At 48.8% G+C, this 144179-nt stretch overlaps 1 protein-coding gene across 3 annotated transcripts; it reads right to left on the bottom strand.

Moving 5' to 3' along the window:
- Positions 1–13491: 13491 nt before the first annotated feature.
- Positions 13492–102637, bottom strand: TMOD1 (tropomodulin 1). 3 transcript variants are annotated; one of them, XM_073664551.1, is made up of 11 exons: positions 102413–102637; positions 83286–83426; positions 80645–80801; positions 78446–78565; positions 42547–42636; positions 41916–42046; positions 40424–40531; positions 30706–30849; positions 26157–26301; positions 22908–22966; positions 13492–17853 (listed from the first exon to the last, which is right to left on the bottom strand). In XM_073664551.1, exons 2-11 carry the CDS (start codon positions 83403–83405, stop codon positions 17851–17853), a joined length of 1077 nt encoding a protein of 358 aa, XP_073520652.1. In that variant the 5' UTR covers positions 83406–83426; positions 102413–102637; the 3' UTR covers positions 13492–17850. The 3 variants fall into 3 exon arrangements, with proteins under 3 accessions (XP_073520652.1, XP_073520635.1, XP_073520643.1); XM_073664534.1 differs by having other exon boundaries at positions 22902–22966; positions 102413–102636; XM_073664542.1 differs by lacking the exon at positions 22908–22966.
- Between the last annotated feature and the right edge of the window lie 41542 nt (positions 102638–144179).

Here is a 144179-nt window from a genome sequence, read left to right on the forward strand (position 1 = left end):
CTGAAAGCTTTCAAATATATATATTTTTTCTGGTTAGCCAATAAAGGTGACACGAAACAGCTTCTAATCTTAATCAGCCAGACATCTAGATTTGTTAAGCCAAGAGAAATACACTATTGTGTTTGTGTTGACTTGTGAATGTATGTGTTTTTCTGTGGCTGGTCAAGAAGGACATACTATTATGTGTATAAACCTGAATGTTGACTTTTCTTAGTCTGGAAACAATAATGTTTGTTAATATGCTAATTGCATATTGTACTAAAGCCAACTGGATGTTGATTTACAAGAGCCCCCCCTGCTATACCTACTATGTAAATTGATTAAATGCTCAAACAATGAGACCTGTGGAATAATACCCTCCCTAATCCTTGCCCTGTGAATGTGTGCTTGAAAGAAAAATAGCAGGCAGACGGCCCTGACTGGAAAGATACAGATCTGCTCCATTGACCATCAGAGAACCCATGGATACATTTGGGGTGACCAGGTTGGGACAATGAGGTCACCTGGCTTCATGAATATGTTGTTTGGGGTTGCCAGGTGGGACCCTCCGGTCTCCTGGAACCCATGGAGACATTCGGTGAAGCCAGATTGGGACAAGCCGGTCATCTGGCCCCATGGAAACTCTTGGAGAGGCCAGGGTGGGACCCTCGAGTCTACTGGCATTGTACCTCGATGGACTGTCAGCTTCCCAAGCTTGTCGCCATCTCCTCTCTGTGGGGGCCTGCCAAAAGCGGGGGGCCACTGGTTGAGGTAATTGGCCCTGGAAGTCCCAAAGTCACAGCTGCTCTATTCCCATTGGGCCAGCAGAAGGGTGAAACTGTGTCATTTTGCACCATCTTGGGTATTTGCTGGGACTGTTCTATGTGTTTATTGTCCTTTTGGTTCAATAAAGCATTGCCACACTGTTTTACCCTCACCCTGTGTTGTCTGAGTAGTATTATGCCCACGGGAGACCCTGGGTCTTCGCAGGTATCATTCCGAGAATATTTTTGTCATCTTTGGGCATAATGGTGGTAAAAATGTAATTATTTTATTTTTACTGACCAATGGTATAACATTCTGTTAGGCACAACATGCTGACTGCATCCCTCGATGAATTCATTCATTGAGGGATATAATTCACAAAATGGGTCAGTTATGGAGGGTTTCTGCTGTTCTGGCACCTCAGGGCTCTGCCAATGTGACATGGTACCTGCAAACCATTCCACCAAAATCTGAACTCCAATATGACGCTCCTTCCCATCTGAGCTGTGCACTGTGACTCAAAAGTAGTTTTCAACCACATATGGGATTTTGGCTCAAAAGAAATTGCGTAACACATTGTACTGTTCATTTTCTCCTATTATCCCTTTTGAAAATGAAAAACTTGGGGACAAAGCTATGGAATAGTGAAAACAATGGTAATTTTTTATTCACTCAGCCCAATGTTATACAATTCTGTGAATCGCCCGAAGGTTAAAATTGTTCACTATAACCCTTGATGAATTCCTCAAAAGATGTAGTTTCCAAAATGGGGTCACTTGTGGGAGGTTTCCACTGTTTAGACACATCAGGGGCGCTGCAAATGCAACATTGCATCTGTTATCTATTTCAGCCAATTTTGCGCTCCAAAAGTCAAATGATGCTCCTTCCCTTCCGTGCCCTGACATGCACCCAGGGCCCTGTAGGTTTGGATTTCCTTTTCCTTTAATAATAAAGACCTTCATTTATAAACTGCAGCTTGTGTTTACTCGTGTTATTGCTGTCAAATGTTTCAGATCACAAAACAAATTTAAATATTAAAGTGTGCAAAAGAATAAGAAATCAGGAAGGGGGCAAACACTTTTTCACACCACTGTATGTGTCATACACAGGTCAGACCTTAGCAGTGGAAACAAGTCTCCAAGATTTCTTTGTTTTTGGTGTTGATAGGAACAGTGATTTGTATCAAAGGAATAAAATACCTTAGCTATTCTTAGCATGATCTCTTCCTATGCCGTGTTCACACGTAGCAATACTACAGGGGTTTTTCTGCTGCTTTTGAACTGCATTTTTATGTAGGTGTCAGCAAAAACGCAGTAATCCAAAAAGATTATTATTGCATATTATGGTATGGAGTTTTATTAAAGGGAAACTGTCAGCAGGTTTTTGCCATGTAACATGATGACTGCATGAGGTAAGGGTTAAAACACTAAATTCAACAATGTGTATTATGTGGTGTGCTGTTGTTTACTTACAGTAAAGGTTTTATAACTAGGACATTATTCTTGCTTAGACTAGCTGGCATACACTTTCTAGTCAGCCTGTGATGAGCAGCTCCCTGTCAATAAACTATGTACATACAGAGCCTTGTGTGGGCGGGATCAGCTGTGGTGTGGGCGGGGTTATCTTTCTCACCTCTGCTGCATTCTACTGTGCATCTAAATACTGATTGTGTGAGAATGGCTGCACCCAGTAAGCTAAGTGATACATCATTGGATTCAGGGTCTCTTTGCCTACATCATGCTGCTCTCAGGTGAGGGATCAAAAACCTGCTGACAGATTCCCTTTAATGTGTTTTTCCTTTAATTTGATGTGCTTTTGTTTCAGATTTGAAGCAACATTTTTAATGTGATGTTTTAGTACAGAAAAACTTTAAATTCTGCACCCAAAGAACTGCTCCAGCATTTTGTTTTTTTTTTCATGTCAGCACTGGAGTGGAATTACTAAACTACGTTTCCTGCACCTAGTATTATACTCACCAGCCGCCGTCTTCAGCTCTTCCTGACGCTGCTCTGGTCCCGATCGCCATCTTTTGACCGCACCTTCTGACTGACCGTAAGTCAGAGGTAACGGTCACTAGCTCTCAGTGTAAGTCAATGTGAGCCTCGTTCTCGCTCTCATAGACTTACATTGATAAGTGACTTCTGGCTTGCCCAGAAAACACAAGCGATTCATCAGGTCGCAACCTGCAGAAGGAACGGAGGTGATAGATGAAGATGGCGGCTGGTAGGTTTAATACTAGAGGCAATGAACTTAGTTTCCAGTGGTGGAAAAAAACTAAAACCGCTGGAGTGACACTTTAGGAATACAGCTGTGTTTTTTTACATTATTTTCTTTTTTTCCAGGTTCATCTAGAAGCCTTTAGAGGAAAAAAAAAAGCACCAAACAAATGCCCAATCAACAGTGTCTTTAGATACATCCACTTTGCTTGGACAGTTAAATGCTGCAGATTTTTTTTGTGCAAAAAGGCAGTGGAAAAAATGCAGTATTTACACTAAAGTCCCTAACTGACATATGACATACCAATACGTCATAAGCCAGCTCCCTGAGCCCGCATCTGTTCCCGCACATGACAGCTGATTTAATCAGTCATCATGTGCCTCTAACAGCCTTGGGTAGAGCAGAGTGCTATAAACCTATTAAGTCCAGTAGACCGTCTCTGGCAGGGGTTGTGTCATTCCACCCACGCCTGTGAAGTGATTGCAGGACGCCAATAGTTTGTCATGAGAGCCGGGGCTCTGCTAATGCCTGTGATTACAAGCCTTCTGTAAAAGCTAGCCTGTAGCTCACGTTCATAAATCGTGATTTTCACCATACATAGCGGTGCTAATGCACTGCTATGTATAGCACGAGCGATCGAATGATGGTAGCTTCAAGTCCCCTAAGGGAACTATTGAATAGAGTACAAAGTAAGACAAATATGTTTTAAAAAATGAAAAAACACAGGTTCAAGTCTCCTCCCTTTTGCCCCATTGAAAATAAAACTAAAGCAAAAGACATAATTGGTATTGCTGCATTTGTTGGATCTATCAAAATATAAAATAAATTCATTCAATCAGTAAATGGCGTAATGAAAAAAAAAATCAGGCTGCCTCCGAAACGTGCGTAGGGGTGGATCCCCCTTTCCCCGCAGGTATACTATGATTATACTATATCAGGCCATCACTCTCTGAATTTTTTGCCATTTGGTCTACTTTAGTATTCAGACACATCTCCTGATTTGCTTTGCCTGTTTTTGTAACATTATGTTCCTACTTCTGTGAGGGTTTTGGGGGTCCTCTTGTTTACTGCACACATGGCACTTTGTGCCTGTAAGCTCCATGTGTTTTAATGTATTATCCTTAATAAACATTTTTGTATTTTTTCATATTTTGGGTCCTTGATCGTATGTTCTTTTCTTTCTCTTCTTTTCTGTATGGAAACATAGCAAGGCTCGGAAGGGAAGGAGCGCCAATTGAGTTCTGGAGCGCAATTTTAGCTGGCATAGACCACGGATGCCATGTCACATTTAAACAGCCCCTGACATGCCAAAACAGAAGACACATTCAAAAGTGACCCCATTTTGGAAACTACACCACTTGAAGAATTCATCTAGGGGTGTAGTGAGCATTTTTAAGCCTCAGCGATTCACAGAATTGTATAACATCGGGCTGAATCAATGGAAAATTACCATTTTTCCTACTAAAATATTGCTTTGGTCCCCAGCTTTTAATTTTCAAAAGGGTTAATAGGAGAAATGTAATGGTACAATTCGTTATGCAATTTCTCCTGATTACGTCAATACCCCATATGTGGTCAAAAAATACTTTTGAGGCACAGTGCATAGCTGAGAAGGGAAGAAGCACAATATTGGAGTTCAGATGTTGCTGGAATGGTTTGTGGGTGCCATGTCACATTGGCAGAGCCCCTGAGGTACCAGAACAGCGGAACCCCCCCCCCCCCCAAGCGACCTCATCTTACAAACTACACCTCTCAATGAATTCACCAAAGGTGCAGTGATCAATTTTGACACAATGACATTTTATACCATTGGGCAGTGAAGAAAAAATAATTACATTTTACCACAAAAATTTTGTTTTAACCCGGATTTTACATTTTCACACTGGGATAATGGATAAAAATGACACCAAATTTTTTCACACAATTTCTGCTGAATGTAGTAATACCCCATATGTGGCTGTACAGTACTGGTTAGAGACTCGAGAGGGACGGCGCGCTATTTGACTCCTGGAGCACAGATTTTACTAGAATAGCTTCTGGACTCCATATACAGAGATCCTAAGTGCTAGAACAGCAAAATACCCCCCTCAAGTGACCCCATTTTGGAAATTCTACCCCTGCCAAACATGTGGACTCTAAATGTGGTTTAGGCACACTGTGGGGCTTGGAAGGGAGGGGGGCATTTGGATTTGGGAGTGCAGAATTCGCTGGATTTCTTTTGGGAGGTGAGGGGGGCATAGGACTTTTTCAGAGCCTTTGTACTACCAGTAACGTGGAAGCCCCCCTATATTTACATTAGCAGATGACAGACCTGAATGGGGACTTGCTTTTTTTGTACATTGAGTTGGAGCTTTTATTGGGAACATTTTAGATAACATTTAGGATCACATTTATCCGGTGCTCTGCACTGATCACTTACATCGGAGTTTCCATCAAAATCTCTGAATGACGTGAGACACATGAAACCATTCAGATGGGAATTTATCTATAGATGTAGTGATGATTTTGACTACACGGGTGTTTTGCAGAAAGCAACAGTGGATGTTGCTGATTGAAAATTGCAAATCTGCCACTGTAGTCCCTATACGTTGTAGTGCCCAGTACGTTGTAGTGCCCAGTAGATTAAACCCAGCTTGTGCTTCTGGAGATTTGCACCCATAAATTAAATGTGCTCTTATCGCTACAAAGATGCCAAACGTGGACTGTAAATATGTTTTATAAATAACAAAAGACAGGTGCAGGTGCCAACTAAGAGTAGCCATCTCCATAAATAACTAAAAGATAAAAGTTGCACTCTGTAGTGCTATAGCATGTAAACATGACATATAGGAAACTCTATGCAACTACTATTGGTTGCACCTGTACACAGTTTTCTGTTTGGAAGTGACTGTCAGTCTTTTGTTATTCATATATAGGCTCTCTGACTGAGCACTCCATCCATCAGCTTGTGGAGGTTTTAATTACAGCAGGATCCTACCTACCCATATAAATGTAGGCTTCAGCATAGGAGAGGATTCACATTAGGTTAGGTTCCCAGCAACAGGAGATCGCCTTGTTGTTGGCTGCAGGGCATACATGAATTGGTCAAATTATGTGCTAAGTATTTAAATTTATCCTATTATCTAGAGCAGTAATGCAATTCAAATTCCATATATTTTATGTTTACATGCTATAGTGCTGCAGAGTGCAACTTTATTTGTTAGTTATGTATAGAGATGGATACTCTTAGTTTGCCCCTGTACACACCAGTTTTCTGTTTGGAAGTGACGGTCAGTCTTTTGTTATTTATATATAGGCTCTCTGACTGAGCTATACCCCCATCAGCCTGTCGTGGTTTTAATTACAACAGGATCATACCTACCCATATAAATGTAGGCTTCAGCCTAGGAGGAGATTCCCAGCAACAGGTCATTGGCTGCTGGGCATGCATGAATTGACCAAATTATTTGCTACGTATCTCCATTTTTTCCTATTATCTAGAGCAGTAATGCTATTCAAATTCCATATATTTAATGTTTACATGCTATAGGGCTACAGAGTGCAACTTTATTTGTTCTAAATATGGTTAAAGCACACTGGGACTCAGAAGGGAGGGGGCATTTGGATTTGAGAGTGCAGAATTTGCTGAATTTCTTTTGGGGGAGCCATTTCACTTTTCTACAGCTTTTGTGCTACCAGTAGCGTGGAAGACCCCTATCTTTCGATTGACAGATGACGGACCTGTGTGGGGACTTGTTTTTTTGTGGATTGAGTTGAAGCTTTTGTTGGGAACATTTTGGATCATATTTATCCGGCGCTCTACGCTGAGCAGTTACATCGGGGTTTCCATCTAAATCTCCGAGTGACGTAATTCAGATGAAACCCCCGAGGGATCCATTCACTATAATGAAGCGTCAGAGTTACTCTGGACTCCGTCTGGCCTCTGTTCAGCGGTGTCCTTCATTTCAGAGGTGCACAAAACTGTGGCCGACCACGATGTTATGAACGCTCAAAAAGACGGACTCCGCCGGATCATAGGCCAGACAGCGTCCATAGTGTCTCCATCTGCTTCATTATAGGGAATCTTCCTCCAGGGATTCCGTTTGAATCACGTATTTCAGAGATTTACGCAAAAACCCCGGTGTAAGCGCTCAGCGCAGGATAACTGTGAGCCGAGCCTTACTGCGGATGTTTGGGCGGTAGAATGATCAAATCAACAGCAGGTGAAGAATTGATTTATTTTTTACGCCGTTCCTCGTGCAGTATAAGTGATTAGATGGCTTTATTCTTCTGGTTGGTGTGATTAGAGCGATACCAGATTGATATCATTTTTTATGTTTGCTGCTATCACATACTAAAGATGCTTCTTTTTGCAAAAACAAGTTTTTGGATCGCCATATTTTGAGAGCTATAATTTTCCTATATTTTTGCCAACAGAGTCATGTGACGGCTTGTTTTTTTGGTACCAAGGTGACGTTTTTATTGGTACCATATTTGGGCACAACGCTTTTGATCACTTTCTATTCCGACTTTTGGGAGGCAGAATGAACACAAACCAGCAATTCAGGAATTGTTTTTTTTATGCTGTTCCAAATGTGGTAAAATTCATAAGAAAACTTTATTCTTTGGGTCAGTACGATTACAGCGACACCCAGGGGCGGACACAGACTGTAGTGGGCCCCTGTGCAAAAATTTTTTTGGGGCCCCCCCCTGCCCTTCATAGGGGGCAAGAAGGGCCCCCTGCCGTGCATCTCTCTTCCCCTCGTGCATCTCTGATTCCCCCCACTCCTAGTTAATTAATTGTATTTTAAAAAAATAAAACTTGTTATACTTACCCCCAGGGCCGGCTCCAGGTTTTTGTGGGCCCTGGGCGACAGAGTTTCAGTGGGCCCTTTTAACACATACCACGATTCATGATGCACACATACCACAGAGAAATATATATATAGTACAATGCCAAAGATTTCACTTACTACATTACATGAGCGATATCTATTGTAAATTCTATAATAGCTCAGAAACCAGCGAATCCTCACAGCGCACAGTGCAGACCGGACAATATAGTCCTCCATACAGTATTATGGGCACCATATAATGCTCCATACAGGATACTGACCCCCTTATAATGCTCCATACAGGATACCGGTCCCCATACTATGCTCCATACAGGATACTGGTCCCCATAGAACGCTCCATACAGGATACTGGTCCCCATAGAACACTGCATACAGAATACTGGCCCCCATATAACGCTCCATACAGAATACTGTCCCCCATATAACGCTCCATACAGAATACTGACCCCCATATAACGCTCCATACAGAATATTGGCCCCCATATAACACTCCATGCAGGCTGTTCCCCCCTTATAATGCCCCATTACACGAGCGATATCTATTATAAATTCTACAATAGCTCAGAAACCGGCGAATCCTCACAGCGCACAGTGCAGACCGGACAGTATAGTCCTCCATACAGTATTATGGGCACCATATAATGCTCCATACAGGATACTGACCCCCTTATAATGCTCCATACAGGATACTGGTCCCCATATAACGCTCCATACAGGATACTGGCCCCCATGTAACGCTCCATACAGAATGTGGTCCCCCATATAACGCTCCATACAGAATATTGGCCCCCATATAATGCTCCATGCAGGCTGTTCCCCCCTTATAATGCCCCATTACACGAGCGATATCTATTGTAAATTCTACAATAGCTCAGAAACCGGCGAATCCTCACAGCGCACAGTGCAGACCGGACAGTATAGTCCTCCATACAGTATTATGGGCACCATATAATGCTCCATACAGGATACTGGTCCCCATATAATGCTCCATACAGGATACTGGTCCCCATATAATGCTCCATACAGGATACTGGTCCCCATATAACGCTCCATACAGGATACTGGTCCCCATATAACACTGCATACAGAATACTGTCCCCCATATAACGCTCCATACAGAATACTGTCCCCCATATAACGCTCCATACAGAATACTGACCCCCATATAACGCTCCATACAGAATATTGGCCCCCATATAACGCTCCATGCAGGCTGTTCCCCCCCTTATAATGCCCCATTACACGAGCGATATCTATTGTAAATTCTACAATAGCTCAGAAACCGGCGAATCCTCACAGCGCACAGTGCAGACCGGACAGTATAGTCCTCCATACAGTATTATGGGCACCATATAATGCTCCATACAGGATACTGACCCCCTTATAATGCTCCATACAGGATACTGGTCCCCATATAATGCTCCATACAGGATACTGGTCCCCATATAACGCTCCATACAGGATACTGTCCCCCATATAACGCTCCATACAGAATACTGACCCCCATATAACACTCCATACAGAATATTGGCCCCCATGTAATGCTCCATGCAGGCTGTTCCCCCCCTTATAATGCCCCATGCAGGGTGACACCCCCCTTTTAATGCCCTATGCAGGATGTCACCTCTACCCCCCATAAAATGCCCCATGCAGGATGTCACCTCTCCCCCCATATAATGCCCCTTGCAGGATGTCACTTCCCTTTTCAATGCCCCATGCAGTATGTCAGACCACCCCTTCCCTTATAATGCCCCATGCAGGATGTCACACACCACCCCTCCTTATAATGCCCCATGCAGTATGTCACACACCCACCCTCCTTATAATGCCCCATGCAGGATGTCAATTCCCCCCTCCCCCTCTTATAATGCCCCATGCAGGATGTCTACCCCCTCCCTTATAATGCCCCATGCAGGATGTCACGCCCCCCCCTCCCTTATAATGCCCCATGCAGGATGTCACTTCCCCCCTTCCCCTCTTATAATGCCCCATGCAGGATGTCACACTCCCCCCCACCCCCATATAATGCCCCATGCAGGATGTCACACCCCCTCCCTTATAATGCCCCATGCAGGATGTCACTTCCCCCCTTCCCCTCTTATAATGCCCCATGCAGGATGTCACTTCCCCCCTCCCCCTCTTATAATGCCCCATGCAGGATGTCACACCACCCCCCACCCCCATATAATGCCCCCATGCAGGATGTCAATTCCCCCCTCCCCCATATAATGCCCCATGCAGGATGTCAATTCCCCCCTCCTCCTCTTATAATGCCCCATGCAGGATGTCACACCCCCTCCCTTATAATGCCCCATGCAGGACGTCACTTCCCCCCTTCCCCCCATATAATGCCCCATGCAGTATGTCACCCCCCCATATAATGCCCCATGCAGTATATCACCCCCCATATAAAGCCCCATGCAGGATGTCACACCCCCTCCCTTATAATGCCCCATGCAGGATGTCACTTCTCCCCTCATATAATGCCCCATGCAGGATGTCACCCCCCCATATAATGCCCCATGCAGGATGTCACCCCCCCCATATAATGCCCCATGCAGGATGTCACACCCACTCTCCCCCCACCATATAATGCCCCATGCCCCCATACATAAAAAAAAAAAATCAAATACTCACCTCACTTCTCACCTGATGCTGATCCGGACTCCAGCATCGCCCGCGTCTTCCCGCTCTGCGCTGTGACAGCTCAGGAGAGATCGCGTGCGGTGTAAACATATCACCGCGCCCTCTGACCTGAGACGTCACAGTCAGAGGACGCGGAAGACGCTGCGGAGGCACAGGGAGGGGTAAGTATTGTGCCGGCACCGTCACATGACCGGAGATGACCCTGGTCCCATGCTGAGCGCAGGGACATCTCCGGTTATGTGACGGCGGGGGGTCATGGGGGTCTCCATGAGGAGACGCACAAGAGGGGGGCCCCAACGGGGCTCTGAGGGGGCCCCGACTGGCCGGGCCCCATGCTGGAGTCAGGGCAGTCATGCCCTGATGGCGGCCCTGCTGGAGGCTGGAGGGGCCCCCTCTCCCTCTGGGGCCCCCGTTCAATGAACCGGCTGCACGGGCGGTAGGTCTGCCCCTGGCGACACCACATTTATATAATTTCTTTATGTTTTGCTGCTTTTACACAATAAAAACTATTTTATAGAAAAAAATTGATTTTGCATTGCCATATTCGAAGAGCTATAACTTTATTATTCCTCCACTGACTGAGCTGTATGGTGGCTTGTTTTTTGCTGGACAAGATGGCGTTTTCAGCGATACCTCTTCATTTACATTAGTCTTTTTTTTAACATGGTTTATTCCACTTTTTGTGGTATGATGAAAAAGCGTAGTTTTTTGCCTTTTTTTGTGAGACTAGTGTGACAGTTTTATAGATCAGATCATTCCGGACGTGGCGATACTAAATATGTGTACTTTCTTTGTTTATTTTCGTTTGTACATAAAAAAAAGTATTCATGGGTATGTTTTTTTTGTGGTTTTTAGAGAATATATTTTTACAATTTTTTTTCTGTTTTTTTTTACTTAGTCCCTCTATGGGAACTTTATCACCCTGATCGCTGGTATAAAGCATTGCAATGCTTTCTACCTGTCAATATTACACCAACAGAAGACTTTTAGAGACAGGCTTGCCGTAGCTGTCAGACCCCAGGGTCATCATGATGACCTCTGGTTGCCATGGCAACAATCGGGTCCTCGCGATGATGTCACGGAGATGCCGATTGGAAGGGAGAGGGAGCCCTTTCCCTCTCCCAGCCTCCTAAATATTGTGATCGATATCGATTCCGGCATTTAGGGGGTTAAACAGCTGGGCAGTGTGGGCTTCCGCCTGTGTGGTGGCTCCTGGCTGTGAGAGTCGGGGCTCAGCTATCACGTAAGCTGGGCTCCCAGGGGTGATCACACGGGCGCAGCTCATGTGCCGCTCACGATTGCTTCAGATTTTTGTTATGTAGTCCAAGAGTAGCATGATGAAGGACCAGAGAGCCTGATTCTAGCTGTGACACGCTGTGTCATTTGGAAGGCCAGAAGTGAAACAACATCCGGCAGATGTGGTATCACATATGCACCAGTTATGACGTTGAATATCTGACACCTGTGGAGGTATTTATTTAAAGCTGGTCATGACACACAGTTATTTATGGCACACCAAGGAAGCCCATGCGAAACGCGCGTTGGGGCTGTAAGCACAGCTGGTCCACACAGGTTGATATAGATAAGAGGGTCCTTTTTATGGATCAAGACCATTAGCTGACCTTTTGGGTTTACATACCCTAAGTCTCCGTGATTGTGGGGACTATTATTATGGTTATAAGTGAAAGCTGTGCTGGATGAACTTTTCATCTGATTTGATTTATTTGCATGCTATGTTTTGTTACATCATTTATGCACTAGCACTTTATATACCAGCTTATACCAGTCCTTATGATGATATAGACTTCTTTCATAATCATAGATTAGTACATACTTAATAATATGTCTTGCACTTTGGTCTGGTTTTGTCTCATAATATGACATTTTTAATATCATTTACGCACTAGCACTTTATGAGTTTGTGTATATAGAGGTTACATATTACCCTTGCCTATCATTTATATGTGGATCAGCAGCTGCAAACACCTGAGTCTCTGTTGTAGATTTTTTGTTCTTTATGTATATAATCTCACGCCTGTTTTGTGTACAATACAATAAACTCATGCCTTAGAAAAGATACATAAAAATCAGAGAATGCAGTGTAAGACAGAAATTGGCACTCCGATAGGTGATGATGAATCGATAGTTTCATTTTTGCAATCCAAAGTTATTTATCAAGTGACAATTCTGTCTTATAATCTGGACCTTCTTTATAAAAACTGTATTTCAACAGTGCATGGCTGAATGAATAAAAGATAAATCAAGTGTGATTATCTTTTATTCATGCTCCCATTATTTGTCCTAGATTATAATGAAGTACACATTTGCATGCTTTCAACGATGGAATGCTTAAATACCCCTATGTGTTTTCCTTTGGTGGTAATCGTACAATATTGCATGAAACATACATCATGCAATCATACAATATGACAATAATATTGTATATGTCTATACTTTTCGTATGCAATTTTTCCTCTGTTTTACCTCTGTACTTTGAATTATTACAGAATGTCTGAAAAGGTCTAGGTTATAAGACAAAGCATTACTTGTGAGTTTCTTTCGGGTTGCAAAAATAAAACTACCGATTCACCATGTTAAATCGCTATGTTAAAATTACTTGCTGTTCATATCTTCAGTCTTTTTCAGCTTCTGTTGATGGCTTCAGGCTTCGAAAGCTGCAAAGTGGTTAAAAGAAGTGACCTGATAATTCTTCAGGTGTCTTCTGCTTGAAAGTCGCTTACTATTTTATACAGCCTACAAAATTAAATTTAAAAAAAAAAGAAAAATAGGCCGGTGGTAAGGCTGCCATGCTTCCATAAAAAGCACCAGTATACAAAAAAGAAGTGTCAGAAATAACACCACCAGCGCTTTCCTGAAGCATCTTCCGCTTAACATTCCCAATAGGTTACGGCAAAGTCTAAAAGATGTCATGTGTGCATGCCCTTAGTGGGCCAAGTTCTTTCTTACATATAGGATATGCATTGTCTTACAGATACTTTAAAATGTATTTTTCTTTCTATCTAATCAGTAATGTAAAAGATGACCGAAACTATACAGGCATATGATTTATTGTATACTCAAAGGATATTGAGGCTTTGGTACAGGTAAATTGTTAAACACAGCACACAACATCTTCATTTTTACAAATGGCAAAGACACGCACGGTTTCTCTGATTTGCCATGCACTGTAAAACATGAAGGAGAATAATTATTACTGGTGCAAGAAAAAGTGAAGTTTTTACTACAATTTCTTTTAATAAAGGCCTCCAGACCATGGCTAGGAGTTGAATAGAGCAGCAGCTATACCTGAATATAGCAGAGTGTTGCAATGCGCTTAAATATCTTCGTCAGAGTAATAGACTTAAGTGAAGTAGCAGGGCGCTTGTGCGACCTGCTCCTCCATTTAACCCCACCTGGTTGTGGTCTTCAGGCTAGATTCTGGCATCACCCATTCTAGCAATTGATGGGGTTTGAGCAACCCACACTGATCTAACAGGTATCACCTATCCAGTGGATGGGTGATAGGTTGCTTGGGTTGAAATATCTCTTTAACTATAATTGCCCGGTGGGTGAAATGTTAAGTGGGTAGTCTGGTCTTGTGGTGAAAGCTGAAGTCATTTTATGTGACTGCAGACTTCTGAATCCTTACAGTATGTGCACTGTACGCTGTCAGGATTCTCAGGTGTTGCTGGTGATAGTAGTCGGGTACGTATCGGCAAGGATGCAATTTGCATACTTCCTGCCACAATCCAACTAGACGTGTTCGGCCTCATTCAATTCACTAGTTTGAAAGAGGCCAGGCACATCGAGTCAGCAAGCGAATGCATGAATGCAAAATGCATACTTTCCATCATTCGACCGCCTGTTCTTATCAGCAGCACCTGAGAATTCTGAAAGCATGCAATGAGCACACTGTAAGGATTCAGAATAGTGAATACGCTGTAAGAAGTCTGAAGTCTGCAATGACACAGAGTGACTGCAGACTTTCACCACAAGACTGGACCACCCCTTAAAGAACTGAGAATCTTAACATCAATAAACTGATGGTACTCATCAGCAATATTGTCACAAGTAGGATTTCGATATTAAACCCTGTAATCATGTTTTCTACTATTTCATATATTCTAGTATACATTACAAACAATGGTTGAATCAGACCTGTATGCAAAGAGAAGCTTCACAAAAATAAATGTATGGCAGATGAAAATACTTAGCAGTAATAAGGCATTGCTTAGCAATGATATTCTTCATTCTTGGATGTAGCAATTATTAAATACTTTTTGACTTGAAAATCTGATTTTGTTCGTAGTTAGCACATAAAAGGGAGACATCAACAAGTTGTAACCAAAAATACTGCATATAGAAACAGCACAATGGCTGGCAATACTGGCTTGTGACTTTGATATCAACCATATTGATAATTGTATAGATCCATGTTGTTTATGGGACAACCCGTTTAATGCTTTAATTGCTTTGAGATTGCTGCCATCTTGTGGTACTGCGGTATATTGATGAATGGCAGCCTATATATCAGTAAGTGGAACCCTCAGCAGTCATCCTTTAAAGGAACCTGTCTGTAGGATAAGCCCTCCTAAGCCATCTATATGGGCATGTAGGTCATAGGAAGCTGAATAAAATAATGCATTGTTATCTGCAATCTGATGTCTTATTCCAGAGATATCCATGTTTTTCCTATATGTAAATGAGCTGTTCAGGACTATGAGCCGGACACTGATCTGCATGAGAATCTGTCTTCAGAGATTATTTTTAATAAAAGGAGGTGTTACCAGTGTGCGTCATGTAACTAACTCAGAACAGGACAACTGAACTTTGTCTCATTGCAAACACATTTGCTGCAACTCTCACAACTCTACTATATTGCAACAATATTACAGCTCTGTCTGCCTGTGAGATGGAAGCTGGGAGGAACCTGCATATGTGTCAGGTATAATCACACACCGCTGTGCAGGGAGATCAGGAGAGCAGAGAGCGGCCATCACACATCACACTGGTAATGCCTCCTTTCATTTAAAATAATCTCTGGAGGCAGATTCTCATGCAGACCAGTGCCTGGTCCATAGTCCTAAAGAGCTTATTTACATATAAGATAAAAAACGTGGATTTCTCTAGAATAAGACATTGGATCACATATATTAATATATCATTTTATGCCTACATAGACGGCTTAGTAGGGATGATCATACTGACATAGTCCCCTTAAGAGATACTACAGTGAGACATATATTTCGCAATATAGGATTAAAAGGTGCAATTACATGATATTGTTGACATATTAATACCTCCAGGGAGCAAGCGGACACTCATGTGCTGTAAAATGTGCTGCCATGATCAGACAACTTTTTCACTCCTACAGCACAGCTTTAATGAGTTACTGTTTCTTGTAGCTCAGGGATTTCTTATAACTGGCACAGCAAAAGCTTTCAATAATGCAGCAACATCCTAAAAGGCTCCATTTTTCTTAACATAAATATTGTGTGCTATGTGTTTTATGTGAAAATGTGAGTCCGTAAGATGATAACGGTAAAGCTGTGATTCTTTCATGGCTACTGTAGACTTAAAGAAGCTCTCTAATGAAGTTTTTTTACTAAAACAAAGTGTATATGTGTATGTAGTGTGAGTGTGTAATTATACTCTTCTACTGCTGCCTTCCCCGCTATCCAGCGCTGTTCTGCTACTCTGACCCGTAGAAGCGAAGCTAGGAGCGAAACTGCCGTCGTCCTCCAGGTGTACCACTCTTTTCCCCACTTCACGTTTTAGTGTGATTGAATAAATGTGAATATTTTTATAGACCCGTGAGTGCTATCTTTTTCTTCCTTATTTGATACTGATCTGCTCCTCTTCTCAGTGACATCACCGTTCTTCAGACTCTCCAGGTCACTCTATGCACTATATGTGAGCCGGACGTCTCTCTTACAATGTAACCTACGTAGCCTTGATCTGACGCTCCATAGGCTTACATTGCAAAAGCCACTTCCGGTTCACGCAGAGTGCAGTGTGACCCCGAGGGTCTGAAGAGAAATGACATCACTGAGAAGAAGAGCAGAACAGCGCTGGATACCGGAGAAGGCAGCGATACGCGAGTATATTATCACACATTACAGTACATATACACTGATTTTGTAAAAAAGAAAAAAAAACTTCACTCGAGTGCTTCTTTAATGGTCAGTGATAGAGTGATAACAATTATACTAATGGATTTACAGGAGTGTGTGCATACATATACATTTATAGAACTTTATACCACGTAAAATATAATTTTTTATGCGTGGTATAATCAAGTGTCAATTTGGATTTTTTTTCTAAAAATGTGGAATGTGGGAAAGTGAGTTTGAGTTGGGCGATATTTCTATAAAAAGATAAAGTTTGTGTAAAGAAATCATATTTTTACAACTAGCACAAACTGAAAAATGCCCTGAATTATCAATCAAAAAAAGAATGTGGTTTCCTGTAATCTGATGTAGGTTAGAGGGAATCTGTCAGGCGATTCATGCTGCCCAACCTGCAGTGAGCATGTATCACAGTCTGGGTTAACAACCGCAACCATATAATTTAATTACAGGAAAAATACTTTAAAAATCTAGCCGTGGACCATAGCTGGAGGTGAGACTAGTCCAGCTGTGCTTCCAGCTGGCTCTTCCCAGCACCATTGCAGATGATTGACAAGTCTCTCCCTTGCATGTTCATAGGGAGAGACCTGTCAATTTCCTCTAGTTGTGCTGCGAAGAGCTGGCCAGGGACGGTATCAGACTAGTCTGGTCTCTGGCCATGGCCCTGGCTAGATCTTTAAGTTATATTTTCTCAGAAACGCTTCATAAAATAATATACCTGGTTCCAATCGTACAGCCAAGCTGCAATTCATGCTGCCCATAGTTTGGGCAACATGAATCGCCTGACAGGTTCCCTTTAATACAGCTGTTTATTATAATTTTTGTGGTTTTCTGTTAGTGATACTCAATGTATTTTCTGTATTTGTATAATTAGTAGAGGTTATTCACTGCTTAGTCATACAATATCATGTACTGAACTGTATTTATGTGAATAACCAATGTAATGATCCCAAATATGCAAGAAACACTAGTAGCAAAATAGGTTTAACAATATCAGGTTGGTCTGCAGCTAAGAATCTCCAGAAGTTTTGGTTGTTGTGTGTTTCTTCTCCTTGGTGACGTCATATTGCAGTATTTGGGTGCATAAAGTCTGGCATTGTGGAGTACTGAGGTATGAAATACAGATGTTGGGCTTTCACTCTGGTATAAGCATTCTGCACCCTGGCACAAACTCTCAATGAAAAGGTCCTGCTGTGTGGTGCTCTCTTCACCTTCGTTTCACACCCCGCTTCGGCATTTTGGAAATATTGGGCCATCCAGGTCGGCCAGCCTTCTCTTCCTCACTGTTAAGGAAATTAGAAATATTATTGACAGTAATATTTTTTTCTATAAATTTTATAGACTTATTCTCTTCATCCAACATTGTGTACCACTTAAATACTCTGTCTCCCACTTCCCTTTTTATTTTAAAGGATTTGTAATATAATATATATATATATATATATATATATATATATACATACACACTACTCAAAAAAATAAAGGGAACACTGAAATAACACATCCTAGATCTGAATGAATGAAATATTCTCATTGAATACTTTGTTCTGTACAAAGTTGAATGTGCTAACAACAAAATCACACAAAAGTCATCAATGGAAATCAAATGTATTAACCAATGGAGGCCTGGATTTGGAGTCACCCCCAAAATTAAAGTGGAAAAACACACTACAGGCTGATCCAACTTTGATGTAATGTCCTTAAAACAAGTCAAAATGAGTCTCAGTATTGTGCGTGGCCTCCACTTGCCTGCATGGCCTTCTTACAATGCCTGGGCATGCTCCTGATGAGGTTGCGGATGGTCCCCTGTGGGATCTCCTCCCAGACCTGGACTAAAGCATCCGCCAACTCCTGGACAGTCTGTGGTGCAACGTAACGTTGGTGGATGGAGTGAGACATGATGTCCCAGATGTGCTCAATCGGATTCAGGTCTGGGGAACGAGCGGGCCAGTCCATAGCTTCAATGCCTTCATCTTGCAGGAACTGCTGACACACTCCAGCCACATGAGGTCTGGCATTGTCCTTCATTAGGAGGAACCCAGGGCCAACCGCACCAGCATATGGTCTCACAAGGGGTCTGAGGATCTCATCTCGGTACCTAATGGCAGTCAGGTTACATCTGGTGAGCACATGGAGCGCAGTGCGGCCCTCCAAAGAAATGCCACCCCACACCATTACTGACCCACTGCCAAACCGGTCATGCTGAAGGATGTTGCAGGCAGCAGATTGCTCTCCATGGCGTCTCCAGACTCTGTCACGTCTGTCACATGTGCTCAGTGTGAACCTGCTTTCATCTGTGAAGAGCACAGGGCTCCAGTGGCGACTTTGCCAATCCTGGTGTTCTGTGGCAAGTGCCAAGCGTCCTGCACGGTGTTGGGCTGTGAGCACAACCCCCATCTGTGGACGTCAGTCCCTCATACCACCCTCATGGAGTCGGTTTCTAACCATTTGTGCAGACACAGGCACATTTGTGGCCTGCTGGAGGTCATTTTGCAGGGCTCTGGCAGTGCTCCTCCTGTTCCTCCTTGCACAAAGGCGGAGGTAGCGGTCCTGCTGCTGGGTTGTTGCCCTCCTACGGCCCCCTCCACGTCTCCTGATGTACTGGCCTGTCTCCTGGTAGCGCCTCCAGCCTCTGGACACTATGCAGACAGACACAGCAAACCTTCTTGCCACAGCTCGCATTGATGTGCCATCCTGGATGAGCTGCACTACCTGAGCAACTTCTGTGGGTTGTAGAGTCCGTCTCATGCTACCACAAGTGTGAAAGCACAACCAACATTCAAAAGTGACCAAAACATCAGCCAGAAAGCATTGGTACCGAGATGTGGTCTGTGGTCCCCACCTGCAGAACTACTCCTTTATTGAGGGTGTCTTGATAATTGCCAATAATTTCCATCTATTGTCTATTCCATTTGCACAACAGCATGTGAAATTGATTGTCAATCAGTGTTGCTTCCTAAGTGGACAGTTTGATTTCACAGAAGTTTGATTCACTTGGAGTTATATTCTGTTGTTTAAGTGTTCCCTTTATTTTTTTGAGCAGTATGTATGTGTATATATATATATATATAATATACACAGTGCCTACAAGTAGTATTCAACCCCCTGCAGATTTAGCTGGTTGACACATGCGGAATTAACTTGGCACTGTGACATTTGTAGATCAGCCTGGAAGTGGAAAATGCACTGCAGCAATTTTTTATTTTTTTTTAAACGTAAAAAGTTAATTCAGAGTGTCATTTATTATTCAACCCCTCAAACCACAAGAATTCTGTTTGGTACCCCTAAAGTATTAAGAAGTAGTTCAGGCACCAAGAATAATGAGCTTCACATGTGTGGATTAAAGATCTCTTTTGCCAGCCTTTTCTGACTATTTAAGACCCTCCCCAAACTTGTGAACAGCACTCAGACATGGTCAACATGGGAAAGACAAAGGAGCATTCCAAGGCCATCAGAGACAAGATCGTGGAGGGTCACAAGGCTGGCAAGGGGTACAAAACCCTTTCCAAGGAGTTGGGCCTACCTGTCTCCACTGTTGGGAGCATCATCCGTAAGTGGAAGGCTTATGGAACTACTGTTAGCCTTCCACGGCCTGGACAGCCTTTGAAAGTGTCCTCCCGTGCCGAGGCCAGGCTTATCCGAAGAGTCAAGGCTAACCCAAGGATAACAAGGAAGGAGCTCCGGGAAGATCTCATGGCAGTGGGGACATTGGTTTCAGTCAATACCATAAGTAACGTACTCCACCGCAATGGTCTCCGTTCCAGACGAGCCCGTAAGGTACCTTTACTTTCAAAGCGTCATGTCAAGGCTCGTCTACAGTTTGCTCATGATCACTTGGAGGACTCTGAGACAGACTGGTTCAAGGTTCTATGGTCTGATGAGACCAAGATCGAGATCTTTGGTGCCAACCACACACGTGACGTTTGGAGACTGGATGGCACTGCATACGACCCCAAGAATACCATCCCTACAGTCAAGCATGGTGGTGGCAGCATCATGCTGTGGGGCTATTTCTCTGCCAAGGGGCCTGGCCATCTGGTCCGCATCCATGGGAAGATGGATAGCACGGCCTACCTGGAGATTTTGGCCAAGAACCTCCGCTCCTCCATCAAGGATCTTAAGATGGGTCGTAATTTCATCTTCCAACAAGACAACGACCCAAAGCACACAGCCAAGAAAACCAAGGCCTGGTTCAAGAGGGAAAAAGTCAAGGTGTTGGAGTGGCCTAGTAAGTCTCCTGACCTTAACCCAATTGAAAACTTGTGGAAGGAGCTCAAGAATAAAGTCCACATGAGACACCCAAAGAACCTAGATAACTTGGAGAAGATCTGCATGGAGGAGTGGGCCAAGATAACTCCACAGACCTGTGCCGGCCTGATCAGGTCTTATAAAAGACGATTATTAGCTGTAATTGCAAACAAGGGTTATTCCACAAAATATTAAACATAGGGGTTGTATAATAATTGACCCACACTTTTATGTTTAAAATTTAATAAAATTCAACTGAGCAACATAACTTTTTGGTTTGTAAGATTTATGCTTCTGTTCATAAAACCTACTCTCGTTTGCAGTTTGAAGGCTCTAACTTATTTGCATCTTATCAAACCAGCTAAATCTGCAGGGGGTTGAATACTACTTGTAGGCACTGTATATATATATGCGCTAAAAAGCAATTCCTAAACCATTATCTACTGATTTATGACCAATGTTTAACTTTGCAATCAGAGGACAGATTCTAACAACCTTTGACTGAGAAATGTAAATTATACATCATGTTAGTTAGATATACGGTATTTAGATATTGACTTCCCCATTTTCTGAATACAATCTTCCTGATTTAGTATCATGTCCCTTTAGTTCTAGTAGCTCATGGTTAAAACAAAACTAAGACTTTGTGTAAAAAAATATATGTATATTAAAAAATTCAGTACTGCAGTTCTGTACAAAGCAAAGTGAGCACTTGTTCGATCTTTTAATAGAGCAGGAGTAGTAAAAGTAATGGCTGTTTCAGATGTCCATGATAATCGGTCTGATGTCGGATCACAATGCATGGATTGGCTGCCCATCTCCTGACCCGAACGTGACAGCTTCATAGAAATATATGAAGCCATCACGATCGGGTCAGGAGATGTGCGGCCAATCCATGCATTGTGATCCGACATCAGACCGATTATCATGGACATCTGAAATAGCCCTTATTCCTTTTTAAACCAATTCTGGCTTTGGCTCTAAAAGATGCATAAAAAACCTCGAGATTTCTAGAAATCTCACCTTGCTACTTTAATATGCTGCAGATTGTTCACCTTGAAATCCATGTCATGTTCACATGTCATATACGTGACATGTGAACATGACCTTAACTACATTTCCATCAGATTTAGAAAAAGTCACAAGGAGCAAGGAAAATAGACAGTTGAAAAGGCCCACTTCAACAGCGGTGTACTTCAGCACTGCTGGCATGAACTACTGTTCTCATCCTGCCATATACCATGTGCCCAGCAATCTAGGCACATGCAGGGAGGAGAGAGGACAGAGATAGTTAAAGAATTACTACCTTGCTCCCCTATGCTGGCATCTATCAAAAAGTGATAAGAAGATATTTTTCTATTAAGGTGATGACCTCCAATCCATAGAACCTGCCAATCCATCAATGATCAATCAATGATGGATTGGCAGGTTCTATGGATTGGAGGTCACCACCGTAATAAAAAATATCTTCTTCTTATCACTTTTCCAAAATTTGGACAAAGCTTTTAAACAAGTGAAAGTTTATTTTAGTGATGGAGAAACGAGATAATGAATTGTAACCTATCAAGTAAAATTTTGCCAATCAGAGAAGGAGAATAAGTTTGGTATTTCTGCTCAGTTTATTCTTCATAGTTTCTCCAGATTTTGGGTAAGCATATAAAAATATACAAAAATATAGAAAAAATTAATGTGGTGCATTTTTTTTTAGTTTTTACCTAAAATCAAAAATGTATTTATTTTTCCTTGTTTATGGAGTTTTGGAAAAAGTGGTAGAGTTAAAACACTACTACTTATGGCGAAGTCTGTAAGGGGCAGAGCTAATTTATCATCGGACCTGTTTAAATACGTAAACATACAATGTCAATTGTCATTTCACATCACTGAGAATAATGTAATATTAATAAGGTAAAGAATATAGCCAAAGCAATCAAGTTCTGAGTAGAGAAAAAAGCATTGTGGTGAAATGAAGAAAGCAAGGTGAGAGTACTGCGGTAAAGAGTCGAAGGGTGGCAGACAAGAGCACTGCCTGTGGCATAGAAAATGAAGAAATGGCAAGAGAAATGTATAGAGATTGTATCTATACTTATACATCCTCCAGGTCCAGAGCTGAAAAGTTAGGCCACGGCTCATCAGATCTATGTATACGAGCTGTAAACAAGAAGCACATCACTGATCTCATTGTCATATATACGGACATGATGAAAAATATGCAATGCACACGTTCTAAATGAAATTTGATTCTTTATTCTATTTTTTACACAAGTGTCTATTGCTATAGTCACCAAGGGTCTAAAGGCAGATAAAGATAATGTTTATTTAAATGAACACAAAAGTTAATTTTATTCACTAGATCTTGGAATGAAAATAAAGTACACAATAGGAAATGATTAAAAATAAAATGTTCCTGTGCTGAGATGATCTTATAAATGTGTTCCTGCTGTGTACTGTGTAATGGCTGTGTCTGACTGTACAGGAACATGGTCTGATCATACCACATCTCCTGGGCAGGGGAGGAAGCAAAAGAGTATACAGACAGTACAGCAGGGGGTCACAGCTCATTCTGTGAGGTAAAACATTCTTCTGTTTTTAAGCAATGTTTTACCTCAAAGAAATAATCAGCTGTGACCCCCTGCTGTAATGTCTGTATACTCTTTTGTTTCCTCCCCTGCCCAGGAGATGTGGTATGATCAGACCATGTTCCTGTACGGTCAGACACAGCCATTACACAGTACACAGCAGGGACACACTTATAAGATTATCTCAGCACAGGAACATTTGTTTTAATCACATCCAATTGTGGAACTTATTTTTATTCCAAGATCTAGTGAATGAACTTATGTTCGTCAGAAAAACCCTTTAAGGGTACATCTGTAAAAGTGCAGATTTTTAACCCCTTCGCGATCTTGGGATTTTCCGTTTTTTGCATTTTCGTTTTATGCTCCCATTGTTCCCAGAGCCATAGCGTTTTTATTTTTTGGTCAATATGGCCATGTGAGGGCTTATTTTTTGCAGGACAAGTTGTACTTTTCAACGTCATTACTAGTTTTACCATATCATGTACTGGAAAACAGGAAAAAAATTCCAAGTGCGGTGAAATTGCAAAAAAATGCAATTCCACAGTTATTTTATTTTTTTTTTCTTTCCACGTTCACTGTATGCTAACACTGACCTGCCATTATTATTCTCCAGGTCATTATGAGTTCGTAGACACCAAACATGTACAGGTTCTTTTTTATTTAAGTGTTGAAAAAAAAATCCAAAGTTTGCTAAAAAAAATAAATAAAATGGCACCATTTTCCGAGACCCGTAGCGTCTCCATTTTTCGGGATCTAGGGCTGGGTGAGAGCTTATTTTTTGCACGCCAAGCTGACGTTTTTATTGATACCATTTTGGGGTAGATCCGATGTTTTGATCGCCCGTTATTGCATTTTATTGCAATGTTGCGGCAACCAAAAAAACGTAATTCTGGCGTTTGGAATTTTTTTCTCGTTACACCATTTACCGATCGGATTAATTATTTTTTATATTGATAGATCGGGCGTTTCTGAACGCGGTGATACCAAATATGTGTATGTGGGGTTTATTTTTTATTATTTTATTTTGAATGGGGCAAAAGGGGGGTGATTTAAACTTTTATATTTTTTTATTTTTTTTATATTTTTAAAAACTTTTTTTTTTTTAAACTTTTGTATGCTTCAATAGTCTCCATAGGAGACTAGAAGCAGCAACTGTCTGATCGCCTCTGCTATATAGAGGTGATCAGCAGATCACCTCTATGTAGCAGAAATGCTCCTGTACTATAAGCGCCGACCACTAGGTGGCGCTCATAGTAATCTTTACATGACAACCACTGGAGTCTGCTGCAGACCCCAGGGTTGCCATGACCACCCATCGGTGACCCACGATCACATGACGGGGTCACCGATGGGCGGGGCTAATGCCACGCTTCCAGCGTAGAGATGTTAAATGCTGCTGTCAGAGATTGACATCGGCATTTAACATGTTAACAGCCGCGGGTGGATCACGATTCCACCCGCGGCTGTTGCGGGCACATGTCAGCTGTAAGAATCAGCTGACATGTGCCCGGTTCAGTGCGGGCTCACCGCCGGTGACTTGACTGAACCGGGGGTGATGGCCCCGGGGCATACTAATACGCCCCAGGCCAGTAAGTTAACCAGCTATAGAGTAAAAAAAAAAACAAAAACAGATTTTTATAGTGCCTGACTGCCAAATTTACTAAGAAGGAGAATTGTGGGTGTGCTGCACTGCTGGTGAAGAATTCACAGGATTCAATGAATAGAAATAGTATAGATTGCAGTTTATTCCGAATGCGTTTCTACGTCGAACGGACCTCTTCCTCAGGGGACCCAAAACAAAGATCGTTACATCCGCACTAGCCCACCAAACAGTATAATGGCCCCCACACAGTATGATGGACACCACACAAACCTTCACACTGTATAGTTGCTTGCATACAGTATAATGGCCCCCCACATAACCCTCCAAATATTATAATGGCCCCACATAGCTTTCCATATAGTATAATGCGCCTCCATAATTCTCCATATAGTATAATGCACCCCCCCAGAGTGCCTTGTTAGTCTTGAGATTTCATTGTACCCTGCACAGATTTGGGACTGCTATGCCAGATGCATAGCAGCCCCAAAACATAACCAAGCTTATTCCATGTTTCACAATAGGCACAATGTTTTTTTTTGCTTGCTTCATTTTTGCATCTGTGAACATTGAGCTGATATGAATTACCAAAAAGCTCCAGTTTTGTCTTATGTGTCCAATGGATTTTACCAGAAGCTTTGTGGCTTGTCAAAATGCATTTTGGCAAATTTCAATCTCACTGTTTCTTTAATTTTTTTCAACAGTGGTTTCCTCCTCGATCTTCTTCCATGAAGTCCACAAGTGAGCTCCATAGGCTTACATTATATAAGAGACTTCTGGCTCACACATAGACCATAACAGTAATACAAATAGTCTAACGAGCGGTGATGTCACTCTCAAGAGGACCGAAACAGCGCTAGATACCGGAAAAGGCGGCCGCGTACACATATACACTGATTTATAAAAAAAAGTATTTAGGAGTGCTTCTTTAAATCTTGTTATTACTATCTTTCATAAATGCAGGCTGCATAAATGAAGTAACCAACTTGTGGCAAGCACTACAATTAACTTGATATTCTAAAAGACTTTGAGTAACAGGTGGCATCAAAACCTCCAAGTAAACAATAGGTCTCTATTTCAGTGGAAAGCAAAAACATTCTCAATGTTACAATCATGTTGCAAATGTCAGATATATTACCCAGTATCCATATTATCATCTTACCGAGATCATTATTGTTCATCATGGCAGTAGATGCTCGCAATCTCGGTCCTTGCTGGGTGAAATGATAACCAAATTTGAGGAGTGTTGAATTTTTTTCTAGCATACTTGCAATTTCCATTTCCACTTTATTACCAAGTGGTTGACTCTAGAGGAAATTATGAAAGTAAATAATTAGTAGAGTGTGGGAAACCAGTGGTGTAATACTATCTTTTCTACAACTGCTATTTTGTTACTGAGACTTTGGCCGCGTTCACACGTTCAGTATTTGATCAGTATTTGTAAGAGAAAACCAGGAGTGGGTGATAAATACAGAAGTGGTGATGTGTTTCTACTATACTTTTCCTGTGATTGTTCCACTCCTGGTTTTGGCTTACAAATACTGAGGTAAAATACTGACCGTGTGAATCTGGCCTAAGATGCTAAATCTGGTAGAGATGACTGAGCAGAATCTCTGTAAAAGTAAAATGTAACTTCACCCCAAAATACTGAAGTTTTGCTTCAGGTAGGAAAAGAAAAAATCCTTAGGGTTTGTTCCCATGTGTGGAAACGCAGCGTTTTTTCTGCATGTGTCTGTACCAAAATGAGCAATAGCAAGCTGCACTGCTTCTTGATAGATGCTTTATGAATTTTTGCTGCAGATTTGTTGGAGCATTTCTTTATTGCATTGTTCAGCAGCGGCTCTAACCCCTTCCCAATGCGGCTATTTTCCATTTTTCCTCTCTTTCTTCCAAATGCTATAACTTTTTTATTTTTCTGTATGGTCATAAAAGGGCTTGTTTTTTTGTGGGACAAGTTGTACTTTTGAATGACATCATCTTTTTTACCCTGTACTGGAAAACAGGGAAAAAAAGTGCAGCGAAATTTTGAGACGTTGCAAATGTTTTTTGGGTTTTGTTTTTACGGTGTTCGTTATGCTGTAGAAATTACCAACCAAGCAATATGATTTTCCAGGTCAGTATGATTACGGAGATAACAAACTTGCATAGATTTTTTTTTTAGTGGTGAAAAAAAATCAGAAATTTGTAAAACAAAATTCACTTGCGTCACCATTTTCAGAGACCTGTAATGTTTTCATTCAACATTCAATGGAGCTTTATGAGGGATTGTTTTTTTGTGTGACAAGAAGACATTTTTATTCATACCACTTTGGGGTACATACGAAGTTTAGATTGCTTTTTATTGCATTTTGTTTGCAGTGGCCAAAAAACGGACATTCTGGGGTTTCGATTTTATTTCTCTTTAACAATCAGGTTAATTAACTTTATATTTTAATAGATCGGATCTTTAAGGGACATGGAGATACCACATATGTGTATTTTTCATATTTATTTTTAATGTGGGAAAGGGAGGGGTAGTTCAAACTATTTTTTTCAGATTTTTTAAAAAACATCTTTTTTTTTAATATTCAATGTATTTGTTAATCCCCTTTGGGGACTTGGACCTTTGGTTGTCCTATCACTTGTACTATACACAGCAATTCTACAGTACTGCTGTGTATAGAAAAAAAAATCTGTCTTTTATGAGAGCCGGATGGAGTACCGTCATGATAGGCAAGTGGTCTTCAGTAAACCCATGGCTGTCATGGGAAGTGATTGGTGCCCCACAGTCGGAGGCACCGGTAGGCAGTTATAACAGCGCACCCTCAGGCGTTGCTCTGTGAATGCTGCTTTCACAGATGGATAGTGGCATTTAATAGGTTAACAGCCACAGGCAGAACACCACTCCACTAGCAGCTGTTAGAGGTACATGATGGTTGAATAACACAGTTATCATCTGCCAGGAAAGATGCAGGCTCAGCCACTGAACCAGCATCAAGGACAGTGAGCCAACATTGAACCCTGGTAAGGGGTTAAGGGAATCTGTCAGCAGGATTTCACACCACAAACTATTTATATGTGCATGTAGCTCTTTCAAAGACAAGTCCAGCAATACCTTTACATGGCCAGTGTGTTCCTCATTACTGAGAAATTAGAGTTTGGATTGATGTGTAAATTAGATCTAAAGGCTGCCACGGGAGGTTGTGAGTTCTCCTTCAATGGAAGTCTTCAAACAGAGGATGGACAGACATCTGTCTGAGATGGTTTAGTGAATCCTGCATTGAACACGACGACCCTGGAAGTCCCTTCCAACTCTAACATTCTATGATTCTATGATAAAGTCTCTGCCACTACAGCTCTATTCTCTGTCCAATGCTGTCTCCTCCTGATTTACTAACATGTCCTTTGCCTGAAGACACGTACCATAAAGGCTGTAAGTCAACAAGTAATCAGTGCTGGATGGGGAATAGGGTTTTAGTGACAGAGGCTTCAGATCTACAGTCTCATTAGCATATCAATTCAAACACTGATTTCTCAGTAGAGAAGGAATGGACAGGCCATGTAAAGGTATTGCTGGACTTGTCTTTCAAAGAGCTAAAGTGCTGGCCAAAAGTATTGGCACCCCTGCAATTCTGCCAGATAATACTCAGTTTCTTCCTGAAAATGATTGCAATCACAAATTCTTTGGTATTATTCTCTTCATTTAATTTGTCTTCAATGAAAAAAACACAAAAAGAATTGTCCTAAAGCCAAATTGGATATAATTCCACACCAAACCTAAAAGAGGGGGGTGGACAAAAGTATTGGCACCCTTTGAAAAATCATGTGATGCTTCTCTAATTCGTGTAATTAACAGCACCTGTAACTTACCTGTGGCACCTAACAGGTGTTGGCAATAACTAAATCACACTTGCAGCCAGTTAACATGGATTAAAGTTGACTCAACCTCTGTCCTGTGTCCTTGTGTGACCACATTGAGCATGGAGAAAAGAAAGAAGACCAAAGAACTGTCTGAGGACTTGAGAAACCAAATTGTGAGGAAGCATGAGCAATCTCAAGGCTCAAGTCCATCTCCAAAGACCTGAATGTTCCTGTGTCTTCCGTGCGCAGTGTCATCAAGAAGTTTAAAGCCCATGGCACTGTGGCTAACCTCCCTAGATGTGGACGGAAAATAAAAATTGACGAGAGATTTCAACGCAAGATTGTGCGGATGGTGGATAAAGAACCTCGACTAACATCCAAACAAGTTCAAGCTGCCCTGCAGTCCGAGGGTGCAACAGTGTCAACCCATACTATCCGTCGGCGTCTGAATGAAAAGGGACTGTATGGTAGGATACCCAGGAAGACCCCACTTCTTACCCCGAGACATAAAAAAGCCAGGCTGGAGTTTGCCAAAACTTACCTGAGAAAGCCTAAAACGTTTTGGAAGAATGTTCTCTGGTCAGATGAGACAAAAGTAGAGCTTTTTGTGAAAAAGCATCAACATAGAGTGTACAGGAAAAAAAAAGAGGCATTCAAAGAAAAGAACACGGTCCCTACAGTCAAACATGGCGGAGGTTCCCTGATGTTTTGGGGTTGCTTTGCTGCCTCTGGCACTGGACTGCTTGACCGTGTGCATGGCATTATGAAGTCTGAAGACTACCAACAAATTTTGCAGCATAATGTAGGGCCCAGTATGAGAAAGCGGGTTCTCCCTCAGAGGTCATGGGTCTTCCAGCAGGACAATGACCCAAAACACACTTCCAAAAGCACTATAAAATGGTTTGAGAGAAAGCACTGGAGACTTCTAAGGTGGCCAGCAATGAGTCCAGACCTGAATCCCATAGAACACCTGTGGAGAGATCTCAAAATGGCAGTTTGGAGAAGGCACCCTTCAAATATCAGGGACCTGGAGCAGTTTGCCAAAGAAGAATGGTCTACAATTCCAGCAGAGCATTGTAAGAAACTCATTGATGGTTACCGGAAGCGGTTGTTCGCAGTTATTTTGGCTAAAGGTTGTGCAACCAAGTATTAGGCTGAGGGTGCCAATACTTTTGTCCGGCCCTTTTTTGGAGTTTTGTGTGAAATGATCAATGATTTGATTTTTGCTTCATTCTCTTTTGTGTTTTTTCCTTGCAAGCAAATTAAATGAAGATAATAATACCAAAGAATTTGTGATTGCAATCATTTTCAGGAAGAAACTGAGTATTATCTGACAGAATTGCAGGGGTGCCAATACTTTTGGCCACCACTGTATATGCACATCTAAATAGTTTGGGGTTGAAATCCTGCTGACAGATTCCCATTAAACACCAGTAAACATGAGTTTTCAAGAAATCACATCCACTTTGCTTTAGGCTTCACCGCTTTCCTAACTAAATCAGTTTATTGTTGGTTGTTCCAGAGGTTAGACAGTGAACAATATGGGGAAAACCTTTTAATGGTTAACTGGTTTCTTGCATTATAAATTATAGAATAAGAATTTGGAAGTCAAAAATTCACCTGTTCTGCAATTACTTAAATACAATCTGTGTCCCATATAACAAATAGGAAGCTAAAAAATATTTGTCTATTTGCCCTTCTAAAAGGTGGAAGACACCTTATTCATATATATGAAAGCTGGAAACTCTCCAATCTCTCAAAAAGCTGATTGTAGAATGATTTGGACTAATGAGCATCAAACACTGATTCAGGATGATATGGACCAAGCTGATATGGTCACCAAACATTAATAAGAACATTTCTCACCATACCTGATTGTCTATCTTCAGCTCCACCAATGATGTGTTTTGCTGGAGAGATTCCACAAGAGCTAAGATTCCTGTTCCGCTGATGAAATTAGACTCCACGTTTAAGCTCTTTAGTACAGTATTGACTTTTAGCATATCTGCAAAAGCCTTCAACAAAGAAAAAGCCTGGGTGAATAAAAAGTAGTATGCTTTACAGCACACCTGTACAAACCGCACAATTGAAAACTATATGAGCAAAACAGTGAAGCACATTGTAAATTACGATTTTATCTATTTTTTATTCCTCAAGCAAATACAATTAAAATGGTGTACTGATCTTTATTTTTTTTATCATCGAACTTTGAGAGCCATAACTTTCTGTGAATACATCCATATTAAGGCTTGTTTCTTTTATTATATACTTTTTTCATGGCACTATTTTGGCATATGTCATAGCTGTATTTCCATCAATATAGCTTGTTTTTTTTTTGTAGAACTGTGTGACGAAATACTGGATACCTCTTCCTTGAACCCTACAGTAATTGGTGTTCTGTTTTTCAAGTACATGTTATATCTTTGGTTTTCACGGATATGGGTATTGGACGCGGCCAAGGCATTTGACTATTGAATGGGAATTCCTCTGGGCAATGCTAGAAAGGCTTGGTATGGGCTCCATTTTTATCTAATGGATAAAGTTACTGTATGGGAGGCCGGTAGCTAGATTACGGGTTAACGGGCAGCTTTCCTCTGCCTGTGAACTGGGTAGTGGCACAAGACAGGGTTGCCCGCTGACTGCCTTGCTCTTCGCACTAGCCATTGAGCCTCTTGCCGCAATCATTAGGAATCATCCTGGTATCGAGGGTTTTCGTAGAGGGGCTGTAGCGATGAAAGTGGCTCTTTATGCTGATGATGTATTATTGTTTTTAGCAGAGGCCTCCACAACCCTACCCGTGGCAATGGAGATTATTGAGAGATTTGGGAGAAATTTGGGTTTAGTGTTTAACTGGAGTAAAACAGTTCTGCTTCCATTGGATAATGGTGACAAATGTTCCATTCTATATGAATAGAAAAGACTTTGGCACTCCAATGTAGATGCTTTTATAACGCTTTATTGAGACCCCATATACCACTACAGCGCTTCCATAGGCACCTCACGCAGCAGGATATTGCAGGATTTCCTTTAACTACCAGACTTCTGGTCCTGAGCCTCACATGCGGCGCATGTTATTTGCTGCAGTCAGTCAAATTAACAGCCGCGGGTGGTGGCACACGATGACTGATTAAATTAGCTGTCAGGTGTGGGGAAACATGCGGGCTCGGAGTGTGAGCTCGCATCAAAGGCAGGGACACAACTTTTGACGTACAAGAACGTCAAAAAAGGTCATGAAGGGGTTAAAAGAAATAGGTCACTATATGGTGCACCTGCAGCCTGGTATGTTTTTCTCTGAAACGCTGCAGTGTTTCACTGTATGGTTTGAAGAGCCATTCTGGAACCATAGGGACAGACATGACTAGGCCAGTGCAGCCACAAGCCAGCTTCTACCCACCCCACTGCAGGTGATTGAGAGGCCTCTCCCTATGTACACACATGGGAGAGACCTGTCAGGGACTGTGCTGGACTAATCAGATCTCTACCTATGGTCCTAAGACGACTTTTCAAATTATGGTTTCTCTGAAATATCACAGCATTTCAAAAAAGACTTAAATGACTGCAATTGTACAGCCAGGCTCTGTTTCATGTTGCTCGTGGTTTGGGCATCATGAATCTAGTGACAGGTTCCCTTTAACTCTACATGAGACATAAAGGAAGGGTGGTTTCACACTGCGTTTTGGCACACATTCGTTGTTCCCATCGGGGCTTACGTCTGAACTCCCCGCAGAGTGGGATTTGTGCGTATGTACTGGCGGAGCTATAGACAATACACTGTGTGCAGAATTATTAGGCAAATGAGTATTTTGATCACATGATACTTTTTATACATGTTGTCCTACTTCAAGCTGCATAGGCTTGAGAGCCAACTACCAATTAAGTAAATCTGGTAATGTGCATCTCTGTAATGAGGAGGGGTGTTGTCTAATGACATTAACACCCTATATAAGGTGTGCTTAATTATTAGGCAACTTCCTTTCCTTTGGCAAAATGGGTCAGAAGAGAGATTTGACGGGCTCTGAAAAGTCCAAAATTGTGAGATGTCTTGCAGAGGGATGCAGCAGTCTTGAAATTTCCAAACTTTTGAAGCGTGATCACCGAACACTCAAGCGTTTCATGGCAAATAGCCAACAGGGTCGCAAGAAGCGTGTTGGCCAAAAAAGGCGCAAAATCACTGCCCATGAATTGAGGAAAATCAAGCGTGAAGCTGCCAAGATGCCATTCGCCACCAGTTTTGCCATATTTCAGAGCTGCAACGTTACTGGAGTATCAAAAAGCACAAGGTGTGCGATACTCAGGGACATGGCCAAGGTAAGGAAGGATGAAAAACAACCACCTTTGAAAAAGAAACATAAGATAAAACGTCAAGAATGGGCCAAGAAATATCTTAAGACTGATTTTTCAAAGGTTTTATGGACTGATGAAATGAGAGTGACTCTTGATGGGGCAGATGGATGGGCCAGAGGCTGGATCAGTAAAGGGCAGAGAGCTCCACTCCGACTCAGACACCAGCAAGGTGGAGGTGGGGTACTGGTATGGGCTGGGATCATCAAAGATGAACTTGTGGGCCCTTTTTGGGTTGAGGATGGAGTGAAGCTCAACTCCCAGACCTACTGCCAGTTTCTGTAAGACAACTTCTTCAAGCAGTGGTACAGTAAAAAGTCAGTATCGTTCAAGAAAAACATGATTTTCATGCAGGACAATACTCCATCACATCCATCCAACTACTCCACAGCGTGGCTGGCAAGTAAAGGTCTAAAAGAAGAAAAAATAGTGACATGGCCCCCTTGTTCACCTGATCTGAACCCCATAGAGAACCTGTGGTCCATCATAAAATGTGAGATCTACAGGGAGGGAAAACAGTACACCTCTCAGAACAGTGTCTGGGAGGCTGTGGTGGCTGCTGCACGCAATGTTGATCGAAAACAGATCAAGCAACTGACAGAATCTATGGATGGAAGGCTGTTGAGTGTCATAATAAAGAAAGGTGGCTATATTGATCACTAATTTCTGGGGTTTTTGTTTTTGCATGTCAGAAATGTTTGTTTCTAAATTTTGTGCACTGATATTGGTTTACCTGGTGAAAATAAACAAGTGAGATGGGATTATATTTGGTTTTTATTAAGTTGCCTAATAATTCTGCACAGTAATAGTTACCTGCACAAACAGATATCCTCCTAAGATAGCCAAATCTAAAAAAAACCCCACTCCAACTTCCAAAAATATTAAGCTTGGATATTTATGAGTCTTTTGGGTTGATTGAGAACATAGTTGTTGATCAATAATAAAAATAATCCTCTAAAATACAACTTGCCTAATAATTCTGCACACAGTGTAATGGTGCCGACAGAGACAACAAGTGCTCAGTCATGCATCATTTTCGGGTGTGTATGCCAACTGGGGACAGACTATCAAACTTAATAGACTGTGTCTGGGTGTCTCTCTCCAGTAGGCGTACATGCCTGAAAAAGATCCACGACAGAGCGCAAGTTCACTCTGTCTATGACTCCATCAGCACATATGGACAAATCCCACTCTGCGGGTTGGTCAAACTTAATGTTACACGCACGCCGCCTAAGTTCATATAGGGGCGAGACCGGTTACATGAATTCGTTGGAATCCTGGGGGAACCATTACTCAAGGTGACCATAGGCTGCAGCTTCTCTCAGGCACACGATAGATTCAGTTGCTGACCAGACACATCTGGCAAGGGTCTTCATAAACGGTAGAACAGTAACATTTAATGAGGCACGGCCAGTGAATTGTAAATGTCTCCTTGAGCAACAGGCTCCAGTAATAACAGTACAGTCTCCTTGGCAGCACAGCAGTAAACAGTCTATTATCCGGTAGAACAGTACAGCACAGTTTTAATGCATACACAACCACAGGCTTTTCCTTCACAAGGACTCAATAGTACACAGCATTCTTTATCCTGCATGGAGATGGAGGGGGGAAGGGTGTGATGAGTGTTATGTTCTGCTACCAGAGCTAAGGAAAGAGAGGAAATCTGTCCCTACGATAGAACTCAGCTGAATCCCTACGATGTAACAGGGAACCTGATCCTGCGATCAGACCTGCTAAAGTCCTAAGCTAGTCTGTACGGAGACCTATAGATGTGGGGAAGGAATCCCTACAAGTACTAAGGACTGGGAGGAAAATGGGACACCTCCTAACAGAAATGGTAGCAGACAGACAAACAAACAAAATATATAGAACACTGAGGTCCGTAGACCAAGCAAACTAACAGAGTTAGATACAGAGCACAGGCTAGCTAGAAAGTAGTTATACAATGAAGTCCAGCAAAGCCAGAAGGGCGGAGCAGGATTAAATAGGCCAACGAGGTCATGTGACCAGCAAAGGAAAAAACCTAAGAGCAAGGTTCTAACAGTACCCCCCCTTCTAAGAGGATCCTCCGGATCCCCTAGGACCAGGCTTATCAGGAAATCTCCTGTGAAACGCTCTGATAAGTCTGGACGCGGAAACATCATCTGACCTCACCCAAGAGTTATCCTCGGGTCCGAAACCTTTCCAGGCCACCAGATACTGCAAACTACCTCTATACCGTCTAGAGTTAAGGATGCGAGAAATTTCATATTCCCCGTCCTCCACCACCGGAGGAACAGAGGCAGAGGCGTCACCATCCGATACAACAGCTTTTTTTAACAGAGAGACATGAAATACCGGATTAATTCTCCAGGAGGTAGGAACCTGAAGCACCTTAAAGGGCCCTACAAACTTGGGACCCAATTTCTTAGAAGGAATCCTCAACCGCAGATTCCTAGAGGACAACCAAACCATGTCACCAACAGCGAACAAAACCTCCTGTCGTTTCCTATCAAAGTAGTCTTTAGATTTTCTGTTGGCCTCCTGAAGATTACCACGCACATCCGTCCAAACTCTCTCCAAATCACCGGAAAAATTCTCCTCCTCAGGCACGGCAGATCCCAACTTGGAGAACGACCCAAACGACGGATGTCTCCCAGAACAACAAAAAAAAGGCGAACAACCAGCAGAAGAAGATGTATGATTGTTCAGAGCAAATTCAGCAAGTGGCAGAAACTCAGACCACCCCTCTTGATTGTCTGCCACAAAACAACGCAAGAACTGCTCAACATCCTGGTTTTTCCTTTCTGTCTGGCCATTAGATTCAGGATGATATCCGGACGAGAACGACAGATGAACTCCTAACCTGTCACAAAAGGCACGCCAAAAACGAGCCACGAACTGAGGACCCCTATCAGAAACAATGTCAGTAGGAACGCCATGAAGTCTGACAATTTCCTTGACAAAGGCCTTAGCGAGAGTTTTAGCGCAGGGCAGTTTGACGAAGGGAACCAAGTGACACATCTTGCTAAAACGGTCCACGACCACCCAGATGACAGTAAAACCCTCAGAGGGGGGAAGGTCAGTTATAAAGTCCATAGCCAAATGTGTCCAAGGAGCACTGGGAACCTCCAAAGGACAAAGCAACCCCGCAGCAGGAGTATGTGAGGACTTAGATCTAGCACATATAGTACATTGACGCACCCACTTAATGACTTCCTTCTGCCATCCAGGCCACCAAAAACTGCGACCCACCAGTCTCTTGGTCTCAGAGATTCCGGGATGACCTGCCAACCGAGATTCGTGACACTCAACAAACAAATCTCTCCTAAAGGTCCCAGGCACAAACAACCTCCCATGAGGAGTGTTAGATGGGGCATTCTCCTGTGCTTTAAGAATCTCATCTTCCAAAACGGAGTCCAAAGCAGCTATCACAACACCTTCTTGTAAAATGTTCTCCTCTTTCTCAGCACCGACTATGGGAGAAAAATTGCGAGACAAGGCATCCGCCTTAACATTCTTAGTACCAGGGATGTAAGTAACGGAGAAATTAAACCGCGAGAAAAACAGTGCCCACCTAGCCTGACGGGCATTCAGGCGCTTGGCAGCATCAAGATATATCAGATTTTTATGATCCGTAAGAACCTGAACGGGAAATTCCGCACCTTCCAAGAAGTGGCGCCAGTGTTCAAATGCGAGTTTAATAGCCAATAATTCCCGATTATCAATATCGTAATTCAGTTCAGTCTCCGAAAATTTTTTTGAAAAAAAGGCACAGGGATGTAATCCATCCCCGTTATCCTGAGACAATACTGCGCCAACCCCCACCGAAGAAGCATCAACCTCAACCAAAAACGGCTTAGTCACATCAGGCTGCATAAGGATGGGAGCAGAGGTGAACCTCTCCTTGAGATACACAAAAGCTTCAATGGCCTCAGAAGACCACTGAACCGCATCAGCACCTTTCCTGGTGAGATCGGTCAGAGGTTTGACAATACTAGAAATTTTTTTTATGAATTTTCTGTAATAATTGGCGAAACCTAAAAACCTCTGTATCGATTTCAAACCAATAGGCCTAGGCCATTCCTGTACAGCTTGAACTTTAACCGGGTCCATCTCAAAACCTTCGCTGGAGATAATGTAACCCAAAAAACTAATTCTCTGTACAGCGAACTCACATTTCTCCAGCTTAGCAAAAAGCGAATTGTCCATTAACAATTGTAATACCTCACGTACGCTCCGCCAATGAGACTCCAGATCCGGCGAATAAATCAAAATGTCATCCAAATACACAACCACATTTTTGCCGATCAAAGGTCTAAGGATGTCATTAATAAGATTCTGAAAAAATGCAGGAGCATTAGTAAGACCAAAAGGCATAACCAGATTCTCAAAATGACCCACAGGAGTGTTAAAAGCAGTCTTCCATTCGTCACCCTCCTTCATGCGCAACAGATTGTATGCCCCCTTAAGGTCAATTTTAGAGAACCACTTGGCCCCCATTAACTGGTTAAACAGATCAGGAATCAATGGCAGTGGGTAAGGATTGCGTACAGTAATTTTGTTAATCTCATGAAAATCCAGACAAGGACGTAAACCGCCGTCCTTTTTTTTTACAAAAAAAAATCCAACCGCCACAGGAGACTTAGAGGGCCTAATGTGACCGGCGGCCAAACTTGTCTGTATGTATTCATTCAAAGCCTTCCTCTCAGGAATAGTAAGGTTAAATAAACGACTTTTAGGAAGAGTCGCTCCAGGGACAAATTCAATAGAACAATCATAGTCTCTATGGGGAGGCAAAACCTGCGATTCCTTCTCAGAAAAAACTCTCCAAAAATCCTGAATAGGAACAGGCAATTCTCCCCTATCCAAAGCTGCAATACGCCCGTTACAACACTTGTCATAACATTTATGGCTCCAGGATTTAATTTCATTGGTAGACCAATCCAGTACAGGATTGTGAAATTTTAACCAGGGCAATCCCAATATTACTGGAGAAGGCAAGTTATTCAAAACTACCAAATCCAATTTCTCATGGTGAACACCATTAATAGTGAGAGGAAATTCACAGACCTTGAGAGTAATATTCTTCAAAGGGGAACCATCCACAGAAACCACAGCAATGGGGGATGATAAAGGTTCGGGTTTTAAATTGAGTCTTTTCAAGAATCCCCCATCAATTACATTCAGAGTAGATCCACAATCAACAAACACCCGAAATTCCATTAATTTTTCTTGAGCAATCGTGGAAGCAGCTAAAAATACACCCTTGGAATTTAAACAGGCAATACGGGCATGACTGACCATTTTTTTTTCTTTCTTCATACGAAGCTCACAGCCTTTAATCAAATGACCAGATTTTCCGCAATAGAAACACAAGCCTTCAGAAAATCGACGGTCTTTTTCTTGAGAGCGAGGTGCCACTGATCCAATCTCCATCGATTCACCACTGTTAGTACACACATTCTCATAACCAGAAACTGACATAGCAGAGGATTTGCTCTCATTAACCCTTGCACGCAGTCTCCTATCCACCCGTATAGCTAATTGCATAGCCTGTTGCAAATCTTCAGGTGTAGGATAAGCAATTAGCAGGTCTTTAACCCTTTCATTGAGCCCAGCAAGAAATAGACTTTTCAGAGCAGAATCGTTCCACCCTGTTTGAGTAGACCAACGACGGAAATGAGTACAATATTTTTCCACATTACCTGATCCCTGTCTCAAACGTCTTAACTCAGTCTCAGCTGATGCGACACGGTCAGGATCATCATATAATAGTCCCAAAGCAGAAAAAAAACTATCCACTGATCTGAAGCATGTATCACTAGGTTGCAAAGAAAAGGCCCACTCCTGAGGCTCTTTGCGCACAAGTGACATTATGAACCCTATGCGCTGGGATTCATCCCCAGAGGACTTGGGTCTCAAACGAAAATACAATAAGCAAGCATTTTTAAATGAAAAAAATTCTCGGTGTTCACCAAAAAATAAATCCGGCAAACATACCTTAGGCTCCAAGAAATGTGCTCCAGGACAGTTACTCACGTGCTGATGGAGCTCGGCCACCTCCAGAGAGAGTCCCTGCAGGCGATGAGCCAAATCCTGAACCGACACCATGATGGAACAGAAAAATCTTTCCTTAGAGAATTTGCAGGCTGGACTTACTGTTATGTTCTGCTACCAGAGCTAAGGAAAGAGAGGAAATCTGTCCCTACGATAGAACTCAGCTGAATCCCTACGATGTAACAGGGAACCTGATCCTGCGATCAGACCTGCTAAAGTCCTAAGCTAGTCTGTACGGAGACCTATAGATGTGGGGAAGGAATCCCTACAAGTACTAAGGACTGGGAGGAAAATGGGACACCTCCTAACAGAAATAGTAGCAGACAGACAAACAAACAAAATATATAGAACACTGAGGTCCGTAGACCAAGCAAACTAACAGAGTTAGATACAGAGCACAGGCTAGCTAGAAAGTAGTTATACAATGAAGTCCAGCAAAGCCAGAAGGGCGGAGCAGGATTAAATAGGCCAACGAGGTCATGTGACCAGCAAAGGAAAAAACCTAAGAGCAAGGTTCTAACAATGAGGGAGATGATCTCTATGACAGGCTTCCTTCCAGTCCTTATCTTCCTGGCCGATAATACTCCACACTGTTAGCTCAGGGAGTCTAACTGACCTTTGTTTAGCTTCCCTCCTGACCTGAATTCTGTTCCCTTGCCTTCTGTGAGATACAGATCATAAGCCACTATTCTCTTCAGCTTCAGCCAGACAGTAAACAACTTCCCAACAATGCCCCTGGGGCTCTGCTAAAACATTCCCCTTCTCCTGTGACCTGTGTTAACCCCTCTAGTTGCTGGATGCTTCTGGAGCACAACACTTCCTGTCTCCTGTGCTTGTGTTACTTCTAATAGTTGCTGAATGCTTTTAAAGCAAAAGCACTACTTCTGCATGTCACAGTAAGCCTCGAGGGGACCAATGAACAGGTGCCAAAACGCAGTGTGAAAGCATCCTTAGGAATTCTTTTGTAAGATCATGGGGGTCCTACACCCAGTACCCCACCAATCAACCTCTAACAGTGTAAATAGTCTGGAGCAGAACAGCAAAGCTCAGTGCACTATTTAGTGGACGTGTACTGCAGATCAGCCCCTATTTTTTTCCATTGATGATAACAGCTAATAGGTAACCAAAAAAGATAAGTTATCAATATACCAGTAGTAGACAGCCCCCTTAATGCCCGTACTAAAATGGCGGTTACGTGCCATTACTTACAAATGCAACAGGATCATTGCTCCTTGTTCCCACAATGCTGAACTTCTTCACACAAGTATTATTTTTCATTGCTTCAGCATATTCTTTTAATGTAAGTATAGGAATGTTCTAGAAATGGAATATCGGTTGGAAGAAATGAATAATGATGATTATGATATATAGTCATTTGTATCTTTGAGATATAAAGTACAATTAATACAAAAATTACCTGTAGCTATGTTTAAGCACTAAAACGTCTAAATAAGTGGGTTACATAAAAAGTTGAGTATCAGAAAATACATCACAACTTATGTTTTTCAGATCTGAGCTATTGCCAGATACATATTCACAATTCTGCTGATTGCTATTGTAAACAGTTAAAAAACAAACAGATGCATTCTTGTATTGGGACAGATTTTCCTATGTGGTGCTTGTGTACATTTTCCAAAATGTGAATTACTTAAGCAATGCCTATGTGTACACTATTGCAGAAAGCATCATTTAGAGAGAATAAGTAATAGATCACTCACCTATTTTTACTGCAGATTTCATCCCTTATATTGTAGCAAGGGTGAAATCCAGATGAAAATGCAGGTTTTTTGAATTTGTATTGTGTCCCACCCTTCTTTTTATGGGATAGCCCACACACATACCGCAATATAGCCTATGCATCCTTGTTTTGCAGACCACCAAAGAAAAGACTTGGTCAAATTCATGGATTAAACTCATACATTTCTATAAACGGGTCCATGACCTGAGTGGACAACATATTCGCGTTTCATCCATGCTGTTTGTTAAAAACCAAGGATGTGTGGATTCGGCAATAGAAAGAGTGAGAGATCACAGCACAGGGCCTTCTGTACTTAATTAGATAAATAGAACTGTATTATAGGTACACTTTCCTATAATACAATTCTATTTATCATCCTAAACAGCCATTAGATGATAAGCAGGGTTTCCAACCATCCACAAAATTCCTGTACAACCTGTATGATGGAAGGCATTACCATGAACAAAAGAAAACTTAAAAAGCCACCACTAAAATCCTGCATTTTGAGGGATATCTCAAACTTTTGGAATAAATCAGAAATGTCCATTATTTTAAACTATGTAAAAACATCTCTTTGGAATTATCGATTAGCAAGCTGTACTTAACCACCCTGGGTGTCAGTAAATCTTATTCCTGTGTATCAGAAAATTCCACATTAATATACTGTGTGTATGTGGCACAATCATGATTTTTGGGAACATGACAAAAACAAAAGTTTTTGTTAAAAAAGACACAAAATATATCTGTGAAGTTTTAACAATGTTTTTAGGCAACTATGTAAACTGTATGAATTAATCTAACTGTCCTAGGCAGGACAATTTTCTACAAATAATGCAGTAGCTGCTGCGGTGGCGTTAGCCTTTCAGGTGCTGAATTCTTCACAACTTTTAGTCCATGTCAGTAGTTTACTATTGAGGATATATCATAATTGTAAAATGTGCATTATACCTTAAGACTACGTACCCTTATATTGTTAAGATTTACATCCTCAAGGTCGGGATCATTGTTTTTTATCCGTTCCAATGTTTCATCCACATCTGTTGAATTAGGTTCTTCATCAGGAACAAGCTTATATTGTGTTGGCTTAATCACACCTATATAAAGATTAGCACATAACCACAGTCATAAGAAAAGCCTGAAATACCGAAAGTATATTAAACCAAACTCAATCTTTATTAATTAGTTTTATTATTATTTTTTTAATTTTATCTAAGTGCTGCTATTAATATGCAGGAGGTGACATGCCATATGTAAAAGAGAGACCTGTCTCAGAGGATGCATAAAAGCGGACAGAACTTCTGCGAGCAGCATAAAGCAGAGTTCACATTGGCACCTGTCTGGTAGTGCAACATGACCAATATATCATCAATGTTTAGACCCATACAGTATAGCCCTTGTAACATATGTGTGTTCATATAACAATATATGTACCAAAGAAATTGAGCTAAGGACCTTATTACATTATAACACAGTGGCAGTGGTGCATTGTACTAGAAGTGCTGCCTTTCTAGGAAAGCAGAGCATGTGCAGTTGGGCAATGTACTGTCTAAAAAGCTGACATATTATGGTAGCCATATTATGGAAGCAAACTTACTGTTAAGTCCTTCTTTGTTCACTATATTGCTACTGGCGAGGGCTTCATAATACTGCTGGTTACTCATCAGCGTGTGCATTCCCAGGATAGCTGAAAGAAATCAAGATGGAATATGAAAATATACATACTCACACATGGTTAGAGTGCACCTGCCATGTTATTAAAATATAAAATAAATGCAACAGCTTGTAGCTCTGGTGCTCCCTATTATGTCCTTACTAGTTTTGGAGCACATACCTGTGATATTTTCAAGCACACACTCCGCACAGTTACCAGTTAAAGAGGTTCTCCAAAAACATAAAAAAAATGGCCCCTGTCCTGTAATTCAAGTGGCAGCCTGTCCTATTCATATGTCAGGATAGGCTGCAGTCTGAAGAAAGACAGTTCCCGAGACCTGGGTCTCAACTGACAAAGGAGCTTAGTTGTAAGTAAGCATACCTCTGTGAGTCGAGGAAAAGGGAAGAAATAAGTCTTCTGCTTGGCTGTTAAGCATTAGTTTGCCGATTGCATAAGTCTCTGCCACTGACATACAACTTTAACCATGTATGTGCTACAAGTCCTGGATTGACAATGTATCTTCAGTTTCATTGCTCCTGGCTCCGTGTCCTCTGGTGTTTCCTGCTCTGCTTGTTTGTCTGCTGTTTGTCTGCTGTCCTGTGTACCCCCAGTCCTAGTTCTTGCTGATCCACTTGCCATCTGGCTTTGCCGTGCCTTTGACTTTGGTCCATATTGATCACCCAGACCAATGCTTTACAGAATTTACCTCACCAGGAAAGCCACGTACAATCCCAGTATAATCAATTCATGATCCCAAATAAAACAAAAACAGAGGACATGTAGTTGTTTTTGAGAAAAGGACTTATTCAGTCCCGAAACACGTAAATAAAATATATGAATTCTACCCTCGTGCTTGGAGCAAGTATCTTTTACTCAGCAGCGGGGTCACTTTTAATCGTCATGTCTCCTTACCAGGGCTGTGGAGTCGGTAAGCCAAACCTCCAACTCCTCAATTTCCCTGATTCCTGCCTGAGCATGTACATAAAATGCAGCACCGATCCATCTCAACTAAAAGCTTAAATTCTTAGATCAGGAATAGAACAGAATTTTATAGAACATTTCATAACTTCCCAAATTCTTATGAAAACATTTACTGCATTGTACTACTGTACCAATTTATTATATATTTTAGGAATCGGTGCATTTTATACCGACTCCAACGCCACCAAAATGGACACAGTTTTCGACTCCAACTCCACAGCCCTGCTCCTTACTCATCAAAAACACTTCCTGCAATGGCGCTGTTCCAGCGATGTTGTGTTGTGTCACATGCCGACTGCAACTAATGAGCGGCCGCTCTTTTGACTGCAGTTCACCAATTTTCCGTTAGGGTGGATTTCTGCTCTGATGAAATAGTAAAGGCTGTAGCTACTGGGCGGCAGGTTACTGGCTGTTATTAGACATAGGGCTGGTACAGGCAGCAAAATCTTCTGTGAGCTGTAAGCTACTGATAAAAGTAGATTATAGCCACATGGAGAAATTAAAGAGCTGATTATGATGGTAGAGCAAAGCTAGATTACAGAGGTGAATGAGAGGGATTTCACTAAATACTGCATGTGGAGTAAAGATTATAGCTAGTGCAGATACCTAAGAGAGGCGTTACAAGAGTGACATTGAATAAGCTGTGCATGAAAGGGAGATCACCAGCTCTATCTGTGCTCTTACAGCAGAAGTAAAGCACTGCCTCCACTTCCTGTGGTATTTCTCTATTACTATAGATGGATCTAAATCAGACATTATCATCACTGTCCCCATTGGGGCTCACAATTTAGATTCCCTATCAGTCTTTGGAGTGTGGGAGGAAACTGGAGAACCTGGAGGAAACCCACATAAACACGGGGAGAACATACAAACTCCTTGCAGATGTTGTCCTTGGTGGGATTTGAACCCAGGACCCCAGCGCTGCAAGGCTGCAGTGCTAACCACTGAGACACCATGCTTTGTCTTCTTGGTATGTATTTTTTACAAGACAAAAACAAGTCATTTTACCACTGTCGCTATTTTCTTAAGTGTTACCAGAGAATGTTGCCCTCTTCACATTACTAACACCAGACCCATGTGTACTTTTTTATTAGCACTGTGTGCAATTAGTTAACATGAGGAGGAGGATTGTAATAAGGCCATGTATCAACTCCAGGATATAATATGTACAGCATAGCTCTCCATTATACTAATCCAGCTAGGCTCATGTATCATCATAGCAACAGAAGTCAAAAAAAGGTGGAGATCTTATTTTTGGAAAAGCACATAACAAAGAAAATAGACATGGTGTATTATAAGCATTGTCTTAAAATACCCGCTGAGATTTCCAAGGGATGGAGGATGTTATGAAGTGAAATGGAAAATCTAAAAATATGAGGAATAACTTCTGCTCACAAACTGCTGATTTACTTAAGATTTTCATAAACAAAAAGTGAGAGAAAAAAATAATCAAAATGTTGTTCACACAGTGTGGAACTGCTGTGGAAAGCCATAGGAACATTCACAGCTGCAAATTTACACTAAATCATGTGGATTTTAATGTAGATCTGCCTATGGATTTTCTGCTGCACATGGGTAAAATAAAAAATATACTTTGCCAACCTCCTGCCGTACAGACAGCCTTCTACAATAAAATCTAGTCCATGTGACCACTGCCGACTGGGACTGGCAGCTGCAGTCACATAGACGAATTGTCATCACAGTAGACTGGGTTCTATAGAGAGACAATGAGACAAGAGAAGTGCCAGAAGATGTGAATATCATAATTTTATCATTTTAAATGGGTTGTCCATGATGTGGACAATCCCTTTTAAAATGTAGTACTGCCTCTTGCGAAATAAAAAAACAAAAAACATATATACACTTCATGCACTGGCACTGTTCCAGCAAACTCCATACTCAGGGTATGCATGGTATTTTTATGCCATGTGACCTACAGCCAATCAACAGCCGCTATTGGGTTGCTGCGCTCTTACTTCTCTCTGGCAAATGTCAGACAAGCAGAAGGAGTGAGCGCAGCAGCCACTGATTGACTGCAGGGCTCACGTGGCATAACAATGCTAATACACTGGCAAACATTGCTGGAACAGCGCTGGTGCAGGAGGTGAGTATATGTTTTTTAACTTCACATTGGGGTCCTCTACACGGAAAAAGGGGTTTTCTAGGTAGTGTACAACCCCTTTAAACCTTGTCAATTTTGCTTCTGACCCGTAGGTAATCTACAGCAAAATTCTACCCCATACATAAGATTCTGTTTATACTCTTAATTTTTGTTTATCCTGTTCATTTGTTGCTTTTTGCTGGTCAGAATAGTGTAGTATGCTGACTAGTGATGAGCGAGCATGCTCGCCACTGCTCGGTACTCGTCCGAGCATCTCAGTACTCGAGATGCTCAGAGCTCGCCGAGTACTTTTGAGATGCTCGGGCGGGAGCTCGGGTCCCCGTCCTGCATGTTTGGCGCTATTTAGAGCACCAATCATGCAGGGATTGTCTGCCACTCACTGTAATGTCACAGCCATGGTGGTTGTGGCATTACAGTGATTGCCCAAATCGATGGGAACAGTGCTCACAGTGAAACATGAAAACCAGCAATTCAGTAGCGGCATACACCGGTACCCGACAATTTAGAACAGAAAGAATAGAGCATCACACATAGATTAGATAGATAGAAACATGTCAGTCACATATATAACAAGTACAGTGACAGTGTTGGTTACTATACTTGTTATTTAGTGTTAAAATAAAGGATTTATTAAAAAAAAATAATAGTGTTTTCATGCATCCGTCTCTTTAAAAAAGCCGGCTGGCAATTCATCAGCGGCATACACCGGTACCCGACAATTTAGAACAGCAAGAATAGAGCATCACACATAGATTAGATAGATAGAAACATGTCAGTCACATATATAATAAGTACAGTGACAGTGTTGGTTACTGTACTTGTCATTTAGTGTTAAAATAAAGGATTTATTAAAAAAAAAATTGGCGTGGGGTTCCCCGTAATTTTAGTCTCTAGTGGAGGTTAAGCAGACAGCTGGGGCAGATGTTTGAAGCCTGGGAAGGGGGTAATACCCACGGAGCTTCCCAGGCTACTAATATCAGCCCCCAGCTGAATACCTAGCCTTTACTAGCTATTAAAATGGGGGACCTATAAAAAATGATGTGGGGTCCCCCAATTTTAATAGCTAGCAAAGGCTAGGCAGACAGCTGGGGCTGATATTAATAGCCCAGGAAGGGTGCCATGAATATTGACCACCTCCCAGGCTAGAAACACCAGCCCTCAGCCGCCCCAGAAATGATGCATCCATAGGATGTGCCAATTCTGGCACTTAGCCTCGCTCTTCCCACTGCCCAGTAGCGGTGGCAGTGGGGTAATAGGGCTGGGGTTGATGTCAGCTTATAATGCCAGCTGACATCAAGCCCAGGTTAGTAATGGAGAGGCGTCTATAAGACACCCCCATTACTGACCCCACAGTGAAAGTTAAAAAAAAAAACACAAACACCCAGAATAATGTCCTTTAATTGAAATAAAGACACAATTCATTAATGTTCTAAATTAAACTCTACTTACCGTATCGCCCATTCCAGCTGAAGCCAACGATCTCCTGCAATAAAAGTAAAATAATAAAGCAACCTCATCCTTACCTTTCCATGGTTCCCAGGACGGCTTCAGCTCTGCTACATTGACATGACACGCTGGACCGCAGCAGAACGCTGCCAGACACTGAGTAGCTCCTCAGTGTCTGGCTGTGACGGCATCCAGATGAGCCGAGTTCATGTCCAATGAACTCAGCTCACCTCATGCACGTCACTGACAGCGTGGGAGAATTCTCCTGCGCATGCGGTGCCAGCAAATGACGTCACCGCTTGAGCAGGAGAATTCTCCCATGCTGGGACGGCATTGAGATGGCAGGCTGGATGGTAGCAGAACGCTGCCATCCAACTTGTCATCCTTCAGAGACACTGCGGAGCGCAGGCAATGTCTCTGAAGGATGGCATGCTGGATGGCAGCGTTCTGCTACCATCCAGCCTGTCATCTCAGAGCCATCCCAACGTGGGAGAATTCTCCTGCTGAAGCGCACCGCTTGAGCAGGAGAATTCTCCCACGCTGTCAGTGACGTGCATGAGGTGAGCTGAGTTCATTGGACATGAACTCGGCTCATCTGGATGCCGTCACAGCCAGACACTGAGGAGCTTCACTGAGGAGCTTCTCAGTGTCTCTGCGGCATGGCAAGCTGGATGGCAGTGTTCTGCTGTGATCCAGCCTGTCATGTCAATGTAGCAGAGCTGAAGCCGTCCTGGGAAGCATGGAAAGGTAAGGATGAGGTTGGTTTATTATTTTACTTTTATTGCAGAAGACATTGGCTTCAGCTGGAATGGGCGATACGGTAAGTACAGTTTAATTTAGAACATTAAAGGAATGTGTGTTTATTTCAATTAAAGAACTTTATTCTGGGTGTTGTGTTTTTTTAAATACTTTACTAGAAATTCATGGCGGTCATATCTAATATTGGCGTGACCCCATGAATTTCGGGCTTAGGGCCAGCTGATAATACCCAGCTGGCCCTAACCCCTTTATTACCCAGTGAGCCACCGCACCAGGGCCCTGGATGAGTTGGGTACAGCGCCAGAAGATGGAGCTTCTATGAACGCGCCATTTTCTGGGGTGGCTGCGGACTGCAATTCGCAGCGGGGGGGGGGGCCCAGAAAGCTTGGGCCTCCCTGCGCTGCGGATTCCAGCCCCCAGCTGCCTAGTTGTACCTGGCTGGACACAAAAATAGGTCGAAGCCCCACGTATTTTTTTTTTAAATTATTTCATGAAATTCATGAAATAATAAAAAAAAAGGGCTTCCCTATATTGTTGTGTCCGGCCAGGTACAAATAGGCAGCTGGTGGTTGGGGCAGCCCGTTCCTGTCTGCTGTACCTGGCTGGACACAAAAATAGGGCAAAGCCCCACGTATTTTTTTTTTTTAATTATTTCATGAAATTCATGAAATAATTTAAAAAAAAAGGGCTTCCCTATATTGTTGTGTCCAGCCAGGTACAAATAGGCAGCTGGTGGTTGGGGGCAGCCCGTTCCTGGATGCTGTACTAGCTGGCATACAAAAATATGATGAAGCCCAAGTCAAAATTTTGGGGAAAAATTAATTTAAAAAAAAAATAATAATAATAATAATAACTTTGGGACTGCATAAAGACGCAGTCCCTAAATGTGTTTTTTTTACATTTTTTAATGAATTTTTCACCAAAAATTTGACGTGGCCTTCGCCATATTTTTGTGTCCAGCCAGGTACAGCAGGCAGGAACAGGCTGCCCCCAACCCCCAGATGCCCATTTGTACCTGGCTGGAAACAAAAATACAGGGAAGCCCTTTTTTTAATTATTTCATGAAATAATTTAAAAAAATTTGACGTGGGGCTGCGCCCTATTTTAGTGTCCAGCCAGGTACAACTAAGCAGCTGGGGGATGGAATCCGCAGTGCAGGGTGGCCCAAGCTTTCTCCCCCCCCCCCGCTGCGAATTGCAGTCCGCAGCCACCCTAGAAAATGGCACGTTCATAGAAGCTCCATCTTCTGGCGCTGTACCCAACTCATCCAGGGCCCTGGTGAGGTGGCTCACTGGGTAGTACAGGGGTTAGGGCCAGCTTGGTATTATCAGCTGGCCCTAAGCCCGAAATTCATGGGGTCACGCCAATATTAGACATGACCGCCATGAATTTTTAGTCAAGTATTTAACCCCTTAACCCCCGAGGGTGGTTTGCACGTTAATGACCAGGCCAATTTTTACAATTCTGACCACTGTCACTTTATGAGGTAATTACTCTGGAACGCTTCAACGGATCCCCCTGATTCTGAGATTGTTTTTTCGTGACATATTGTACTTCATGATTGTGATAAAATTTCTTCGATATCACTTGCGTTTATTTGTGAAAAAAACAGAAATTGGGCGAAAATTTTGCAATTTTCAAAATTTGAATTTTTATGCCCTTAAATCAGAGAGATATGTCACACAAAAGAGTTAATAAATAACATTTCCCACATGTCTACTTTACATCAGCACAATTTTGGAACCAAAGGGTTAAAAGTTGACCAGCGATTTCTCATTTTTCCAACAAAATTTACAAAACCATTTTTTTAGGGACCACATCACATTTGAAGTCACTTTGAGAGGTCTTTATGACAGAAAATACCCAAAAAGTGACACCATTCTAAAAATTGCACCCCTCAAGGTGCTCAAAACCACATTCAATAAGTTTATTAACCCTTCAGGTGCTTCACAAGAATTTTTGGAATGTGGAAGAAAAAAATGAACATTTAACTTTTTTCACAAAAATGTTACTTTAGACCCAATTTTTTTTATTTTCACAGGGGTAACAAGAAAAAATGGACCCCAAAATTTGTTGTGCAATTTCCCCTGGGCACGCAGATACCCCATATGTGGGGAAAAAACACTGTTTGGGCGCACGGCAGGGCTCGGAAGGGAAGGAGAGCCATTTGACTTTTTGATTGTAAAATTTGCTTGAATAATTAGCGGACGCCATGTTGCGTTTGGAGAGCCCCTGTGTGCCCAAACATTGGAGCTCCCCCACAAGTGACCCCATTTTGGAAACTAGACCCCCCAAGGCACCTATCTAGATGCATAGTGAGCATTTGGAACCCCCAGGTGCTTCACAAATTGATTCGTAAAAATGAAAAAGTGAAAAAAACAACACTTTTTCATTTTTATGAATCAATTTGTGAAGCACCTGGGAGTTCCAAATGCTCACTATGCATCTTGACAGGTGCCTTGGGGGGATCTAGTTTCCAAAATGGGGTCACTTGTGGGGGAGCTCCAATGTTTGGGCACACAGGGGCTCTCCAAACGCAACATGGTGTCCGCTAACAAATTGTCGGCTCAAATTGTTAGCGGTCACCATGTTGCGTTTGGAGAGCCCCTGTGTGCCCAAACATTGGAGCTGCCCCTCAAGTAACCCCATTTTGGAAACTAGACCCCCCAAGGCACCTATCTAGATGCATAGTGAGCACTTGGAACCCCCAGGTGCTTCACAAATTGATTCGTAAAAATGAAAAAGTGAAAAAAAAATGACTTTTTCATTTTTATGAATCAATTTGTTAAGCACCTGGGGGTTCCAAGTGCTCACTTTGCATCTAGATAGGTGCCTTGGGTGGGTCTAGTTTCTATAGAGGGGTCACTTGTGGGGGAGCTCCAATGTTTGGGCACACAGGGGCTCTCCAAACGCAACATGGTGACCGCTAACAATTTGAGCCGACAATTTGTTAGCGGACACCATGTTGCATTTGGAGAGTCCCTGTGTGCCCAAACATTGGAGCTCCCCCACAAGTGACCCCATTTTGGAAACTAGACCCCCCAAGGCACCTGTCTAGATGCATAGTGAGCAGTTGGAAGCCCCAGGTGCTTCTCAAATTGATTCGTAAAAATGAAAAAGTGAAAAAAAAAAACGTTTTCATTTTTATGAATCAATTTGTGAAGCACCTGGGGGTTCCAAGTGCTCAATATGCATCTAGATAGGTGCCTTGGGGGGTCTAGTTTCCAAAATGGGGTCACTTGTGGGGGAGCTCCAATGTTTGGGCACACAGGGACTCTCCAAATGCAACATGGTGTCCGCTAACAAATTGAATGGAAAATCGGCTCAAATTGTTAGTGGACACCATGTTGCGTTTGGAGAGCACCTGTGTGCCTAAACATTGGAGCTCCCCCACTAGTGACCCCATTTTGGAAACTAAACCCCCCAAGGCACCTATCTAGATGCATAGTGAGCAGTTGGAAGCCCCAGGTGCTTCACAAATTGATTCGTAAAAATGAAAAAGTGAAAAAAACAACACTTTTTCATTTTTATGAATCAATTGGTGAAGCACCTGGGGGTTTCAAGTGCTCACTATGCATCTAGATAGGTGCCTTGGGGGGTCTAGTTTCCAAAATGGGGTCACTTGTGGGGGAGCTCCAATGTTTGGGCACACAGGGGCTCTCCAAACGCAACATGGCGTCTGCTATCAATTTGAGCCGATTTTCCATTCAATTTGTTAGCGGACACCATGTCGCGTTTGGAGAGCCCCTGATGTGCCTAAACAGTGGAGCTCCCCCACAAGTGATCCCATTTTGGAAACTCTACCCCTCAAGGATTTTATTAAGGTGTATAGTGAACATTTTGAACCCGAAGTACGACACAGAATTTGATAAAATTAGGTCATCATATTGAATAAGTTGTCATTAGTCTTAAGCGCAATTGCTCGCTACTTGAGTTTGCATCGGGTACTCAGGTATGCACCATTCACTGCGGCATGGCAAGCTGGATTGCAGCGTTCTGCTACGATCCAGCCTGTCATGTCAATGTAGCAGAGCTGAAGCCGTCCTGGGAATCATGGAAAGGTAAGGATGAGGTTGGTTTATTATTTTACTTTTATTGCAGGAGATCGTTGGCTTCAGCTGGAATGGGCGATACAGTAAGTAGAGTTTAATTTAGAACATTAAAGGAATGTGTCTATTTCAATTAAAGGACTTTATTCTGGGTGTTTGTGTTTTTTTTTTAACTTTCACTATGGGGTTAGTAATGGGGGTGTCTTATTGAAGCCTCTCCATTACTAACCTGGGCTTGATGTCAGCTGGCATTATAAGCTGACATCAACCCCAACCCTATACCCCACTGCCACCGCTACAGGGCAGTGGGAAGAGCGAGGCTAAGTGCCATAATTGGCACATCCTATGGATGCGCCATTTCTGGGGCGGCTGACGGCTGGTGTTTCTAGCCTGGGAGGGGGCCAATATTCATGGCATCCTTCCTGGGCTATTAATATCAGCCCCCAGCTGTCTGCCTAGCCTTTGCTAGCTATTAAAATAGGGGCGACCCCACGTCATTTTTTTTTTGGGTCCCCCATTTTAAAGGCTAGTAAAGGCTAGGTATTCAGCTGGGGACTGATATTAGTAGCCTGGGAAGCTCCATGGGTATTACCCCCTTCCCAGGCTTCAAACATCTGCCCCAGCCGTCTGCTTAACCTCCGCTAGAGACTATAATTATGGGGAACCCCACGCCAATTTTTTTTTTAATAAATCCTTTATTTTAACACTAAATAACAAGTATAGTAACCAACACTGTCAATGTACTTGTTATATATGTGACTGACATGTTTCTATCTATCTAATCTATGTGTGATGCTCTATTCTTTCTGTTCTAAATTGTCGGGTACCGGTGTATGCCGCTGATGAATTGCCGGCCGGCTTTTTTTAAAGAGACGGGTACATGAAAATCGGAGGGAACTAGTGTGTTCCAAGTGCCCTGCTATATTTTTTATACACCCTCCTATATACCCTGCCTGCCTGTCTGCCTATATATTGTGCCTGCCTGACGTTTAATTGAGCACTGTTCCCATCGATTTGGGCAATTTTTGACCTTCTGCAGACCGCCGGGGGAACCACCAGAAAAATGCTCGAGTTTCCCATAGACTTACATTGGGCTCGTTGCTCGGGTCGAGCACCCGAGTATCCCAAGGTGCTCGACCCGAGCTTCGAGCACCCGAGCATTTTAGTGCTCGCTCATCACTAATGCTGATGCATTCTATCCCCCAAAACAATGGAAGCATGATGAACGAGTTACATATCAATTAGACTTACCAAAAATAATTTTCTGTGATGCTGAGTCACTACTCATGGACAAGCTGTGAGACAGGGTAGTCAGGAGGTTCGAAGTCAGATAGAAGGAGGGCTTGTAGTACAGAGAGGCAAGACAAAGGCGTGGTCAAGTCACAGTCTGGGGTCAAATGCCAGGAGAGTACATCAAGATAAAGGGATAAGAGAAGCGGATAGTCAGAGGCCAAGTCCAGGGTCAGGTACCTCAGGTCAGAGAGTGTCAAGAGCAAAAGGGATAATACACATGAATAGTCAAAACAAATCCAAGGTCCGGCAACGAAGATCAGGAAATCAGACACACAGCGCACACACCCCACTGAGCAAAGCTACAACTTACAATGGTCTGCTCATAGCTAGTCAGTTAAATAGCTAGTGAATTATCAAGAAAAGAAGACACCTGGAGGAATGCCCGCAGGCTAGGCCGGATTGAGCAGCAGGGCTGTCAATCAAAAGACTGACAGCCCAGCATGCCCTAGCCTCAGATTGGATGACTGGAGTGTCACTCACCATACTGACAGTCCAGCACACTCCAGATCCTATAGGGCAGCCTAACTGTTACTCACAGTGGCCCAAGGACACAGTGAGTAACAGTGAATAATGAAATCGTGACATTTTCAATATCCATCCAGATCATGTCAAAATGGAAGCCATGACACCAGTGTGAATGGAGCTTTATATTCTACTCATTTTGGCCCCTTTTCACATGTTCATTTTGATTTAAAAAAAAATGAAAAACTTATCACATCTAGAATTATCTTTACGATTATGGCTAGTTTTATGTTGACAAATATTAACAAGAAAAATGAGTAAAAAAGTATTGATTAAAATTATGATATGAGATAAAAAGTAGGATCAAGTATGTACTGTATAGTTCAATACCTTGAACTGGAATAGACAAAACCAATTCAATAACAAACAAAAATAGCAGCAAATCAATACAGCTCAAATATCAGCAGTGACTCATGACCAAGAAGCCCAGGCTAAAAACAGCAGTGAGGACACATTTAAGCAGTTGATATCAGGTGATGTGATTTGTGTTCTGAAATCTTTGGAAAGTGCTAGGACATTAGTAATGTTTCACACTTGTCAAACAATAACTGGCATTATCGGCATCTGGTGTCTGAACATTTTTACTGCACAAGGGTATGTTCATACGTAGCTTTTCTACATGAAAAACGCAGGTTTTAGCCAGAAAATACAGAGAAAAAGAAGCACAAAAAACAAGCCCTAATGGTATATTCATACAGCAATGTGGTGCAGCAGATAAAAGCTGCATATAAATATCTGTGGTTTTGCTGCAGTTTTGTACACCTGCAGCTCTCTAGCACACTATTCTACGCCACGTGAATGCACTCACAGTCGAGAAGGATGAGAATCCTCATTCACAACCTAGGAGCATACATAAATATATAGATAGTAATCTGTGCAAAGTTTTGGGGAATCTAAGAACTACAGTTCTAAGAGATATTGTCTGTAATGAACTGGCACCATCACTTCATTGCCGGGCAGCACGGTGGCTCAGTGGTTAGCACTGCAGCCTTACAGCGCTGGGATCCTGGTTTTAAATCTCACCAAAGACAACATCTGTAAGGAGTTTGTATGTTTGTGTGGGTTTCCTCCAGGGTTTCCAGTTTCCCCCCACACTCCAAAGGCATACTGATAGGGAATCTAGATTGTGAGCCCCAATGGGGACAGTGCCAATAATGTCTGTAGAGTGCTCTGGAATTAATGGTGCTATATGGGTTCGCTCACATTAGCTTATAAGGCCATGTTCACACGTTCAGTATTTGGTCAGTATTTTACATCATTATTTGTAAGTCAAAACCAGGAGTGGGTGATAAATACAGAAGTGGTGACGTGTTTCTATTATACTTTTCCTCTGATTGTTCCACTCCTGATTTTGGCTTTCAGATACTGATGTAAAAAACTTACTAAAAACTCAACGTGTGCAAGTGGCCTTAATCAGACAAGTGCAATGTGAGAAAAAAAAACGCATTGCACTCTAACCAATGTTATTCAATGAGTCAGTGCTGATATGCAAATTTTTCCTCAGCCGGATTCGGTGTGAGGAAAAAATATCGCAGCATGCTGCGAGTAGCCGCGTTTATCGGACGAGACTCATCAATGCAAGCCAAAGGGTGTGAGAAAAAAAACGGATGGCACAAGGAACATGCGTTTGCCGTCCAATTTTTACGCACACTGAAAGGAACCTCGAAATTTCATCAGCCAAGCACAGGAAGTTCATAGCCAGAACCCTCAGAATGAATAGATAGATATCCTGCAGATATATAATTTCACAACCCCCCCTACATATTATAAACTTGAACCCTTTGGATGCCAAAAAATGAGGTGGGGTCCCCCATATTTTATGAAAGCAGCAAAGGTAAAGCAGACAGCTGTGAGTTGATATTATCAGACTGGGAAAGTCCATGAACCATGGACCTTCCCAGTCTGATAATATCAGCTCACAGCTGTCAACTTTATCTTTGCTGGTTTTATAAAATAGGGAGGACCCCACCTCATTTTTTTTCATTTATTAGGTTAAACAAGCATAAATAGCTGAAGAATAAACTCCACATGAAAGGCATTAAAGGGTGCAAGTTTATAATATGTAGGGTGGTTGTGAAATTATATATCAGCAGGATATCTATCTATTCTATCTATCTACTGTATCTAATATCTGTCTATTTCTTATCTATCTATTATATATCTAATATCATTGTATCATCTATCTATATATAAGAGTGCTTTATTATTTTTGCAAACTAGCTTTTAAGTTTACATAGAGTATTATATCATGCTGATGATGTTAAAAATGCATTGCATACGGATTGCATAAGCATGTCATACAGATGCTAGACGAGAAAAAAATGCACACTTGCATGACAAAAGGTAAACCATACGAATTCCACTCCTCCAAATTTTCAAAATGAACATTGGACTGATTTTTAATATGCTGATGTGAGCGAACCCTAAAAGTGAGTAAAATAAATAAATTGTCAAGCCTTCTTTTACTTGCTTCTCATTAGGCACCATCCCCAGAAAGGCTCACAATCTAATTGTTTAATCTAACAATCTAGGAATTATTAGTCTATGGGCTTGCTCGCACTGGCGTATAATATGGAGGAGTGCAATGCGAGAAAACATCGCATTGCACTATGTGACCAATGTTATTAAATGAGTCAGTGCTCATCTGCAAGTTTTTTCTCAGCTCGGATCGGACTGAGAAAAAAATCGCAGCATGCTGCAATTGTCTGTGAGAATCGGAAACCAACTCGTCAATGCAAGTCAATAGGTGTGAGAAAAAAAATTGCACGGCACACAGACCATGCATGTGGTGTCGGATTTTTATGCATACATCTTAAATGAAACCCGACATTTATTCAGACAAGTACAGTAAATTCACAGCCCAAACCGTTAGAATAGAAAAAGTAGATAGAATATGCTCAAAAAAATAAAGGGAACACTCAAATAACACATCGTAGATCTGAATGAATAAATATTCTCATTGAGTACTTTGTTCTGTACAAAATTGAATGTGCTGACAACAAAATCACACAAAAATCATCAATGGAAATCAAATTTCTTAACCAATGGAGGCCTGGATTTGGAGTTACCCCCTAAATTAAAGTGGAAAAACACACTACAGGCTGATCCAACTTTGATGTAATGTCCTTAAAACAAGTCAAAATGAGGCTCAGTATTGTGTGTGGCCTCCACGTGCCTGTATGACCTGGACAGTCTGTGGTGCAACGTGATGTTGGTGGATGGAGCGAGACATGATGTCCCAGATGTGCTCAATCGGATTCAGGTCTTCATCTTGCAGGAACTGCTGACACACTCCAGCCACATGAGGTCTGGCATTGTTCTGCATTAGGAGGACCCCATGGCCAACCGCACCAGCATATGGTCTCACAAGGGGTCTGAGGATCTCATCTCGGTACCTAATGGCAGTCAGGCTACCTCTGGCGAGCACATGGAGGGTTGTGCGGCCCTCCAAAGAAATGCCACCACACACCATTACTGACCCACTGCCAAACCGGTCATGCTGAAGGATGTTGCAGGTTGCAGGCAGCAGATCGCTCTCCATGGCGTCTCCAGACTCTGTCACGTCTGTCACATGAAAGCAGGTTCACACTGAGCACATCTGTGAAGAGCACAGGGCGCCAGTGGCGACTTTGCCAATCCTGGTGTTCTGTGGCAAATGCCAAGAGTCCTGCACGGTGTTGGGCTGTGAGCACAACCCCCATCTGTGGATGCCAGACCCTCATACCACCCTCATGGAGACGGTTTCTAACCGTTTGTGCAGACAGATGCACATTTGTGGCCTGCTGGAGGTCATTTTGCAGGGCTCTGGCAGTGCTCCGCCTGTTCCTCCTTGCACAAAGGCGGAGGTAGCGGTCCTGGTGCTAGGTTGTTGCTCTCCTACGGCCCCCTCCACGTCTGACAGACACAGCAAACCTTCTTGCCACAGCTCACATTGATGTGCCATCCTGGATGAGCTGCACTACCTGAGCAACTTCTGTGGGTTGTAGAGTCCATCTCATGCTACCACGAGTCTGAAAGCACAACCAACATTCAAAAGTGACCAAAACATCAGCCAGAAAGCATTGGTACTGAGATGTGGTCTGTGGTCCCCAACTGCAGAACCACTCCTTTATTGAGTGTGTCTTGATAATTGCCAATAATTTCCATCTATTGTCTATTCCAGTTGCACAACAGCATGTGAAATTGATTGTCAATCAGTGTTGCTTCCTAAGTGGACAGTTTTATTTCACAGAAGTTTGATTTACTTGGAGTTATATTCTGTTGTTTAAGTGTTCCCTTTATTTTTTTGAGCAGTGTATATATACAGTACAGACCAAAAGTTTGGACACACCTTCTCATTTAAAGATTTTTCTGTATTTTCATGACTATGAAAATTGTACATTCACACTACCTCTTGAAGCTCATCAAGAGAATGCCAAGAGTGTGCAAAGCAGTCATCAAAGCAAAAGGTGGCTACTTTGAAGAACCAAGAATATAAGACATATTTTCAGTTGTTTCACACTTTTTTGTTAAGTATATAATTCCACATGTGTTAATTCATAGTTTTGATGCCTTCAGTGTGAATGTACAATTTTCAAAGTCATGAAAATACAGAAAAATCTTTAAATGAGAAGGTGTGTCCAAACTTTTGGTCTGTACTGTATATATATAGATAGATAGATAGATGTCATGTAGAAATTTAATGTCACAAGCCCCCTACATATAATAAACTGGCACCTTTTAGTGCCTTTTATGTGGCACAAAAGGGTGTTTAGCTTTATTTAACCTATTAAATAAATACATTATTTATAAAAAACTACGTGGGGTCCCCCATATTTTTAATAACCAGTGTGGTAGATCGGCTCACTCAGCTGCACACAGAAGTAGACACAGGAACGCTGTTGCTTTAAATTTGTCAGTGGTTTATTAAGGCAAGGCATAAACCACGGTAAAGTCCATCAAAGCGAACAGGCCTTTCTTGGCATAATGGGTAAACAAAAGAAAAATGTACGGCACAGTCACATTTAGTGTGCTGGAGCAAAACTTCTGGGTTTCAAATCACTGTAGCTAATAGCCTCAGTGAAACATACCTCCCCTCCAGCACTTTGCCAGTGACTTTGTCAAAACAGAAAAGGGAAAGCAGACAGTTGCGGGCTTATATTATCAGACCGGGAATGGCCCAATAACCATGGAGCTTCCCAGACTATTTATATTATCTCACAGCTGTCTACTTAGCCTTTACTGTTTTTTTAAAAAAGGGGACCCTAAAAAAATGACACGTGGTCCCTCCTATTTTTAATAACCAGCAAAGGCTAAGCAGACAGTTGTGGGCTGACAGTGACAGGCTGGGAAGGTCCATGGATATTGGCTCCCCATCCTAATAAGACCAGCCCTCAGCCACCCCAGAAATGGAGCATCCATTAGTTGCTCTTCCCAATTGCCCTGGTGCATTGGCAATCAGGGTAATGGGTTTGTGGGGTTGATGTCAGCAGCTGTCGCTAACATCAATGCCCGGGGTTAGTCATGGAGAGGTGTCTGTCAAACACCCCCATTACTAACCCTGTAGTCAAAAGAAATAAACACACACACAGAAAAGTCCTTTATTTGTAAAAATCACTCCCTGACAAGTTCCCTCTTTCACTCATTTATTAAAAAAGAAATAAAATAATCCACACAAAAATGGAGGTCCCACGACGATCCCCATCTTCTTCGTCCAGTGTATGGAGCCCTGTTCAGAGAAAAAAAGCTCCACAGACTAGAGCAGCAGCCAATGCTGGTTCTCACTGCGCTATGCGAGAACCCGGCTGCTGTGACGACCACTGATGTCAATAAGGTTACCGAATTTCACAGTCACTGAACTGCGGTAACCTTACTGATGTCACCACTCGCAGATGAGAATTGGGACAGGGTCTCATGCTGCGAGTGGTTAGGTCAGTAAGGTTACCGCAGTTCACAGCCGCCGGGTCACACAGAGGGCAGCATGAAAGCCAGAATGATGAGTGGTAACGTTACCGCTCATCATTCCGGCCTCTCGCGCTGTGCAGCGTGAGACCCAGCAGCTGTGAACTGCGATAACCTTAATGAAGTCACTGCTCATCACAGCAGCCGGGTTCTCGTGGAACGCAGCATGAGAATCGACATTGACTGCTGCTCCAGTCTTTGGAGCTTCATTCTCTGAACGGGACTCCTTACACTGGACAAAGAAGATGGGGATAGTCGTGGGGTCGGTGTGGATTTTTTTTTTTTTTAATAAATGGGTGAAAAAGGGAAACTGTCAGATAGTGATTTTTACAAATAAAGGACTTTTCTGTGTGTGTGTTCATTTCTTTTGACTATACGGTTAGTAAGGGGGTGTCTGGCATACACCTCTCCACTACTAACCCCAGGGCTTGATGTCAACAACAGCTGCTGATATCAACCCCACAAACCCATTACCTCGATTGTCAATGCACCAGGGCAATTGGGAAGAGCTGAACCTAGTGCTAAAAATGGCGTATCTAATGGATGCACCATTTCTAGGGCAGCTGAGAGCTGGTCCTATTAGGCTGGGAAGGGGCCAATAACCATGGAAATTGCCAGCCTATTAATAGCAGCCCGCAGCTGTCTGTTTAGCCTTTGCTGGTTATTAAAAATAGGGAGGACCCCACGTCATTTTTTTAGGGTCCCCCTTTTTAATAACCAGTAAATGCTAGTAGACAACTGTGAGCTGATATTAAAAGGCTGGGAAGCTCCATGGTTATTGGTCCCTTCCCAGCATAATAAGACTAGCTCACAGCTGTCTTTTTACTCTTGGCTGGTTATTAAAAATTGTGGGGACCCCACACCAATTTTTTTTTTTCATTTATTTTTTTATTAGCTAAATACATGTACAGTAAGCTACACATGCACAGCACTAATTATGTATCTCATGGACAGCTATCTATTGCATTTATCTACTGTATTTATCTATCTATTATATATATGTATATAAGACCGCTATATTAGTTTGTAAACTAGCTTTAAATTACATAGAGAATTACAGTATGTAAAAGATGATGTTAAAAACACATTGCATACGGATTGCATACGCATGTCATACAGATGCTAATTTTGAAAAATCACATTGTAATCGCATGATACTCGCATGACACTCGTCCTACTTTTCTGGATCAACATCAGACAAATTTTTTTCACGCTAGTGTGACTCCAGTCTAACAGTACACTTTTTTTGTAAAAAAAAAAATCTACAAAAGACCCAATTTAAACAAGGAAGAAATACAAATAATATGTAGATAGTGAGAGACATTTATAATTGCATATTCTCCATAATTTTTGCACAAGTTGTGATATTTTATGGTCATGCCACATTTATCACTATTTGATGCCATTTATTGCATATTTTTAGAACATACGCCAAAACACAAAAAGAAAGATGGAGTGGTTAAAGGGGTTCAAAAGGAATGAAAGAAATAACTAAAGAAAGTATCATTATAAATAAATTCCTAAATACTTTTAACCCCTTAATAACATCTGACATACTAATACGCGTCTGTGCCCTGGGACTTAAGAGCCAGACCCGTATTAGTACGTCATCGCGATCGCGCGCGCACACAGGCTGTGCGGGCGCGATCGCCGCCGGGTGTCAGCTGATTGTCACAGCTGACACCCGGTACTATGTGCAGGGAGCGGTCCTGCACCGCTCCCAGCACATTAACCCCTGCGATGCTGCGATCGAAGTCGATCGCAGCCGATCACAGCATTGCGGGGGCAAGGGGAGGTGATCGCAGATACTCACCTCCTCTTCCGGCTTCCAGCGCTGTCTGCAAAGGCTTCCCAGGTGTTGCCATGACGACCCGATGTCGTCATGACAACATCCGGGTCACCAGACAGCAGGAAGATTGTTTGGACATGCGCAGTGCATCTCCAAACAATCTTCTCACTGTGCAGCGCTGATAGCCTGTATGACACAGGGATGGTGCTGCATTCCTGTGCCATGCAGGCGACCAGAGGAAAAAAAGTGAAAGTCCCATAGTGGGACAAAGTAATAAAGTATAAAAACTGTCAGTAAGTGAAAAAAAAATAAAAAATTGCAAAAATATAAAAAATAAATAAATAAAATAATTCACCAAAAATAAAAATATAATGTACCCATCAATAAATATTAGTATAAAAAAAAACAAAAAAAAACAATATAAGTACACATATTTGGTATCGCCGTGTCCGGAACAACCTGACCTATAAAACTGTCCCACTAGTTAACCACTTCAGTGAACACGGTAAAAAAGAAAAAAAAACAAAAAACAATGCTTTATCACCATACCGTCAAATAAAAAATGGAATAACACGTGATCAAAAAGACGAATATAAACAAAAATGGTCCCGCAAAAAACAAGCCAACATACAGCTCCATCAGCCGAAAAATAAAAAAGTTATAGCTCTCGGAATAAAGCTATGCTAAAAATATTTTTTTCTATAAAATTGCTTTTATTATGTAAAAGTGCAAAACATAGAAAAACGATATAAATGTGGTACCGCTGTAAACGTACTGACCCGAAGAATAAAGCTGCCTTATCACTTTTACCACACGCGGAACAGAATAAAAAAAAAAAAAACAATTCCTGAATTGTTGGTTTTTGTTTATTCTGCCTCCCAAAAATCGGAATAGAAAGCGATCAAAAAAGGTCACGTGCCTGAAAATGGCACCAATAACAACGTCAACTCATCCCGCAAAAATCGAGCCGTCACATGACTGTCTGCCAAAATCTGGAAAAATTATAGCTCTCAAAATATGGCGATGCAAAAACTAGATTTTACAAAAAATGCGTCTTTTTGTGTGTGACAGCTGTCAGTCATAAAAAACCCATATGATTCTGGTATTGCTGTAATCACACCGACCCGAAGAATAAAGTCGTCTAATCACTTATACCGCACGAGGAACGGCGTCAAAAATAAACTCTTGGGTTAGGATTGGGCTAGGGTTAGGGCTGGGTTTGGGGTTAGGGTTGTGCTAGGGTTAGGGTTGTGCTACGGTTAGGGTTGTGCTACGGTTAGGGTTGTGCTACGGTTAGGGCTGGGGTTGGAGTTAGGGTTGGGGTTAGGGTTGTGATGGGGTTGGGATTTTTTTCAAAAGTAAGAAAAAAGATGACGATATGGCGACTAGTGTTGAGCGCAAGTGCTCGCTACTTGAGTTTGCATCGAGTGCTCTGGTATGCATTGAGTATCGTGGGTATTTGAGTGACATGCTCGAGTCTCTGCCCCATATGCTTCGCGGCCAAAAAAACTTTACGGGGATTGCCTGCCATGCACGAGCGATCCCCGCATGGTTTTTTTGGGTGTCTAATAACCGTGAAACATGCGGAGCAGGGACTCGAGCATGTCACTCGAGCACACGCTGTACATGGTGCATACCTGAGTACCCGATGCAAACTCAAGCAGCGAGCACTTGCGCTCAAGACTAATGACAACTTATTCAATATGATGACCTAATGTAAACAAATTCTGTGTCGTACCTCTGGGTTCAAAATGTTCACTATACACCTTAATAAAATCCTTGAGGGGTATAGTTTCCAAAATGAGGTCACTTGTGGGGGAGCTCCACTGTTTAGGCACATCACGGGCTCTCCAAACGCGACATGGTGTCCGCTAACAAATTGAATGTAAAATCGGCTCAAATTGTTAGCGGACGCCATGTTGCGTTTGGAGAGCTAGTGTTTTTTTTCACTTTTTCATTTTTATGAATCAATTTGTGAAGCACCTGGGGGTTCCAAGTGCTCACTATGCATCTAGATAGGTGCCTTGGGGTGTCTAGTTTCCAAAATGGGGTCACTTGTGGGAGAGCTCCAAAGTTTGGGCACACAGGGGCTCTCCAAACGCAACATGATGTCCGCTAACAATTTGAGCCGACAATTTGCTAGCGGATACCATGTTGAATTTGGAGAGTCTCTGTGTGCCCAAACATTGGAGCTCCCCCACAAGTGACCCCATTTTGGAAACTAGACCCCCCAAGGCACCTATCTAGATGCATAGTGAGCACTTGGAACCCCCAGGTGTTTCACAAATTGATTCATAAATATGAAAAAGTGTTTTTTTTTCACTTTTTCATTTTTACGAATCAATTTGTGAAGCACCTGGGGGTTCCAAGTGCTCACTATGCATCTAGATAGGTGCCTTGGGGTGTCTAGTTTCCAAAATGGGGTCACTTGTGGGGGAGCTCCAAAGTTTGGGCACACAGTGGCTCTCCAAACGCGACATGGTGTCCGCTAGCAAATTGAATGGAAAATCGGCTCAAATTGTTAGCGGACGCCATGTTGCATTTGGAGAGCTACTGCGTGTACAAACATTGGAGCTCCCCCACAAGTGACCCCATTTTGGAAACTAGACCCCCCAAGGCACCTATCTAGATGCATAGTGAGCACTTGGAACCCCCAGGTGCTTCATAAATTGATTCGTAAAAATGAAAAAGTGAAAAAAAAAACACTTTTTCATATTTATGAATCAATTTGTGAAACACCTGGGGGTTCCAAGTGCTCACTATGCATCTAGATAGGTGCCTTGGGGGGTCTAGTTTCCAAAATGGGGTCACTTGTGGGGGAGCTCCAATGTTTGGGCACACAGGGACTCTCCAAATGCAACATGGCATCCGCTAACAAATTGTCGGCTCAAATTGTTAGCGGACATCATGTTGCGTTTGGAGAGCCCCTGTGTGCCCAAACATTGGAGCTCCCCCACAAGTGACCCCATTTTGGAAACTAGACCCCCCAAGGCACCTATCTAGATGCATAGTGAGCACTTGGAACCCCCAAGTGTTTCACAAATTGATTCATAAATATGAAAAAGTGTTTTTTTTTCACTTTTTCATTATTACGAATCAATTTGTGAAGCACCTGGGGGTTCCAAGTGCTCACTATGCATCTAGATAGGTGCCTTTGGGGGTCTAGTTTCCAAAATGGGGTCACTTGTGGGGGAGCTCCAAAGTTTGGGCACACAGGGGCTCTCCAAACGCAACTTGGTGTCCGCTAACAATTTGAGCCGATTTTCCATTCAATTTGTTAGCGGATACCATGTTGCATTTGGAGAGTCCCTGTGTGCCCAAACATTGGAGCTCTCCCACAAGTGACCCCATTTTGGAAACTAGACCCCCCAAGGCACCTATCTAGATGCATAGTGAGCACTTGGAACCCCCAGGTGCTTCACAAATTGATTCATAAAAATGAAAAAGTGTTTTTTTTTTCACTTTTTCATTTTTACGAATCAATTTGTGAAGCACCTGGGGGTTCCAAGTGCTTACTATGCATCTAGATAGGTGCCTTGGGGTGTCTAGTTTCCAAAATGGGGTCACTTGTGGGGGAGTTCCAAAGTTTGGGCACACAGGGGCTCTCCAAACGCAACTTGGTGTCCGCTAACAATTTGAGCCGATTTTCCATTCAATTTGTTAGCGGATACCATGTTGCATTTGGAGAGTCCCTGTGTGCCCAAACATTGGAGCTCCCCCATAAGTGACCCCATTTTGGAAACTAGACCCCCCAAGGCACCTATCTAGATGCATAGTGAGCACTTGGAACCCCCAGGTGCTTCACAAATTGATTCATAAATATGAAAAAGTGTTTTTTTTTCACTTTTTCATTTTTACGAATCAATTTGTGAAGCACCTGGGGGTTCCAACTGCTTACTATGCATCTAGATAGGTGCCTTGGGGGGTCTAGTTTCCAAAATGGGGTCACTTGTGGGGGAGCTCCAATGTTTGGGCACACAGGGGCTCTCCAAACACAACATGGCGTCCGCTAATTATTCAAGCAAATTTTACAATCAAAAAGTCAAATGGCGCTCCTTCCCTTCCGAGCCCTGCCGTGCGCCCAAACAGTGATTTTCCCCACATATTGGGTATCTGCGTGCCCAGGGGAAATTGCACAACCAATTTTGGGGTCCATTTTTTCTTGTTACCTCTGTGAAGATAAAAAAAAATTGGGTCTAAAGTAACATTTTTGTGAAAAAAGTTAAATGTTCATTTTTTTCTTCCACATTCAAAAAATTCCTGTGAAGCACCTGAAGGGTTAATAAAGTTCTTGAATGTGGTTTTGAGCACCTTGAGGGGTGCAGTTTTTAGAATGGTGTCACTTTTTGGTATTTTCTGTCATAAAGACCTCTCAAAGTGACTTCAAATGTGATGTGGTCCCTAAAAAAATGGTTTTGTAAATTTTGTTGGAAAAATGAGAAATCGCTGGTCAACTTTTAACCCTTATAGCTCCCTAACAAAAAAAAATTTTGATTCCAAAATTGTGCTGATGTAAAGTAGACATGTGGGAAATGTTATTTATTAACTATTTTGTGTGACATATCTCTCTGATTTTAGGGCATAAAAATTCAAATTTTGAAAATTGCAAAATTTTAAAAATTTTCGCCAAATTTCCATTTTTTTCACAAATAAACGCAAGTGATATCGAAGAAATTTTACCACTATCATGAAGTGCAATATGTCACGAAAAAACAGTCTCAGAATCAGGGGGATCCGTTGAAGCGTTCCAGAGTAATTACCTCATAAAGTGACAGTGGTCAGAATTGTAAAAATTGGCCTGGTCATTAACGTGCAAACCACCCTCGGGGCTTAAGGGGTTAATTAGCAAATTGAAATACCGAGGTCATCTAGGGATGGTGGGCACCTACCCAATCCTTCTAACTAGGGGCACCCTAGTCTATCCCTGTGCCCCGGATTACTTCTGACAGTGGAGACGCCGGGGTCACGTATCTTGCTATGCTCCTATCTTAACCCTTATCTGTTCCCTCCCTTACCCAGGGTGGTGTGAGGCCAAAGTGTATAGGATAACACTAACCAGACAGACAAGGGAAGACAGACAGGGTTAAATGAAAATTACTATCATACAAAAAAACAGTCACCAAACAACAGAGTGGAATACAGAGGAAGTATACGAAGGTGAAACCAAATAATAAGACCAGCCCTCAGCCACCCCAGAAATGGAGCATCCAATAGTTGCTCTTACCAATTGCCCTGGTGCATTAGCAATCGGGGTAATAGGTTTGTGGGGTTGATGTCAGCAGCTGTCGCTCACATCAATGCCCGGGGTTAGTCATGGAGAGGTGTCTGTCAAACACCCCCATTACTAACCCTGTAGTCAAAAGAAATAAACACACACACAGAAAAGTCCTTTATTTGTAAAAATCACTCCCTGACAAGTTCCCTCTTTCACCCATTTATTAAAAAAGAAATAAAATAATCCACACAAAAATGGAGGTCCCACGACGATCCCCATCTTCTTCGTCCAGTGTATGTGTAGCGCCCCGAGGGTTCGGTCGCTACAGAGGTATTGCACCTCAACCAGAGGTGTGATATCCCACTCCCGGGTAAGGATGGTGTGTGGACCAGGGCTCGGTTAGCTGCATGCATCACACACACCCCATTTCCGGGGGACAGCTCAACGGTGCTCCCATTAGTACAGTAATGCAGGCACGACAGAACATGTCCCTGGCTGGAGTGGGGAGGGGGGAGGAAAACCCAGTGATGTAGGAGCAGGAGGGGACGGTTTCTGGGCATAGGTAGGAGCCCATTGGTTGCAAGTCACCTGGGCTCATACACAGAGAGGGAGGTATAAGAGGTGGGCACCATCTTAGTTCTGGGTCAGTTCAGGCAGGAGGAGTAGAGAAGAAGGTCAGTTCAGCCAAAGAGGGCTGACAGGGAGCTGTGGCTCAGTCTGGGCCCAGCTCCATGAGGCAGGCCTAGGAGGAAGGCCAGAGGAGAGGAACGGAAACAGAAAGGAACAGAAAGCAAAGTAAGAAGGAACAGAACACCAAGAGAGGCCCAGAGACACGGAAGCAGAAGGAACCCTAACGACCCAGGAGATTGCGGGTGACGAGTTGGCAGAACAGGGTACCGGATCCCAAGTTGGTGGAGGCGACTAATCCTCAGCCAAGGACCGGCGGTCGTGACCATTTACTGGTGCGACCCCTCACTACACCTACTAGAAAGGCACACCACATAGGGTCAGGGAAGTGGACACCCAGTCCTCCCAGGAGAAGACCAGAGGCAGCAGGACAGAAGTAGTGTCACTGGTGGGGCACGGCTGACGAAAGGATAGAAGGGAGTCCTGTGCCACACTCCGGAATTGCCTGGGGGTTGATCGAGCCCCCAGCCTGGTGGACGCAGCATGGCTCAGGCGGTCCTACCTCCGCATAAGTGACCTGGATGAGAACTGTGAGTAAAGAACTTGAACTGCAATACCTTGTCTTTGTGCTTTCTCACCGCATACAGCACTACTAGTGCTGGGACGCCCGCACCATCACCCCCACCATCTACTACACTGCCCTGGGGCTGCACTCCTCCCGTGGGGAGTTACACGACCTCAGCTGCATACACTATCGGCCCAAGTGGTCCGCCTTGCAGCGGCGGTTCGCACTGACCGCAATCCACGGGTGGCGTAGTCAGACATTAAACCATAAAAACCCCATAAAAGACTGCCACTGGTTTGACCACCCTGAGCCACGGGACCGGGCCGCCGCCACGGTGACTACAACACCCAGCATCCCACAAAAGTTCCCGGTTCCGGGTTCCCCACGCGGCCCAGGGGGCGCGTCAACTTTGGCGTAGTCGGCAGGATCGTTACCAACCCGCCACAAACGGGTATTGCGCACCTGATGAGAAAGAGACTGTTTAATCGAAATTGACTGTGTTGAAAAATGGCGCCCGCCCCAGCAGAACGGACGCCATAATGTGCGTGCCAAAAGACAGCAAGAAGCCACCTCCCATCGTGGGCCAGGTCACAGAATGGCGCCAAAGAAGGAGCCTGCCCTCAACAGCCATGAGTGCGGCTGTAGAGATGTCCATCAACGTGGGGGGGCTGCCCCTGAAAGTGATTGTCAGCAGATGGCCCCAGGACCACCCCCAATGGGGGCGGACAGGAAAGAAAACTGTCGGGCCGGGTGCGGTCTGGATCAGTCTGGGCATACCGCACCCGGGAATGGAAGGAGCAACGAACCCCACCAGCACCCTGGCCCGTAGCCTGTTGCAGGCTGAACCACCGTGCAGCCTAACAGAGTTGCTGGCACAGCTCCCCAGAGACCTGGAGTGTGCACGAGCTGCGCTGGAGGATTTGGACCGGAGGATGGTCCGGGCGCAGCGGGATGTGTTTGCCGGGTGAAAGGAGGAGTCGGCTCGGTGGCCTGTAACCCACCAGCAGGAGACATCACCAGGGCCGAGCAGCACGCCCGCCTCCGAGGGCGGTGAAGGTGGACCGGTGGCTGAAGACGACGCCGCGGAGGAGGCCACAAAGACCGAGGCAAGTAACGGGGACATCATCACCCCAAGCCCTGAGGCCGCAAGCCTGCCCCCGCCTCCCGCTGCGGGACCCAAAGCCCCAGGAACCGTACCTGCCACCGTGCCTCCGCCACTCCCGGTTAGGCCTCAGGCAGCAAGAGCCGCGGCTACGCCCCGCCCCGCGCCCTTTAACCCCGGACGCAATAAAGGGAGAGATGTCACAGGCCAGGGCGCAAGGCCTAGTGCACCCGGGCATCGCTGCCTCACCAGCGCCCCCTACCTTGACTGTGCCACTCCCGGGCACGACCAGCAGGCGACCACCGGCCTGGTCGCAAGGCCGAGTGCCCCCGGACGCTGCTCCCCAACCGGGGCCCCCTGCCATACCACCCCTGGGCGTGGATCTGTTCGCCCAGCACACCGGCCCGGATGGACTGCCCTTGGTGTGGCCGGCCAAGCTGACCAGCGGCCGCCCATGGAGAGTTCAACCCCTGTGCGAGCCCCTGATACCTGCTCCGGAGCCTGTGGAAGTCACCCAGCCCTCACTACAGGATGTCCAGCTCGAGTGGGACCCCACTGGCAAAAACCTAATGGGGTTCACCCAGGAAACCCGGGCGGACGCAGCCCGTCGCCTGGAGTCCTGCCGTCAGCAGCTAGCTACCTTAGAGAGAGCGGCGGGAGAGGCGTATCAGGGAGGAGCGACTCCAAGCCCGGAGCGCAGAACAGAAGCGGAGAGCCCGTCAGGATCCCCAAGCCGCCCGCGGTCCCCGAGCCACCGGGACCGTAATAAAGTTCCAGCTGGAGCACGGCTGGGGCTTCATTAGAGACCCGGAGGCCGCGAACGACGTCTTCGTGACAAGAAGGGACGTCGAGAGTCACCTGCCAGAGGGGCATCACGGACGTGACCTGTACCCTGGTGACGTGGTCACCTACACCCGGCACAAGGGCGCAAAGGGATTATATGCCCTCCACATCCACCGGCTCACAGAGGAGGAGCTACAATACAACTGTGGAGGAAGTCAAGAGGGTCCGGACGGGCCTGAAGACTACCAGGAGGAGCAAGGCGCATATGGAGGACGTCGCCTGCAGTAAAGGAGAGAAAGCGCCTTTGTAAATAGTTACCCGTCAGGGTATCAGAACTGTTGTGGAGCTGTTTCTACTGGGACTGTTATGAGACAGTTACTTGTTTGAAAGTTGCCCTCTATACCCTTTATCTGGCTGGGGACTGAGAACAGCCATCCCTTTTCCCTATCTGGCCGAGGACTGAGAGCGGCCGTCCCTGTAAATAGTTGCGCTTCCTAAAGCGCCCCCTACTGGTTTTATAAAAAGACTGCAACGTCTACCTCGGGACAGAGAATCCCTCACGTTTAAAAGTTTTATGAAGTTTTTGCACTAAAAAGAAGAATGAACACCTGGTCGCAAGTTGCACCGTGGCCAGGATCCAAGAATATGTTTTGCTTGAAAGTGTTTTATATGGAAAAACTTTATATGCTGCTAGGTGATAATGCAAATGTTTTAGATTATGTTTTATGTGACAAAAGAGTTCCGTAGTATTGACAATATCTAATGAAAGAAAAGTGTTAAAGAAGAGGAAAATGTTTCCCATAAAGGGAATTGAACAATGTCGTCCGTTTCCTACTGTAAAAATGTTTTGAAAAAGTTTTGCATGTCTGGTAATCAAATGTCTTTGCTCTTTTCCAGCCCGAGGACGTGCAGTGGTTTACCAGGGGGGAATGTAGCGCCCAGAGGGTTCGGTCGCTACAGAGGTATTGCACCTCAACCAGAGGTGTGATATCCCACTCCCAGGTAAGGATGGTGTGTGGACCAGGGCTCGGTTAGCTGCATGCATCACACACACCCCATTTCCGGGGGACAGCTCAACGGTGCTCCCATTAGTACAGTAATGCAGGCACGACAGAACATGTCCCTGGCTGGAGTGGGGAGGGGGGAGGAAAACCCAGTGATGTAGGAGCAGGAGGGGACGGTTTCTGGGCATAGGTAGGAGCCCATTGGTTGCAAGCCACCTGGGCTCATACACAGAGAGGGAGGTATAAGAGGTGGGCACCATCTTAGTTCTGGGTCAGTTCAGGCAGGAGGAGTAGAGAAGAAGGTCAGTTCAGCCAGAGAGGGCTGACAGGGAGCTGTGGCTCAGTCTGGGCCCAGCTCCACGAGGCAGGCCTAGGAGGAAGGCCAGAGGAGAGGAACGGAAACAGAAAGGAACAGAAAGCAAAGTAAGAAGGAACAGAACACCAAGAGAGGCCCAGAGACACGGAAGCAGAAGGAACCCTAAGGACCCAGGAGATTGCGGGTGACGGGTTGGCAGAACAGGGTACCGGATCCCAAGTTGGTGGAGGCAACTAATCCTCAGCCAAGGACCGGCGGTCGTGACCATTTACTGGTGCGACCCCTCACTACACCTACTAGAAAGGCACACCACATAGGGTCAGGGAAGTGGACACCCAGTTCTCCCAGGAGAAGACCCGAGGCAGCTGGACAGAAGTAGTGTCACTGGTGGGGCACGGCTGACGAAAGGATAGAAGGGAGTCCTGTGCCACACTCCGGAATTGCCTGGGGGTTGATCGAGCCCCCTGCCTGGTGGACGCAGCACGGCTCGGGCGGTCCTACCTGCGCATAAGTGACCTAGATGAGAACTGTGAGTAAAGAACTTGAACTGCAATACCTTGTCTTTGTGCTTTCTCACCGCATACATCACTACTAGTGCTGGGACGCCCGCACCATCACCCCTACCATCTACTACACTGCCCTGGGGCTGCACTCCTCCCGTGGGGAGTTACACGACCTCAGCTGCATACACCATCGGCCCCAGCGGTCCACCTTGCAGCAGCGGTTCGCACTGACCGCAATCCACGGGTGGCGTAGTCGGACATTTAACCATAAAAACCCCATAAAAGACTGCCACTGGTTTGACCACCCTAAGCCACGGGACCGGGTCGCCGCCACGGTGACTACAACACCCAGCATCCCACAAAAGGGCCCGGTTCCGGGTTCCCCACGCGGCCCAGGGGGCGCGTCATATGGAGCCCTGTTCAGAGAAAAAAAGCTCCACAGACTGGAGCAGCTGCCAATGCTGGTTCTCACTGCGCTATGCGAGAACCCGGCTGCTGTGACGACCACTGATGTCAATAAGGTTACCGAATTTCACAGTCGCTGAACTGCGGTAACCTTACTGATGTCACCACTCGCAGATGAGAATTGGGACAGGGTCTCACGCTGCGAGTGGTTAGGTCAGTAAGGTTACCGCAGTTCACAGCCGCCGGGTCACACAGAGGGCAGCATGAAAGCCAGAATGATGAGTAGTAACGTTACCGCTCATCATTCCAGCCTCTCGCGCTGTGCAGCGTGAGACCCAGCAGCTGTGAACTGCGATAACCTTAATGAAGTCATTGCTCATCACAGCAGCTGGGTTCTCGTGGAGCGCCGCATGAGAATTGACTGACTGCTGCTCCAGTCTTTGGAGCTTCGTTCTCTGAACGGGGCTCCTTACACTGGACAAAGAAGATGGGGATCGTCGTGCGGTCGGTGTGGATTATTTTTTTTTTTAATAAATGGGTGAAAAAGGGAAACTGTCAGATAGTGATTTTTACAAATAAAGGACTTTTCTGTGTGTGTGTTCATTTCTTTTGACTATACGGTTAGTAAGGGGGTGTCTGGCATACACCTCTCCACTACTAACCCCAGGGCTTGATGTCAGCAACAGCTGCTGATATCAACCCCACAAACCCATTACCTCGATTGTCAATGCACCAGGGCAATTGGGAAGAGCCGAACTTAGTGCTAGAAATGGCGTATCTAATGGATGCACCATTTCTAGGGCAGCTGAGGGCTGGTCCTATTAGGCTGGGAAGGGGCCAATAACCATGGAAATTGCCAGCCTATTAATAGCAGCCCACAGCTGTCTGTTTAGCCTTTGCTGGTTATTAAAAATAGGGAGGACCCAACATCATTTTTTTAGGGTCCCCCTTTTTAATAACCAGTAAATGCTAGTAGACAACTGTGAGCTGATATTAAAAGGCTGGGAAGCTTCATGGTTATTGGTCCCTTCTCAGCATATTAAGACTAGCTCACAGCTGTCTTTTTACTCTTGGCTGGTTATTAAAAATTGTGGGGACCCCACACCAATTTTTTTTTCATTTATTTTTTTATTAGCTAAATACATGTACAGTAAGCTACACATGCACAGCACTAATTATGTATCTCATGGACAGCTATCTATTGCATTTATCTACTGTATTTATCTATCTATTATATATATGTATATAAGACCGCTTTATTAGTTTGTAAACTAACTTTAAATTACATAGAGAATTACAGTATGTAAAAGATGATGTTAAAAACACATTGCATACGGATTGCATACGCATGTCATACAGATGCTAATTTTGAAAAATCACATTGTAATCGCATGATACTCGCATGACACTCGTCCTACTTTTCTGGATCAACATCAGACAAATTTTTTTCACGCTAGTGTGACTCCAGCCTAACAGTACACTTTTTTTGTAAAAAAAAAATCTACAAAAGACCCAGTTTAAACAAGGAAGAAATACAAATAATATGTAGATAGTGAGAGACATTTATAATTGCATATTCTCCATAATTTTTGCACGAGTTGTGATATTTTATGGTCATGCCACATTTATCACTATTTGATGCCATTTATTGCATATTTTTAGAGCCTACGCCAAAACACAAAAAGAAAGATGGAGTGGTTAAAGGGGTTCAAAAGGAATGAAAGAAATAACTAAAGAAAGTATCATTATAAATAAATTCCTAAATACTTTTAATTAGCAAATGGAAATACCGAGGTCATCTAGGGATGGTGGGCACCTACCCAATCCCTCTAACTAGGGGCACCCTAGTCTATCCCTGTCCCCCGGATTACTTCTGACAGTGGAGACGCCGGGGTCACGTACCTTGCTATGCTCCTATCTTAACCCTTATCTGTTCCCTCCCTTACCCAGGGAGGTGTGAGGCCGAAGTGTATAGGATAACACTAACCAGACAGACAAGGGAAGACAGACAGGGTTAAATGAAAATTACTATCATACAAAAAAACAGTCACCAAACAACAGAGTGGAATACAGAGGAAGTATACGAAGGTGAAACCAAATAGGAGAGAATGGTGTTGAAAACACAAACTCCACGCAGAAATCTCCAGAAAAACCCTCCAACCACCAACTCCAAACACTGAACTTCTCCTCCAACTCCTAACTAGGCATTAAGAACTATCACTGACTATTCCCAAGTGCCAGTGACGAGCATATATAGCAGAGGGAAGTGGCCAACACTGAACAGCTGAGACAATCCAGGATGGAGAGCTCAAAGAGAGCAACTGAATTGATTAACCCCTGCACTGCCAGCAAGGAAAAAAACGGATCTGTTTAATAAGATGGTGAAGCAGTTATAATCAGTGCAGGAGCTCGTGAAACAAGATGTCGCAATCTTCTGGCCACTCTCTGTGATGGTATCCCCATGACTTCATCACTATAGAATTATAGTGGCTGCTATTACACTGACAGAAACCTGTCCTAGAATTTTAGGATAGGTGCCAATACAATAGGATGCATTGACCAATCCCTTCATGTGTATGAAGATGTGTTCTCAGTGTATTGTTTAACTGGACATAACAGAGTGCTTAGGTAAGAAAAGCCTGCATACACTGCTGTCCACCCTGTCTTTCTAATTTAATAATGGAGATACCAGGAGTGCTGAGGTAAGGAGAGGATGCTTCACTCTGTCTTTCTGATCTAATACTGAAAATAACAGGGGTAACAGGGTTGCTGAGGTAGAAAAAGGCTGCTCACAGTACTGTCCACCCTGTCTATATGATCTGATACTGAAGATACCAGCAGCACTGAGGTAATGAGATGCTATTCACACTGCTGGCGATCCTATATTTCTGACCTACTACTGGACATATCAGGCGTTTTAAAGTAAGTTGAAGCTGCTCACACTACTGTCCACTCTGTATTTCTGATCTAATACTGAAGCTAACACAGGTGCTGAGGCAAGAAGAGGCTTCTCACACTGCTGTCTACCCTGTCTTTCTAATCTAAGAGGCTGTTCACACTGCTGTTCAGTAAGTATTTCTGATCTAATACTGGAGATAACAGGAGTGCTGCGCTAAGAAGAGAGTGCTCACACTGCATTCCACCCAGTATTTCTGATCTAATACTGGAGATACCAGAGGTATCGAGGTAAGAAAAAGTCGCTCAAACTGCTGTCCACCTTGTCTTTCTGATTTAATACTGCAGATATCAGTGGTGCTAAGGTAAAATGAGGCTTCTCACACTGCTGTCCACCTTGTCTTTCTGAATGATAGTACATGGTATAGGTAGTCTCCAGGTCACTGCAGTGAAGCATCCTGCTGCACATGCTCAAAGGCACCATTCTAGGACAGATTTCTGTAAAAGTAACAAGGTGTCGGCCATCTTAATTCTCCAGTATTTACTTTCCTAAAGAAAACTATTGAGATTTGTTAAATTTAAACATATTTAGGAACTCACAATCTTTACTAGAGTTGTTGCGCTGTGGATGTGCATCTTGTATAATAAATAGATTCAGAGGCAGCTAATATACAGTGCCTTGTGAAAGTATTTGGCCCCCTTGAACTTTTCTACCTTTTGCCACATTTCTGGCTTCAAAAAAAGATATAAAATTCACATTTTTAGGGGAAGAATCAACAACAAGTGGGACACAATCATGAAGTGGAACGAAATTTATTGGATATTTTAAACTTTTTTAAAAAATTAAAAATTGAAAAGTGGGGCATGCAATATTATTAGGACCCCTTGAGTTAATACTTTGTAGCGCCACCTTTTGCTGCGATTACAGCTGCAAGTCGCTTGGGGTATGTCTCTATCAGTTTTGCACATCGAGAGGCTGAAATTCTTGCCCATTCTTCCTTGCAAAACAGCTCGAGCTCATTGAGGTTGGATGGAGGGCGTTTGTGAACAGCAGTTTTCTGCTCTTTCCACAGATTCTCGATTGGATTCAGGTCTGGACTTTGACTTGGCCATTCTAACACCTGGATACGTTTATTTTTTAACCATTCCATTGTAGATTTTGCTTTATGTTTGGGATCATTGTTTTGTTGGGAGATAAATCTCCGTCCCAGTCTCAGGTCTTTTGCAGACTCCAACAGGTTTTCTTCCAGAATGGTCCTGTATTTGGCTCCGTCCATCTTCCCATCAATTTTAACTATCTTGCCTGTCCCTGCTGAAGAAAAGCAGGCCCAAACCATGATGCTGCCACCACGTTTGACAGTGGGGATGGTGTTTTGAGGGTGATGAGCTGTGTTGCTTTTACGCCAAACATATCGTTTTGCATTGTGGCCAAAAAGTTCGATTTTGGTTTCATCTGACCAGAGCACCTTATTCCACATGTTTGTTGTGTCTCCCAGGTGGCTTGTTTGTGGCAAACGTCAAACGAGACTTTTATGGATATCTTTGAGAAATGGCTTTCTTCTTGCCACTCTTCCATAAAGGCCAGATTTGTGCAGTGTACGACTGATTGTTGTCCTATGGACAGACTCTCCCACCTCAGCTGTAGATCTCTGCAGTTCATCCAGAGTGATCATGGGCCTTTTGGCCGCATCTCTGATCAGTGTTCTCCTTGTTCGAGATGAAAGTTTAGCGGGACTGCCGGGTCTTGGTAGATTTGCAGTGGTCTGATACTCCTTCCATTTCAATATGATCGCTTGCACAGTGCTCCTTGAGATGTTTAAAACTTGGGAAATATTTTTGTATCCGAATCCAGCTTTAAACTTCGCCACAACAGTATCTCGGACCTGCCTGGTGTGTTCCTTGGTCTTCATGATGCTCTCTGCACTTGAAACAGAACCCTGAGACTATCACAGAGCAGGTGCATTTATACGAAGACTTGATTACACACAGATAGATTCTATTTATCATTACCAGTCATTTAGGACAACATTGGATCATTCAGAGATCCTCACTGAACTTCTGGAGTGAGTTTGCTGCACTGAAAGTAAAGGGGCCAAATAATATTGCACGCCCCACTTTTCAGTTTTTAATTTTTTTAAAAAGTTTAAAATATCCAATAAATTTTGTTCCACTTCACCATTGTGTCCCACTTGTTGTTGATTCTTCCCCCAAAAAATTAGAATTTTATATCTTTATGTTTGAAGCCAAAAATGTGGCAAAAGGTAGAAAAGTTCAAGGGGGCCAAATACTTTCACAAGGCACTGTATATGCCAATATTGTCAGCATATACAACACCAATAACTCTTCCTAATCTCAATGTAATAGGGCTTGTGCAAAGTATACTATACATATTACCGCCTAAAACACTGGCTTGCGCTAAGCAAAAATCAGCATTATTCACCCTCCCTGTCAACAAAGGCTGCAGATACAGAGAGGCATTGCTGGAGCTTGGGAGGGTGAGTAAATCTGATTTTATTTTTTTTACCTAACGAAAGCCGATGAGGAGATAATTGTTCATGGAGATTCCCTTTTTAATTAAAATTCATTATGCCAGCAGCAAAGAAATTTCTGATCCTAAAAAACTTTAAAAGCACTGATTGCAGGGAAACCCCTTTAAAGGGGTTGTCTGGTCAAAAGTGATAAGTCTGCAGTCACTCTCTGTGACTGCAGACTTATGAATCCCACCAGCGCACGCACTGTGCACTGCGGGGATTCGCCGGTTTCATACCCGCGACCGGAGGCTATGTATGAGTTATACATACTCCCGGCCAGTGGGCGTGGCCTCGCTCTCCATACACTTGTATTGAGTGAGCCTGCGCCTTCTAGTCAGACGCGCCCACTGGCCATCCGTGTCACTAAACGGGGCGTGACCTCACTCCATACAAGTGTATGGAGCGAAGCAGCGCCGACTGGCCGGGGGTATGTATAAGTCATACATACCCTGCAGTTCCGGGTCTGAAACCATAGAATCCCCGCAGCTCACAGTGCGTGCGCTGGGGGGATTCATAAGTCTGCAGTCACACAGACTGACTGTAGACTTATCACTTTTGACCGGACAACCCCTTTAAGGCTTCTTTATATAGACAAAGGGCAGGTGATCTATGTTCAATCACAGGTGGCCCCACTACAGGGACCACCAACAGTTATTGCACTGCCCTTGATTGAGTGCCGGATTCTACTATTATTTGTATCATAACGGTTGGGACCCTATCCGTGCACCAACGATACGAGGAGTGCTGTTCTTCTTCTATGTATTGCACTGCCCTACTCACACCCCCTTCCCTGTTTTTTTTTAATGCACAAACTCACTGCTGCTCCATTCAGTTGCTATAGGCTGAAAGAAACAGCTAATTACTGTATCTGGTAGTTTGCATCAACCTCTTCATTAACAAGGATTATTATTTTACATGGAGAATAAAACAACTAAATTAGATTTAGTGGTTTAAATTGTCTTTTTTCTTTTTTCACTTATTAGGCTAATACTCACCTGCAATGTCACACAGCTCAGCATCGGAGGCATTGGCCAAAGCTTCCTCTAGTTCTGGCTCAAGCGTGACATTTTCTAGAACTGGATCTGCTGGCTTAATCTTAGGAATCCAAGGTTTTCCTAAAAAAAACAATAAAAAAATAAAAGATAGAATAATAACTCCCCCTATCGTATATGTACAATATACAATAGTCCATTTGTAATAAATAGCTTTTAGGCTATTAGTAGAACTAATCTGACCATTTCGTTTTGCCGCTCCCGTCGGTCTCCAGCAGTTTTCGACCTGCTGGATCACTCCAGTTTGTTGGAGCGAGCCGAAGGTCACTTTTCAATACAAAGAAGAAACAGGTCCCAGCACTCACTTGAAAAGATTAATTCGTTTATTCCACATAGAAAAATAGCAAAACGTTTCAGTCCCTCCCAAGCTTTTGTAAATTGAGTGAGTGCTGGGACCTTTTTCTTCTTTGGAACTTCATCTTTTCCACGAGCACCACCATATACACGGAGTGACGACTATTTTCCTGGACTTTTTAATACAAGTCTATGAGAGCCTAGTTCTGGCCTCGTTCAGGCTCTCATAGACTTGCATTGAGAGCTCGTGACGTAACAGAAGTTGCTGTCTAAAGATGATACTGTGGGACCGGAGCAGTGCCCATATAGGTGAAGATGGAAGGGGGTAAGTATAAGACTGTGGACAGGAACTTTAGATTGGAAGCACCACTCCAGAGCTGAATAAACCGCCTACTGGAGTGGTACTTTAAATTACACAGCTTATGGGCTGTCAGTCAATCAAGATGAGGTGGCGCTGGGCAGGGAACAGAGCTGGAGTAACAGAGGTTTCAGATCTAACATCGCTATTTGCATATTAATTCAAACGCTGATTTCTCACTTACGGAGGAACAGACTGGCCTTATAAAGGTATTGAAGGTCTTTGAAGAGCTACATGTGCATATAAATAGTTTGTTGGGTAAAATCTTGCAGACAGATTCCCCCTAAATGGGTATTTACTTCTTAAACATTTATAGCATATCCACAGGATATGTAATAAATATCTGATTGAGGCAGGTCCTACCTCTTCTGAGACCACCACCTATCTCCAGAACGGTGGGGGGCGTTATCACCATCTTTCTTGAAACTGAAGAAGATTCTAGTGCATGATCAAAGACGTGTTCATTCAGATATGTCTTTTCTTGTTTTATTTTTTCACAAACTTCTGTTTTTACTCTGATTTTATCAGTGATGAGTAATAAAAGTGCTTTTATAGCACCAGGCAGTGCAGTGTTGCTCCTCTTTATCCTGTGTTTTCACCATCCCCCTTGGGTGTCAGCATTCACAAGGAGCGTGAGTCACAGAAACTACTGCACTTTTTTGTCTAGATCCCAGAAAAGTGAATATACCTGGCCACCTCTGCATTCAGCCTCTCTCTGGATGTGATGGCCAATGAATGGGTCAGGAAACCACATTAATGAGATAGTAGTACTAGCTGTATATGGGAGAATATAATGCAGAAATCTCAATCTCAGCTCTTAAATCACCCACTCACGAACTGAGAGTCAATGCCCTCATTTTGGAGAAAAACCTATTTTAGCAAAGAATCTTGAAATAATTATAATTTTACAGACAGAAAAAAATGCAGAGGCTTTAAAGACATTTTAGAAACATTTCAACAGCATTTCAAAGCAAGATAAGAGCTATGAATGCTTTAAGAACTGTGGGATACTCAGCAGAAGAGATAAGGACACATGCATAGCAAAAAGTCGGGAATGTTACAGTGTCTATTTTTGTCTTGTTGTATGGAGGAGTTATGAAAGCTTGAGAGATTGCCAGGCAAGAGAACAAAGGGACAGTCCTATTTTGTGACTAACACCCATTTACCAAGGCCAAATATAACCTGCAGAGAACAGGGATGAATGTTACTGCTTCACAAATGAACTAAAAACCTTCACCATCTTATTAAGTTGTTATCCCTACAAAGATTAAACAGCTGCAGAGAAGGCTTGTTCCCGGATCACAACATATGTGACTTTTAGCTGTCATGACCTTGCTTCATCACAGGAGACAGAGAGCATGGTAAAGGTACTCCTTCAACAAATGTTCATCCCTGCAAAAGCCTACACAATGACTTTTAATAGAAGCGTTTGGGTTATATTTTCTCTTCTCATAGCTGTCACCAAGGCAGCCAGTAGACACAACTCATACCTCTTTTTTCTCCGGTATAAGGGACCAAATCGTCTCTGTCTTTCATTTCCTTGGCTTGCTTTTCTAAATGGCCTAGCAGGGCTTCTCGCTGGAAGGGTCCCGTTGGTATTTTGTTTGTCTGGTTCTTTTGTCTTAAGCCAACAGGCAATAACTCATTCTAAGAAGAAAGAAACATATTTTCTCCAGTACTGAAATCGTTAAAACATGTCCTAGTGTGACAGAAAGACGTGCGCCCACCTAGCAAGCGGCATTACTCCAGTCCTTCTTACTTAAGGTAAATACATGGTCTATATGCACTAAGGGTATTTGCTCTGCTACCGGATACAATCATGTAGTAGTTGGGACTACGGGGATATTAATACAGTGAGAGTGAGTCTCTATGTAATTACTTTGTATGCCAACTCTTCTGGGTTACGTGCACGTCCGGCTTCAATTGTGTGATAATTGTTCTAATATATAAATGTTAAATAAAGATTTTCTATTCTTACAATTCAGTTGCATGGCTTTTTTGTCGCTGTTTTTTCTCCATTAGTAAATGACCCTAATCGACGATGTCCTTTATTCAGTGTCCCTAGCATATTCCACTTGGGTGTGACTAATCTTCTTAGGATATCATGCCCTATTTTCTGTGGAATATCTCTATTACCCTTCACTAGGGTGTGTAAACGTGTTGGTTTGGTCTATTGGTCTGAAAGGTGACACATCCTGAAGAAGGAGAACTAAACAAATTATGTGTTAGAGGCACTTTGCGTTAACTTAGACTAGACATTCTAAAAATGTACCAGATTTATCAAACATCATGAGCTACTATGATAAATCTGGCACATGTTACGTTTGTACTGCCAAAGAATTAGACATTATTGATAAATATGCCCAAATATCTTTACCTGGCCAGTTGGTTTAAATAACCGCTTAAAGGGAATCTATCACCAGGTTTTTGCTATTTAAACTGAGAGCAGCATAATGTGAGGGCAGAAAGCCTAATTATGGGGATGTGTCACTTATTAGGTTGTGTGCTTTAGTTTCAATACAATCATTGTTTTATCAGCAGGATATTATCACTGCCTAACTACAGGTCTCCTGCAGCCCAAATCATTGTAACCCAGCCCAAAATTACTGATTAGCAGCTTGCTGACAATTCATAGTGTACCACAGGAAGCTGCCAGACGGGCGTGGGTGGGGTTATACACAGCCCAGAAGTCTTAGCTCTGTAACATCTATGTCAGACAACACAGGAATTCTATCAAAACTATATCAAGCAGTGCAGTAAGTGATACATCACTGGAATCAGGCTCTCTGTCTCTGCATTATGCTGCTATCAGACTCCATAGCAAAAACCTGCTGACAGATTCCCTTTAACTACAATCAGTAAGAGGAAAGGATGTTAAGGCTGGGACAGATAAAAGAAAAAAAATGAAGTCACATTTTTCTTAGATATGACACAAATTTGAAACAGATTTATAATTTAGACATAAAGAATTGTACTAGTTTGACATTGGTCATTTAACACTTTACCCAAACTTTCAAACAGGATGATAATTGACTAAAAAAAAGTCAGATTAAAGGTTTCCAATCATTGTCCACTGTAAACATCTGCAGTGATTGACAAATCATTTAATGACATCCTAAAAATTAGCATTTGCTGACATGATAAGACAAGAGGAAATAAGTGATCTGAAAAGCTAACAAAATTGTAAAAAGACATGTGACGTGGCTATTGCTACATATAAAGGCGTCTCTTTTAAATGTTAAAACTCGCTATAAAGCATATTGACACTCATTTTTACTAGGCCAGGTTAACAAATGGGTGAGACTCATCATGGGTCATGGTCATGTAATAAAAAAGAATGTGTTGAAATATCTACAGAATATTTTTTTTCATTCATTAAAGAAGCACTCCCATCAAAATTTTGGGAATTGGATGTTTCGCCCCCAGCAGTTCGCCCCCAGCAATTCGCCCCCTCCTCTTAATATGTTGCAGTCATCATATTATATAGCACTGTGTACTTACAATTGCTCACTTTGCCCTTGTGTTCAGTTAATTCTTCTCTTTTCCATTAGGTCTAACACAGGACATGATTAAAAACAGACTAAATGAATTCTTCTAAACTCTATGTAGAGACATTTCCCTACATGAGTCAGCATTAGATCTACAATTCAACATCACTGGCAGGGGGGGAGGAACAGAGCAGCTGAGGCAGGAGCTGAAGAGGGGGATGATTCATATAGGGAAAAGAGACTTCCTGAGAAGAATTTGGTTAGTCTGTCTCTAATCATGTGATGTTATAGACCTAATGGAAAGCAGAAGAATTAACTGGGTAGAAAGGTAAAATGAGCAATTGTAAGTACACTGTGCTATATAATATGATGATTGCAATCTATTAAGAGGATAAAAACTTTGATCTAAGTGCTTCTTTAAAATGGAAAGGAGTCCAGGGACATAAGTAAAGGACTTGCTGGTAGAATCAATGAGACTTGACAATGCATATCTTATCAGATTTTTGTCATGCTTACTAGTACAATTGTTATATATTATATGATATGTGAGAGTTTATATTCTGAAATTAAATAGTTTTTTTTATACGAGTTTTAGCAAAGAGAACATTTAATAACTCAATATATACTGTATAGTGATACTTACATCTGGATCTAACTCTTCTAGTTCTCCTTCCAGAGCACTTATTTCCTCATCTGTTAGCTTGTTTAAGATTTCTTCCTCATCCACATCCCGGTATTTCTCTAAGTCTTTTCTACGGAGCATTTTCTTTGGTAGATTGTTTTTCTAGATAGATATATTACACCATATGTTATAAATTATTACAATTTTTATAAGTAAACTAAAAGATATACAGTATTTTAATCAGAAATGTGTTAATGGAACACTTGAATCCACATATTTAGATAGGCTAGTGGGAGTAGAATAGTTTAAAAAAAGTAGACAAATAGAAGCAATGTATACTATTATCATAAATAAAAATAGCAAAAACATGAATAAAAAAGCATGATCCTGTGCATGGGTAAATTCAACATAAAGTGACTTTTGTACTTGATATTTTTATTTTTGATAATGGGATACATTGTTCCTATTAGTTCATTTTCTATGAAACTATTGTAAGGCTATGTGCGCACGTTCAGATTTGATTGCAGAAATTTCTGCAGCGTTTCTGCATCTGTTGGCAGGAAAAAGGCTACAGAAAAAAAAGGGCGTTTTGCAGCGATTTTGATGCGTTTTCAATGTGTTTTTGTACATCAGTGAATTCTATTTGGTGCTAAATAAAGTTATTTGAAAAAAGAAACGTGGGACATTGCTTTAACCCTTGGATTACCATCGGAACTGGGATGAATATATTGGTTAATTTAAATGATTAAAGAATGTGTCTTTTGTATTTCAAATAAATTGTTTGCTCCTTGTCTGTGTATTTATTTAACTCTTTACATTAGTTTAATTAGGTTTGGTAATGAAAGGGTCTTATTGACACGTTGTTATCGCCAAACAAAAGGGCTAGGTGTCAGCTAATCCCATATACCCAATCTTCATTAGCATTCCCATTCATGCAATTTCTGTGGCAGCTGAGAGCTGCTATTTTTAGCCTAGGAAGGTGCCATTAGGCAAACATATTCCCTGGCTATTAATAACAGCTCACAGCTGTTTCGTTAGCTGCTACGTCCCCCGATCAGCACCCAGGAGCGCTTTGGACGCAGCATATTTTTGCTGCGTCCAAAAGGCTGTGTTCTAATGCGGCACTTTTGTTGTCAATACACGCGGATCCACCGCATGTAATGACATTTCAATCGGTCAAAATCTGCAGCGGAGACTAGCGTGTCCGCTACAGAAATTGACCTGCTGCAGGTGAGTTTGGGCAAGGGCCCACAATCAGGAGCTGCTGCAGGTTTGAAGCTGTGTGTTTATACAGCGTCAAACCCGCAGTGTCCAGATGTTACAGCATAGTGGATGGGATCTCTAGAAATCCCAAGTCCACTATGCGTTCATCTGAGGCTGCAGATCACCCGTGGACACTGACATGCCGCACGTCTTTCAGGAGCACAGCATGTCAAATTCTCTTGTGGAGTCGCTAGCCTCCGCAACAGAAATTTGACCACTAGAATGTATAGAATGCGGTAAGTCTGCATGGTTCAGTGAACACATGTGGATTTACCTGAGTTCAATAGAACGCGTTTTGGACGCAGCAAAAATATGTGTCCAAAGCGCTGCTAAGTCCGAATTGTGGGCACACAGCCTAAAATTAAAAAAAAAAAAATTGTGTGGGCTCCCGCCTCATTTTCATAACAAGCAGAGGGAAAGTCGACTGCTGGGAGCTGATATTAGTAGCTGGGGAAGGGACCATTAGCCAAAAATGTTCCCTGGCTATTAACAGCTAACAGCTGTTTGCTTAGCCTTTACTGGCTAGATTACAGGGGGACCCCAGAAAAAATTGAAGTAGGGTCCCCCTATAAAATCTAACCAGCAAAGGCTAAACAGACAGCTGTGAGCTGATATTAATAGCCAGGGAAGGGGTCATGGATACTAGCCCCCTCTGTAGCTAATAATATCACCCCACAGCAGTCCCAGAAATGGCGCATCCATAAGATGCGCCAAATCTGGCGCTTAGCCTTTGCTCTTCCCACTGCCGTGTAGCGGTGGTGAGTGAGTTAATGGGGCTGGGGTTCATGTCAGCCTTGTATTGGCGGCTGACATGAAGCCCAGGTTAGTAATGGAGAGGCGTCTATAAGACGCCCCCATTACTAACCCCGTAGTAAGGTTTACAACGCTTTTTCAATAAAAGACACGGCCACGGCTTTTTATTGACATAAAATTACACACGGTTTTAATAATTTTTTTTATTATACTGCCAATCCCTGAAGCCCTCGATCTTCTGTAAAAAAATAAATAAATAAAAACAACCATATCCCTCACCTGTGCACTGTCACAACGTAATCCAGATTGTCCCACGGCGATCGGGTTCACTTCTACAGCAGCCACATCAATCACTGATGTGACGGCTGTTGAAGACAGCACTGTATACTGACAGCAGTGTAAAATCACTCCTGTCAGTGTACATGGCTGTGCTGCAGGCTTAGGTCAGGGGAGTTCATCAGCTGAAGATCAGCTGATAAGCTCTGATGACCTCATACTGCATCAGTGGCACGTGATCTCCAGCTGTGAACTCGCGATACCTCAGCCGCAGCGATGTGCACTGCTGGGAGCGAGCATGCTCCCGCCAGTCTACCGCCGGGTGATCAGGACGCCGGGGGACATCGCGAGGACACCAGGAGGGCAGCGGGGGACACTGGACAGGTGAGGATAGGTGTTTTTTTATTTCTTTACTCTTTTTTTTTTTTTTTTTTTTTTTACACAGCGCATGGACCCGGCTAAGCTGAGGAGACTACTGCTCCCCTCAGCTGCGCTGCTCTCGCTGTTATCAGCAGGAGCGGCGGTCGGATGATGGGAGAAGTAGTCTTCCCCAACTGGCCCGGGTACCATTCTATGTGCTATTTTGCATCGCATTGGACCCATTGACTAGTCATATCCGCAGCAAACAACCGCAGCAAATCCGAAAATATATTTATACCTGTGGGTTTGCTGTGGTTCAATTAAAGTCAATGGGCGGGAAACGCTGCAGAAACTCTACATAGAATGGACATGCTGCGTATTTAAACGCAATAACAGTCCGGAGCGGAAATTGCACAGCACATCAGGATTGTCATTGCATTAGCTGGCAGACGGATTAGATAGCATTTTTGATGCATTTCCGCACGGAAAAAACGCAGCGAAAACGCATCAAAAACGCACAGTATGCACTTAACCTAAAAGGTAAAACATGCCCACATCTATATGTAATCATTAATTCCACAGTTAACATTACATTCCGTAGACACATTACAACATAAGTGGATTATAAATGGCTGTGTACCAACACCTATGCATGCACTGATCTGCATTACAGCCTTCAGTCTATACACAGATGTGCGCATAGAGCCAGGCGATGTTATATAATCATGTTGTCTGTTAACACGCCACTTTCTTATATTATTGGAAAACCCCTTTACAACCAACTTCCCCCACTTGTTTCTTCAGTTTCACAAAATGGCTTTTAACCTTTACACTGATTCTCTGACTTTGTAATAGAAGCTGGAGCAAAGAAAGGTGAGCGCATGCTTCCAAAAATACATGTCCAAATAACACATTTGATAACTTTAATCCTCTTACAGCTTGATAAATGTTTCCTGATGGGAATGCACATTAGCAGTCCTGAAATGTGCAGGTACATCACAGCAAAGTATTAGTGATAACTACCAGATAAAGCAACGGAACACCAATGTTATCGCTAGCCAAGAACGCTGAGCCGGCTGTCAGTCAGTGCTGGGGTCGCAGTTACAGCTGCTGCTTACTATGTTCTGAGCGATGACTTAAGTTGTGCCGGCTACACCTCTATGACTGAAAGCCCGAGGCTGTCGGGAGGAATTAAGTTAATTTTCTGTCAACAGCAGGGATGTCAGTGTGGGCCAGCATCTTCAGAATCAGAACGCTTGAACCTGCAGATTAACCCCATATAGGCAGGTCAATAGCATTTTTTATATGACAGGTTTCCTTTAAGTCAGCTTGATCGTCCTGCTATTTCTGAAAATGCCAACATGCTGTCACGAGTGTATCAGAGGTGACAGACAGTCGCCCAGCAGTTGGTTGTAGGAGATCTCTAAGTTTGGCATTACAGACATCTTCTTAGATGAGAGGCTGTCTGTAGGAACTAACGGCTACCTCCCTCTGGTAATTAGCTCCCTGGCCTGGGTGTATATATACCTGGTGTGTCGGAGAGGGAGGTGCCGGCTATATTCATTTCTACTTGTGAAGGCTTAGCTAGAGCAGTACTTCTTCCTCTCTGGAGCTTGAAGCTGAGTTCGCATTTTTCTGTAGTCGTCTAAAGCTAAGCATTCTTCCCCTGTTTGTCTACCCTTGTTGTCTACAGAGTTTAGTGGAGATTGACTAGTGCTCATCTCCTCCCATCCCTAGCCTTAGCCATACGCCAGGGAAAGACAGGGCGAGGCACAGGTGCAGCTGTCCTTTTCCTCTGCCTTCCACCCTCAGTCAAATGGTCAGACCGAGTGTGTGTGTCAATCACAACTTGGAGACCTACCTCAGGTGTTTCGTCTCCGAAAATCAGGAGGATTGGGCATCCTACTTACCGCTGGCAGAATTTGCCATTAATAATCATTGGCAAGAATCCATTGGCAGGTCACCGTTCTTCGGTGCATACAGTTATCACCCACAGTTTGGTACCTTTAGTGGGGGAGGAGCTTCAGGAGTTCCTGAGGAGGAACGGTTTGCTTCATCACTCTCTTCGGTATGGCAGGGTGTTCTGAGTAAGTTAAAGATCATGGGAGACAGGTATAAACGTATGGCTGACAGAAAATGCTTGCCAGGTCCGGACCTGAATGTGAATGACTTTGTGTGGTTGTCTACCAGGAATATAAGATTGAAAGTTCCTTCTTGGAATCTGGGACCTAGGTTTATTGGTCCCTATAAAATAACCGCCGTCATAAATCCAGCAGCGTTTCGTCTTGAACTTCCTTAGGCCCTTAGGGTCCACAATGTGTTCCACGGGTCCTTACTCAAAAAGTATGAGGAACCTCTTGAGCCCTCACCTCTACAACTGACCCCAGTAATGGTTGATGGTAATCTGGAGTTCCAGATTTCGAGGATTATAGATTCTCGTCTCCAACGTCGTTCTCTACAATACTTGGTGCACTGGAAAGGCTATGGTCCAGAGGAGAGGATTTGGGTTTCAGCATCAGAGGTGAACGCTCCCAGATTGGTTTGCTTATTCCACACCTCTTTTCCTGAGAAACCCGGTCCTGAGTGTCCGGAGGCCATTCGTAGAGTGGGGGGGGGTACTGTCACAGGTGTATCAGAGATGACAGACAGTCGCCCTGCAGTTGGTTGCAGGAGATCTCTACGTTTGGCATTACAGACATCTTCTTAGATGAGAGGCTGTCTCCAGGACTTAGCAGCTACTTCCCTCTGGTAATTAGCTTCCTGGCCTGGGTGTATATATACCTGGTGTGTCTGAGAGGGAGGTGCCGGCTATATTCATTTCTACTTGTGAAGGCTTAGCAAGAGCAGTACTTCGTCCTCTCTGGAACTTGAGGCTGCGTTTGCATTTGTTTGGAGTCGTCTAAAGCTAAGCATTCTCCCCCTGTTTGTCTACCCTTGTTGTCTATAGAGTTTAGTGGAGATCGACTAGCGTTTATCTCCTTCCATCCCTAGCCTTAGCCATACGCCAGGAAAAGACAGGGTGAGGCACGCGTGCGGCGATTGCTGAAAAGGCAATATAGGGACAGTAGTTGAGACAGGGTGACACTAGACCAGACTAGGAGTTCTCCACTTCCCCCTTTCCCTCTTCGTTGCACTAAGTCTTTCCCACACCTGGCGTGACACATGCTCATGAATTATCTGCATGTCACATATGAACTAACATTTATTTTTTAGCAAAAAAGCAAAATAAAACTGGTTCTAGAATGCCCCGACAAGAATTTGAACCTGACAAGACAAGGACAACTCATGGACCTATGTTTTCAGGTAATTTATTTTGTGAAACGTATCATTTCAATGAAAATACCAATTTGTGCTTGGCATATCTGTAGCACTAGCATATTTGCCACTATAATGGCATGGCTACATGGGTGGTTGTTTTCACTGGCTAGATGTGTCTGGCTTTTTTATGTGATAATGTGGAGACTGTGGCTGTCTCTATTGTGTGGGACCTGTGCTTGGCTCTGTCAAGGCAATCTGTGATTGGTTCAGTTTTGTGGGATCTATGGCTGGTTCTGTCTGAGCCGTGGCTGGGCTGGCTCTGTGGCTGTCAACATTATTGGGGCTCTGTTGATGACTTTGTTAGGGGCCCGGTGTAGTTAAATGTGATATGTGAGGGCTGTTACTGGCTCCAATATTGGGGCACTATGGCTGTATTTGTGTCAAATTCAACTTACTGTTCTATCTGTAGGGAAGACATTTTTCCAAATTTGTATTCTAAGAAAAACAGGCTTCACATACATCACAAGTCCTACCTAAATTTGGCTGTTGTTTCTGTGGTTTAATCACATTTACAAACAATTTACCATAGTGATCCCCAAACAGAGGACTATGCGCACTGCTATATTTATGCCATGTGCAATATCACATTTGAAACACATTCAGATGTGACATTGCTCTGCTCTGTGAACATGTGCTCTGTAAACATTCTTCCATTATTCCAAGTCCTGTAAACACTTTGAATAAGTTCTTGGGGTGTTGACTATCCTTTTCACATTTGAAAAATACTTTATACATTAAAAGGGTTGTCCGGTGAAAACAAGTTATCACCTATCCATAAGATAGGTGGGGATCCAACCGCTGGGACACACTGCAATTGGAAGAACAGATAATTTTTATTCCTAACAGTGCACTTTTATGTACATTGCAAAATAAAGCAACAGGCTGGTTACCAGACAGCCGCTCCATTCATTCTTTATGGAGCTGCTGGAAAAAGCAGAGTGCCGCGCTCAGCAGCCCAACACGGAGTGACCTAAGCGTGGGTCAAACATGTGCACTGCCACTCCATTCTAACGGGGATATAAGATCCCAGTTCTGCAGATTGGTGCGGGTCCAAGTGGTCAGAACCCCAGCTCTATAAGTTATCAGCTATCCGGTGGATAGGTGATAATTTGTTTTCCCTAGATCTTTAGATATAAAAAAGATGGACTCGTCTCTGGCATTATAAGTATATAAAAGCCTTGAGGTAATTGTATGTTACAAAATAAATAAAAAATCTAATGTTTTTAACGGGGTTGTCCAGTCTTTTGCTAAAAGTCTGCAGTTATTCATTGTATATTGACACTTTTGAATTCTCAAAGAGCATTCACCGCACAATGTCAGGATTCTTCGGTGTTGGCAAGAAGAGCGGGCTGTCAGATGACAGCAAGTATGCAACTTGTGGTCATATGCCAACTAGACATGCTTGGCCTCGCTCAATATAAGTTGATTGAGCGAGGCTGAGCTAGTCTGGCGGAAATCTGGTCAAAAGTATGCAAATCGTATACTTGTGGTCATGTGATCGCCTGCTCTTCCCGGCAACATCAGAGAATCCTGGCAGGGTGCGGTGTACACACTGTAATAATTCTGAAGTTTGCGGTTACACAGAGTGACTGCAGACTTTCAACAGAAGACCGGACAACCCTTTTAAAGAAGCACTCCCATCAAAGTTTTTATCCTATAAATATATTGGAATCATCATATTAAATTGCACTGTGTACTTACAATTGCTCATTTTGCCTTTCTACCCAATTAATTCTTCTCTTTTCTCTGTTCTATATATAAACAGGAAGTCTATTATCCCTGCATTTATAATCCCCCTCTTCAACTCCAGACCTAAATGCACTGCTCTTCCTCCTGCCAAGGACTTTTGCAGTCACTTCGGACTCATACAGTGAAAATTGACCTCCTGTTTCTACATGGAGTTAAGAAGGATTCACCTAGTCATTTTTTAATCTCGTGATGTCATAGTGGAAATGGAAGAATTAGCTGGGTTGAAAGGTAAAATGAGCAACTGTAAGTATAATATGATTATTGCAATATATTAAGAGGATAGAAAATTTTGATGGTAGTGCTTCTTTAAGAAAAATATATATGCAACTCAAGAGTAGTCAAACTATCTGTCCATTTAGAGAGTTTTGGGTCTTCGATATACCTGGTCAGGGCAAGATTCAGTGTGAAATTGTGGAGCTTCCAAGGACCCTAACTTGTCTTCTCTAGGGCTTATCCCTGTAGTGACTTGCAAAGAAAGAGATAGCTATATTTAAATGGCAGCTGATTGTCTATTGTAAGTTCTTATTAGAGAAGACCTTGCCAAAGTGTGGCCCACGGGCCACATGCGGTCCTTTGGCTGTTCATGTCCGGCCCGTGGACCAGGACAGCCAGAGGACTGGGAATAGTGGCACACTGCACCCTGCAGATACTGGTGAATTCAATATTGGAACAGGGAGCTATCAGCTTCATCTTCCATCATTAAGCCAGTGTGACTGAGAGCACAGCAAGTGCAATGTTGTTACTAGCCTTAATATGCTGAAAAGACCAGAGTTTTATTTTTGAGTTGGTTTCTTTTTATTGTCAGTAATTGTCGGAAACTGTGGGGACATCATATTGCATGTGGAGCTGTGTGGGGGCATCATACTGAGTGGGGGGCTGTGAGGACATCATAATGCATGGGGGCTGTGAGGGGACATCATATTGTAGGGGCAGGCTTTGTGAGGATATCATACAGTGTGGGGGACTGTGTGTGATGTGGGGACATCATGGGCGGCTATTAAGGAACATCATACTGTGTGAATGACTTTGTAGGGACATCATACTGTGTGGGGGGTTGTGCAGGGACATTACCGTATATTGTGTGTTGGGCTTTGGGCAGACATTATGCTTTGTGGGGGCTTTTTGGGTATTTTAAACTGTGTCGGGGACTTAGTGTGAACAAAGTACGTAAGGGGACATTATACAGGTAGTCTGGGGACATAATACAGTGTGCGGGGCTTTTTGGGCTCATCATACTGTGTGGTAGGTTTTTTGGGGGCATCATACTGAGTGAGGGGCTGTGTGGAGACATCATACTTTGGGGGCAGGCTTAGTGAAGACACCATACTGCATGCGAGGCTATGTGGGGGGGGTTTGGACAACATGGGGAACAATGAAAGAACATCATACTGTGTGGATAGCTTTGTAAGGACATCATACTGTGTGGGGGCAGTGTGAGGACATCATACTGTATGTGGGGCTTTGTGGGGACACCATAATGTGTTTGGGGCTTTGTGGGGACATTATACTGTATAAGGGATTATGGGGCTCTGTGGGGACATCATACTGTGTGGGGGTCTTTGTGGAGACAACATACTGTGTAAAGGATAATGGGGTTATATGGGGACATCATATTGTGAGAGAGGCTGCACGGGGACATCATACTGTGTGAGGGGACATCATACTTTGGGGGTAGGCTTAGTGAGGAAATCATACTGCGTTAGGGGCTGTGTGTGGGTGTGTGGGAGGCTATGAAGGAACATCATTCTTCATGGGTGGTTTTGTATGGACATCATACTGTGTAAGGGGATATGGGGTTCTGTGGAGACATTATACTCTGGTGGGGCTTTGTGAGGACATCATGCTTTGTGTTAACCTTTTTGAGGATATCGTATTATGTAAGGGGACATCATACCATGTGGAGGGCATTGTGGGGACATCATGTTTTGTGGGGGATATCATACTGTGTGAGGGTTTTGTGGGGACATCATGCTGTGAAAGGGAACATTGGGCTCTACAGGGGCATCATACTGTGTGGGGGCTTAATGAGAACATCATACTGTGTGGGGGGCTTTGTGGGAACTTCATACTGTGTAAGGGGACATCATACTGTATGAGAGGTTGTGTGGGGACATCATACTGTGTGGGGAAAATCCTACTGTGTGTGGGGACATCATACTTTGGGCTATGCTACAAATAGAAAATCTGATCAGCACATCCAAACTGTGTGTACAGGTGCTAGTTAAAACAATTATTCATTTAATTAATACATTTAGAAAATTGGAACTGCAATACTATCTGTAATGGCAGTAATACAGTTCCAATTTTTTAAATTTATTATTCTTAGCATTTCAGACTGCAGCTATATTTTCTCTTATACTTTGGGGGTAGGCTGTTATGCACACGCCTGGGCTAAGCGGCGTGTGCGTGTGATTGGTAGTGATTCCACTGGACCGTGCCGGAGAGTGAATGCCTGGAGGGGCGTGACTAGGTATTCACCCGATCCGACCAGGGTCGCACGACGGCATACGACGCCAGTGCACCAAGGAGGAACCGAGCAGAGGGACCAGGTGCTACTCCAGGACAGACCCCGGACACGGCTGTTGACCCACACAGGGGAATACAGGAACAGGCTGGTAGGCTGGCACACAGACTGGTGGGTATAGGCAGGCACGACTGGTATGCAGGCAGGCGGGTATGCAGGCAGGGGGGTAAAGGCAAGCACAGCTAGAGTGCAGACAGGGAGGCACTAGCAGGTAGGAACACAGGCGGGATAGGACCCAGTACACACCGGGACTAAGGAACAATACAGGCAGAACAGGTAAAGGACAGGAGAGAGTTCAGACTGGAACTGAGTGTACGGAGGAGACCGACACTGCAGAGGGATACAGGAGCGGGTCTGGGAATACGGCCCCCAGAGAGGCGGAACGAACAGGCAAGGAGCGTGTTCAGACAGGACAGACCAGACACAGGAGCGGGTCTAGGAAATCGGCCACTAGAAGGCGGAGCGAACAGGCAAGGAGCGTGTTCAGACAGGACAGACCAGACACAGGAGCGGGTCTAGGAAATCGGCCACTAGAAGGCGAGAGGAACAGGCTAGGAGCGTGTTCAGACAGGTCAGACAAGATACAGGAACGGGTCTAGGTAATCGGCCCCTAGAAGGCAGGAGGAACAGGCTAGGAGCGTGTTCAGACAGGACAGACAAGAGAACACAGAAAGGACTCAGTTCAGACACGGGAACTAATACCGAAAAGCAGGAGACATACAGGACTCAGTTCAGACACGGGAGCTGATACCGCAAAGCAGGAGACATACAGGACTCAGTTCAGACACGGGAGCTGATACCGCAAAGCAGAAGACATACAGGACTCAGTTCAGACAGTCCTGGAAATACAGCCTCCAGGAAAGGCAGACAAGGAAACAAAGAACGGGACCTGGCACCTTCAGAGTGCAAGCACACACTGAAGGAAACACTATGCTCAGGCAGGGATAGAAGGGAGCTGCTGAGCTATATACCAAGTGACAGACAGCAATAGGCTGAGGACGCACAAGGGGTGTGACCCACAGCAGGTACAAAAGGCAGGAAGTGATCGGGCGCCGCCCTTAAGCAGCAGAAACAGACACAAACAGACAGCATGGAGGGAAGCCAGAGAGACATTCTGGACAGGAGATCAAGTGCGCCCTCTTGCACAGTGGGAGATGGACCACCATGCAAGGACGCCGCCAGGTATGTTACAGTACCTCCCCCCTTACGCCCCCTCTTCTTCAGGCCTGCCAGAATCTTCCGCAGGGAATTCGAGGACCAGTCGTTCACTGGGTTGGAGGGGGACAGAGACTTGAGGGTAATCTCTGCTTCGAGGTACATCTTGTCAAGCTCACAGGAAAAAATAGACGGGTTATCAGGTACATAATGAGGAAAAGTCACTGTCTCTTTGTTATCTGGTGGTATCCCGGAGGATTCAGGAAACAACTGGAGGTCCTCCGCCGGGTCAGAAGAGTGCAGAGGCTCAGAGAAAACAACTGCTTCAGAGTACACTAGGTCAGACTCACTGGAGGAAGCAGGCGAGGTATCGGGTACCGAGTATAGGAAAGTCTCTGTCCATTCACCACCAGGTGGCACCCCGAAGGGTTCTGAACACAACTGGAGGTCCTCCGCCTGGTCGGAGGGGTGTAGAGACTCGGGAGTAACCTCTGCTTCGGAGTACACTAGGTCGGACTCACTGGACGAAGCGAGCGAGGTATCAGGTACAGGATATAGGAAAGTCTCTGTCCATTCACCACCAGGTGGCACCCCGAAGGATTCTGAACACAACTGGAGGTCCTCCGCCTGGTCGGAGGGGTGTAGAGACTCAGGAGTAACCTCTGCTTCGGAGTACACTAGGTTGGACTCACTGGACGAAGCGAGCGAGGTATCAGGTACAGAGTATAGGAAAGTCTCTGTCCATTCACCACCAGGTGGCACCCCGAAGGATTCTGAACACAACTGGAGGTCCTCCGCCTGGTCGGAGGGGTGTAGAGACTCAGGAGTAACCTCTGCTTCGGAGTACACTAGGTTGGACTCACTGGACGAAGCGAGCGAGGTATCAGGTACAGAGTATAGGAGAGTCTCTGTCCTTTCGCTACCAGGTAGCACCCCGAAGGGTTCAGGAGACAACTGGAGATCCTCCGCCTGGTCGGAGGGGTGTAGAGACTCGGAGGTAACTACCACTTTGGGGTACCCATTGTCAGGCTCACAGGACGAAGCGGACAAAGTATTGTGTACCGGGTGTAGAGAAGTCTCTCTCCATTTGTCATCGAGTGGTATCCCGGAGGGTTCAGGAGGCAACAGGGGATCCTCCGCCAGGTAGTAGAGGTGCACAGACTCTGAGGTAACCACAGCTTTGGAGCATCCTTGGACATGCACACCGGTTAAAGAGAGAGAAGCATCTGATGCCGGGTGCAGGAAGTTCTCCTGTGTGGAGTCTGGATGGGCAGAAGTCTCTTCAGCCAGGAGAACTGGTGCACTACCCACGCACATTACCCATTGGGGTTTCTCCGGGATACAGGGAGATGAAGCTTCAGTAGGGACTTCAAGGTTGGGGTCAGGAGGTCTCAGGGAGGACAGACCCTGGCGTGACGGCTTGCCTCTAAGTCTAGCACGTCTGGACTGCCTCTTGAGGTTGAGAGAAGTATTCCGGAAAGCGTAGTCACCCTGTGAGGATTCTGGGTGGGCAGTAGTCTCATTGGGCTGGAGGACTATTGCGCTACCCACACACATTACCCGTCGGGGCTGCTCCGGGATATTGGGAAGTGAAGCTTCAGCAGGGGCTTCAGAGTTAGAGTCCTCGAAGACCATACGAAAGGCCACCAGGAAGGCCTGCAGGTCAAGGATGACAGGATCCCATGCTTCCCATAGGGGGGTGACCCATTTCAAGGCATCACCCGCTAGGTAGTCAATCATAAAGGCCACTTTAGCCCAATCGGAAGGAAAATAGAGAGGGTAGGCCTTAAAGTGTAGCATGCATTGCTCCACAAATGCACGACACTGTCTTGGATCCCCATAGTAACGTGGCGGATCCGCAGGAACGAGAGCTGATAGATCCATCTGGACGGGTGCGTAATTCGCCTGGAACTCAGCTAAAGGGGGAAAAAAATTTTATTTATTTATTTTAATGCATGTATTCGCTGGAAAAACTTCTCAAAGAGCGAAGGCCGTGGGGCTCAACGGGAACCATGGCCTGAGCATGCTGTTATGCACACGCCTGGGCTAAGCGGCGTGTGCGTGTGATTGGTAGTGATTCCACTGGACCGTGCCGGAGAGTGAATGCCTGGAGGGGCGTGACTAGGTATTCACCCGATCCGACCAGGGTCGCACGACGGCATACGACGCCAGTGCACCAAGGAGGAACCGAGCAGAGGGACCAGGTGCTACTCCAGGACAGACCCCGGACACGGCTGTTGACCCACACAGGGGAATACAGGAACAGGCTGGTAGGCTGGCACACAGACTGGTGGGTATAGGCAGGCACGACTGGTATGCAGGCAGGCGGGTATGCAGGCAGGGGGGTAAAGGCAAGCACAGCTAGAGTGCAGACAGGGAGGCACTAGCAGGTAGGAACACAGGCGGGATAGGACCCAGTACACACCGGGACTAAGGAACAATACAGGCAGAACAGGTAAAGGACAGGAGAGAGTTCAGACTGGAACTGAGTGTACGGAGGAGACCGACACTGCAGAGGGATACAGGAGCGGGTCTGGGAATACGGCCCCCAGAGAGGCGGAACGAACAGGCAAGGAGCGTGTTCAGACAGGACAGACCAGACACAGGAGCGGGTCTAGGAAATCGGCCACTAGAAGGCGGAGTGAACAGGCAAGGAGCGTGTTCAGACAGGACAGACCAGACACAGGAGCGGGTCTAGGAAATCGGCCACTAGAAGGCGAGAGGAACAGGCTAGGAGCGTGTTCAGACAGGTCAGACAAGATACAGGAACGGGTCTAGGTAATCGGCCCCTAGAAGGCAGGAGGAACAGGCTAGGAGCGTGTTCAGACAGGACAGACAAGAGAACACAGAAAGGACTCAGTTCAGACACGGGAACTAATACCGAAAAGCAGGAGACATACAGGACTCAGTTCAGACACGGGAGCTGATACCGCAAAGCAGGAGACATACAGGACTCAGTTCAGACACGGGAGCTGATACCGCAAAGCAGAAGACATACAGGACTCAGTTCAGACAGTCCTGGAAATACAGCCTCCAGGAAAGGCAGACAAGGAAACAAAGAACGGGACCTGGCACCTTCAGAGTGCAAGCACACACTGAAGGAAACACTATGCTCAGGCAGGGATAGAAGGGAGCTGCTGAGCTATATACCAAGTGACAGACAGCAATAGGCTGAGGACGCACAAGGGGTGTGACCCACAGCAGGTACAAAAGGCAGGAAGTGATCGGGCGCCGCCCTTAAGCAGCAGAAACAGACACAAACAGACAGCATGGAGGGAAGCCAGAGAGACATTCTGGACAGGAGATCAAGTGCGCCCTCTTGCACAGTGGGAGATGGACCACCATGCAAGGACGCCGCCAGGTATGTTACATAGGCTTAGTGAGGACAGCCTACTGCAGGGGGGCTGTGTGGGGACATTATACTTTGTGGGGAGCTTGCTAGGGACATCCTACTGTGCGTGGGTTTTTGTGGGGACATCATGCTTTGTGGGAGGCTTTTTGTGAATATCATTCTCTGTGGAGGCTTTATGGTGACATCATACTGTGTAAGGGGACATGGGACTTTGCAGGGACATCATACTGTGTGGAGGGCTCTTCAGGGACATCATACTGTGTGTGGGGGTTTGTGGGGACATCATACTGTGAGGGGGCTTTGTGGGGACATCATGCTTTGTGGGGAGCTTTTTCGGGATATCGTACTGTGTAGGGGGACATCATATTTTGTGGAGACAGCCTACTATGTGGGGGGCTTTGTGGGGACATCATGCCATGTGGAGGACTTTTGGGGGATATTGTACTGTGTGGGTGCTTTGTGAGAACATCAAACTGTTAGAGGATATGGGGCTCTGCAGGGATATCATACTGTATGGGAGGCTTTGTGGGGACATCATACTGTGTAAGGGGACATGGAGCTCTGTGGGGACATCAAATTGTGAGAGGGGCTGTTTGGGGATATCATACTGTTTGAGAGGACATTATTCTGTGTGAGAGGCTGTGTGGAGACATCATAATGTGTGGGGAACTTTGTGGGAACATCAATTTGTTGAAAGGGCTGTGTGGGACATCATACTATTTGAGTGGACATCTGTCATGCAAGGTGTGGGAAAGGCTTAGTGCAACACAAACGGAAGAGGGAAAGGAAGCCCAGACTCTAGGGAAAGGAGGGAGTGGAGACCTTCTAGGCTGATCTAGGATCACCCTGTCTCCACTAACATCCCTATATTGGCTCTTCACCAATCGCCGCACACGAACCTCGTCCTGTCTTTCCCTGGCGTTCGGACCTGGCTAGGGAAGGGAGGGGATGAGCGCTAGTCGATCCCCACTGACCACTAAAGACAGCAAAAAGAAACAAACAAAGGAAGATAGCTTAGCTTTTTGTCGACTTCAGATAGATGAAAACCCAAAGACCCTTTAAGTTTGGCCCTCCACAACAGTCATGGTCTCTCATGTGGCTCTTAGGGGAAATTAATTGCCCACCCTGGTATTGGAGCAGGGGTGGGAAACCTGTTTTCTGCCAATGGCCATTTGGATATTTATGACCTCATTCAGGGGCTGTGCAAAATTATCAACTTGAAATTTACCCTGCTATATTTGGTCAAATATTTAATTAGCTCACCACTAATGTGATGGCAGGAACTGCTTCTTTTTGGTAAGTTGTGTGATGTTAGATGGTATTGATGATGTTGCTACTCGCAACTACTTTTCCAGGTTTGTGTCGGTTTTGAGCGCAGTCGACTCTTTGTGATAATATGTTTTGTAAAGAACTAGTAGCAGTAAATTGTTCTGCACACAATGTGTATTACATTGCAAGTCTCTTCACAGTAAGAAATTCATCACTTCTCATATTACATTTACAGAACTCAACCAGTGGGAGGTCTACAGGTATATACATCACATAGTAGACAATGAGACTGCTGTTTACATCACATACGAGACACTGGAGTTGCTATATATACACATCACATAGGAGACAGTGAGACTACAGTATACATCACATAGGAGACACTATGGCTGCTATATATACACCGCATTAGAGACACTGAGACTGCTGTATACGTCACATAGGAGACACCAGAGCTGTTATATATACACATCACATAGGAAACTCTGAGACTGGTTTATACACATCACATAGGAGACACTGAGACAGCAGTATTGATCACATAGGAGACACCGAGACGGCAGTATTCACATAGGGGACAACAAGACTGCTGTATATAATTACATAGGAAACACTGGAGGACTGGCGCATATACATCAAATAGGAGATGTTGAAGCTGGAACATATACATCACATAGGAGACACTGGGGCTGGAGTGTATACACCACATAGGATACACTTGGGCATATACATCACATATAAGATGCTGGAGCTGCAGCTTATACATCACGTGGGAGACGCTGGAGCTGCAGCTTATACATCAAGTGGGAGACGCTGGGGCTGCAGCTTATACATCACATGGTAGACGCTGTGGCTGCAGCCTATACATCACATGAGGGACGCTGCAGCTCCTGTCTTCAGTGGAACAAGAGCGCAGAGCACACAAGCTCCACCTACAAATTGCATCCTGAAGCTGGCACTGGCCAGCTTCAGGATGCAATCCTTCATTGCATGTGCCGCAGCATTCTGTGGTGACTGCTACGTGCAACTGCTCACTGTGTAAAGAGGAATTAAAGGGCCGGGGAACGTCAAAACGGGACCACTAGCTCGAGAATTGCTGTCTCAAGGAATCTGACCGGGGACAGATGAAAAGAACATTACAGCTCGTAAATGACACTTGCAGTTTGCATTGCAATTGTTTGCGCCAAAGTAAGAAGTAAATGAATGAGCAGGAGGTCTTTCATATTTCTCATTCCTTTTGGATCTTACTAAAAACATCACATAGCAAAAACTGCATGTTTGACTCCAGTCTTATTGTGCTGGGATTACTGACATTTCATCTACATTTTTCCATAGGCAGTGCAGTGACAAAAGCTGCAAGTTAAGCACTACTGTGTAAGTGCAGTAGTATTGTGTCCCAACTCTAGGAAAAAGGTTGCAGTGAGTATAGCCATACTATTCACAACAATATAGGAGCATTATATATCACTAGCTCTGGGAATTGAAGCTGAGACCCCATGATTTGTGTAAAAAAGTCCTTTACTGTACGTCCAGACATAGACAAGTAGTTTCTCATGACAAACGCAGGTAAATGCATTTTAAAGAGTGTTTTGGTAGCCATTCAGATCAGAATATAAAGCATTTAAAATATTATCTTTAATAAAAGTGTCCCCTGCTTTAATAAAAATCCTCTTGGTTGGAGGGTCCCTTAATAAATTCATCACAAAGTGTGCACCTTTAATTTGGGGACACCTAGCAGTAAATATTTAGTTTCTCTGCAAGGGCACAACAAGGGAAATTAAAAATGACAAAGTACTATCACAGGAATGGGTGATAGATGTAATGTAGGACTTCCTTTGTAGACCTCCAAAGCATGATGTAACTAGTCTCCACTCTTGTTGAAAAATGTGGATCCTGAAAAGGAGACTCCATAACTAGTTCAGGAAGCCCTCATAAGGTATATGAGGTTGACGATATCTGTCCTGGTGATCTTTATGCATATAAAATGTGTCCATGATCTTCTGGGGTTATATTTAGGCTTCTGGATAGCACCAGACAGCATCTTACAAACAAGAATGGGAAAGAAATGCAGTCTCTGCTCATTTCCCAACAGGAAAGCAACTTCTTCTGAAATTATCATGAAATGGTGTACCATTCCATCCAGCCTCGCAGATGCCAGCAAGTAATAAAGCACAGAGATTACGTGGGTGCCAGTAAATGCTGTGATATTAATGGAATACACTTGTCTTTCACATGCTAGTGTGACTAATAGCATTCAGTATGGTTAGTTCTCAAAGGTAATTCACAATCCACTGTATCCCTAACCTAGTAAATGATGACGGACAGGACCGTCCCAGAAGGTTCCCAGATCTAGTAGAGTAGAAGGCTAAAGGCAGCGTATTGTTGTCATCCAATAATAATACTAGAAGTAATATCATTGTTTATGTAGCTTCTCAAATTATCCCAGATGAAGGAGACATTTTTCTGGATTTTCTATTAGTAATCGTATTGATGAACATTATATATAGTAACTTACAAAAAAATACCTGTAAATAATGAATTGGGACCAAAGTGATTCATCACTTACTGCAGTCATATTTGCCCTATTACCCTATGGCAAATTTCATATAAAAACACGTCTGATTTTCATCCAGAAAAAATGATTTTTCATCTGTATGGCACCTGTACTTCTAAATCAGCGGTGAAAGACGTGTACAAGACCCAAACTGCTATCTATGTTAAGAATTGCAATGTATCTGTAATGATCATATGGTGGTGTGAACGACGACTTCATGCTTCTCTATGTATGTGGCGGATTAATACTATAACCAATTGTGTTTACATAGAAAAGCATAAAGGAACAGTCCTACAGAACACTACAGAAAGTAAGGCTGCTGATACCCAGTGTGATGCCCCATGCCAGCTGCTGGCACCCTACTGATTGCAGGAATAGGATGATGAGCTCAGGCCGGGACAAGTGTGCATTGTCTCCATCCCTATGGATCACTGCCTATTTATAGAGGGGAAGCCGAGCAGTCCCCCCTTTGGTGACAAACGAATATTTTGCCCAGATATGGTCGTGGCTCTGCACGGAGAAGGCATTGTAGCCGGCTACAACACACAACTTGTAGATGAAGAAGTTCTTCTTACCCAGAGGAAGGGCTGCGGGAGGGAGCGGGCACGGGCTGGACTCGTCCTTGTCGGAGTCTGGCGAGGAGCTGCTGCCCGGGTGAGGTGCAGGCTGCAGAGTGCAGAGCCGGCTTCCGAGAGCGCTGGCGCTGCCAATCACGTGACGTCAGCAGGCGGCTCCGAGCGCTGCCTGTGGTGGGCGGCTTCTCTCAGGTGAATGTGAGGAGGCGCAGCATCCCCGGGCGGCTCCGTGTTATCTCTATGGCGAGACATGGGGACGCTGCCTGTGGTGGGCGGCTTCTCTCAGGTGAATGTGAGGAGGCGCAGCATCCCCGGGCGGCTCCGTGTTATCTCTGTCTATGGCGAGACATGGGGACGCTGCCTGTGGTGGGAGGCTTCTCTCAGGTGAATGTGAGGAGGCGCAGCATCCCCGGGCGACTACGTGTTATCTCTATGGCGAGACATGGGGACGCTGCCTGTGGTGGGCGGCTTCTCTCAGGTGAATGTGAGGAGACGCAGCATCCCCGGGAGGATCCGTGTTATCTCTATCTATGGCGAGACATGGGGACGCTGCCTGTGGTGGGAGGCTTCTCTCAGGTGAATGTGAGGAGGCGCAGCATCCCCGGGTGGATCCGTGTTATCTCTATCTATGGCGAGACATGGGGACGCTGCCTGTGGTGGGCGGCTTCTCTCAGGTGAATGTGAGGAGACGCAGCATCCCCGGGTGGATCCGTGTTATCTCTAGCTATGGCGAGACATGGGGACGCTGCCTGTGGTGGGCGGCTTCTCTCAGGTGAATGTGAGGAGGCGCAGCATCCCCGGGTGGCTCCGTGTTATCTCTGTCTATGGCGAGACATGGGGACGCTGCCTGTGGTGGGCGGCTTCTCTCAGGTGAATGTGAGGAGGCGCAGCATCCCCGGGCGGCTCCGTGTTATCTCCGTCTATGGCGAGACATGGGGACGCTGCCTGTGGTGGGCGGCTTCTCTCAGGTGAATGTGAGGAGACGCAGCATCCCCGGGAGGATCCGTGTTATCTCTATCTATGGCGAGACATGGGGACGCTGCCTGTGGTGGGCGGCTTCTCTCAGGTGAATGTGAGGAGGCGCAGCATCCCCGGGCGGCTCCGTGTTATCTCTGTCTATGGCGAGACATGGGGACGCTGCCTGGGGTGGGTGGCTTCTCTCGGGTGAATGTGAGGAGGCGCAGCATCCCCGGGCGGCTCCGTGTTATCTCTATCTATGGCGAGACATGGGGACGCTGCCTGTGGTGGGCGGCTTCTCTCAGGTGAATGTGAGGAGGCGCAGCATCCCCGGGCGGCTCCGTGTTATCTCTATGGCGATACATGGGGACGCTGCCTGTGGTGGGCGGCTTCTCTCAGGTGAATGTGAGGAGGCGCAGCGTCCCCGGGTGACTACGTGTTATCTCTGTCTATGGCGAGACATGGGGACGCTGCCTGTGGTGGGCGGCTTCTCTCAGGTGAATGTGAGGAGGCGCAGCATCCCCGGGCGGCTCCGTGTTATCTCTAGCTATGGCGAGACATGGGGACGCTGCCTGTGGTGGGCGGCTTCTCTCAGGTGAATGTGAGGAGGTGCAGCATCCCCGGGTGGATCCGTGTAATCTCTAGCTATGGCGAGACATGGGGACGCTGCCTGTGGTGGGAGGCTTCTCTCAGGTGAATGTGAGGAGGCGCAGCATCCCCGGGCGGCTCAGTGTTATCTCTAGCTATGGCGATACATGGGGACACTGCCTGTGGTGGGAGGCTTCTCTCCGGTGAATGTGAGGAGGCGCAGCATCCCCGGGCGGCTCCGTGTTATCTCTAGCTATGGCGATACATGGGGACGCTGCCTGTGGTGGGAGGCTTCTCTCCGGTGAATGTGAGGAGGCGCAGCATCCCCGGGTGGATCCGTGTTATCGCTGTCTATGGCGAGACATGGGGACGCTGCCTGTGGTGGGCGGCTTCTCTCAGGTGAATGTGAGGAGGCGCAGCATCCCCGGGCGGCTCCGTGTTATCTCTATGGCGAGACATGGGGTCACTGCCTGTGGTGGGCGGCTTCTCTCAGGTGAATGTGAGGAGGCGCAGCATCCCCGGGCGACTACGTGTTATCTCTGTCTATGGCGAGACATGGGGACGCTGCCTGTGGTGGGCGGCTTCTCTCAGGTGAATGTGAGGAGGCGCAGCATCCCCGGGCGGCTCCGTGTTATCTCTAGCTATGGCGAGACATGGGGACGCTGCCTGTGGTGGGCGGCTTCTCTCAGGTGAATGTGAGGAGGCGCAGCATCCCCGGGCGGCTCCGTGTTATCTCTAGCTATGGCGAGACATGGGGACGCTGCCTGTGGTGGGCGGCTTCTCTCAGGTGAATGTGAGGAGACGCAGCATCCCCGGGTGGATCCGTGTTATCTCTAGCTATGGCGAGACATGGGGACGCTGCCTGTGGTGGGCGGCTTCTCTCAGGTGAATGTGAGGAGGCGCAGCATCCCCGGGTGGCTCCGTGTTATCTCTGTCTATGGCGAGACATGGGGACGCTGCCTGTGGTGGGCGGCTTCTCTCAGGTGAATGTGAGGAGATGCAGCATCCCCGGACGGCTCCGTGTTATCTCTGTCTATGGCGAGACATGGGGACGCTGCCTGGGGTGGGTGGCTTCTCTCGGGTGAATGTGAGGAGGCGCAGCATCCCCGGGCGGCTCCGTGTTATCTCTATCTATGGCGAGACATGGGGACGCTGCCTGTGGTGGGCGGCTTCTCTCAGGTGAATGTGAGGAGGCGCAGCATCCCCGGGCGGCTCCGTGTTATCTCTATGGCGATACATGGGGACGCTGCCTGTGGTGGGCGGCTTCTCTCAGGTGAATGTGAGGAGGTGCAGCATCCCCGGGCGACTACGTGTTATCTCTGTCTATGGCGAGACATGGGGACGCTGCCTGTGGTGGGCGGCTTCTCTCTGGTGAATGTGAGGAGGCGCAGCATCCCCGGGCGGCTCCGTGTTATCTCTATCTATGGCGAGACATGGGGACGCTGCCTGTGGTGGGCGGCTTCTCTCAGGTGAATGTGAGGAGGCACAGCATCCCCGGGTGACTACGTGTTATCTCTGTCTATGGCGAGACATGGGGACGCTGCCTGTGGTGGGCGGCTTCTCTCAGGTGAATGTGAGGAGGCGCAGCATCCCCGGGCGGCTCCGTGTTATCTCTAGCTATGGCGAGACATGGGGACGCTGCCTGGGGTTGGCGGCTTCTCTCAGGTGAATGCGAGGAGGCGCAGCATCCCCGGGCGGCTCCGTGTTATCTCTAGCTATGGCGAGGCATGGGGACGCTGCCTGTGGTGGGCGGCTTCTCTCAGGTGAAAGTGAGGAGGCGCAGCATCCCCGGGTGGATCCGTGTTATCTCTGTCTATGGCGAGACATGGGGACGCTGCCTGTGGTGGGAGGCTTCTCTCAGGTGAATGTGAGGAGGCGCAGCATCCCCGGGCGGCTCCGTGTTATCTCTATGGCGAGACATGGGGACGCTGCCTGTGGTGGGCGGCTTCTCTCAGGTGAATGTGAGGAGGCACAGCATCCCCGGGCGACTACGTGTTATCTCTGTCTATGGCGAGACATGGGGACGCTGCCTGTGGTGGGCGGCTTCTCTCAGGTGAATGTGAGGAGACGCAGCATCCCCGGGCGGCTCCGTGTTATCTCTAGCTATGGCGAGGCATGGGGACGCTGCCTGTGGTTGGCGGCTTCTCTCAGGTGAAAGTGAGGAGGCGCAGCATCCCCGGGTGGATCCGTGTTATCTCTGTCTATGGCGAGACATGGGGACGCTGCCTGTGGTGGGAGGCTTCTCTCAGGTGAATGTGAGGAGGCGCAGCATCCCCGGGCGGCTCCGTGTTATCTCTATGGCGAGACATGGGGTCACTGCCTGTGGTGGGTGGCTTCTCTCAGGTGAATGTGAGGAGGCGCAGCATCCCCGGGCGACTACGTGTTATCTCTGTCTATGGCGAGACATGGGGACGCTGCCTGTGGTGGGCGGCTTCTCTCAGGTGAATGTGAGGAGACGCAGCATCCCCGGGCGGCTCCGTGTTATCTCTATGGCGAGACATGGGGTCACTGCCTGTGGTGGGCGGCTTCTCTCAGGTGAATGTGAGGAGGCGCAGCATCCCCGGGCGACTACGTGTTATCTCTGTCTATGGCGAGACATGGGGACGCTGCCTGTGGTGGGCGGCTTCTCTCAGGTGAATGTGAGGAGACGCAGCATCCCCGGGTGGATCCGTGTTATCTCTAGCTATGGCGAGACATGGGGACGCTGCCTGTGGTGGGCGGCTTCTCTCAGGTGAATGTGAGGAGGCGCAGCATCCCCGGGTGGCTCCGTGTTATCTCTGTCTATGGCGAGACATGGGGACGCTGCCTGTGGTGGGCGGCTTCTCTCAGGTGAATGTGAGGAGATGCAGCATCCCCGGACGGCTCCGTGTTATCTCTGTCTATGGCGAGACATGGGGACGCTGCCTGGGGTGGGTGGCTTCTCTCGGGTGAATGTGAGGAGGCGCAGCATCCCCGGGCGGCTCCGTGTTATCTCTATCTATGGCGAGACATGGGGACGCTGCCTGTGGTGGGCGGCTTCTCTCAGGTGAATGTGAGGAGGCGCAGCATCCCCGGGCGGCTCCGTGTTATCTCTATGGCGATACATGGGGACGCTGCCTGTGGTGGGCGGCTTCTCTCAGGTGAATGTGAAGAGGTGCAGCATCCCCGGGCGACTACGTGTTATCTCTGTCTATGGCGAGACATGGGGACGCTGCCTGTGGTGGGCGGCTTCTCTCTGGTGAATGTGAGGAGGCGCAGCATCCCCGGGCGGCTCCGTGTTATCTCTATCTATGGCGAGACATGGGGACGCTGCCTGTGGTGGGCGGCTTCTCTCAGGTGAATGTGAGGAGGCGCAGCATCCCCGGGTGACTACGTGTTATCTCTGTCTATGGCGAGACATGGGGACGCTGCCTGTGGTGGGCGGCTTCTCTCAGGTGAATGTGAGGAGGTGCAGCATCCCCGGGCGGCTCAGTGTTATCTCTAGCTATGGCGATACATGGGGACACTGCCTGTGGTGGGCGGCTTCTCTCAGGTGAAAGTGAGGAGGCGCAGCATCCCCGGGTGGATCCGTGTTATCGCTGTCTATGGCGAGACATGGGGACGCTGCCTGTGGTGGGCGGCTTCTCTCAGGTGAATGTGAGGAGGCGCAGCATCCCCGGGCGGCTCCGTGTTATCTCTATGGCGAGACATGGGGTCACTGCCTGTGGTGGGCGGCTTCTCTCAGGTGAATGTGAGGAGGCGCAGCATCCCCGGGCGACTACGTGTTATCTCTGTCTATGGCGAGACATGGGGACGCTGCCTGTGGTGGGCGGCTTCTCTCAGGTGAATGTGAGGAGGCGCAGCATCCCCGGGTGGCTCCGTGTTATCTCTAGCTATGGCGAGACATGGGGACGCTGGCTGTGGTGGGCGGCTTCTCTCAGGTGAATGTGAGGAGGCGCAGCATCCCCGGGCGGCTCCGTGTTATCTCTAGCTATGGCGAGACATGGGGACGCTGCCTGTGGTGGGCGGCTTCTCTCAGGTGAATGTGAGGAGACGCAGCATCCCCGGGTGGATCCGTGTTATCTCTAGCTATGGCGAGACATGGGGACGCTGCCTGTGGTGGGCGGCTTCTCTCAGGTGAATGTGAGGAGGCGCAGCATCCCCGGGTGGCTCCGTGTTATCTCTGTCTATGGCGAGACATGGGGACGCTGCCTGTGGTGGGCGGCTTCTCTCAGGTGAATGTGAGGAGATGCAGCATCCCCGGACGGCTCCGTGTTATCTCTGTCTATGGCGAGACATGGGGACGCTGCCTGGGGTGGGTGGCTTCTCTCGGGTGAATGTGAGGAGGCGCAGCATCCCCGGGCGGCTCCGTGTTATCTCTATCTATGGCGAGACATGGGGACGCTGCCTGTGGTGGGCGGCTTCTCTCAGGTGAATGTGAGGAGGCGCAGCATCCCCGGGCGGCTCCGTGTTATCTCTATGGCGATACATGGGGACGCTGCCTGTGGTGGGCGGCTTCTCTCAGGTGAATGTGAGGAGGTGCAGCATCCCCGGGCGACTACGTGTTATCTCTGTCTATGGCGAGACATGGGGACGCTGCCTGTGGTGGGCGGCTTCTCTCTGGTGAATGTGAGGAGGCGCAGCATCCCCGGGCGGCTCCGTGTTATCTCTATCTATGGCGAGACATGGGGACGCTGCCTGTGGTGGGCGGCTTCTCTCAGGTGAATGTGAGGAGGCACAGCATCCCCGGGTGACTACGTGTTATCTCTGTCTATGGCGAGACATGGGGACGCTGCCTGTGGTGGGCGGCTTCTCTCAGGTGAATGTGAGGAGGCGCAGCATCCCCGGGCGGCTCCGTGTTATCTCTAGCTATGGCGAGACATGGGGACGCTGCCTGGGGTTGGCGGCTTCTCTCAGGTGAATGTGAGGAGGCGCAGCCTCCCCGGGCGGCTCCGTGTTATCTCTAGCTATGGCGAGACATGGGGACGCTGCCTGGGGTTGGCGGCTTCTCTCAGGTGAATGCGAGGAGGCGCAGCATCCCCGGGCGGCTCCGTGTTATCTCAGCTATGGCGATACATGGGGACACTGCCTGTGGTGAGCGGCTTCTCTCAGGTGAATGTGAGGAGGCGCAGCATGACCGGGCGGCTCCGTGTTATCTCTGTCTATGGCGAGACATGTGGACGCTGCCTGTGGTGGGCGGCTTCTCTCAGGTGAATGTGAGGAGGCGCAGCATCCCCGGGTGGATCCGTGTTATCTCTAGCTATGGCGAGACATGGGGACGCTGCCTGTGGTGGGCGGCTTCTCTCAGGTGAATGTGAGGAGGTGCAGCATCCCCGGGCGGCTCCGTGTTATCTCTGTCTATGGCGAGACATGGGGACGCTGCCTGGGGTTGGCGGCTTCTCTCAGGTGAATGTGAGGAGGCGCAGCATCCCCGGGCGGCTCCGTGTTATCTCTAGCTATGGCGAGACATGGGGACGCTGCCTGGGGTTGGCGGCTTCTCTCAGGTGAATGTGAGGAGGCGCAGCATCCCCGGGCGGCTCCGTGTTATCTCTAGCTATGGCGAGACATGGGGACGCTGCCTGGGGTTGGCGGCTTCTCTCAGGTGAATGTGAGGAGGCGCAGCATCCCCGGGCGGCTCCGTGTTATCTCTAGCTATGGCGATACATGGGGACACTGCCTGTGGTGGGCGGCTTCTCTCAGGTGAATGTGAGGAGGCGCAGCATCCCCGGGCGACTACGTGTTATCTCTAGCTATGGCGATACATGGGGACACTGCCTGTGGTGGGCGGCTTCTCTCAGGTGAATGTGAGGAGGCGCAGCATCCCCGGGCGACTACGTGTTATCTCTAGCTATGGCGAGACATGGGGACGCTGCCTGTGGTGGGCGTCTTCTCTCAGGTGAATGTGAGGAGGCGCAGCATCCCCGGGCAGCTCCGTTTTATCTCTGTCTATGGCGAGACATGGGGACGCTGCCTGTGGTGGGCGGCTTCTCTCAGGTGAATGTGAGGAGGCGCAGCATCCCCGGGTGGATCCGTGTTATCTCTAGCTATGGCGACACATGGGGACACTGCCTGTGGTGGGCGGCTTCTCTCAGGTGAATGTGAGGAGGTGCAGCATCCCCGGGCGGCTCCGTGTTAACTCTGTCTATGGCGAGACATGGGGACGCTGCCTGGGGTTGGCGGCTTCTCTCAGGTGAATGTGAGGAGGCGCAGCATCCCCGGGCGGCTCCGTGTTATCTCTAGCTATGGCGAGACATGGGGACGCTGCCTGGGGTTGGCGGCTACTCTCAGGTGAATGTGAGGAGGCGCAGCATCCCCGGGCGGCTCAGTGTTATCTCTAGCTATGGCGAGACATGGGGACGCTGCCTGGGGTTGGCGGCTTCTCTCAGGTGAATGTGAGGAGGCGCAGCATCCCCGGGCGGCTCCGTGTTATCTCTAGCTATGGCGATACATGGGGACACTGCCTGTGGTGGGCGGCTTCTCTCAGGTGAATGTGAGGAGGCGCAGCATCCCCGGGCGACTACGTGTTATCTCTAGCTATGGCGATACATGGGGACACTGCCTGTGGTGGGCGGCTTCTCTCAGGTGAATGTGAGGAGGCGCAGCATCCCCGGGCGACTACGTGTTATCTCTAGCTATGGCGATACATGGGGACACTGCCTGTGGTGGGCGGCTTCTCTCAGGTGAATGTGAGGAGGCGCACCATCCCCGGGCAGCTCCGTGTTATCTCTGTCTATGGCGAGACATGGGGACGCTGCCTGTGGTGGGAGGCTTCTCTCAGGTGAATGTGAGGAGGCGCAGCATCCCCGGGCTGCTCCGTGTTATCTCTGTCTATGGCGAGACATGGGGACGCTGCCTGTGGTGGGCGGCTTCTCTCAGGAGAATGTGAGGAGGCGCAGCATCCCCGGGAGGATCCGTGTTATCTCTGTCTATGGCGAGACATGGGGACGCTGCCTGTGGTGGGCGGCTTCTCTCAGGTGAATGTGAGGAGGTGCAGCATCCCCGGGCGGCTCCATGTTATCTCTAGCTATGGCGAGACATGGGGACGCTGCCTGTGGTGGGCGGCTTCTCTCAGGTGAATGTGAGGAGGCGCAGCATCCCCAGGCGGCTCCGTGTTATCTCTGTCTATGGCGAGAAATGGGGACGCTGCCTGGGGTTGGCGGCTTCTCTCAGGTGAATGTGAGGAAGCGCAGCATCCCCGGGCGGCTCCGTGTTATCTCTGTCTATGGCGAGACATGGGGACGCTGCCTGGGGTTGGCGGCTTCTCTCAGGTGAATGTGAGGAGGCGCAGCATCCCCGGGCGGCTCCGTGTTATCTCTAGCTATGGCGAGACATGGGGACGCTGCTTGTGGTGGGCGGCTTCTCTCAGGTGAATGTGAGGAGGCGCAGCATCCCCGGGCGGCTCCGTGTTATCTCTAGCTATGGCGAGACATGGGGACGCTGCCTGTGGTGGGCGGCTTCTCTCAGGTGAATGTGAGGAGGTGCAGCATCCCCGGGCGGCTCCGTGTTATCTCTGTCTATGGCGAGACATGGGGACGCTGCCTGGGGTTGGCGGCTTCTCTCAGGTGAATGTGAGGAGGCGCAGCATCCCCGGGCGGCTCCGTGTTATCTCTAGCTATGGCGAGACATGGGGACGCTGCCTGGGGTTGGCGGCTTCTCTCAGGTGAATGTGAGGAGGCGCAGCATCCCCGGGCGGCTCCGTGTTATCTCTAACTATGGCGATACATGGGGACACTGCCTGTGGTGGGCGGCTTCTCTCAGGTGAAAGTGAGGAGGCGCAGCATCCCCGGGTGGATCCGTGTTATCTCTTTCTATGGCGAGACATGGGGACGCTGCCTGTGGTGGGCGGCTTCTCTCAGGTGAATGTGAGGAGGCGCAGCATCCCCGGGCGACTACGTGTTATCTCTATCTATGGCGAGACATGGGGACGCTGCCTATGGTGGGCGGCTTCTCTCAGGTGAATGTGAGGAGGCGCAGCATCACCGGGCGGCTCCGTGTTATCTGTAGCTATGGCGAGACATGGGGACGCTGCCTGTGGTGGGCGGCTTCTCTCAGGTGAATGTGAGGAGGCGCAGCATCCCCGGGCGGCTCCGTGTTATCTCTAGCTATGGCGAGACATGGGGACGCTGCCTGTGGTGGGCGGCTTCTCTCAGGTGAATGTGAGGAGATGCAGCATCCCCGGGCGGCTCCGTGTTATTTCTGTCTATGGCGAGACATGGGGACGCTGCCTGGGGTGGGTGGCTTCTCTCGGGTGAATGTGAGGAGGCGCAGCATCCCCGGGCGGCTCCGTGTTATCTCTATCTATGGCGAGACATGGGGACGGTGCCTGTGGTGGGCGGCTTCTCTCAGGTGAATGTGAGGAGGCGCAGCATCCCCGGGCGGCTCCGTGTTATCTCTATGGCGATACATGGGGACGGTGCCTGTGGTGGGCGGCTTCTCTCAGGTGAATGTGAGGAGGCGCAGCATCCCCGGGCGGCTCCGTGTTATCTCTATGGCGATACATGGGGACGCTGCCTGTGGTGGGCGGCTTCTCTCAGGTGAATGTGAGGAGGTGCAGCATCCCCGGGCGACTACGTGTTATCTCTGTCTATGGCGAGACATGGGGACGCTGCCTGTGGTGGGCGGCTTCTCTCAGGTGAATGTGAGGAGGCGCACCATCCCCGGGCAGCTCCGTGTTATCTCTGTCTATGGCGAGACATGGGGACGCTGCCTGTGGTGGGAGGCTTCTCTCAGGTGAATGTGAGGAGGCGCAGCATCCCCGGGCTGCTCCGTGTTATCTCTGTCTATGGCGAGACATGGGGACGCTGCCTGTGGTGGGCGGCTTCTCTCAGGAGAATGTGAGGAGGCGCAGCATCCCCGGGAGGATCCGTGTTATCTCTGTCTATGGCGAGACATGGGGACGCTGCCTGTGGTGGGCGGCTTCTCTCAGGTGAATGTGAGGAGGTGCAGCATCCCCGGGCGGCTCCGTGTTATCTCTAGCTATGGCGAGACATGGGGACGCTGCCTGTGGTGGGCGGCTTCTCTCAGGTGAATGTGAGGAGGCGCAGCATCCCCAGGCGGCTCCGTGTTATCTCTGTCTATGGCGAGAAATGGGGACGCTGCCTGGGGTTGGCGGCTTCTCTCAGGTGAATGTGAGGAAGCGCAGCATCCCCGGGCGGCTCCGTGTTATCTCTGTCTATGGCGAGACATGGGGACGCTGCCTGGGGTTGGCGGCTTCTCTCAGGTGAATGTGAGGAGGCGCAGCATCCCCGGGCGGCTCCGTGTTATCTCTAGCTATGGCGAGACATGGGGACGCTGCTTGTGGTGGGCGGCTTCTCTCAGGTGAATGTGAGGAGGCGCAGCATCCCCGGGCGGCTCCGTGTTATCTCTAGCTATGGCGAGACATGGGGACGCTGCCTGTGGTGGGCGGCTTCTCTCAGGTGAATGTGAGGAGGTGCAGCATCCCCGGGCGGCTCCGTGTTATCTCTGTCTATGGCGAGACATGGGGACGCTGCCTGGGGTTGGTGGCTTCTCTCAGGTGAATGTGAGGAGGCGCAGCATCCCCGGGCGGCTCCGTGTTATCTCTAGCTATGGCGAGACATGGGGACGCTGCCTGGGGTTGGCGGCTTCTCTCAGGTGAATGTGAGGAGGTGCAGCATCCCCGGGCGGCTCCGTGTTATCTCTAACTATGGCGATACATGGGGACACTGCCTGTGGTGGGCGGCTTCTCTCAGGTGAAAGTGAGGAGGCGCAGCATCCCCGGGTGGATCCGTGTTATCTCTTTCTATGGCGAGACATGGGGACGCTGCCTGTGGTGGGCGGCTTCTCTCAGGTGAATGTGAGGAGGCGCAGCATCCCCGGGCGACTACGTGTTATCTCTATCTATGGCGAGACATGGGGACGCTGCCTATGGTGGGCGGCTTCTCTCAGGTGAATGTGAGGAGGCGCAGCATCACCGGGCGGCTCCGTGTTATCTGTAGCTATGGCGAGACATGGGGACGCTGCCTGTGGTGGGCGGCTTCTCTCAGGTGAATGTGAGGAGGCGCAGCATCCCCGGGCGGCTCCGTGTTATCTCTAGCTATGGCGAGACATGGGGACGCTGCCTGTGGTGGGCGGCTTCTCTCAGGTGAATGTGAGGAGATGCAGCATCCCCGGGCGGCTCCGTGTTATTTCTGTCTATGGCGAGACATGGGGACGCTGCCTGGGGTGGGTGGCTTCTCTCGGGTGAATGTGAGGAGGCGCAGCATCCCCGGGCGGCTCCGTGTTATCTCTATCTATGGCGAGACATGGGGACGGTGCCTGTGGTGGGCGGCTTCTCTCAGGTGAATGTGAGGAGGCGCAGCATCCCCGGGCGGCTCCGTGTTATCTCTATGGCGATACATGGGGACGGTGCCTGTGGTGGGCGGCTTCTCTCAGGTGAATGTGAGGAGGCGCAGCATCCCCGGGCGGCTCCGTGTTATCTCTATGGCGATACATGGGGACGCTGCCTGTGGTGGGCGGCTTCTCTCAGGTGAATGTGAGGAGGTGCAGCATCCCCGGGCGACTACGTGTTATCTCTGTCTATGGCGAGACATGGGGATGCTGCCTGTGGTGGGCGGCTTCTCTCTGGTGAATGTGAGGAGGCGCAGCATCCCCGGGCGGCTCCGTGTTATCTCTATCTATGGCGAGACATGGGGACGCTGCCTGTGGTGGGCGGCTTCTCTCAGGTGAATGTGAGGAGGCGCAGCATCCCCGGGTGACTACGTGTTATCTCTGTCTATGGCGAGACATGGGGACGCTGCCTGTGGTGGGCGGCTTCTCTCAGGTGAATGTGAGGAGGCGCAGCATCCCCGGGCGGCTCCGTGTTATCTCTAGCTATGGCGAGACATGGGGACGCTGCCTGGGGTTGGCGGCTTCTCTCAGGTGAATGTGAGGAGGCGCAGCATCCCCGGGCGGCTCCGTGTTATCTCTAGCTATGGCGAGACATGGGGACGCTGCCTGGGGTTGGCGGCTTCTCTCAGGTGAATGTGAGGAGGCGCAGCATCCCCGGGCGGCTCCGTGTTATCTCAGCTATGGCGATACATGGGGACACTGCCTGTGGTGGGCGGCTTCTCTCAGGTGAAAGTGAGGAGGCGCAGCATCCCCGGGTGGATCCGTGTTATCTCTTTCTATGGCGAGACATGGGGACGCTGCCTGTGGTGGGCGGCTTCTCTCAGGTGAATGTGAGGAGGCGCAGCATCCCCGGGCGACTACGTGTTATCTCTATCTATGGCGAGACATGGGGACGCTGCCTATGGTGGGCGGCTTCTCTCAGGTGAATGTGAGGAGGCGCAGCATCACCGGGCGGCTCCGTGTTATCTGTAGCTATGGCGAGACATGGGGACGCTGCCTGTGGTGGGCGGCTTCTCTCAGGTGAATGTGAGGAGGCGCAGCATCCCCGGGCGGCTCCGTGTTATCTCTAGCTATGGCGAGACATGGGGACGCTGCCTGTGGTGGGCGGCTTCTCTCAGGTGAATGTGAGGAGATGCAGCATCCCCGGGCGGCTCGGTGTTATTTCTGTCTATGGCGAGACATGGGGACGCTGCCTGGGGTGGGTGGCTTCTCTCGGGTGAATGTGAGGAGGCGCAGCATCCCCGGGCGGCTCCGTGTTATCTCTATCTATGGCGAGACATGGGGACGGTGCCTGTGGTGGGCGGCTTCTCTCAGGTGAATGTGAGGAGGCGCAGCATCCCCGGGCGGCTCCGTGTTATCTCTATGGCGATACATGGGGACGGTGCCTGTGGTGGGCGGCTTCTCTCAGGTGAATGTGAGGAGGCGCAGCATCCCCGGGCGGCTCCGTGTTATCTCTATGGCGATACATGGGGACGCTGCCTGTGGTGGGCGGCTTCTCTCAGGTGAATGTGAGGAGGTGCAGCATCCCCGGGCGACTACGTGTTATCTCTGTCTATGGCGAGACATGGGGACGCTGCCTGTGGTGGGCGGCTTCTCTCTGGTGAATGTGAGGAGGCGCAGCATCCCCGGGCGGCTCCGTGTTATCTCTATCTATGGCGAGACATGGGGACGCTGCCTGTGGTGGGCGGCTTCTCTCAGGTGAATGTGAGGAGGCGCAGCATCCCCGGGTGACTACGTGTTATCTCTGTCTATGGCGAGACATGGGGACGCTGCCTGTGGTGGGCGGCTTCTCTCAGGTGAATGTGAGGAGGCGCAGCATCCCCGGGCGGCTCCGTGTTATCTCTAGCTATGGCGAGACATGGGGACGCTGCTTGGGGTTGGCGGCTTCTCTCAGGTGAATGTGAGGAGGCGCAGCATCCCCGGGCGGCTCCGTGTTATCTCTAGCTATGGCGAGACATGGGGACGCTGCCTGGGGTTGGCGGCTTCTCTCAGGTGAATGTGAGGAGGCGCAGCATCCCCGGGCGGCTCCGTGTTATCTCAGCTATGGCGATACATGGGGACACTGCCTGTGGTGAGCGGCTTCTCTCAGGTGAATGTGAGGAGGCGCAGCATCACCGGGCGGCTCCGTGTTATCTCTAGCTATGGCGATACATGGGGACGCTGCCTGTGGTGGGCGTCTTCTCTCAGGTGAATGTGAGGAGGCGCAGCATCCCCGGGCAGCTCCGTGTTATCTCTGTCTATGGCGAGACATGGGGACGCTGCCTGTGGTGGGCGGCTTCTCTCAGGTGAATGTGAGGAGGCGCAGCATCCCCGGGTGGATCCGTGTTATCTCTAGCTATGGCGAGACATGGGGACGCTGCCTGTGGTGGGCGGCTTCTCTCAGGTGAATGTGAGGAGGTGCAGCATCCCCGGGCGGCTCCGTGTTATCTCTGTCTATGGCGAGACATGGGGACGCTGCCTGGGGTTGGCGGCTTCTCTCAGGTGAATGTGAGGAGGCGCAGCATCCCCGGGCGGCTCCGTGTTATCTCTAGCTATGGCGAGACATGGGGACGCTGCCTGGGGTTGGCGGCTTCTCTCAGGTGAATGTGAGGAGGCGCAGCATCCCCGGGCGGCTCCGTGTTATCTCTAGCTATGGCGAGACATGGGGACGCTGCCTGGGGTTGGCGGCTTCTCTCAGGTGAATGTGAGGAGGCGCAGCATCCCCGGGCGGCTCCGTGTTATCTCTAGCTATGGCGATACATGGGGACACTGCCTGTGGTGGGCGGCTTCTCTCAGGTGAATGTGAGGAGGCGCAGCATCCCCGGGCGACTACGTGTTATCTCTAGCTATGGCGATACATGGGGACACTGCCTGTGGTGGGCGGCTTCTCTCAGGTGAATGTGAGGAGGCGCAGCATCCCCGGGTGACTACGTGTTATCTCTAGCTATGGCGAGACATGGGGACGCTGCCTGTGGTGGGCGTCTTCTCTCAGGTGAATGTTAGGAGGCGCAGCATCCCCGGGCAGCTCCGTGTTATCTCTGTCTATGGCGAGACATGGGGACGCTGCCTGTGGTGGGCGGCTTCTCTCAGGTGAATGTGAGGAGGCGCAGCATCCCCGGGTGGATCCGTGTTATCTCTAGCTATGGCGAGACATGGGGACGCTGCCTGTGGTGGGCGGCTTCTCTCAGGTGAATGTGAGGAGGTGCAGCATCCCCGGGCGGCTCCGTGTTATCTCTGTCTATGGCGAGACATGGGGACGCTGCCTGGGGTTGGCGGCTTCTCTCAGGTGAATGTGAGGAGGCGCAGCATCCCCGGGCGGCTCCGTGTTATCTCTAGCTATGGCGAGACATGGGGACGCTGCCTGGGGTTGGCGGCTGCTCTCAGGTGAATGTGAGGAGGCGCAGCATCCCCGGGCGGCTCCGTGTTATCTCTAGCTATGGCGAGACATGGGGACGCTGCCTGGGGTTGGCGGCTTCTCTCAGGTGAATGTGAGGAGGCGCAGCATCCCCGGGCGGCTCCGTGTTATCTCTAGCTATGGCGATACATGGGGACACTGCCTGTGGTGGGCGGCTTCTCTCAGGTGAATGTGAGGAGGCGCAGCATCCCCGGGCGACTACGTGTTATCTCTAGCTATGGCGATACATGGGGACACTGCCTGTGGTGGGCGGCTTCTCTCAGGTGAATGTGAGGAGGCGCAGCATCCCCGGGCGACTACGTGTTATCTCTAGCTATGGCGATACATGGGGACACTGCCTGTGGTGGGCGGCTTCTCTCAGGTGAATGTGAGGAGGCGCACCATCCCCGGGCAGCTCCGTGTTATCTCTGTCTATGGCGAGACATGGGGACGCTCCCTGTGGTGGGAGGCTTCTCTCAGGTGAATGTGAGGAGGCGCAGCATCCCCGGGCTGCTCCGTGTTATCTCTGTCTATGGCGAGACATGGGGACGCTGCCTGTGGTGGGCGGCTTCTCTCAGGTGAATGTGAGGAGGCGCAGCATCCCCGGGAGGATCCGTGTTATCTCTGTCTATGGCGAGACATGGGGACGCTGCCTGTGGTGGGCGACTTCTCTCAGGTGAATGTGAGGAGGTGCAGCATCCCCGGGCGACTACGTGTTATCTCTAGCTATGGCGATACATGGGGACACTGCCTGTGGTGGGCGGCTTCTCTCAGGTGAATGTGAGGAGGCGCAGCATCCCCGGGCGGCTCCGTGTTATCTCTAGCTATGGCGAGACATGGGGACGCTGCCTGTGGTGGGCGGCTTCTCTCAGGTGAATGTGAGGAGGCGCAGCATCCCCGGGCGGCTCCGTGTTATCTCTGTCTATGGCGAGACATGGGGACGCTGCCTGGGGTTGGTGGCTTCTCTCAGGTGAATGTGAGGAGGCGCAGCATCCCCGGGCGGCTCCGTGTTATCTCTGTCTATGGCGAGACATGGGGACGCTGCCTGGGGTTGGCGGCTTCTCTCAGGTGAATGTGAGGAGGCGCAGCATCCCCGGGCGGCTCCGTGTTATCTCTAGCTATGGCGAGACATGGGGATGCTGCCTGGGGTTGGCGGCTTCTCTCAGGTGAATGTGAGGAGGCGCAGCATCCCCGGGCAGCTCCGTGTTATCTCTAGCTATGGAGAGACATGGGGACGCTGCCTGGGGTTGGCGGCTTCTCTCAGGTGAATGTGAGGAGGCGCAGCATCACCGGGCGGCTCCGTGTTATCTCTAGCTATGGCGATACATGGGGACACTGCCTGTGGTGGGCGTCTTCTCTCAGGTGAATGTGAGGAGGCGCAGCATCCCCGGGCGACTACGTGTTATCTCTAGCTATGGCGATACATGGGGACACTGCCTGTGGTGGGCGGCTTCTCTCAGGTGAATGTGAGGAGGCGCAGCATCCCCGGGCGACTACGTGTTATCTCTATGGCGATACATGGGGACACTGCCTGTGGTGGGCGGCTTCTCTCAGGTGAATGTGAGGAGGCGCACCATCCCCGTGCAGCTCCGTGTTATCTCTGTCTATGGCGAGACATGGGGACGCTGCCTGTGGTGGGAGGCTTCTCTCAGGTGAATGTGAGGAGGCGCAGCATCCCCGGGCTGCTCCGTGTTATCTCTGTCTATGGCGAGACATGGGGACGCTGCCTGTGGTGGGCGGCTTCTCTCAGGTGAATATGAGGAGGCGCAGCATCCCCGGGAGGATCCGTGTTATCTCTGTCTATGGCGAGACATGGGGACGCTGCCTGTGGTGGGCGGCTTCTCTCAGGTGAATGTGAGGAGGTGCACCATCCCCGGGCGGCTCCGTGTTATCTCTAGCTATGGCGAGACATGGGGACGCTGCCTGTGGTGGGCGGCTTCTCTCAGGTGAATGTGAGGAGGCGCAGCATCCCCGGGCGGCTCCGTGTTATCTCTGTCTATGGCGAGACATGGGGACGCTGCCTGGGGTTGGCGGCTTCTCTCACGTGAATGTGAGGAAGCGCAGCATCCCCGGGCGGCTCCGTGTTATCTCTGTCTATGGCGAGACATGGGGACGCTGCCTGGGGTTGGCGGCTTCTCTCAGGTGAATGTGAGGAGGCGCAGCATCCCCGGGCGGCTCCGTGTTATCTCTAGCTATGGCGAGACATGGGGACGCTGCCTGTGGTGGGCGGCTTCTCTCAGGTGAATGTGAGGAGGCGCAGCATCCCCGGGCGGCTCCGTGTTATCTCTAGCTATGGCGAGACATGGGGACGCTGCCTGTGGTGGGCGGCTTCTCTCAGGTGAATGTGAGGAGGTGCAGCATCCCCGGGCGGCTCCGTGTTATCTCTGTCTATGGCGAGACATGGGGATGCTGCCTGGGGTTGGCGGCTTCTCTCAGGTGAATGTGAGGAGGCGCAGCATCCCCGGGCGGCTCCGTGTTATCTCTAGCTATGGCGAGACATGGGGACGCTGCCTGGGGTTGGCGGCTTCTCTCAGGTGAATGTGAGGAGGCGCAGCATCCCCGGGCGGCTCCGTGTTATCTCTAGCTATGGCGAGACATGGGGACGCTGCCTGGGGTTGGCGGCTTCTCTCAGTTGAATGTGAGGAGGCGCAGCATCCCCGGGCGGCTCCGTGTTATCTCTAGCTATGGCGATACATGGGGACACTGCCTGTGGTGGGCGGCTTCTCTCAGGTGAATGTGAGGAGGCGCAGCATCCCCGGGCGACTACGTGTTATCTCTAGCTATGGCGATACATGGGGACACTGCCTGTGGTGGGCGGCTTCTCTCAGGTGAATGTGAGGAGGCGCAGCATCCCCGGGCGACTACGTGTTATCTCTAGCTATGGCGATACATGGGGACACTGCCTGTGGTGGGCGGCTTCTCTCAGGTGAATGTGAGGAGGCGCACCATCCCCGGGCAGCTCCGTGTTATCTCTGTCTATGGCGAGACATGGGGACGCTGCCTGTGGTGGGAGGCTTCTCTCAGGTGAATGTGAGGAGGCGCAGCATCCCCGGGCTGCTCCGTGTTATCTCTGTCTATGGCGAGACATGGGGACGCTGCCTGTGGTGGGCGGCTTCTGTCAGGTGAATGTGAGGAGGCGCAGCATCCCCGGGAGGATCCGTGTTATCTCTGTCTATGGCGAGACATGGGGACGCTGCCTGTGGTGGGCGGCTTCTCTCAGGTGAATGTGAGGAGGTGCAGCATCCCTGGGCGACTACGTGTTATCTCTAGCTATGGCGATACATGGGGACACTGCCTGTGGTGGGCGGCTTCTCTCAGGTGAATGTGAGGAGGCGCAGCATCCCCGGGCGGCTTCGTGTTATCTCTAGCTATGTCGAGACATGGGGACGCTGCCTGTGGTGGGCGGCTTCTCTCAGGTGAATGTGAGGAGGCGCAGCATCCCCGGGCGGCTCCGTGTTATCTCTGTCTATGGCGAGACATGGGGACGCTGCCTGGGGTTGGCGGCTTCTCTCAGGTGAATGTGAGGAGGCGCAGCATCCCCGGGCGGCTCCGTGTTATCTCTGTCTATGGCGAGACATGGGGACGCTGCCTGGGGTTGGCGGCTTCTCTCAGATGAATGTGAGGAGGCGCAGCATCCCCGGGCGGCTCCGTGTTATCTCTAGCTATGGCGAGACATGGGGACGCTGCCTGGGGTTGGCGGCTTCTTTCAGGTGAATGTGAGGAGGCGCAGCATCCCCGGGCGGCTCCGTGTTATCTCTAGCTATGGCGAGACATGGGGACGCTGTCTGGGGTTGGCGGCTTCTCTCAGGTGAATGTGAGGAGGCGCAGCATCACCGGGCGGCTCCGTGTTATCTCTAGCTATGGCGATACATGGGGACACTGCCTGTGGTGGGCGGCTTCTCTCAGGTGAATGTGAGGAGGCGCAGCATCCCCGGGCGACTACGTGTTATCTCTAGCTATGGCGATACATGGGGACACTGCCTGTGGTGGGCGGCTTCTCTCAGGTGAATGTGAGGAGGCGCAGCATCCCCGGGCGACTACGTGTTATCTCTATGGCGATACATGGGGACACTGCCTGTGGTGGGCGGCTTCTCTCAGGTGAATGTGAGGAGGCGCACCATCCCCGTGCAGCTCCGTGTTATCTCTGTCTATGGCGAGACATGGGGACGCTGCCTGTGGTGGGAGGCTTCTCTCAGGTGAATGTGAGGAGGCGCAGCATCCCCGGGCTGCTCCGTGTTATCTCTGTCTATGGCGAGACATGGGGACGCTGCCTGTGGTGGGCGGCTTCTCTCAGGTGAATGTGAGGAGGCGCAGCATCCCCGGGAGGATCCGTGTTATCTCTGTCTATGGCGAGACATGGGGACGCTGCCTGTGGTGGGCGGCTTCTCTCAGGTGAATGTGAGGAGGTGCAGCATCCCCGGGCGGCTCCGTGTTATCTCTAGCTATGGCGAGACATGGGGACGCTGCCTGTGGTGGGCGGCTTCTCTCAGGTGAATGTGAGGAGGCGCAGCATCCCCGGGCGGCTCCGTGTTATCTCTGTCTATGGCGAGACATGGGGACACTGCCTGGGGTTGGCGGCTTCTCTCACGTGAATGTGAGGAAGCGCAGCATCCCCGGGCGGCTCCGTGTTATCTCTGTCTATGGCGAGACATGGGGACGCTGCCTGGGGTTGGCGGCTTCTCTCAGGTGAATGTGAGGAGGCGCAGCATCCCCGGGCGGCTCCGTGTTATCTCTAGCTATGGCGAGACATGGGGACGCTGCCTGTGGTGGGCGGCTTCTCTCAGGTGAATGTGAGGAGGCGCAGCATCCCCGGGCGGCTCCGTGTTATCTCTAGCTATGGCGAGACATGGGGACGCTGCCTGTGGTGGGCGGCTTCTCTCAGGTGAATGTGAGGAGGTGCAGCATCCCCGGGCGGCTCCGTGTTATCTCTGTCTATGGCGAGACATGGGGATGCTGCCTGGGGTTGGCGGCTTCTCTCAGGTGAATGTGAGGAGGCGCAGCATCCCCGGGCGGCTCCGTGTTATCTCTAGCTATGGCGAGACATGGGGACGCTGCCTGGGGTTGGCGGCTTCTCTCAGGTGAATGTGAGGAGGCGCAGCATCCCCGGGCGGCTCCGTGTTATCTCTAGCTATGGCGAGACATGGGTACGCTGCCTGGGGTTGGCGGCTTCTCTCAGTTGAATGTGAGGAGGCGCAGCATCCCCGGGCGGCTCCGTGTTATCTCTAGCTATGGCGATACATGGGGACACTGCCTGTGGTGGGCGGCTTCTCTCAGGTGAATGTGAGGAGGCGCAGCATCCCCGGGCGACTACGTGTTATCTCTAGCTATGGCGATACATGGGGACACTGCCTGTGGTGGGCGGCTTCTCTCAGGTGAATGTGAGGAGGCGCAGCATCCCCGGGCGACTACGTGTTATCTCTAGCTATGGCGATACATGGGGACACTGCCTGTGGTGGGCGGCTTCTCTCAGGTGAATGTGAGGAGGCGCACCATCCCCGGGCAGCTCCGTGTTATCTCTGTCTATGGCGAGACATGGGGACGCTGCCTGTGGTGGGAGGCTTCTCTCAGGTGAATGTGAGGAGGCGCAGCATCCCCGGGCTGCTCCGTGTTATCTCTGTCTATGGCGAGACATGGGGACGCTGCCTGTGGTGGGCGGCTTCTGTCAGGTGAATGTGAGGAGGCGCAGCATCCCCGGGAGGATCCGTGTTATCTCTGTCTATGGCGAGACATGGGGACGCTGCCTGTGGTGGGCGGCTTCTCTCAGGTGAATGTGAGGAGGTGCAGCATCCCCGGGCGACTACGTGTTATCTCTAGCTATGGCGATACATGGGGACACTGCCTGTGGTGGGCGGCTTCTCTCAGGTGAATGTGAGGAGGCGCAGCATCCCCGGGCGGCTTCGTGTTATCTCTAGCTATGTCGAGACATGGGGACGCTGCCTGTGGTGGGCGGCTTCTCTCAGGTGAATGTGAGGAGGCGCAGCATCCCCGGGCGGCTCCGTGTTATCTCTGTCTATGGCGAGACATGGGGACGCTGCCTGTGGTGGGCGGCTTCTCTCAGGTGAATGTGAGGAGGCGCAGCATCCCCGGGCGGCTTCGTGTTATCTCTAGCTATGTCGAGACATGGGGACGCTGCCTGTGGTGGGCGGCTTCTCTCAGGTGAATGTGAGGAGGCGCAGCATCCCCGGGCGGCTCCGTGTTATCTCTGTCTATGGCGAGACATGGGGACGCTGCCTGTGGTGGGCGGCTTCTCTCAGGTGAATGTGAGGAGGTGCAGCATCCCCGGGCGGCTCCGTGTTATCTCTGTCTATGGCGAGACATGGGGATGCTGCCTGGGGTTGGCGGCTTCTCTCAGGTGAATGTGAGGAGGCGCAGCATCCCCGGGCGGCTCCGTGTTATCTCTGTCTATGGCGAGACATGGGGACGCTGCCTGGGGTTGGCGGCTTCTCTCAGGTGAATGTGAGGAGGCGCAGCATCCCCGGGCGGCTCCGTGTTATCTCTAGCTATGGCGAGACATGGGGACGCTGCCTGGGGTTGGCGGCTTCTTTCAGGTGAATGTGAGGAGGCGCAGCATCCCCGGGCGGCTCCGTGTTATCTCTAGCTATGGCGAGACATGGGGACGCTGTCTGGGGTTGGCGGCTTCTCTCAGGTGAATGTGAGGAGGCGCAGCATCACCGGGCGGCTCCGTGTTATCTCTAGCTATGGCGATACATGGGGACACTGCCTGTGGTGGGCGGCTTCTCTCAGGTGAATGTGAGGAGGCGCAGCATCCCCGGGCGACTACGTGTTATCTCTAGCTATGGCGATACATGGGGACACTGCCTGTGGTGGGCGGCTTCTCTCAGGTGAATGTGAGGAGGCGCAGCATCCCCGGGCGACTACGTGTTATCTCTAGCTATGGCGATACATGGGGACACTGCCTGTGGTGGGCGGCTTCTCTCAGGTGAATGTGAGGAGGCGCAGCATCCCCGGGCGACTACGTGTTATCTCTATGGCGATACATGGGGACACTGCCTGTGGTGGGCGGCTTCTCTCAGGTGAATGTGAGATGTGAGGAGGCGCACCATCCCCGTGCAGCTCCGTGTTATCTCTGTCTATGGCGAGACATGGGGACGCTGCCTGTGGTGGGAGGCTTCTCTCAGGTGAATGTGAGGAGGCGCAGCATCCCCGGGCTGCTCCGTGTTATCTCTGTCTATGGCGAGACATGGGGACGCTGCCTGTGGTGGGCGGCTTCTCTCAGGTGAATGTGAGGAGGCGCAGCATCCCCGGGAGGATCCGTGTTATCTCTGTCTATGGCGAGACATGGGGACGCTGCCTGTGGTGGGCGGCTTCTCTCAGGTGAATGTGAGGAGGTGCAGCATCCCCGGGCGGCTCCGTGTTATCTCTAGCTATGGCGAGACATGGGGACGCTGCCTGTGGTGGGCGGCTTCTCTCAGGTGAATGTGAGGAGGCGCAGCATCCCCGGGCGGCTCCGTGTTATCTCTGTCTATGGCGAGACATGGGGACGCTGCCTGGGGTTGGCGGCTTCTCTCACGTGAATGTGAGGAAGCGCAGCATCCCCGGGCGGCTCCGTGTTATCTCTGTCTATGGCGAGACATGGGGACGCTGCCTGGGGTTGGCGGCTTCTCTCAGGTGAATGTGAGGAGGCGCAGCATCCCCGGGCGGCTCCGTGTTATCTCTAGCTATGGCGAGACATGGGGACGCTGCCTGTGGTGGGCGGCTTCTCTCAGGTGAATGTGAGGAGGCGCAGCATCCCCGGGCGGCTCCGTGTTATCTCTAGCTATGGCGAGACATGGGGACGCTGCCTGTGGTGGGCGGCTTCTCTCAGGTGAATGTGAGGAGGTGCAGCATCCCCGGGCGGCTCCGTGTTATCTCTGTCTATGGCGAGACATGGGGATGCTGCCTGGGGTTGGCGGCTTCTCTCAGGTAAATGTGAGGAGGCGCAGCATCCCCGGGCGGCTCCGTGTTATCTCTAGCTATGGCGAGACATGGGGACGCTGCCTGGGGTTGGCGGCTTCTCTCAGGTGAATGTGAGGAGGCGCAGCATCCCCGGGCGGCTCCGTGTTATCTCTAGCTATGGCGAGACATGGGGACGCTGCCTGGGGTTGGCGGCTTCTCTCAGTTGAATGTGAGGAGGCGCAGCATCCCCGGGCGGCTCCGTGTTATCTCTAGCTATGGCGATACATGGGGACACTGCCTGTGGTGGGCGGCTTCTCTCAGGTGAATGTGAGGAGGCGCAGCATCCCCGGGCGACTACGTGTTATCTCTAGCTATGGCGATACATGGGGACACTGCCTGTGGTGGGCGGCTTCTCTCAGGTGAATGTGAGGAGGCGCAGCATCCCCGGGCGACTACGTGTTATCTCTAGCTATGGCGATACATGGGGACACTGCCTGTGGTGGGCGGCTTCTCTCAGGTGAATGTGAGGAGGCGCACCATCCCCGGGCAGCTCCGTGTTATCTCTGTCTATGGCGAGACATGGGGACGCTGCCTGTGGTGGGAGGCTTCTCTCAGGTGAATGTGAGGAGGCGCAGCATCCCCGGGCTGCTCCGTGTTATCTCTGTCTATGGCGAGACATGGGGACGCTGCCTGTGGTGGGCGGCTTCTGTCAGGTGAATGTGAGGAGGCGCAGCATCCCCGGGAGGATCCGTGTTATCTCTGTCTATGGCGAGACATGGGGACGCTGCCTGTGGTGGGCGGCTTCTCTCAGGTGAATGTGAGGAGGTGCAGCATCCCCGGGTGACTACGTGTTATCTCTAGCTATGGCGATACATGGGGACACTGCCTGTGGTGGGCGGCTTCTCTCAGGTGAATGTGAGGAGGCGCAGCATCCCCGGGCGGCTTCGTGTTATCTCTAGCTATGTCGAGACATGGGGACGCTGCCTGTGGTGGGCGGCTTCTCTCAGGTGAATATGAGGAGGCGCAGCATCCCCGGGCGGCTCCGTGTTATCTCTGTCTATGGCGAGACATGGGGACGCTGCCTGGGGTTGGCGGCTTCTCTCAGGTGAATGTGAGGAGGCGCAGCATCCCCGGGCGGCTCCGTGTTATCTCTGTCTATGGCGAGACATGGGGACGCTGCCTGGGGTTGGCGGCTTCTCTCAGGTGAATGTGAGGAGGCGCAGCATCCCCGGGCGGCTCCGTGTTATCTCTAGCTATGGCGAGACATGGGGACGCTGCCTGGGGTTGGCGGCTTCTTTCAGGTGAATGTGAGGAGGCGCAGCATCCCCGGGCGGCTCCGTGTTATCTCTAGCTATGGCGAGACATGGGGACGCTGTCTGGGGTTGGCGGCTTCTCTCAGGTGAATGTGAGGAGGCGCAGCATCACCGGGCGGCTCCGTGTTATCTCTAGCTATGGCGATACATGGGGACACTGCCTGTGGTGGGCGGCTTCTCTCAGGTGAATGTGAGGAGGCGCAGCATCCCCGGGCGACTACGTGTTATCTCTAGCTATGGCGATACATGGGGACACTGCCTGTGGTGGGCGGCTTCTCTCAGGTGAATGTGAGGAGGCGCAGCATCCCCGGGCGACTACGTGTTATCTCTAGCTATGGCGATACATGGGGACACTGCCTGTGGTGGGCGGCTTCTCTCAGGTGAATGTGAGGAAGCGCAGCATCCCCGGGCGGCTCCGTGTTATCTCTGTCTATGGCGAGACATGGGGACGCTGCCTGGGGTTGGCGGCTTCTCTCAGGTGAATGTGAGGAGGCGCAGCATCCCCGGGCGGCTCCGTGTTATCTCTAGCTATGGCGAGACATGGGGACGCTGCCTGTGGTGGGCGGCTTCTCTCAGGTGAATGTGAGGAGGCGCAGCATCCCCGGGCGGCTCCATGTTATCTCTAGCTATGGCGAGACATGGGAACGCTGCCTGTGGTGGGCGGCTTCTCTCAGGTGAATGTGAGGAGGTGCAGCATCCCCGGGCGGCTCAGTGTTATCTCTGTCTATGGCGAGACATGGGGACGCTGCCTGGGGTTGGCGGCTTCTCTCAGGTGAATGTGAGGAGGCGCAGCATCCCCGGGCGGCTCCGTGTTATCTCTAGCTATGGCGAGACATGGGGACGCTGCCTGGGGTTGGCGGCTTCTCTCAGGTGAATGTGAGGAGGCGCAGCATCCCCGGGCGGCTCCGTGTTATCTCTAGCTATGGCGAGACATGGGGACGCTGCCTGGGGTTGGCGGCTTCTCTCAGGTGAATGTGAGGAGGTGCAGCATCCCCGGGCGGCTCAGTGTTATCTCTGTCTATGGCGAGACATGGGGACGCTGCCTGGGGTTGGCGGCTTCTCTCAGGTGAATGTGAGGAGGCGCAGCATCCCCGGGCGGCTCCGTGTTATCTCTAGCTATGGCGAGACATGGGGACGCTGCCTGGGGTTGGCGGCTTCTCTTAGGTGAATGTGAGGAGGCGCAGCATCCCCGGGCGGCTCCGTGTTATCTCTAGCTATGGCGATACATGGGGACACTGCCTGTGGTGGGCGGCTTCTCTCAGGTGAATGTGAGGAGGCGCAGCATCCCCGGGCGACTACGTGTTATCTCTAGCTATGGCGATACATGGGGACACTGCCTGTGGTGGGCGGCTTCTCTCAGGTGAATGTGAGGAGGCGCACCATCCCCGGGCAGCTCCGTGTTATCTCTGTCTATGGCGAGACATGGGGACGCTGCCTGTGGTGGGAGGCTTCTCTCAGGTGAATGTGAGGAGGCGCAGCGTCCCCGGGCTGCTCCGTGTTATCTCTGTCTATGGCGAGACATGGGGACGCTGCCTGTGGTGGGCGGCTTCTGTCAGGTGAATGTGAGGAGGCGCAGCATCCCCGGGAGGATCCGTGTTATCTCTGTCTATGGCGAGACATGGGGACGCTGCCTGTGGTGGGCGGCTTCTCTCAGGTGAATGTGAGGAGGTGCAGCATCCCCGGGCGACTACGTGTTATCTCTAGCTATGGCGATACATGGGGACACTGCCTGTGGTGGGCGGCTTCTCTCAGGTGAATGTGAGGAGGCGCAGCATCCCCGGGCGGCTTTGTGTTATCTCTAGCTATGGCGAGACATGGGGACGCTGCCTGTGGTGGGCGGCTTCTCTCAGGTGAATGTGAGGAGGCGCAGCATCCCCGGGAGGCTCCGTGTTATCTCTGTCTATGGCGAGACATGGGGACGCTGCCTGGGGTTGGCGGCTTGTCTCAGGTGAATGTGAGGAGGCGCAGCATCCCCGGGCGGCTCCGTGTTATCTCTGTCTATGGCGAGACATGGGGACGCTGCCTGGGGTTGGCGGCTTCTCTCAGGTGAATGTGAGGAGGCGCAGCATCCCCGGGCGGCTCCGTGTTATCTCTAGCTATGGCGAGACATGGGGACGCTGCCTGGGGTTGGCGGCTTCTCTCAGGTGAATGTGAGGAGGCGCAGCATCCCCGGGCGACTACGTGTTATCTCTATGGCGATACATGGGGACACTGCCTGTGGTGGGCGGCTTCTCTCAGGTGAATGTGAGGAGGCGCACCATCCCCGGGTAGCTCCGTGTTATCTCTGTCTATGGCGAGACATGGGGACGCTGCCTGTGGTGGGTGGCTTCTCTCAGGTGAATGTGAGGAGGCGCAGCATCCCCGGGAGGATCCGTGTTATCTCTGTCTATGGCGAGACATGGGGACGCTGCCTGTGGTGGGCGGCTTCTCTCAGGTGAATGTGAGGAGGTGCAGCATCCCCGGGCGGCTCCGTGTTATCTCTAGCTATGGCGAGACATGGGGACGCTACCTGTGGTGGGCGGCTTCTCTCAGGTGAATGTGAGGAGGCGCAGCATCCCCGGGCGGCTCCGTGTTATCTCTGTCTATGGCGAGACATGGGGACGATGCCTGGGGTTGGCGGCTTCTCTCAGGTGAATGTGAGGAAGCGCAGCATCCCCGGCGGCTCCGTGTTATCTCTGTCTATGGCGAGACATGGGGACGCTGCCTGGGGTTGGCGGCTTCTCTCAGGTGAATGTGAGGAGGCGCAGCATCCCTGGGCGGCTCCGTGTTATCTCTAGCTATGGCGAGACATGGGGACGCTGCCTGGGGTTGGCGGCTTCTCTCAGGTGAATGTGAGGAGGCGCAGCATCCCCGGGCGGCTCCGTGTTATCTCTAGCTATGGCGATACATGGGGACACTGCCTGTGGTGGGCGGCTTCTCTCAGGTGAATGTGAGGAGGCGCAGCATCCCCGGGCGACTACGTGTTATCTCTATGGCGATACATGGGGACACTGCCTGTGGTGGGCGGCTTCTCTCAGGTGAATGTGAGGAGGCGCACCATCCCCGGGCAGCTCCGTGTTATCTCTGTCTATGGCGAGACATGATGACGCTGCCTGTGGTGGGAGGCTTCTCTCAGGTGAATGTGAGGAGGCGCAGCATCCCCGGGCTGCTCAGTGTTATCTCTGTCTATAGCGAGACATGGGGACGCTGCCTGTGGTGGGCGGCTTCTCTCAGGTGAATGTGAGGAGGCGCAGCATCCCCGGGCTGCTCCGTGTTATCTCTGTCTATGGCGAGACATGGGGACGCTGCCTGTGGTGGGCGGCTTCTCTCAGGTGAATGTGAGGAGGTGCAGCATCCCCGGGCGGCTCCGTGTTATCTCTAGCTATGGCGAGACATGGGGACGCTGCCTGTGGTGGGCGGCTTCTCTCAGGTGAATGTGAGGAGGCGCACCATCCCCGGGCAGCTCCGTGTTATCTCTGTCTATGGCGAGACATGGGGACGCTGCCTGTGGTGGGCGGCTTCTCTCAGCTGAATGTGAGGAGGCGCACCATCCCCGGGCAGCTCCGTGTTATCTCTGTCTATGGCGAGACATGGGGACGCTGCCTGGGGTTGGCGGCTTCTCTCAGGTGAATGTGAGGAGGCGCAGCATCACCGGGCGGCTCCGTGTTATCTCTAGCAATGGCGATACATGGGGACACTGCCTGGGGTGGGCGTCTTCTCTCAGGTGAATGTGAGGAGGCGCAGGATCCCCGGGCGACTACGTGTTATCTCTAGCTATGGCGATACATGGGGACACTGCCTGTGGTGGGCTGCTTCTCTCAGGTGAATGTGAGGAGGCGCAGCATCCCCGGGCGACTACGTGTTATCTCTATGGCGATACATGGGGACACTGCCTGTGGTGGGCGGCTTCTCTCAGGTGAATGTGAGGAGGCGCACCATCCCCGGGCAGCTCCGTGTTATCTCTGTCTATGGCGAGACATGGGGACGCTGCCTGTGGTGGGAGGCTTCTCTCAGGTGAATGTGAGGAGGCGCAGCATCCCCGGGCTGCTCCGTGTTATCTCTGTCTATGGCGAGACATGGGGACGCTGCCTGTGGTGGGCGGCTTCTCTCAGGTGAATGTGAGGAGGCGCAGCATCCCCGGGAGGATCCGTGTTATCTCTGTCTATGGCGAGACATGGGGACGCTGCCTGTGGTGGGCGGCTTCTCTCAGGTGAATGTGAGGAGGTGCAGCATCCCCGGGCGGCTCCGTGTTATCTCTAGCTATGGCGAGACATGGGGACGCTGCCTGTGGTGGGCGGCTTCTCTCAGGTGAATGTGAGGAGGCGCAGCATCCCCGGGCGGCTCCGTGTTATCTCTGTCTATGGCGAGACATGGGGACGCTGCCTGGGGTTGGCGGCTTCTCTCAGGTGAATGTGAGGAAGCGCAGCATCCCCGGGCGGCTCCGTGTTATCTCTGTCTATGGCGAGACATGGGGACGCTGCCTGGGGTTGGCGGCTTCTCTCAGGTGAATGTGAGGAGGCGCAGCATCCCCGGGCGGCTCCGTGTTATCTCTAGCTATGGCGAGACATGGGGACGCTGCCTGTGGTGGGCGGCTTCTCTCAGGTGAATGTGAGGAGGCGCAGCATCCCCGGGCGGCTCCATGTTATCTCTAGCTATGGCGAGACATGGGAACTCTGCCTGTGGTGGGCGGCTTCTCTCAGGTGAATGTGAGAAGGTGCAGCATCCCCGGGCGGCTCAGTGTTATCTCTGTCTATGGCGAGACATGGGGACGCTGCCTGGGGTTGGCGGCTTCTCTCAGGTGAATGTGAGGAGGCGCAGCATCCCCGGGCGGCTCCGTGTTATCTCTAGCTATGGCGAGACAGGGGGACGCTGCCTGGGGTTGGCGGCTTCTCTCAGGTGAATGTGAGGAGGCGCAGCATCCCCGGGCGGCTCCGTGTTATCTCTAGCTATGGCGATACATGGGGACACTGCCTGTGGTGGGCGGCTTCTCTCAGGTGAATGTGAGGAGGCGCAGCATCCCCGGGCGACTACGTGTTATCTCTAGCTATGGCGATACATGGGGACACTGCCTGTGGTGGGCGGCTTCTCTCAGGTGAATGTGAGGAGGCGCACCATCCCCGGGCAGCTCCGTGTTATCTCTGTCTATGGCGAGACATGGGGACGCTGCCTGTGGTGGGAGGCTTCTCTCAGGTGAATGTGAGGAGGCGCAGCATCCCCGGGCTGCTCCGTGTTATCTCTGTCTATGGCGAGACATGGGGACGCTGCCTGTGGTGGGCGGCTTCTGTCAGGTGAATGTGAGGAGGCGCAGCATCCCCGGGAGGATCCGTGTTATCTCTGTCTATGGCGAGACATGGGGACGCTGCCTGTGGTGGACGGCTTCTCTCAGGTGAATGTGAGGAGGTGCAGCATCCCCAGGCGACTACGTGTTATCTCTAGCTATGGCGATACATGGGGACGCTGCCTGTGGTGGGCGGCTTCTCTCAGGTGAATGTGAGGAGGCGCAGCATCCCCGGGCGGCTTCGTGTTATCTCTAGCTATGGCGAGACATGGGGACGCTGCCTGTGGTGGGCGGCTTCTCTCAGGTGAATGTGAGGACTCGCAGCATCCCCGGGCGGCTCCGTGTTATCTCTGTCTATGGCGAGACATGGGGACGCTGCCTGGAGTTGGCGGCTTCTCTCAGGTGAATGTGAGGAGGCGCAGCATCCCCGGGCGGCTCCGTGTTATCTCTAGCTATGTCGAGACATGGGGACGCTGCCTGGGGTTGGCGGCTTCTCTCAGGTGAATGTGAGGAGGCGCAGCATCCCCGGGCGGCTCCGTGTTATCTCTAGCTATGGCGAGACATGGGGATGCTGCCTGGGGTTGGCGGCTTCTCTCAGGTGAATGTGAGGAGGCGCAGCATCACCGGGCGGCTCCGTGTTATCTCTAGCTATGGCGATACATGGGGACACTGCCTGTGGTGGGCGGCTTCTCTCAGGTGAATGTGAGGAGGCGCAGCATCCCCGGGCGACTACGTGTTATCTCTAGCTATGGCGATACATGGGGACACTGCCTGTGGTGGGCGGCTTCTCTCAGGTGAATGTGAGGAGGCGCAGCATCCCCGGGCGACTACGTGTTATCTCTATGGCGATACATGGGGACACTGCCTGTGGTGGGCGGCTTCTCTCAGGTGAATGTGAGGAGGCGCACCATCCCTGGGTAGCTCCGTGTTATCTCTGTCTATGGCGAGACATGGGGACGCTGCCTGTGGTGGGTGGCTTCTCTCAGGTGAATGTGAGGAGGCGCAGCATCCCCGAGCTGCTCCGTGTTATCTCTGTCTATGGCGAGACATGGGGACGCTGCCTGTGGTGGGCGGCTTCTCTCAGGTGAATGTGAGGAGGCGCAGCATCCCCGGGAGGATCCGTGTTATCTCTGTCTATGGCGAGACATGGGGACGCTGCCTGTGGTGGGCGGCTTCTCTCAGGTGAATGTGAGGAGGTGCAGCATCCCCGGGCGGCTCCGTGTTATCTCTAGCTATGGCGAGACATGGGGACGCTACCTGTGGTGGGCGGCTTCTCTCAGGTGAATGTGAGGAGGCGCAGCATCCCCGGGCGGCTCCGTGTTATCTCTGTCTATGGCGAGACATTGGGACGATGCCTGGGGTTGGCGGCTTCTCTCAGGTGAATGTGAGGAAGCGCAGCATCCCCGGGCGGCTCCGTGTTATCTCTGTCTATGGCGAGACATGGGGACGCTGCCTGGGGTTGGCGGCTTCTCTCAGGTGAATGTGAGGAGGCGCAGCATCCCCGGGCGGCTCCGTGTTATCTCTAGCTATGGCGAGACATGGGGACGCTGCCTGGGGTTGGCGGCTTCTCTCAGGTGAATGTGAGGAGGCGCAGCATCCCCGGGCGGCTCCGTGTTATCTCTAGCTATGGCGATACATGGGGACACTGCCTGTGGTGGGCGGCTTCTCTCAGGTGAATGTGAGGAGGCACAGCATCCCCGGGCGACTACGTGTTATCTCTAGCTATGGCGATACATGGGGACACTGCCTGTGGTGGGCGGCTTCTCTCAGGTGAATGTGAGGAGGCGCAGCATCCCCGGGCGACTACGTGTTATCTCTATGGCGATACATGGGGACACTGCCTGTGGTGGGCGGCTTCTCTCAGGTGAATGTGAGGAGGCGCACCATCCCCGGGCAGCTCCGTGTTATCTCTGTCTATGGCGAGACATGGTGACGCTGCCTGTGGTGGGAGGCTTCTCTCAGGTGAATGTGAGGAGGCGCAGCATCCCCGGGCTGCTCAGTGTTATCTCTGTCTATAGCGAGACATGGGGACGCTGCCTGTGGTGGGCGGCTTCTCTCAGGTGAATGTGAGGAGGCGCAGCATCCCCGGGCAGCTCCGTGTTATCTCTAGCTATGGCGAGACATGGGGACGCTGCCTGTGGTGGGAGGCTTCTCTCAGGTGAATGTGAGGAGGCGCAGCATCCGCAGGCGGCTCCGTGTTATCTCTAGCTATGGCGAGACATGGGGACGCTGCCTGTGGTGGGCGGCTTCTCTCAGGTGAATGTGAGGAGGCGCAGCATCCCCGGGCGGCTCCGTGTTATCTCTAGCTATGGCGAGACATGGGGACGCTGCCTGTGGTGGGCGGCTTCTCTCAGGTGAATGTGAGGAGGCGCAGCATCCCCGGGCGACTCCGTGTTATCTCTGTCTATGGCGATACATGGGGACGCTGCCTGTGGTGGGCGGCTTCTCTCAGGTGAATGTGAGGAGGCGCAGCATCCCCGGGCAGCTCCGTGTTATCTCTAGCTATGGCGAGACATGGGGACGCTGCCTGTGGTGGGCGGCTTCTCTCAGGTGAATGTGAGGAGGCGCAGCATCCCCGGGCGGCTCCGTGTTATCTCTAGCTATGGCGAGACATGGGGACGCTGCCCGTGGTGGGCAGCTTCTCTCAGGTGAATGTGAGGAGGTGCAGCATCCCCGGGCGGCTCCGTGTTATCTCTAGCTATGGCGAGACATGGGGACGCTGCCTGTGGTGGGCGGCTTCTCTCAGGTGAATGTGAGGAGGCGCAGCATCCCGGGCGGCTCCGTGTTATCTCTAGCTATGGCGAGACATGGGGACGCTGCCTGTGGTGGGCGGCTTCTGTCAGGTGAATGTGAGGTGGCGCAGCATCCCCGGGCGGCTCCGTGTTATCTCTATGGCGAGACATGGGGACGCTGCCTGGGGTTGGCGGCTTCTCTCAGGTGAATGTGAGGAGGCGCAGCATCCCCGGGCGGCTCCGTGTTATCTCTAGCTATGGCGATACATGGGGACACTGCCTGTGGTGGGCGGCTTCTCTCAGGTGAATGTGAGGAGGCGCAGCATCCCCGGGCGACTACGTGTTATCTCTAGCTATGGCGATACATGGGGACACTGCCTGTGGTGGGCGGCTTCTCTCAGGTGAATGTGAGGAGGCGCAGCATCCCCGGGCGAGTACGTGTTATCTCTAGCTATGGCGATACATGGGGACACTGCCTGTGGTGGGCGGCTTCTCTCAGGTGAATGTGAGGAGGCGCAGCATCCCCGGGCGAGTACGTGTTATCTCTAGCTATGGCGATACATGGGGACACTGCCTGTGGTGGGCGGCTTCTCTCAGGTGAATGTGAGGAGGCGCACCATCCCCGGGCAGCTCCGTGTTATCTCTGTCTATGGCGAGACATGGGGACGCTGCCTGTGGTGGGAGGCTTCTCTCAGGTGAATGTGAGGAGGCGCAGCATCCCCGGGCTGCTCCGTGTTATCTCTGTCTATGGCGAGACGTGGGGACGCTGCCTGTGGTGGGCGGCTTCTCTCAGGTGAATGTGATGAGGCGCAGCATCCCCGGGAGGATCCGTGTTATCTCTGTCTATGACGAGACATGGGGACGCTGCCTGTGGTGGGCGGCTTCTCTCAGGTGAATGTGAGGAGGTGCAGCATCCCCGGGCGGCTCCGTGTTATCTCTAGCTATGGCGAGACATGGGGACGCTGCCTGTGGTGGGCGGCTTCTCTCAGGTGAATGTGAGGAGGCGCAGCATCCCGGGCTGCTCCGTGTTATCTCTAGCTATGGCGAGACATGGGGACGCTGCCTGTGGTGGGCGGCTTCTCTCAGGTGAATGTGAGGAGGCGCAGCATCCCCGGGCGGCTCCGTGTTATCTCTATGGCGATACATGGGGACGCTGCCTGTGGTGGGAGGCTTCTCTCAGGTGAATGTGAGGAGGCGCAGCATCCCCGGGCGGCTGCGTGTTATCTCTAGCTATGGCGAGACATGGGGACGCTGCCTGTGGTGGGAGGCTTCTCTCAGGTGAATGTGAGGAGGCGCAGCATCCCCGGGCGGCTCCGTGTTATCTCTAGCTATGGCGAGACATGGGGACGCTGCCTGTGGTGGGCGGCTTCTCTCAGGTGAATGTGAGGAGGCGCAGCATCCCCGGGCGGCTCCGTGTTATCTCTAGCTATGGCGAGACATGGGGACGCTGCCTGTGGTGGGCGGCTTCTCTCAGGTGAATGTGAGGAGGCGCAGCTTCCCCGGGCGACTCCGTGTTATCTCTGTCTATGGCGATACATGGGGACGCTGCCTGTGGTGGGCGGCTTCTCTCAGGTGAATGTGAGGAGGCGCAGCATCCCCGGGCAGCTCCGTGTTATCTCTGTCTATGGCGATACATGGGGACGCTGCCTATGGTGGGCGGCTTCTCTCAGGTGAATGTGAGGAGGCGCAGCATCCCCGGGCAGCTCCGTGTTATCTCTAGCTATGGCGAGACATGGGGACGCTGCCTGTGGTGGGCGGCTTCTCTCAGGTGAATGTGAGGAGGCGCAGCATCCCCGGGCGGCTCCGTGTTATCTCTACCTATGGCGAGACATGGGGACGCTGCCTGTGGTGGCCGGCTTCTCTCAGGTGAATGTGAGGAGGCGCAGCATCCCCGGGCGGCTCCGTGTTATCTCTAGCTATGGCGAGACATGGGGACGCTGCCTGTGGTGGGCGGCTTCTCTCAGGTGAATGTGAGGAGGTGCAGCATCCCCGGGCGGCTCCGTGTTATCTCTAGCTATGGCGAGACATGGGGACGCTGCCTGTGGTGGGCGGCTTCTCTCAGGTGAATGTGAGGAGGAGCAGCATCCTGGGCTGCTCCGTGTTATCTCTAGCTATGGCGAGACATGGGGACGCTGCCTGTGGTGGGCGGCTTCTCTCAGGTGAATGTGAGGAGGCGCAGCATCCCCGGGCGGCTCCGTGTTATCTCTATGGCGATACATGGGGACGCTGCCTGTGCTGGGAGGCTTCTCTCAGGTGAATGTGAGGAGGCGCAGCATCCCCGGGCAGCTCCGTGTTATCTCTAGCTATGGCGAGACATGGGGACGCTGCCTGTGGTGGGAGGCTTCTCTCAGGTGAATGTGAGGAGGCGCAGCATGCCCAGGCGGCTCCGTGTTATCTCTAGCTATGGCGAGACATGGGGACGCTGCCTGTGGTGGGCGGCTTCTCTCAGGTGAATGTGAGTAGGCGCAGCATCCCCGGGCGGCTCCGTGTTATCTCTAGCTATGGCGAGACATGGGGACGCAAACTGTGGTGGGCGGCTTCTCTCAGGTGAATGTGAGGAGGCGCAGCATCCCCGGGCTGCTCCGTGTTATCTCTGTCTATGGCGAGACATGGGGACGCTGCCTGTGGTGGGCGGCTTCTCTCAGGTGAATATGAGGAGGTGCAGCATCCCCGGGCGGCTCCGTGTTATCTCTAGCTATGGCGAGACATGGGGACGCTGCCTGTGGTGGGCGGCTTCTCTCAGGTGAATTTGAGGAGGCGCAGCATCCCGGGCTGCTCCGTGTTATCTCTAGCTATGGCGAGACATGGGGACGCTGCCTGTGGTGGGCGGCTTCTCTCAGGTGAATGTGAGGAGGCGCACCATCCCCGGGCAGCTCCGTGTTATCTCTGTCTATGGCGAGACATGGTGACGCTGCCTGTGGTGGGAGGCTTCTCTCAGGTGAATGTGAGGAGGCGCAGCATCCCCGGGCTGCTCCGTGTTATCTCTGTCTATGGCGAGACATGGGGACGCTGCCTGTGGTGGGCGGCTTCTCTCAGGTGAATGTGAGGAGGCGCAGCTTCCCCGGGCTGCTCCGTGTTATCTCTGTCTATGGCGAGACATGGGGACGCTGCCTGTGGTGGGCGGCTTCTCTCAGGTGAATGTGAGGAGGTGCAGCATCCCCGGGCGGCTCCGTGTTATCTCTAGCTATGGCGAGACATGGGGACGCTGCCTGTGGTGGGCGGCTTCTCTCAGGTGAATGTGAGGAGGCGCAGCATCCCGGGCTGCTCCGTGTTATCTCTAGCTATGGCGAGACATGGGGACGCTGCCTGTGGTGGGCGGCTTCTCTCAGGTGAATGTGAGGAGGCGCAGCATCCCCGGGCGGCTCCGTGTTATCTCTATGGCGATACATGGGGACGCTGCCTGTGGTGGGAGGCTTCACTCAGGTGAATGTGAGGAGGCGCAGCATCCCCGGGCGGCTCCGTGTTATCTCTAGCTGTGGCGAGACATGGGGACGCTGCCTGTGGTGGGAGGCTTCTCTCAGGTGAATGTGAGGAGGCGCAGCATCCCCAGGCGGCTCCGTGTTATCTCTAGCTATGGCGAGACATGGGGACGCTGCCTGTGGTGGGCGGCTTCTCTCAGGTGAATGTGAGGAGGCGCAGCATCCCCGGGCGGCTCCGTGTTATCTCTAGCTATGGCGAGACATGGGGACGCTGCCTGTGGTGGGCGGCTTCTCTCAGGTGAATGTGAGGAGGCGCAGCATCCCCGGGCGACTCCGTGTTATCTCTGTCTATGGCGATACATGGGGACGCTGCCTGTGGTGGGCGGCTTCTCTCAGGTGAATGTGAGGAGGCGCAGCATCCTCGGGCAGCTCCGTGTTATCTCTAGCTATGGCGAGACATGGGGACGCTGCCTGTGGTGGGCGGCTTCTCTCAGGTGAATGTGAGGAGGCGCAGCATCCCCGGGCGGCTCCGTGTTATCTCTAGCTATGGCGAGACATGGGGACGCTGCCCGTGGTGGGCAGCTTCTCTCAGGTGAATGTGAGGAGGTGCAGCATCCCCGGGCGGCTCCGTGTTATCTCTAGCTATGGCGAGACATGGGGACGCTGCCTGTGGTGGGCGGCTTCTCTCAGGTGAATGTGAGGAGGCGCAGCATCCCGGGCGGCTCCGTGTTATCTCTAGCTATGGCGAGACATGGGGACGCTGCCTGTGGTGGGCGGCTTCTGTCAGGTGAATGTGAGGTGGCGCAGCATCCCCGGGCGGCTCCGTGTTATCTCTATGGCGAGACATGAGGACGCTGCCTGGGGTTGGCGGCTTCTCTCAGGTGAATGTGAGGAGGCGCAGCATCCCCGGGCGGCTCCGTGTTATCTCTAGCTATGGCGATACATGGGGACACTGCCTGTGGTGGGCGGCTTCTCTCAGGTGAATGTGAGGAGGCGCAGCATCCCCGGGCGACTACGTGTTATCTCTAGCTATGGCGATACATGGGGACACTGCCTGTGGTGGGCGGCTTCTCTCAGGTGAATGTGAGGAGGCGCAGCATCCCCGGGCGAGTACGTGTTATCTCTAGCTATGGCGATACATGGGGACACTGCCTGTGGTGGGCGGCTTCTCTCAGGTGAATGTGAGGAGGCGCAGCATCCCCGGGCGAGTACGTGTTATCTCTAGCTATGGCGATACATGGGGACACTGCCTGTGGTGGGCGGCTTCTCTCAGGTGAATGTGAGGAGGCGCACCATCCCCGGGCAGCTCCGTGTTATCTCTGTCTATGGCGAGACATGGGGACGCTGCCTGTGGTGGGAGGCTTCTCTCAGGTGAATGTGAGGAGGCGCAGCATCCCCGGGCTGCTCCGTGTTATCTCTGTCTATGGCGAGACGTGGGGACGCTGCCTGTGGTGGGCGGCTTCTCTCAGGTGAATGTGAGGAGGCGCAGCATCCCCGGGAGGATCCGTGTTATCTCTGTCTATGACGAGACATGGGGACGCTGCCTGTGGTGGGCGGCTTCTCTCAGGTGAATGTGAGGAGGTGCAGCATCCCCGGGCGGCTCCGTGTTATCTCTAGCTATGGCGAGACATGGGGACGCTGCCTGTGGTGGGCGGCTTCTCTCAGGTGAATGTGAGGAGGCGCAGCATCCCGGGCTGCTCCGTGTTATCTCTAGCTATGGCGAGACATGGGGACGCTGCCTGTGGTGGGCGGCTTCTCTCAGGTGAATGTGAGGAGGCGCAGCATCCCCGGGCGGCTCCGTGTTATCTCTATGGCGATACATGGGGACGCTGCCTGTGGTGGGAGGCTTCTCTCAGGTGAATGTGAGGAGGCGCAGCATCCCCGGGCGGCTGCGTGTTATCTCTAGCTATGGCGAGACATGGGGACGCTGCCTGTGGTGGGCGGCTTCTCTCAGGTGAATGTGAGGAGGCGCAGCTTCCCCGGGCGACTCCGTGTTATCTCTGTCTATGGCGATACATGGGGACGCTGCCTGTGGTGGGCGGCTTCTCTCAGGTGAATGTGAGGAGGCGCAGCATCCCCGGGCAGCTCCGTGTTATCTCTGTCTATGGCGATACATGGGGACGCTGCCTGTGGTGGGCGGCTTCTCTCAGGTGAATGTGAGGAGGCGCAGCATCCCCGGGCAGCTCCGTGTTATCTCTAGCTATGGCGAGACATGGGGACGCTGCCTGTGGTGGGCGGCTTCTCTCAGGTGAATGTGAGGAGGCGCAGCATCCCCGGGCGGCTCCGTGTTATCTCTACCTATGGCGAGACATGGGGACGCTGCCTGTGGTGGCCGGCTTCTCTCAGGTGAATGTGAGGAGGCGCAGCATCCCCGGGCGGCTCCGTGTTATCTCTAGCTATGGCGAGACATGGGGACGCTGCCTGTGGTGGGCGGCTTCTCTCAGGTGAATGTGAGGAGGTGCAGCATCCCCGGGCGGCTCCGTGTTATCTCTAGCTATGGCGAGACATGGGGACGCTGCCTGTGGTGGGCGGCTTCTCTCAGGTGAATGTGAGGAGGAGCAGCATCCCGGGCTGCTCCGTGTTATCTCTAGCTATGGCGAGACATGGGGACGCTGCCTGTGGTGGGCGGCTTCTCTCAGGTGAATGTGAGGAGGCGCAGCATCCCCGGGCGGCTCCGTGTTATCTCTATGGCGATACATGGGGACGCTGCCTGTGCTGGGAGGCTTCTCTCAGGTGAATGTGAGGAGGCGCAGCATCCCCGGGCAGCTCCGTGTTATCTCTAGCTATGGCGAGACATGGGGACGCTGCCTGTGGTGGGAGGCTTCTCTCAGGTGAATGTGAGGAGGCGCAGCATGCCCAGGCGGCTCCGTGTTATCTCTAGCTATGGCGAGACATGGGGACGCTGCCTGTGGTGGGCGGCTTCTCTCAGGTGAATGTGAGTAGGCGCAGCATCCCCGGGCGGCTCCGTGTTATCTCTAGCTATGGCGAGACATGGGGACGCTGCCTGTGGTGGGCGGCTTCTCTCAGGTGAATGTGAGGAGGCGCAGCATCCCCGGGCTGCTCCGTGTTATCTCTGTCTATGGCGAGACATGGGGACGCTGCCTGTGGTGGGCGGCTTCTCTCAGGTGAATATGAGGAGGTGCAGCATCCCCGGGCGGCTCCGTGTTATCTCTAGCTATGGCGAGACATGGGGACGCTGCCTGTGGTGGGCGGCTTCTCTCAGGTGAATGTGAGGAGGCGCAGCATCCCGGGCTGCTCCGTGTTATCTCTAGCTATGGCGAGACATGGGGACGCTGCCTGTGGTGGGCGGCTTCTCTCAGGTGAATGTGAGGAGGCGCACCATCCCCGGGCAGCTCCGTGTTATCTCTGTCTATGGCGAGACATGGTGACGCTGCCTGTGGTGGGAGGCTTCTCTCAGGTGAATGTGAGGAGGCGCAGCATCCCCGGGCTGCTCCGTGTTATCTCTGTCTATGGCGAGACATGGGGACGCTGCCTGTGGTGGGCGGCTTCTCTCAGGTGAATGTGAGGAGGCGCAGCTTCCCCGGGCTGCTCCGTGTTATCTCTGTCTATGGCGAGACATGGGGACGCTGCCTGTGGTGGGCGGCTTCTCTCAGGTGAATGTGAGGAGGTGCAGCATCCCCGGGCGGCTCCGTGTTATCTCTAGCTATGGCGAGACATGGGGACGCTGCCTGTGGTGGGCGGCTTCTCTCAGGTGAATGTGAGGAGGCGCAGCATCCCGGGCTGCTCCGTGTTATCTCTAGCTATGGCGAGACATGGGGACGCTGCCTGTGGTGGGCGGCTTCTCTCAGGTGAATGTGAGGAGGCGCAGCATCCCCGGGCGGCTCCGTGTTATCTCTATGGCGATACATGGGGACGCTGCCTGTGGTGGGAGGCTTCACTCAGGTGAATGTGAGGAGGCGCAGCATCCCCGGGCGGCTCCGTGTTATCTCTAGCTGTGGCGAGACATGGGGACGCTGCCTGTGGTGGGAGGCTTCTCTCAGGTGAATGTGAGGAGGCGCAGCATCCCCAGGCGGCTCCGTGTTATCTCTAGCTATGGCGAGACATGGGGACGCTGCCTGTGGTGGGCGGCTTCTCTCAGGTGAATGTGAGGAGGCGCAGCATCCCCGGGCGGCTCCGTGTTATCTCTAGCTATGGCGAGACATGGGGACGCTGCCTGTGGTGGGCGGCTTCTCTCAGGTGAATGTGAGGAGGCGCAGCATCCCCGGGCGACTCCGTGTTATCTCTGTCTATGGCGATACATGGGGACGCTGCCTGTGGTGGGCGGCTTCTCTCAGGTGAATGTGAGGAGGCGCAGCATCCTCGGGCAGCTCCGTGTTATCTCTGTCTATGGCGATACATGGGGTCGCTGCTTGTGGTGGGCGGCTTCTCTCAGGTGAATGTGAGGAGGCGCAGCATCCCCGGGCGGCTCCGTGTTATCTCTATGGCGAGACATAGGGACACTGCCTGTGGTGGGCGGCTTCTCTCAGGTGAATGTGAGGAGGCGCAGCATCCCCGGGCAGCTCCGTGTTATCTCTAGCTATGGCGAGACATGGGGACGCTGCCTGTGGTGGGCGGCTTCTCTCAGGTGAATGTGAGGAGGCGCAGCATCCCCGGGCGGCTCCGTGTTATCTCTAGCTATGGCTAGACATGGGGACGCTGCCTGGGGTTGGCGGCTTCTCTCAGGTGAATGTGAGGAGGCGCAGCATCCCCGGGCGGCTCCGTGTTATCTCTGTCTATGGCGAGACATGGGGACGCTGCCTGTGGTGGGCGGCTTCTCTCAGGTGAATGTGAGGTGGCGCAGCATCCCCGGGCGGCTCCGTGTTATCTCTATGGCGAGACATGGGGACGCTGCCTGTGGTGGGCGGCTTCTCTCAGGTGAATGTGAGGAGGCGCAGCATCCCCGGGCGGCTCCGTGTTATCTCTATCTATGGCGAGACATGGGGATGCTGCCTGTGGTGGGCGACTTCTCTCAGGTGAATGTGAGGTGGCGCAGCATCCCCGGGCGGCTCCGTGTTATCTCTATGGCGAGACATGGGGACGCTGCCTGTGGTGGGCGGCTTCTCTCAGGTGAATGTGAGGAGGCGCAGCATCCCCGGGCGGCTCCGTGTTATCTCTATGGCGAGACATGGGGACGCTGCCTGTGGTGGGCGGCTTCTCTCAGGTGAATGTGAGGAGGCGCAGCATCCCCGGGCGGCTCCGTGTTATCTCTAGCTATGGCGAGACATGGGGACGCTGCCTGGGGTTGGCGGCTTCTCTCAGGTGAATGTGAGGAGGCGCAGCATCCCCGGGCGGCTCCGTGTTATCTCTGTCTATGGCGAGACATGGGGACGCTGCCTGTGGTGGGCGGCTTCTCTCAGGTGAATGTGAGGTGGCGCAGCATCCCCGAGCGGCTCCGTGTTATCTCTATGGCGAGACATGGGGACGCTGCCTGTGGTGGGCGGCTTCTCTCAGGTGAATGTGAGGAGGCGCAGCATCCCCGGGCGGCTCCGTCTTATCTCTATCTATGGCGAGACATGGGGACGCTGCCTGTGGTGGGCGGCTTCTCTCAGGTGAATGTGAGGTGGCGCAGCATCCCCGGGCGGCTCCGTGTTATCTCTATGGCGAGACATGGGGACGCTGCCTGTGGTGGGCGGCTTCTCTCAGGTGAATGTGAGGAGGCGCAGCATCCCCGGGCGGCTCCGTGTTATCTCTATGGCGAGACATGGGGACGCTGCCTGTGGTGGGCGGCTTCTCTCAGGTGAATGTGAGGAGGCGCAGCATCCCCGGGCAGCTCCGTGTTATCTCTAGCTATGGCGAGACATGGGGACGCTGCCTGTGGTGGGCGGCTTCTCTCAGGTGAATGTGAGGAGGCGCAGCATCCCCGGGCGGCTCCGTGTTATCTCTAGCTATGGCGAGACATGGGGACGCTGCCTGGGGTTGGCGGCTTC

The sequence above is a fragment of the Phyllobates terribilis genome, unplaced genomic scaffold, assembly GCF_046119375.1.
Source record: "Phyllobates terribilis strain yellow unplaced genomic scaffold, ASM4611937v1 Scaffold_1__5_contigs__length_1240528914, whole genome shotgun sequence".
Lineage (NCBI taxonomy): Eukaryota > Metazoa > Chordata > Amphibia > Anura > Dendrobatidae > Phyllobates > Phyllobates terribilis.

Bases quoted from the DNA above. Each gene is read 5' to 3' on its own strand.
- TMOD1 (XM_073664542.1), bottom strand. From the start codon at position 83,405: ATGCTCCGTAGAAAAGACTTAGAGAAATACCGGGATGTGGATGAGGAA. The intron at 42,047-42,546 runs GTAAGTTTGCTT...ATCTTTATATAG, and splicing joins GAACAAAGAAGGACTTAACA to GTGTGATTAAGCCAACACAA. The intron at 26,302-30,705 runs GTATGGTGAGAA...AATTTCCTCTAG, and splicing joins AGCTGAAGATAGACAATCAG to AGTCAACCACTTGGTAATAA.